Here is a 144,179-nt window from a genome sequence, read left to right as displayed (position 1 = left end):
AAGACATTTTTGGCAAATAGTCCACAGCGTCAAAGCGTTTTTAAGAAAAGTTAGTTCCTCACGCAATCAGTATTTATGAGGTCATAGCACCTGAATTATGTGTAGTGTAATGATATATTTGAATTGGGCGGAAAGATGCAAAAATCAATAATTATCGAGCGAAAAGCGAACGGAATAGAAGAAGAGGTAGGAAGAGAATTGGAATGATGGACGACATTAGAAGAGGTCAAACATACAGAGGAGGAAAGATGCTTTGAGCAAAACACAACGGAGAGCCTCCACATAATACTAGTCACAATACATATATACTAAGGAAGATAATGATTCGATTTTTCAGGAGTTGTATGTGGATATTGTCTGCAAATGTGCTAAGAATATCAGTAATAAGGAAGTAATAAATTTAAATGACTTGCCTGATGTTGAGCTTTAAGTGCATGAGCAGTGAAAATGTAGAAGGGTATAAACGTCTTTCATTTTATTATTTTGTGAGGGTTATCAGCAAGAAAAAGTGACAAATAGGATGTAAACAATGTTTAGTTTATTGGAGGTCGCGAAGTGCTCTCATTCTAAAATTCTGAGTGTATATAGTCTCAGTAATTTGCGTGCGTCAATTGCGTTGCCTCAAGACATACATACAGCTACCAAATTTAATTCTTTACTTATTACGTTAAACGTTTAACATAAGATTATAACTCCTAATGAGTAGATTGTGAAGCATTTCAGATCTTCAAGTTCAGTCAATAATTGTATGAAATTCTAAAAATTAAATTTTCGTTGCACCTGGATGACATTGTATAGGCAACCTGAAACTCTGACCGGATGACTGTTTTAGCCGTTCACTAAATATATATTTTTATTGCTTTTTAGACATTAGAGCTGGTGTGTCTACCCTGTCTGTGCTAGAGGCCGCCGGGACATCAGTCCACACGCCCTGCGTAACGGTATTGTGGGCTGCCTAACTCACAGGTACCCGCCTATTTGCTACCTACGAAAAATGTAATTCCTGCGATAGAGACAGGGATTAGCTCTTTTTACTAAAATGATACGTTTTGAAACTTCTTGGCAGATTAAAACTGTGTGCCGGACCTAGACTCGAACTCGGGACCTTTGCCTTTTGCGGGCAAGTGCTCTACCAACTGAGCTGAATTACATTCTAGGTAGGGTAGCAAGCAGGTGCGTACCTGCGAGATAGGCAGCCCACAATACCGTAACGTATGGCGTGTGGTCTGATGCCCCGGCGGTCTCTAGCGGTCCGGCACACAGTTTTAATCTGCCATCAAGTTTCATATCAGCGCACACTCAGCTGCAGACTGAAAATCTCATTCATGATACGTTTTTTTATCCTTGCATGGCAATCATTGAAAAATCTTGTTAACTTGCTTCTAGTCCAAGGTTACGAATTCTAAGCACTTTCAACCAGCGAATCTCTCTTTAACGTATGAACAGATCTAGTGTTCAAAGTGCTGTTTTGTGCGGTGACGCGTTTGTGACCATCTGCCCGTATGCTACCTTTCGTTATCACATCGCAAGTGGTTCCCCGTTTACCGTATATCGTTGAGTCGGTACCTTTTTGGGTGCTGAGTTGTCCCAGAAATCGCTGTAGATAAACGACGTATCATAACTGACAGCAAAAACTAACACGGGCGAGAATGCAGGATGAAAGAAGCAAAAACAGTCCAGTAAACAGATAAGATGGTTGCGAAATCTTGGCTACGAGCCGCCACTGACAGAAGTATGAAGTGTTTCTCTGGTAAGTTCCTATGGGACCAAACTGCTAAGGACATCGGTCCCTAGGCTTACAAACCACTTAATCTAACGTAAACTAACTTAGGCTAAGGACAACACACACACCCATGCCCAGGGAGGACTCGAACCTCCGACGGGGGAAGCCGCGCGAACTGTGGCAAGGCGCCTAAGACAGCACGGCTATCCCGCGCGGCGAAGTGTTGCTCTAGTTTGCACAAATATATGGGGACCTGCTGAAAAATAATGCCTCCTAATTTTTTATCTGAACACTCTTGGGGCTTTAAATAAAACAAACATTATTAACATTCTATGTCTTTACTTCTCGTGTCTATCTACGAGGGTCGTCCACAAAGTAAGTTCCGTTTTGTTATTTAAAACAAACGTGTACTGATACAGAAAAATATTTATTGTACAAAAATCTACAACTGTTAAACTACTTTTCTACATAGCTTCCCGAAATTTTGTAGGCACTTGTTATAGCGTGGCACAAGTTTTGTATGCCTTCTTCAAAGAAGGTTGCCGCCCGTGTATTCAACCATATGGTAACACGTTCCTTCAGCTCGTCATCATCGCTGAAGTGTTGACCACCAAGGACAGATTTTAGGTGTAAAAAGAGATGAAAGTCGCTAGGAAAGAGGTCCGGGCTATACGAAGGATGATCAAACGCGTCCCAGTGAAATTCCCGGAAGAGTTGTTTGGTCACATTCGCTGTGTGAGGTCGGGCATTATCGTGGAAAAAAACAACAGCTTCTGACAGTAGTCCTCGGTGCTTGTTCTGTTTTGCGCGACGCAGTTTCTTAATGGTCTCACAGTAACCATGTACATTGATTGTTTGGTTTCGTGGTATGAAATCTTTCAGCAAAATGCCTTTTCTGTCCCAAAAAACGGTGCACATGGCTTTTCGAGGTGTCAAGATTTGCTTAGGCTTAACCTTCGTTGGGGATGAAGTGTGCCTCCATTCCACTGATCGCCATTTTGTTTCAGTGGTGTCGTACGTTACCCAAGTTTCATACCCCGTGACTATGCGAGAAAAAAAAAAACCATCGCCTTCTTCATTGTAGCGTGTCAAAAACTGAAGTGCACTGCTCGTCCGTTGTTTTTTTTTTTTTTTGTGTTGTTCAGTAAGAATTTTTAGTACCCAACGTAGGCAAAGTTTTCGAAATTTCAGTCTTTCAGTAACAACTTCATGAATTAGTGATCGTGAGATTTGCGGAACTTCAGTAGCAAAAAATGGTTCAAATGGCTCTGAGCACTATGGGACTTAACATCTGAGGTCATCAGTCCCCTGGAACTTAGAACTACTTAAACCTAACTAACCTAAGGACATCACACACATCCATGCCCGAGGCAGGATTCGAACCTGCGACCGTAGCGGTCGCGCGGTTCCAGACTGAAGCGCCTAGAAACGCTCGGTCACACCGGCCGGCGAACTTCCATAGCAAGGGCACTACGTGTAAACTTATGGTAGTGCTTAATCTTCTCTTCAGTTGTGTGAACCAGTTCATCAGTCACAACAGACGGGCGTCCACTTCTTTCTTCATAGAGCACTTGACCACTTCCTTCATTGAAGAGTCTGACCCATCTTCTAACCATTGAATCACTCATATCATTTTGTCCGTAAACCTCGCATATTTGCCGACGAATTTCCTTTGGTTTAACTTTCTTTGCAGTTAGAAAACGAATCACGGATCTGATTTAACTCGCGGCGGCATTTTCAATTACGGCTCACATTATAAAGATACACTACAAAGCACACGTCGGCAGCAGCGATCTGAAAATGGCGCACATGTCTTCTCCTTGAGTCAGAGTAGCTGCCGCGCATGCACGGAATTGCGATCGTAGCGCTGCCGTGGATAGAAATAGAAACGGAACTTACTTTGCGGACGACCCTCGTATTTATTTCTCAACGTATTCACCCTGGGGACGAGTACGTTTCTCGCAACGAGAGTCCATTTTGTTGATACCGTCACGATAGAATGTTCGACTCTGTTGACGGAGCCACAACCTCACGTCTACTTGCAACGTTTCAGTACAATCAAAGTGAAGTTCTAGAAGCCGTTCTTTAAATTTTTGAAACAGACGAAAATCGGATGAGGTCAAGTCGAGACTGTACGAAGGATCATCGATACGCTGAAGGAGAGAGTACCCCATATGTAGACAAACTCTTCGAATTCGAAATTCGATTACAGCACGCTGTCTCTCATGCACCGACATAGTTAAGCTACACACCGCAATGTTCCACGCTATAGCGGCAGAGGGCGGCAAATATGTAGACTCGAAAATGAAGGCGTAGAATGTTAATTACGTTTGATGTACTTGTGTAAATAGCTGGTATTTCAAAACTGACATGTTCTGCTTCTAGTATAGCTCACGATACCAACATGGACACACATCCTATTGAACCACTTATTGTACTGTAGGAGAAGATTTTGTAATGATGTAAACACAGAAATATTGCTATTCTATATTGTGGTGTCACCGCCAGACACCACACTTGCTAGGTGGTAGCCTTTAAATCGGCCGCGGTCCGTTGGTATACGTCGGACCCGCGTGTCGCCACTATCTGTGATTGCAGACCGAGCGCCGCCACACGGCAGTCTATAGAGAGACTTCCTAGCACTCGCCCCAGTTGTACAGCCGACTTTGCTAGCGTTGGTTCACTGACAAAATACGCTCTCATTTGCCGAGACGATAGTTAGCATAGACTTCAGCTACGTCATTTGCTACGACCTAATAAGGCGCCATTATCAGTTGCTATTGATCTTGTTAATCATGTACCGTTAGAACGACGTTCACCATTTACCGATTAAAGTATTCCACCAGCTACGTCCGTTTTTCTAAATTCTAATTTCCTTGTCCTGTTCCAGACCTCACGCCAGCCTGCGTGAGCTAAAACGCGTGCCTTTCGGCTCCCTCTAGCATTCCTGGGTTGGCTCTCCTGCCAACCCACAACATTTGGCGACGATGCCCCCGCGTTCTTATCGATATTGCCCTGATTTACTTGTGTAATGGCTTCGCCACAATCTCCAGATGTACTGTCCGAATTTTATCGCTTACAGAATCAGCAGACGCAGGCCTTACTGGATGCCCTTGGACAGCTCGTCCAGGGTCGACGTGCAATGCAAAACGATGCGGCAGCCGCCGCTCCACCGCTAACACAGCCACAACACGCAGTTGCACCAACTTTTCGACCTTTTGATGCTGCACTGGAAAGCAGAACGGAGTGGTCACGCCAATTTGGATTCCATCTCGCCGCCTACAGAATTCAAGGTAATGAGCGGCAGCCTTTTTTGTTATCATCCATCAGGGTGACCACGTACCGTATGATAGTCAAATTATTTCCCCAACGCGACGTAGCAACTCTGTCCTATGACGAAATTTTGTCTGCATTAGATGCATATTTCAAAGAATCAGTCAATGTAGTTGCAAAAAGGTATACCTTCTTTCGTACAAAACGTACGGCAGGTCAGACTAATAGGGAGTGGGTTGCAACCTTGCAAGGCCTTACTAGGGATTGTGCTTTTGAGTGTCAATGTGGACTCCCTTATTCAGATACTATGGTACGTGATGCAATTGCACAGAACGTTTCTGATGTTCGTATCAGGGAACAGATTTTGAAACTAGTCAATCCCTCCCTTCAACAAGTGATGGACATATTGGATCGGCAGGACACACTTGACTTTGCTCAGGAATCATTTGAAACTTCACCAGGCGTGTGTCACGTTAACCGGCCCGCCGGGCGAGCTGCAAGGAACAGTAAACAGCCCTCGCGCCCGGCCGCGCAGCTGCCGCCAGGCTCTCAGCCACATGTGCTGCGCAGGCAAGCAAATGCAGTGCTAAAATCATGCCCGCGGTGTGCTACTAGACATTCGCGTGAGAATTGCCCGTCACGCCAGGCTATTTGCTTCTTCTGTAATTAAAAAGGGCATGTTCAGAGTGTTTGCCAGAAAAAGCTCAGATCGGACATTCACAACCATTCCAGGCCCTTTGCTTCGCGCCGAATTCGAACCAAGGATACTCAGGCTCATGAACCTTCGCCCACAGAAATTCATGTCGTTCATTCCACTCCGCTCAGTGCCACTCTCTCTAACAGTGACTGTGTTCGTCCCACAAATAGTGTGCGTCGACATCGTCGGAAATCCCGTCAAGTCGCAAGTGATTTTGTACCAGTGTCAGTTCACGTTGCACGAGACAGTCGCTCTTGTCGTCAGCAGGACAATAAACATTTTGTAGATTTGGACATTAACGGCAAAGTGATACCATTCCAGCTTGATACCGGAGCTGCAGTTTCACTGATCAATCAAGACACGTACAAACAGCTGGGCACACCTCCGTTGCATGCCGCAAATGTTAAGTAGTTATTCAGGACAACCAATCCCTGTGTTTGGACATTGCAGCCTTCTTGCAACATAAAAGGGACAAGCAAAACTAGTGTCATTTTACGTCCTTCGTTCTTCTTCTGCAGTGAACTTGTTTGGTTTCGATTTATTTCAGTTGTTTAACTTGTCTATAGTAACTCAGGTCCTATCAGTGAACCAGACTGTGCCTTCAGACAGTGTTTCTCATCTATGTGACGAATTTGCAGACATTTTTGCACCGGGCCTTGGTTGCGCTAAGAACTATAAAGCACATTTGGAACTGAAAGTCAACGCGCAACCAAAATTTTTCAGAGCGTGCAATGTTCCCCATGCACTGCGTGATGAGGTCGCAAAAACATTACACGATTTGGAATCACAAGGTGTAATTGAACGTGTGCAGGCTTCTCTCTGGGCATCACCCTTAGTAATTTTGCAAAAACCTTCCGGAAAACAGACTTTGTGTGGACTTCAAGGCAACAGTGAATCCACAACTAGTGATTGCAACTTTTCCTTTACCCCGCCCGGAAGATCTTTTTGACAAACTGTGCCCGGGTAAATATTTTTCGAAATTGAACCTAGCAGATGCGTACTTGCAAATACCGGTGGACGAAGAATCCCAGCGCGTTTTCGTGGTTAACACGCATCTTGGTTTATATCGATTCAAACGACTGCCATTCTGGTGTGCATCCGCCCCTGCATTGTTTCAGCAATATCTACAAACTGTTTGTGCGTCGGTCCCTACTGCAGCAAACTATCTGGACGATATTGTGATCTCCGGAAAGACGGAAGAAGAACATTTAGCCAATCTCAGAACATTATTTCAGGTCTTGCGACAACATGGTCTTCACTTGCGGAAGGACAAATGTGTGTCTTTTGCTCGGGACTTGCCCTACCTGAGACATGTACTCAATGCCCAAGGCATACATCCCAGTCCCGAGCACCTCTGTGTCATACAAGACTTGCCTTCGCCGCAGAATTTGAAGCAGCTACAGAGTGTGCTGGGAAAAATCACCTATTAACATAAATATGTGGGCCACGCCTCTTCCATTTCAGCTCCACTTCATCGCTTACGCCGTAAAGGTGTTCCGTTCGTCTGGACGACGGTATGCGAACGCGCCTTTCGCCAGTTGAAATCGGCGCTGCTTTCCAATACTTGCCTTACGCCATTAGATCCCCAGAAGCCCCTTTTGTTGATGGTGGATGCATTGGATCTCAGGATCGGTGCTGCGCTTGCGCACAAAGATGGATCGCACGATCGCCATATTGCCTTTGCGTCCAAATTGGTCTCATCTGCGCAAAGAAATTATTCACAGATCGGGAAAGAAGCCTTGGCTCTCGTATTTGGTGTTACAAAGTTTCATGATTTCTTGTATGGTCGTCACTTTACCATCATCACAGACCACAAACCTTTTACATCGCTTTTTCATCCGAACAAACCCGTACCTCCTCGTACAGCGTAGGAATTCATTCGCTGGTCTATTTTCCTCTCGCAGTACCGCTACGATATCTTGTATCGGTCCACTGCTAAGCACGGAAACGCTGATACGTTGTCCCGTTTGCCTGTTGCTGAGGATAGAGTATTCGATTCCTCCGTACTTGCTTGCATGTTCATTGATGCGGAAACCGATGACGTGGTCGAAACGTTTCCGATTGATTTTTGTCGAGTAGCTACAGCCACAGCTGCTGACCCTGTCCTTGCTACCGTTCTCCGTTTTATTGCTATGCAGTGGCCCTTGTCACAGTCACGGATCGGGGATCTGTTGGTTCGTCGATTTTTTGCTCACAAGGAGAGACTTTTTGTTCGACATGGTGTTTTGCTGTTGCGTTCTGATAATGATCAGTCCAGGGTCGTGGTCCCACGTTCGTTACAGTCCTCTGTCTTACAGCTTCTCCACCAAGGACATTGGGGTATAGTGAGAACCAAACAACTTGCTCGTCATCACTGTACTTGGTTCGGAATCGATGCCGCGATTACGAATATGTGCTCTTCTTGCAAGGTGTGTGCCGAACAACAATCAGCACCGCTGCGGAAATTCTTTGCATGGCCAAAAGCCACTTTCCCTTGGCAACGCTTACACATCGATTTTGATGGTCCATTCTGGGATGCTCGATGGTTGGTTGTGGTAGATTCATTCAGTAATTTTCCTTTTGTTGTCCGGATGTCTTCCACAACGTCATCTGCCACCATCCAAGCGTTATCTGCTATCTTTTGCATTGAAGGTCTTCCACAGACTATTGTTTCCGACAATGGCCCACAACTCATGTCCGCAGAATTTCAGTCATTCTGCAAGGCCAATGGTATTCAACATCTGACGTCCGCGCCATTTTCGCCACAGTCAAACGGTGCCGCTGAACGATTGGTCAGGACTTTCAAGTCCCAGATGTTGAAGTTGAAAGAGTCACATTCTCGGGAGGACGCGTTATTGCTCTTTTTGTCCTCGTGTCGCTCTCAGCCCCGAGATGGTCGCTCGCCAGCTGAGTTGCTCCACGGTCGTCATCATCGAACCTTGATGTCTTTGCTACATCCGCCGCATCAGGTTCCTGTGCAGCGGCAGACACCTGCTTTTGCTCCAGGCGAAGTTGTCTCCTATCGTCACTATCGAAGTTCACGGCGTTGGCTCAAAGGGCGTGTTCTTCGCTGCCTCGGGCGCGCTATGTATCTGGTTTTGGGGGCCTCTGGTGAGGTACGCCGGCATCTCAACCAGCTGCGCCTCTGTCGTCGCATGGGATCTGCCGCTCGCCGTCTGCTTTCAGCGACGGTGCCGTCCGGTCAGCGCCCTGGTGACCCATCTACTGTCTCGCCTCAGCCCCAGGTGTTACCGATGCTGCCTTCCATATTGCCCCATGGCGACGCGCCGCCGCCACCGCCGCCTGTTCTCCCGCCGGCGACGCCCGCAGTGGACGCGTCGCTGCAACCGCCGGGCGCCTCCCTGGGTCACGCGCCGCCGATCGCTTCCCGTGACCAGTTGTCCTCCGACATGGAACTCTTGCCCGCTCCGGATCATATGTCGTCTTCGCCCGTCGGGTGCCCCGACCCGATGGAGGTCGACCCTTCGGCCCCTCCTCTCTGCAGGCGCATACACCGCATGTTGGCGTGCACCCTGGTGCAGGTTTTCAGGCGTTTCCTAGCTCCCCGCGGACCGAATGGCAGGGTGCGGGTGGCACAGCCTCGCCTGTTGTTAGGCTCCACACCTCGTCGCATACGTCAACATGGGGTCCTCCCCACGGCGGGCGGAAGCCTTATAACACAACCGTACGCCGATTTGCGGGGGAGGAATGTGGTGTCACCGCCAGACACCACACTTGCTAGGTGGTAGCCTTTAAATCGGCCGCGGTCCGTTAGTATACGTCGGACCCGCGTGTCGCCACTATCAGTGATTGCAAACCGAGCGCCGCCACACGGCAGGTCTATAAAGAGACTTCCTAGCACTCGTCCCAGTTGTACAGCCGACTTTGCTAGCGTTGGTTCACTGACAAAATACGCTCTCAATTGCCGAGACGATAGTTAGCATAGCCTTCAGCTACGTCATTTGCTACGACCTAGCAAGGCGCCATTATCAGTTGCTGTTGATCTTGTTAATCATGAACCGTCAGACCGACGTTCACCATTTACCGATTAAAGTTAAGTATTCCACCAGCTACGTCCGTTTTTCTAAATTCTAATTTCCTTGTCCTGTTCCAGATCTCACGCCAGCCTGCGTAAGCTAAAACGCGTGCCTTTCGGCTTACTCTAGAATTCCTGGGTTGGCTCTCCTGCCAACCCACAACATATGTATTGCAGATTTTGAATATACGAGGGGTGTTTCAAAAGTCCGTGCAAAGTCCGAGAGATGGTACCACCGGCGTGTATCGAGGTGATGCTTAGTTAGTAGCATCTTTGGAAAGAACGCACACCAGATTGTAGCCATATTTGTCTATTTCTTTGTGTTTGGCATTCGTGTGAATCAAGGAAGTCAAGTGATTGTCAAAAAATGGACGAAAAAGAATTTCGTGTGGTGATTAAACATTACTTCATGAAAGGCAAAACGCCTCAGGAGACTAAAGAGAAGCTTCAGAAACATTACGGTGACTCTGCACCTTCGATTAGAACAGTTTATAAGTGGTTTCAAAATTTTCGGAATGGCCATATGGGCACAAGTGATGCAGAACATTCTGGACGCCCTGTGGAGGTTACGACTCCAGGAATCATTGGTAAAATCGATGATATGGTGATGGATGACAGAAGAGTTAAGATGCGTGAGATTGCTAGTGCTGTGGGCATCTCGAATGAACGGGTACATAATATTTTGCATAAACATTTTGACATGAGAAAGGTATCCGTAAGATGGGTTCCGCGATTGGTCACGCGTGACCAAAAACGGAATCGTGTGAAGTGTTGCCAGGATGGTTTGCAGCTGTTCAGAAAGAATCCACAGGACTTGAAGCGTCGTTTCGTCACTATGGATGAAACATGGCTACATTACTATACTTCTGAGAACAAACAACAATCTAAACAGTGGTTACCAAGGGAGAATCTGCATCAAAAAAGGCGAAGACCATTCCTTCGGACGGAAACGTTATGGCGACTGTCTTTTGGGATTCACAAGGGATAATCCTAATGGACTACCTGGAAAAGGGTAAAAATATTAAAGGTGCATATTATTCATCGTTATTGCACCGTTTGAAAACCGAGCTGCAAGAAAAACGCCGGCTATTGGACCGCAAAAAAGTCCTTTTCCATCACGACAATGCATCAGCACCCACCTCAGCAGTTGTGGTCGCAAAATTATTGGAAACAGGATTCAAACTCGTTTCACATCCCCTCTATTCTCCACACTTGGCTCCCTCGGACTACTCATTTGTTCCCCAATTTGAAGAAATGGCTGGCGGGCAAAGATTTTAATCAAACGAGGAGGTGATTGCAGCAACTAATAGCTATTTTCCAGACTTGGATAGCTCCTATTATTCGGAAGGGATCAACAAATTAGAACAGCGTTGGACTAAGTGTATAAGTCTTAAACGAAACTATGTCGAAAAATAAAAAAGTTTTTCCCCAAACACGTAAGTAGTTTTTATTTTTGCATGGACTTTTCAAACGTCCCTTCTAATAATGTGTGCTGTATGTTAGTTGTTGTATCCAGCATTATTGGTCGCATTTTTGGCAGAATTTGCCGAACCCTGTCATCTGTAAAGGGATCCAGAATTATTTAGACGCGCTTTGATAGTTAATATCTCTGGATGGCTCAATGGTTTAAATGGCTCTAGAACTTAGAACTACTTAAACCTAACTAACCTAAGAATATCACACACATCCATGCCCGAGGCAGGATTCGAACCTGCGACCGTAGCTGTCGCGCGGTTCCGGACTGAAGAGCCTAGAACCGCTCGGCCACACCGGCCGGCAATATCTCTGGAACAAAATGACATATCGTTGTAGTTTGGCACGGTAGCGTAGTCCATTGTTTTCTCAACAGACGTCGGCGGGTCAGTGCGGTAATGAATGAAGTAAGTTTGTCGTTTGAGCAACGCAGGACCGTATTGAAGTGGTACTAGAAGTACGGAAACATGACGGAGGTACAACGGCAATGGCGTAATGTGCACGGAACTCAGCCAACAACACGTACAACAGTTTATCTTATTCGGGGTAAATTGTTCAGGATGTGCGTAAGGAAAGGCCTGGCTGACCAAAAACATCAACAAGTCCAGCTTCCAGCACTGCTGTGTTGCAACATTTTACTAGATCACCTCAAAAATCTGTGAAGCAGGGTGCACGAGAAAGCAGGATAAGCCGGTCAAGCGGAAAGCGAATTCTGAAGGCTGCAAAGTGGAAAGTGTACATTCCAAGATCGCTGCACGCTATGAACGAGGACGACCGGGATCGAAAGATGGAGAACTGCGAATGGTTTGAAGGCATGCTTCTCGAGGATGAACAGTTTGCAGGGTTGGTTATCTGGTCTAATGAGGCGCAATTCAAACTGAACGGTACTGTAAACCACCTCACTGTGTGTACTGGGCTGCTGAAAATCCTCGAGATCGCACGGACAAACATGTTACTCTACCGGGCGTTAATGTGCGGTGTGATCTGCCACTGCGCGGTTTGCTTAGCCCATTCTTCTTTGAAGGTACCGTAACTGGTGAGATGTATCTTCATATACCGGGTGATCAAAAAGTCAGTATAAATTTGAAAACTGAATAAATCACAGAATAATGTGTATAGAGAGGTACAAATTGACACACATGCTAGGAATAACATGGGGTTTTATTAGAACCAAAAAAATACAAAAGTTCAAAAAAATGTCCGACAGATGGCGCTTTATCTGATCAGAATAGCAATAATTAGCATAACAAAGTAAGACAAAGTAAAGATGATGTTCTTTACAGGAAATGCTCAATATGTCCACCATCATTCCTCAACAATAGCTGTAGTCGAGGAATAATGTTGTGAACAGTACTGTAAAGCATGTCCGCAGTTACGGTAAGGCATTGGCGTCGGATGTTGTCTTTCAGCATCCCTAGAGATGTCGGTAGATCACGATACACTGGCGACTTCAGGTAACCCCAAAGCCAATAATCGCACGAATTGAGGTCTGGGGACCTGGGAGGCCAGGCATGACGAAAGTGGAGGCTGAGCACACGGTCATCACCAAACGACGCGCGCAAGAGATCTTTCACGCGTCTAGCAATATGGGGTGGAGCGCCATCCTCCATAAACATCGTACGTTCCAGCAGGTGTTTATCAACCAGGCTGGGGATGATGCGATTCTGTAACATATAGGCGTACCTCTCACCGTCACAGTAGCAGTTACAAAACCAGAATCAAGCATTTCCTCGAAGAAAAAAGGCTCGATAACAGTAGATGTGGTAAATCCAACCCATACCGTGACTTTCTCGTCGTGCAATGGAGTTTCCCCGACAGTTCTAGGATTTTCGGTAGATTCTGCAGTTGTGGGCGTTGACAGACCCCCGGAGCGTGAAATGAGCTTCGTCGGTCCACAACACGTTACTCAACCAATCGTCATCTTCCGCCATCTTTTGATACGCCCACACCGCAAATGCCCTCCGCTTCACTAAATCGCCAGGTAACAGTTCATGATGCCGATGGATTTTGTACGGATAGCATCGGAGGGTATGCCTCAGTGCCAACCAAACAGTAGTGTAGGGAATGCCCGGTGCGATGTGCGACTGCACAAGCGCTGACTTCCCCGTGCATAGACGAACCCGCTACAGTCTCCATTTCTTCCTGAACTGTCTCAGCAGCATTACGCCTTGTGCTCGGTCGGCCACTACGGGGTCTATCATCTAAACAACCCGTGGCTTCGAACTTCAAAATCATTTTCACCACAGCTGCATTTGTCAACGGACCTTTAGCCGTTCGAATCCCCTTCCTCTGGCGATAGGATCGTAATGCTGAACTAGCACATTCCCCATTCTGATAATACAGCTTCACTAAAAGCGCCTTTTAGGTAACGTCAACATGCTGCGACTGCTGGCGCATCTGGTTCTCTCTCTCATTACAGCTCCTTTTATACACGATTGTCATGCGCAGTCACTGACGTTTTGCTGTCCAGCGCCATCTGTCGGACACTTGTGAACTTTGTTTTTTTTTTTTTTTTTTTTTTGTTCTAATGAAACTCCATGTCATTCCGAGCATGTGTGTCAATTTTTACCTCTCTCTCTACATTATTCCGTGGTTTATTAAGTTTTCAAATTTATACTGACTTTTTGACCACCCGGGACTACAAACATCGATTTTACCTCCCATTCGAGACGGTTTGGAAATGACAGATTCTACCTACAACAATATGGCGCTCCGCCTCGCTACCAGAGAGATATCAGAGCCTACTTGGATGAAATCTACCTAGACGATAGATAGGTCGAAGAGGAACTGTTGATTACCCACCACCGTCTCCAGACCTTACACCTCTTGACTTCTACCTATGGAGGACCTTGAAAAATGAAGTTTATCAACAGAATCCAGCTACACTGAACAAGCTACGAGAAACCATCGAGGCGTGCTGTGCGGCTGTCACGACGACAACATGGACAGCCTTAGTTCGGTCAACAGTTCAGCGGCATCGACGTTGTTTGGCTGCTAATGGGGGTCACTTTGGAGACACAGAATAACGTTCCCCGTGCAAGAATTGTAATGGTGTGTTTGCCAGTTGAAAAATTTATTCAGTGTTCAGAATTAAGAAGCTTAAAGAGTTTTCACGTTTAAAAATTCAGAGGCCTTACTTTTCTGCACGGCCTCGAACATGCTCCAGTCCATAGTTAAATGTTTCAAGATCCTCATTTTGACAGTACTGCTTGCTTAACCTAGTTTACTCAAATGGTTAAAATAGCTCTGACGACTATGGGACTTAATATCTGAGGTCATCAGTCCCCTAGACTTAGAACTACTTAAACCTAACTAACCTAAGGACATCACACACTTCCATGCCCGAGGCAGGATTCGAACCTGTGACCGTAGCAGCAGCGCGGTTCCGGACTGAAGCGCCTGTAACCGCTTGGTTACAGCGGCCGGCAACCTTGTTTGCTTAACATATAAATTTTTCTGCTTGTTTTACATGCTCTTTTCACTTTGCTAATCATAGTTGGTGCCTCATGGACACGAAACCTGACTCAGTATGGACGTCCTCAAAGAGGACAGGTCTGTTTGTTGCCATTACATTCAGTATATTTCCAGCATCAGTGAGGTTCAAGTGGCTCTGAGCACTATGGGGGAACTTAGAACTATTTAAACATAATTAACCTAAGGACGTCACACACATCCATGCCCGAGGCAGGATTTGACCCTGCGACCGTAGCGGTCGCGCGGTTCCAGACTGTAGCGCCTAGAACCGCTCGGCCACAGCATCACTAAGGTTCCTATGTATCTACTCTAGCCAATTTTCAGACAAGACGTTTTGCACTGTTTCATAGGATTTCTTGCCACGCCTCCCATCAACTAAACAGTAATCATCCCAACTCAATGTTGGACGGTGAAAGTCTCCTCCGATGATGAAAGTGTATTTGGGAATTTACCTTCTAGCGTATCTTAGAAAATAGACTAAGGAAAGGCAAACCTACGTTTCTAGCATTTGTAGACTTAGAGAAAGCTTTTGACAATGTTGACTGGAATACTCTCTTTCAAATTCTAAAGGTGGCAGGGGTAAAATACAGGGAGCGAAAGGATATTTACAATTTGTACAGAAACCAGATGGCAGTTAACCAGATGGCAGTTATAAGAGTCGAGGGATATGAAAGGGAAGCAGCGGTTGGGAAGGGAGTGAGACAGGGTTGTAGCCTCTCCCCGTTGCTATTCAATCTGTATATTGAGCAAGCAGTAAAGGAAACAAAAGAAAAGTTCGGAGTAGGTATCAAAATCCATGGAAAAGAACTAAAAACTCTGAGGTTCGCCGATGACATTGTAATTCTGTCAGAGACAGCGAAGGACTTGGAAGAACAGTTGAATGGAATGGACAGTGTCTTGAAAGGAGGATATAAGATGAACATCAACAAAAGCAAAACAAGGATAATGGAATGTAGTCGCATTAAGTCGGGTGATGCTGAGGGAATTAGATTAGGAAATGATACACTTAAAGTAGTAAAGGAATTTTGCTATTTGGGGAGCAAAATAACTGATGATGGTCGAAGTAGGGTGGATATAAAATGTAGACTGGCAATGGCAAGGAAAGCGTTTCTGAAGAAGAGAAATTTGTTAACATCGAGGATAGATTTAAGTGTCAGGAAGTCGTTTCTGAAAGTATTTGTATGGAGTGTAGCCATGTATGGAAGTGAAACATGGTAAATAAATAGTTTGGACATGAAGAGAATAGAAGCTCTCGAAATGTGGTGCTACAGAAGAATGTTGAAGATTAAATGGGTAGACCACATAACTAATGAGGAGGTATTGAATAGAATTGGGGAGAAGAGGAGTTTGTGGCACAACTAGACTAGAAGAAGGGACCGGTTGGGAGGACATGGTCTGAGGCATCAAGTGAATTTAGTATTGGAGGGCGGCGTGGAGGGTAAAAATCGTAGAGGGAGACCAAGAGATGAATACACTAAGAATATTCAGAAGGATGTAGGTTGCAGTAAGTACTGGGAGATCAAGACGCTTGCACAGGATAGAGTAGCACGGAGAGCTGCATCAAACCAGTCTCAGGACTGAAGACCACAACAACAACAACAACATGTTCTAGCGAGTTTAATGTTTCACATCTAAAGAGTGAGTCTGGCGGTCGATAAAAGGTTTAGATTCCAGGTTTATGTGCACCCATAACACTGAATCTTACCTAAAAAATCTCGCATATGACTTGAATTTCTACCTCGGTGGATTACAATTTCTTGTCTACTGTGACAAATACACCACCTCCATTTCCGATTAGCTATCCTTTCTATGCAAGCTTAATTTTGCCCCAAAAAATTTGACCGACGTAAATATCTGGTTCAGCCCACTTTCTGTGCCTAGTACTGTGTGAGGTCCACTGCTTTTTAGGAGTGCCTCAAACTGCGGAGCTATGTCGCGAACGCTTCAGCTGTTAACCACTACGATTTTATACTACTGGCCATTAAAATTGCTACACCACGAAGATGACGTGCTACAGACGCGGAATTTAACCGACAGGAAGAAGATGCTGTGATATGCAAAAGATTAGCTTTTCAGAGCATTCACACGAGGTTGACGGCGGTGGCGACACCTACAACGTGCTGACACGAGGAAAGTTTCCAACCGATTTCTCATACACAAACAGCAGTTGACCGCCGTTGGCTGGTGAAACGTTGTTGTGATGCCTCGTGTAAGGAGGAGAAATACGTACCATCACGTTTCGGACTTTGATAAAGGTCGGATTGTAGCCTATCGCGATTGCTGTTCATCGAATCGCGACAATACTGCTCTCGTTGGTCGAGATTCAATGACTGTTTGCAGAATATTGAATCGATGGGTTCAGGAGGGTAATACGGAACGTCGTGCTGGATCCCAACGGCCTCGTATCACTAGCAGTCGAGATGACAGGCATCTTATCCGCATGGCTGGAACGGATCGTGCAGCCATGTCTCGATCCCTGAGTCAACAGATGGGGACGTTTGCAAGACAACAACCATCTACACGAACAGTTCGACGACGTTTGCAGCAGCACGGACTATCAGCTCGGAGACCGTGGTTGTGGTTACCCTTGACGCTGCATCGCAGACAGGAGCGCCTGCGATGGTGTACTCAACGACGAGCCTGGGTGCACGAATGGCAAAACCTCCTTTTTTCAGATGAATCCAGGTTCTGTTTACAGTATCATGATGGTCGCATCCGTGTTTGGCGACATCGCTGTGAACGCACATTGGAAGGTGTATTTGTCATCGCCATACTGGCGTATCACCCAGCGTGATGGTATGGGGTGCCATTGGTTACACGTCTCGCTCACCTCTTGTTCGCATTGACGGCACTTTGAACAGTGGACGTTACATTTCAGATGTGTTACGACCCGTGGCTTGTAGTATTATTGGGATTTCCGTCGTATGAAAGCTGTGAGTACCCTTGGAAAGGCATTCACCTATCTTTATATTAAATGATCAACTTATGAAATGAGACATATTCTTTGAAAGACATTTGTTTTATATAATTTACGAACTGTAAAGATGCGCATCTAGCGCGAACCCTAATACATCGATTGCGCAGTCAAAGAAACATTTTAACAGAAGCTGAACTGTCGTTCCGCTTCGATCTAAATAAAAGATGACAGTAAAAAAAAAAAAAAAAAAAAAAAAAACATTTGTAGATCTTCAGATTTTAATGTACTTCTGCTTGTAATGTGAAAACGTAAAGGAGGTCGACTTTAAGTTAAAAAAGTGAGCGGTCTTGCCAGCGTGCAGACAACATTATTAATTAATAAAATTAAAGTAATTTATGTTCGAAACTGTAAATCAGCAATTTATTGTTATCGGAGGTGTTGAACAGTGCAAGAATTGTCTATAACGAAAGGAGAAAAGTAATGACTGTAATTTGTGACAAAAACGTGAACCAAGGAGACAGCACAGGACAGGCTGAAATCTGATCGCACCATATTGTTAGAAAAGTACTTATGTAAGTTATATTGTTTACAAATAAGCCCTAATTTGCTAGTGAGAATTGTTTGAATATATTTAGTGTTTACCATACTTCTTATTCTGTTCTTTTCCTTTATACTTTTTTATCCTCCATGCCATATTACTTTTATAAATGTCAAACAGCCTTTATTACAGCAGAGAATACTGCGGCATCCTGGTCGTTTACAGAAGGCCGCCCCTTGTCTTCTATACAACTCATAGCAGCGCCATTTATTAATGATTTCATTTGCAAATGCATTTTTTTACTGTTCATTGTTAAAGGTCCCTTAGGTAATTATAAAATTCATACTGATTACGTAAAGAAATCAGGGTTGTTCTTTTCCAAATAATAGAAGTCTTTGCGTAATAAAAAACTAGCCTCCTTCTGACAACGATCAGGAGCCGACCAGAAGACGGACGTCTTCGACCGCTTTCGTGTCTCCTGTGGCAAAGCTGTGCCAAACTGGGAACACGACATTCTAGTATGAAACACAGATTTAAATTGAAAGAATTGAAATATATTTAACCTATAATTTTTTTATCATACTAGAGGCTCTACCCTTCATTCGATCCCTGCAAAACCCTACATTTCAGCAGGATAATGCACGACCACATGTTGCAGGTCCTGTATGGGCCTTTCTGGATACAGAAAATGTTCGACTGCTGCCCTGGCCAGCACATTCTCCAGATCTCTCACCAATTGAAAACGTCTGGTCAATGGTGGCCGAGCAACTGGCTCGTCACACTACGCCAGTCACTACTCTTGAAGAACTGTGGTATCGTATCGGAGCTGCATTGGCAGCTGTACCTGTACACGCCATCCAAGTTCTGTTTGACTCTATGCCCAGGCGTATCAAGGCCGTTATTACGGCCAGAGGCGGTTGTTCTGGGTACTGATTTCTCAGGATCTATGCACCCAAATTGAGTGAAAATGTAATCACATGTCAGTTCTAGTATAATATATTTGTCCAATGAATACTCGTTCATCATCTGCATTTCTTCTTGGTGTAGCAACTTTGATAGCCAGTAGTGTAGTTTAAGTAGTGTGTAAGTCTAGGGACCGATGGCCTCAGCCGTTTGGTCCCTTAGGAATTCACACACATTTAAACATTTTTGAAATAAATTAACCTTGCGAGAACCACACACACAATCAGCAGCCTCCGTAAGCTTCCACACGTTTCAGCATTCAGTTCAATTAATAGTGAAGGTGGCTATAGTTTGTTTGTCGTGCGTTGGCGTGAACCTTTGCCTGACGCGAGAGGTATCGAGAGACGAGGCCCTGGGAGGCTGCTTAGAGACGAGGAACAGCCGTTGCGTCAGGACGTACGCAGACAGATTGAGCTGTGATTGGCGCAATCTGCCACGGGGCACGTTCCGCCCCTGGCGTCAACTGTTCGCCTACGCTGCTCGGCCCAGGAGTTGCTGTACACAGCCTCTGGATACGAAGCACTAACCACAGACTACTGAAACTGCCTCTGCATGCGACACAGCTTTTGGCAGGAGGAAATTGAAGTATGCAATTAACAGACATCAACTCGTGGGCTGTCCATGACTGTACTTCCAGGTCAGGAATATACCAGTAAACCCCAGATTCTTTAAGGGGGGTAGGACGTCAAACGGGCCGACTTGGAGCAGGAGAGGCACCACAGCACATTTTAATTTCCACTGTCTATAATTTTACAAGTAAATTCATAAAACTTTGTCAGCATGACCAGGAAGGATTCAGTATTCACACTCGTAGCAGCGGAAGTTCAAAAACATAACAAAATAATTTTTTTTACCTGTGAAATTTCATCATTTTTTCACTTACTATTGGCTGCATTTGTTGCTATAGGTGCACTTTTCTTCATAAGTAAGAGAGACTGTTCAATGAATTTTGCACAGCATACAAACCACACTTACAGGTGTCTGAAACTCTATAATCTATTTAATTTATGAAAAAATGAATGAGCTGTTACGTTTTAAACTTTATTTTTAGAAAAATCAAATTTTGTAGTTCATTATCTCAATTTTTACCACAGTTTTTAATAGATTTGGAAAATTCTAGAGTTTCATACACCTGTAAGTATGGTTTGTATGCTGTGCAAAATTCATCAAAGAATCTCTCTTACTTGTGAAGAAAAATGTACCTATAGCAACAAATGCAGCCAACAGTAAGTAAAAATTGATGAAATTCAGTATCTAAAAAAAATATTTTTTTATGTTTTTGCACTTCCACTGCTATGAGCGTGAATCCTGAATCCTTCCTGGTCATGCTGACAAAGTTTTATGAATTTATTTGTAAAATGTCCTGTGATGCCTCTCCTGCTCCAAGTCGGGCCGTTTGACGTCCTACCCCCCTTAAAGAGTCGAATTGCCATGCATAAAAGAGCTTCAAACTTTTGATTACTTTTATAATGAGTTAATGTGTTAAATATTTGACGTTAAACATGTAAACAAGAAGACGTTTAAAGAAGATTTGAAATTATGTGTAAAATTTGCTGCAAGTAGCTAAGTGCTCTCATTGTCAAGCATTGGGTGAGTTGTTAATGACGTCTTATGTCCTTAACTTTGTACAAATAATTCAAAAGCCAAGATCTCTCAAATACTGTTTACTGGATAACGGGTTTCAACACACTAAAGGTGCCATCGTCAGATCCGAATGTAGATTAAGATTTATAAACCACTTGGATATAACGATACATGAGGCAGACCAGCTGATATAAAATCATTAAGAAACAACTGCTCTCGTGGTCATTCTTTTCCATAATACATGTAAAGCCGAAGTCACAAGATAAAACTATTCGGTACATGACCGCTGCTCGAGCAGTGTTCGTGTACCAAATAGTTTTATCTTCTGACTTCGGTTTTACATATATTATGGAGCTGCTCCGGCTTTATATCGTTATATCCAGATGGTTTATAAATGTTAATCTACATTCAGATCCGATGACGGCACCTTTAGTGTGTCGAAACCGGTTATCCCGTAAACACTATTTGAGAGATCTTGGCTTTTGAATTATTTCTAAAACAGAGTGATCGCCCCACTACGCTCTGCGTTCACTGCCTTAACTTTGTGTCGTATAATTATATAATTTTGCAGGTACGTTCAACGGTTGAAAGTTTTCGTGTCTGTAAGTATCTGCTTGGTATCTGATAAATGTATAAAATTTATTATGATATTGAAATACGTAAACTCATTGCAAGGCAAGGGAAGTATGTTAAAATTAAATTTGGAACGTAAGTAAGTGAAATGCAGACTTGCCGGTACATCAAACAATTCGCCTGCGACAAAGTAATCCGTTTTCAATGAAATTTACACCTACTGTTTGACTGCAAAACAAAATACACAGATTAAAATGTTGGCCCTGAATACAGCTGCTCTTTATCTTTAGACTTACAAACAATCACTATATTGGAACTGTTATTCTACACTCCTGGAAATGGAAAAAAGAACACATTGACACCGGTGTGTCAGACCCACCATACTTGCTCCGGACACTGCGAGAGGGCTGTACAAGCAATGATCACACGCACGGCACAGCGGACACACCAGGAACCGCGGTGTTGGCCGTCGAATGGCGCTAGCTGCGCAGCATTTGTGCACCGCCGCCGTCAGTGTCAGCCAGTTTGCCGTGGCATACGGAGCTCCATCGCATGCCGCGACAGTGTGGACGTGAACCGTATGTGCAGTTGACGGACTTTGAGCGAGGGCGTACAGTGGGCATGCGGGAGGCCGGGTGGACGTACCGCCGAATTGCTCAACACGTGGGGCGTGAGGTCTCCACAGTACATCGATGTTGTCGCCAGTGGTCGGCGGAAGGTGCACGTGCCCGTCGACCTGGGACCGGACCGCAGCGACGCACGGATGCACGCCAAGGCCGTAGGATCCTACGCAGTGCCGTAGGGGACCGCACCGCCACTTCCCAGCAAATTAGGGACACTGTTGCTCCTGGGGTATCGGCGAGGACCATTCGCAACCGTCTCCATGAAGCTGGGCTACGGTCCCGCACACCGTTAGGCCGTCTTCCGCTCACGCCCCAACATCGTGCAGCCCGCCTCCAGTGGTGTCGCGACAGGCGTGAATGGAGGGACGAATGGAGACGTGTCGTCTTCAGCGATGAGAGTCGCTTCTGCCTTGGTGCCAATGATGGTCGTATGCGTGTTTGGCGCCGTGCAGGTGAGCGCCACAATCAGGACTGCATACGACCGAGGCACACAGGGCCAACACCCGGCATCATGGTGTGGGGAGCGATCTCCTACACTGGCCGTACACCACTGGTGATCGTCGAGGGGACACTGAATAGTGCACGGTACATCCAAACCGTCATCGAACCCATCGTTCTACCATTCCTAGACCGGCAAAGGAACTTGCTGTTCCAACAGGACAATGCACGTCCGCATGTATCCCGTGCCACCCATCGTGCTCTAGAAGGTGTAAGTCAACTACCCTGGCCAGCAAGATCTCCGGATCTGTCCCCCATTGAGCATGTTTGGGACTGGATGAAGCGTCGTCTCACGCGGTCTGCACGTCCAGCACGAACGCTGGTCCAACTGAGGCGCCAGGTGGAAATGGCATGGCAAGCCGTTCCACAGGACTACATCCAGCATCTCTACGATCGTCCCCATGGGAGAATAGCAGCCTGCATTGCTGCGAAAGGTGGATATACACTGTACTAGTGCCGACATTGTGCACGCTCTGTTGCCTGTGTCTATGTGCCTGTGGTTCTGTCAGTGTGATCATGTGATGTATCTGACCCCAGAAATGTGTCAATAAAGTTTCCCCTTCCTGGGACAATGAATTCACGGTGTTCTTATTTCAATTTCCAGGAGTGTAATTACTCAACAAATGAACATAAAATGTAACGCTTCTGGCTTTCTGATAAACTGCTTGTAAACGTACAAGGTAGCACTTTTCTTAACTCCATTACTGGTGAGAAATCTCTGAACTGATGTCATGTTTTCAAAAATACATTCCGACAATCACTGTACCCTACAGTGGACATGAATTTTGATAATTAAATTTATTGGCCTACTGTGAACACGGAACTCTCGCGTGTAGTGCAAGTACTTACTATTAAGATAACGATGAAACTGTCAGAAAACATAATTTCATTTACCATACATCCGATGTGCATGTAATACGGTATCTTATAATTTTTCATAAAAACGTTTGTGTAGGACCCAACTCGCGATGTGGAATGCAAGTACAAAGACACATTCAGAAAGGTAAATGATGAAAAGTGGGGAACTAAACTTAACGGCTTCTAGATGAAAACAAAGTCTCCAAATTAAACTACGGTCCATTAGGCCATAGCAACAATACACCCGTTCATAAAGTTCTCACAACTAGACGAGTTAGCAAAATATTTCTTAATAATTTTCCTGTGCACAATTACTTGCCTTGACACTTGTTTCAATTATGAGACAAAACCATGTATTGCATTATAAAATTTCTACACCAAACTTCAATCATACTCATTGTTCTAACAATAAGAAGGTACACAATTATAAATATAAAAAAACTGAATTTCCTTAAATTAGGCTTACTTTAACTCCTCAATTAATACAATCCCACTTACTCAGAATTTTTCATCAAAACATGTTACTACAAAATTATTTCTAAATAATGCTGCCTCTACTGCACGGCAGGCTAGCTTCAATCCTGCTCAATGCAAGTCCGTAACCAGACTGCCTAAAACACACTGCTTGCTAATCTCTTCAAAAAAAGTAACCTCTCTGACCAACAGCTGTGGTCTCACGAACAGCCTTACAAAAAATATGATCATACGGATATTTCATGGTATATAAGAATACTGTCTGCAAAACGTGTTGCAAATAAAGTTAGTAAAGAAGTAATAAATTGAAACGCAGTGCCCAATGCGGCAATTTCCCTGCATGAACAGCGGATACGTAGTAGGCGGTAATCTTCTGTCTTTTCATCATTTTGTGGGATGTGTCAAAAATCACATGTAGGTTTGAAATTATATGTAAAATTTCACAAGCTGCGACACTGTCGCGAATAAAACAGTGACCCGTATATATAATAAGTTTCCTTTAATTTACGTCTATGGTCACAAACTTTTTGTTAACAGATTACCGGTTTCGGTCTATAATGACCATCATCAGATCGGCAGCAAAAATGGGAAAAAACATAAATACACTCGCAGTTTATCTACAGCTTAAAAACAGTTCATAGACTATAATGAAAAGTACTGCTGACAAATATGCTTTTGTGCGCTTTAAGTATGAAGAGGCATACCTGTTTTATAAAAATGAAGTCCTAATGTACTGCAGCCATAGTGGTATCGTCCAATGTTAAGTGCAGAATCAGCACCAGCATCGTCAAATATATATGGGGCTACTGTACGGCAGCTTGTTTTGAACCGTAGTGCTACTGACAACATGACTCGTGCATATGATGTTATTTATATATACAAATTATTTTCGGCAAATTTTCGCTAGACTGTTGACAAACGTATTTCAGTGTATGGAATAAAGGATATTATCATCGTACAAACTTAATTATCCTCTTCTTAATTATTTTATTATTGATTGAAATATAACCTTCTATTGCTTTAGTGACAAGCCACTCTTAGCCGTTTCCTTTATCTTTGATTGGAGTTTATTTCACAGACAATAATTGTGGTAAATGCATTCTCTGAAAATAATTTAAAGCAATTCGTTCATGAGCCCACGCGAATAGTAAATGGTTGTGGAAACACACTTGACCCCTTGGCAACAAATAATCCAGAGCTTATAACGGGCATCAAAACTGATACAGGGATTAGTGAAAAGGGGTTGTCGTAGAGAGAGTGAATATTTTAAGCCCCAAATACTCCAAAAATAAACGAAAAATATACCTATTCAAAAAAGTAGATAAAAATTCACTTGACGCGTTCACGTGAGGCAATCTCAGCTCCTTCCATATTGACACTTCAAGGCTAGACCATATGTGACTTGACCGAGCGAGGTGGCGCAGTGGTTAGCACACTGGACTCGCATTCGGGAGGACGACGGTTCAATCCCGCGTCTGGCCATACTGATTTAGGTTTTCCGTGATTTCCCTAAATAGCTGCAGGCAAATGCCGGGATGGTTCCTTTAAAAGGGCACGGCCGACTTCCTTCCCCGTCCTTCCCTAATCCGATGAGACCGATGACCTCGCAGTTTGGCCTCTTCCCGCAAACAACCCAACCCAACACCCAGATGTGACTTGAGTTCAAAGAAATAGTATCGACAGCAATTGAGAGATTTATACCAAGTAAATTAAAAAACGACGGAGTGATCCCTCTTGGCACACAAAACGTGCCGAAACACTGTTGCAGAAGCAACGAAAAAAGCATACCAAATTTAAACGAACGCAAAGTCTCCAAGATTGGCGCTCTTTTACAGAAGCTCGAAATTTAGCGCGGACGTCATACCGAGAACGAAACTTTGTCTCGAAACCTGGCAGAAGATCGAAAGAGATTCTGGTCATACGTGAAGTATGCTAGCGGCAAGACACAGTGAATGACTTCTCTGCGCGATAGCAATGGACGACAGCGCTGCGAAAGCAGAGTTACTAAATACGGCCTTTCGAAATCCTTCATCACAGAATACGAAGTCAATATTCCTATTCCAGAATTCGAACCAAGAACAGCTCCCAACATGAGTAACTTAGAAGCAGATGTCCTCGGGGTAGGGAAACAACTTAAATCACTTAATGAAAGCAAGTCTTCAGGTGCACACTGTATACCAATTAGGTTCCCTACAGACTATCCTGACGCAATAGCTCCGTACTTAACGATCATATACAACCGCTCGCTCGACGAAATATCCGAACCCAAAGACTGGAAAGTTGCACAGGTCACACCAATGTTGAAGAAAAGCAGTAAGAGTAATCCACTAAATTACAGGCCCATGTCGTTAACGTCGATATACAGCACTATTTTGGACCATATTTTGTGTTCGAAGATTACGAATTACATCGAAGAGAACGGTCTATTGACACACAGTCAACACGGATTTAGCGAACGTCGTTCTTGTGAAACACAACTAGCTCTTTGCACACACGAAGTGCTGAGTGCTATTGACAAGGGATTTGTAATTGATTTCATATTTAGATTTCCAAAAGGCTTTTGACACTGGGCCACCCAAGGGGCCTGTAGTGAAATTACGTGCTTATGGTATATAGTCTCAATTGTGTGACTGGATTCGTAATTTTCTGTAAGAGAGATCACAGTACGTAGTAACTGACCGAAAGTCGCCGAGTAAAACAGAAGGGATTTCTGGCGTTCCTCGAGGTAGTGTTATAGGCCTTCTCTTGCTTCTTATCTGTATACATGATTTAGAGGACAATCTGAGCAGCCGTCTTAGATTGTTTGCAGATGATGCTGCCGTTTATCGTCTAGTAAATTCTTCAAAAGATCAAAACAAATTGCAAAAAGATTTAGAAAAGATATCTGAACGGTGCGAAAATTGGCAGTTGACCCTAAATAGTGGAAAGTGTCTGGTCATCCATATGTGTGCTGAAAGCAATCCGTTAAACTTTTCGTTACACGATTAACCAGTCTAATCTTAAGGCCTTAAATTCAACTAAATACCTAGAAATTGCAATTACGAACAACTTAAAGTGTAAAGAAGACACAGAAAATGTTGTGGAGGAGGCGATTCGAAGACTCCATTTTATCGGCAGTATACTTGCAAGATGCAGCAGATCTACTAAAGAGACTGCCTACACTACGCTGTCTGCCCTCTTCTGGAGTACTACTGCGCAGTGTGGGATGCTTACCAGACAGCACTAACGGAATACATCGAGAAAGTTTAAACAAGTGCACAACGTTGTGTATTACCGTGAAATAGGGGAGAGAGTTTCACTGAAATACTGTGGGATTTAGAGAGGACATCATTAAAACAAAGTCGTTTCTCGTTGCGGCGGAATCTTCCCACGAAATTCCAATCATCAACTTTCTCCTCAGAATGCGAAAATATTATGTTGGCGCCGATCTATACAGGGAGAACGATCATCACAATAAAATAAGGGAAATCAGAGCTCGCACGGAAAGATATAAGTGTTCGTTTCATTAGCGCGCTGTTAGAGTGTGGAATAATAGGGAATTATTGTGAAGGTTATAAGAGTCGAGGGACATGAAAGGGAAGTAGTGGTTGGGAAGGGAGTGAGACAGGGTTGTAGCCTCTCCCCGTTGCTATTCAATCTGTATATAGAGCAAGCAGTAAAGGAAACAAAAGATAAGTTCGGAGTAGGTATTAAAATCCATGGGGAAGAAATAAAAACTTTGAGGTTCGCCGATGACATTGTAATTCTGTCAGAGGCAGCAAAGGACTTGGAAGAGCAGTTGAACGGAATGGACAGTGTCTTGAAAGGAGGACATAAGATGAACATCAACAAAAGTAAAACGAGGATAATGGAATGTAGTCGAATTAAGTCGGGTCATGCTGAGGGAATTAGATTAGGAAATGAGACACTTAAAGTAGTAAAGAAGTTTTGCTATTTGGGGAGCAAAATAACTGATGATGGTCGAAGTAGGGTGGATATAAAATGTAGGCTGGCAATGGCAAGGAAAGCGTTTCTGAAGAAGAGAAATTTGTTAACATCGAGGATAGATTGAAGTGTCAGGAAGTCGTTTCTGAAAGTATTTGTATGGAGTGTAGCCATATATGGAAGTGAAACATGGACGATAAATAGTTTAGACAAGAAGAGAATAGAAGCTTTCGAAATGTGGTGCTACAGAAGAATGCTGAAGATTAGATGGGTAGATCACATAACTAATGAGGAGGTATTGAATAGAATTAGGGAGAAGAGGCGTTTGTGGCACAACTTGACCAGAAGAAAGGATTGGTTGGTAGGACATGTTCTGAGGCATCATGGGATCACGAATGTAGTTCTGGAAGGCAGCGTGGAGGGTAAAAATCGTAGAGGGAGACCAAGAGATGAATACACTAAGCAGATTCAGAAGGATGGAGGCTGCAGTAGGAACTGAGAGATGAAGAAGCTTGCACAGGATAGAGTAGCATGGAGAGCTGCATCAAACCAGTCTCACGACTGAAGACCATAACAACAACAATTGTGAAGGTGGCACTTTAGTGTGATTTGCAGAATATCCATGTAGATGTAGAGTGATACTATATTTTCATGTTCTTTCTTCTTTAGAATTCTATCCTATCTGTGTATAATTTAAATCTTATAAAGTTTTTCACGCCATTCCTTTCACCCCGTCAAGTCTTTGGTTTTACCTAATCTCTTACGCAAAGTAACGTTGTTTGTCTAATGCTACTGCCAATCAACGACACGGGATCAAGTTCTTTTCAGTGTCGTAATTTAATTCACAGTTTTTGTCCCATTAAAGATACAGGGACGGGGTACAGACTTGCAACTCCTACAGCAAACCTAAAGCCACTAATCCTTTGTTTTCAGAGGGAAAAAAATACCTCCGCCACTTTATCACTAATCGAAAAAACATGTTCTCGCCACATCAGATGTAAGCTTCTGACTAAACACACTTCCCACTTCGCGAATGACAAAAATGGGGTTGGTAAGCAAGGTAAAAATTGGAAAACACGTCACTATTTATTTCATCAAAATATTGGGAGTTTAAAGAATAAAGTAGATGAGCTTCTGGTTTGTTTAGAAGATTTAGAAGCTGAGAATGAAATAGATATACTATGCCTGTCTGAGCATCACATTGTTACCGATATGGATAAGGTAAATGTAAGTGGTTATAAGCTCTCTGCACATGTAATGAGAGAAAATATGGAGAAAGGAGGAGTTGCCATATATGTCAAAAGTTATCATTGTGCAAAAAGTATAGAAACAAAAAAGTTTTGTGTAGAGAAACATATAGAAGCATGTGCCTGTGAGCTTAAATTAAATAAAGGCACATTTATAATTGTAACTGTATATAGGTCCCCATCAGGAAATTTTCATCTATTTCTGAAAAATTTGGACTCCTTGTTGTGCTATCTGTCAGACAGGGGGAAGCAAATTATTATTTGTGGGGACTTCAATGTAGATTCTCTGAAAGAGGGTAATAGGAAAAATGACCTTGAAGTATTACTCGGTTCTTTCAATTTGACACCCGTTATTGATTTTCCTACTTGGGTGGTAAAGGATAGCAGCTCACTGATAGATAACTTCTTTATAGACCAAGATAAGTTTAACCAGGTAAATGCTCAGCCTGTTGAGAATGGTCTTTCTGATCATGGTGCACAGCTAGTTACAATATATGACATAGCTCCATTCAGCAATACTAAACAGTCCTCCAAAGTAGTACATTCAGTCAACGATTTAACAATTGCAAATTTCAGGGAAAGCCTACAGCAGTTAGACTGGGATGAGGTGTACTGTGAACCTGATGCCAATTTAAAATATAATTTATTTCATGACATTTTTGTAAATGCATTTGAAAACTGCTTCCCCAAGAAAATAGTTAAATATACTCGTAAGAAATCTTGTAACAAACCATGGCTTACTAAGGGTATAAAAATATCTTGTAACCGGAAAAGGGAAATGTATCTGACAGCAAGAAAGAGTAGTGACCCAGAAACTATCAAAAATTATAAAAACTACTGTGTTATATTAAGAAAAGTTATTAAAGAATCCAGGAGTATGTGTATCATGTCTGAAATCAGCAACTCTGATAATAAAATTAAAACAATTTGGAATATTATTAAAAGAGAAACAGGTCAACCAAGAGCAGAGGAAGACAGTATTACCATCAAATTGAATGAAAGCTTTACGAACAAAAAGTCAGAAGTTGAAAATATTTTTAATAATTATTTTCTAAATGTTGTGGATATAGTAGGATCGAGGTGTTCATTAGAAGATGCTAGGCTGTTAATGGAAGAGGCCATACCTATGCAATTTGATACAATTGAAATCTCACCCACTTCTCCCTCTGAAATTAGGAAAATAATAAACTTGCTTAAAAGCAAAAACTCACATGGAATTGATGGCATTTCCAGCAAAATACTAAAAGCTTGTTCTCAACAGATAAGTAAGATTCTCAGCCACCTATGTAATAGCTCTCTGGAACAGGGCATTTTCCCTGATAGACTGAAATATGCTATTGTTGTACCTTTGCATAAAAAGGGGGATAGACCTGATGTCAACAATTACCGTCCAATCTCCCTTCTAACAGCTTTATCCAAAATTTTTGAGAAAGTAATGTATTCAAGAGTAGCTTCACATATCTGTAATAATGAAGTACTAACAAAATGTCAGTTTGGTTTCCAGAAAGGTTTTTCAACAGAAAATGCCATATATGCTTTCACCAGTCAAATTTTGAATGATCTGAATAACCAAACACCACCCATTGGGATTTTTTGTGATCTCTCAAAGGCTTTTGATTGTGTAAATCATGAAATTCTGCTAGACAAGCTCAAGTATTGTGGCATGAGTGGGACAGTGCACAAATGGTTTAATTCGTACCTAACTGGAAGAGTGCAGAAAGTTGAAATAAGTAGTTCTCGTAACATGCAAAGATCAGCACATTCCTCAAACTGGGGAACTATCAAGAATGGGGTTCCACAAGGGTCAGTCTTGGGTCCTTTGTTGTTCTTATTATATATTAATGACTTGCCATTCTATATTCATGAAGAGGCAAAGTTAGTTCTCTTTGCTGATGATACAAGTATAATAATCACACCTGAGAAACAAGAATTAACTGATGAAATTGTCAATACTGTCTTTCAGAAAATTACTAAGTGGTTCCTTGTAAATGGACTCTCACTGAATTTTGATAAGACACAGTACATACAGTTCCGTACAGTGAATGGTATGACGCCATTAATAAATATAGACCTTAATCAGAAGCATATAGCTAAGGTAGAATATTCCAAATTTTTAGGTATGTCCATTGATGAGAGATTAAATTGGAAGAAACACATTGATGATCTGCTGAAACGTTTGAGTGCAGCTACTTATGCAATAAGGGTCATTGCAAATTTTGGTGATAAACATCTTAGTAAATTAGCTTACTACACCTATTTTCACTCATTGCTTTCATATGGCATCATATTTTGGGGTAATTCATCACTGAGGAATAAAGTATTTATTGCACAAAAGCGTGTAATCAGAATAATAGCTGGAGTCCACCCAATATCATCCTGCAGACATTTATTTAAGGATCTAGGGATATTCACAGTAGCTTCTCAGTATATATACTCTCTTATGAAATTTGTTATTAACAACCAAACCCAATTCAAAAGTAATAGCAGTGTGCATAACTACAATACTAGGATAAAGGACGATCTTCACTATTCAAGATTAAATCTAACTTTGGCACAGAAAGGGGTGAATTATACTGGCACTAAAGTCTTTGGTCACTTACCAAATAGTATCAAAAGTCTGACAGATAACCAACAAGTATTTAAGAAGAAATTAAAAGAATTTCTGAATGACAACTCCTTCTACTCCATAGAGGAATTTTTAGATATAAATTAAGAAAAAAAAAGAAAAAAAAACAAAAAAGAAAAAAATAAAAATAAAAAATAAAGAAAAAACACAAAAAAATAAAGTCGTTATATTAACTTAAGTATGTTGTTAAATTAACCTAATTATGTCATGTATTGGAAAATTCTACTCGTTCCACATCATTACGAAATATCGTATTCATGATCCATGGAACTAGTATTAATCTAATCTAATCTAATCTAATCTAATCTAACCAGTTCGAACTTACTTATGTTTTATGATTCTATACGGATCCTTTCATATTCTTTTAATCTTATTCTCAAAATATTATTAACGTTATTCTTAAGGGGGGTAGGACGTCAAACGGGCCGACTTCGAGAAGGAGAGGCACCACAGGACATTTTAATTTGCACTGTCTATACTTTTACAAATAAATTCATAAAATTTTGTCAGCGTGACCAGGAAGGATTCAGGATTCACACTCATAGCAGTGGAAGTTCAAAAACACGAAAAAATAATATTTTTTAAATGTGAAATTTCATGATTTTTTTTCACTTACTGTTGGCTGCGTTTGTTGCTATAGGTACACTTTTCTTCATAAGTAAGGGAGATTCTTCGATGAATTTTGCACAGCTTACAAACCATACTTACAGGTGTATGAAACTCTAGAATTTATTTAATCTATGGAAGAATTAATGGGCTGTTACGTTTTAAACTTCGTGTTTAGAGAAAACTCGAATTTTATAGTTAATTATCTCAATATTTACCACAGTTTTTAACAGATTTGGGAAATTATAGAGTTTCATACACCTGTAAGTGTGAATGAGATTTTCACTCAGCAGCGGAGTGTGCGCTGATATGAAACTTCCTGGCAGATTAAAACTGTGTGCCGGACCGAGACTCGAACTCGGGACCTTTGCCTTTCGCGAGCAAGTGCTCTACCAACTGAGTTACCCAAGCACGACTCACGCCCCATCCTCACAGCTTTACTTCTGCCAGTATCTCGTCTCATACCTTCCAAATTTAACAGAAGCTCTCCTGCAAACCTTGCAGAACTAGCACTCCTGAAAGAAAGGATATTGCGGAGACATGGCTTAGCCACAGCCTGGGGGATGTTTCCAGAATGAGATTTTCACTCTGCAGCGGAGTGTGCGCAGGAGAGCTTCTGTAAAGTTTGGGAGGTAGGAGACGAGATACAAGCAGAAGTAAAGCTGTGAGGACGGGGCGTGAGTCGTGCTTGGGTAGCTCAATTGGTAGAGCACTTGCCTGCGAAAGGCAAAGGTCCCGAGTTTGAGTCTCGGTCCAGCACACAGTTTTAATCTGCCAGAAAGTTTCATATCAGCGCACACTCTGCTGCAGAGTGAAAATCTTATTCTGGAAACATCCCCCAGGCTGTGGCTAAGCCATGTCTCCGCAATATCCTTGCTTTCAGGAGTGCTAGTTCTGCAAGGTTCATTGGAGAGCTTCTGTAAAGTTTGGAAGGTAGGAGACGATGTACTGGCAGAAGTAATGCTGTGAAGACGGGGTGTGAGTCGTGCTTGGGTAGCTCAGTTGGTAGAGCACTTGCCCGCGAAAGGCAAAGGCCGCGAGTTCGAGTCTCGGTCCGGTACACAGTTTTAATCTGCCAGGAAGTTTCACCTGTAAGTATGGTTTGTACGTTGTGCAAAATTCATCGAAGAATCTCGCTTACTTATGAAGAAAAGTGTACCTACAGCAACAAATGCAGCCAATACCAAGTGAAAAAATGATGAAATTTCACATGTAAAAAAGATTTGTTTTGTTGTGCTTTTGAACTTCCTGTGTTTCTATGAGTGTGAATCCTGAATCCTTCCTGGTCATGCTAACAAAGTTTTATGAATTTATTTGTAAAAGTATAGACAGTGTAAATTAAAAATGTCCTGTGGCGCCTCTCCTGCTCCAAGTCGACCCGTTTCACGTCCTACCCCCCTTAACACCAATGGGTAACTCTTCCGTTCTGCAACAAATCTACCAATAATGACCTGCTCTCAGCTAATTAAAAATACTGATACCCTGCAGGTAAGTACCAGCTACACACCCCAAAGGGGAGTAGTACCTGCTGTCGGTTCAGTTCCGGCCCCCAATGCGAGTGCGTCGCTGCGATCGTGCGCTTCGGTACTTGGACTGACAAAGAGAGCTGCGACGGCATGCTTGCGTTGTGTTTAGCAGAAAGGGAAATTGTCCTTGTGTCGTTCTTACGACGCAAGCAAATTGGTGTTTTCATGACACAACTTGGGCAGACATGGTGGACAGAAGCAAGCTGATGCAGTGAAGGAAGGTTCGGTCGGGCAGCTCTGAGAGTTTGCCGATCGACAAAACACTGAAGACGACCGTTCACTTGTCCCTCTTCCGTACATCCAATACAAAGCTACAGCACGGGCAGAGACGTCCAGCGAGATAGACAACTACATCTACATCTACATTCATACTCCGCAAGCCACCCAACGGTGTGTGGCGGAGGACACTTTACGTGCCACTGTCATTACCTCCCTTTCCTGTTCCAGTCGCGTATGGTTCGCGGGAAGAACGACTGCCGTAAAGCCTCCGTGCGCGCTCGAATCTCTCTAATTTTACATTCGTGATCTCGTCGGGAGGTATAAGTAGGGGGAAGCAATATAGTCGATACCTCATCCAGAAACGCACCCGCTCGAAACCTGGACTGCAAGCTACACCGCGATGCAAAGCGCCTCTCTTGCAGAGTCTGCCACTTGAGTTTGCTAACCAAATAACCCTGTGACGAAACGCGCCGCTCTTCTTTGGATCTTCTCTATCTCCTCCGTCAACCCGACCTGGTACGGATCCCACACTGATGAGCAATATTCAAGTATAGGTCGAACGAGTGTTTTGTAAGCCACCTCCTTTGTTGATGGACTACATTTTCTAAGCACTCTCCCAATGAATCTCATCTTGGTACCCGCCTTACCAACAATTAATTTTATATGATCATTCCACTTCAAATCGTTCCGCACGCACACTCCCAGATATTTTGCAGAAGTAACTGCTACCAGTGTTTGTTCCGGTATCATATAATCATACAATAAAGGATCCTTCTTTCTATGTATTCGCAATACATTACATTTTCTATGTTAAGGGTCAGTTACCACTCCCTGCACCAAGTGCCTACCCGCCGCAGATCTTCATGCATTTCGCTGCAGTTTCCTAATGCTGCAAACTTCTCTGTATACTACAGCATCATCCGCGAAAAGCCGCATGGAACTTCCGACACTATCTGCTAGGTTATTTACATATATTGTGAAAAGCAATGGTCCCATTACACTCCCCTGTGGCACGCCAGAGGTTACTTTAACGTCTGTAGACGTCTCTCCATTGATAACAACATGCTGTGTTCTGTTTGCTAAAAACTCTTCAATCCAGCCACACAGCTGGTCTGATATTCCGTAGGCTCTTACTTTGTTTATCAGGCGACAGTGCGGAACTGCATCGAATGCCTTCCGGAAGTCAAGGAAAATGGCATCTACCTGGGAGCCTGTATCTAATATTTTCTGGGTCTCATGAGCAAATAAAGCGAGTTGGGTCTCACACGATCGCTGTTTCCGGAATCCATGTTGATTGCTACCGAGTAGATTCTAGGTTTCCAAAAATGACATGATACGCGAGCAAAAAACATGTTCTAAAATTCTACAACAGATCGACGTCAGAGATATAGGCCTATAGTTTTGCGCATCTGCTCGACGACCCTTCTTGAAGACTGGGACTATCTGTGCTCTTTTCGAATCATTTGGAACCTTCCGTTCCTTAGAGACTTGAGGTACACGGCTGTTAGAAGGGGGGCAAGTTCCTTCGCATACTCTGCGTAGAATCGAATTGGTACGCCTGTACGAAGGCGGCATCGAGTCTGTTGACCCTGAGGCCACGATCGACCTACAAGCAGCGAGTATGGCTCATTACAGGGCACTTAAGAGCGCTGTGGTCGCCCACATTGTAGAGATGCCCGAGAAGAAGACGACACCAACAAACCAGAACGACAAGATGAACAAGCCGCTCCCCCGTGAGCTGCCTTCTATCTGCGACGAGGCGGCAGTCGAGAAAGAGCTGCTGCTTGCTGGTTTTGGAAATGAAGCAGCCAACTTCCATAATGTGATAGTGCTGTTCATGGTTGGTGTTGTTACCAAGCCTACTAGGGTATACACTGAGAAGTCAGAACTTTATGAACACTGCCCACCGTCCGCAGCTCATGGTCGTGCGGTAGCGTTCTCGCTTCCCACACCCGGGTTCGATTCCCAGCGTGGTCAGGGATTTTCTCTGCCTCGTGATGACTGGGTGTTGTGTGATGTCCTTAGGTTAGCTAGGTTTAAGTAGTTCTAAGTTCTAGGGGACCATAGATGTTCTAGGGGACCATAGATGTTAAGTCCCATAGTGCTCAGAGCCATTTGAACCATTTTTTGAACACTGTCCACCGCAACGTTGGATGCTACCTGGAGGCATTGTGGGCACATGCTGCGGTAACAAAAGTATGTAAGCGGAGCAGACACGGACGGGGGATCAATCTAGTGAAGATTAGATTAGATTAGATTAGTACTTGTTCCATAGATCATGAATACGACACTTCGTAATGATGTGGAACGTGTCAGGTTAATAAAGGTGTCTATGCAAGATATTACATTAGATAAAATATTGCGTGACACTCAATATTTTTATTTTTATTTTTATTTACTTTTTTATTTTTTTTTTATTATTATTTTTTTTTTGTTTTTGTGGGGTTGGGAAATTACCCACTTATTATATCCAAAAATTCATCTAATGAGTAAAAGGATTTGCCATTAAGAAATTCTTTTAATTTCCTTTTCAATGCTATATGGCTATCTGTCAGACTTTTGATGCTATTAGGTAAGTGACCAAAGACTTTTGTGGCAGCATAATTTACCCCCTTCTTAACCTTGAGTAGTGAAGATCATCCTTTCTCCTAGTGTTGTAGCCACGTACACTGCTATTACTTTTGAATTCATTTAGATTGTTAACAACAAATTTCATACGTGAATATATATATTGTGAGGCTACAGTGAAGATTTCTAACTCTTTAAATAAATGTCTGCAGTGTGATCTTGGATGAGCTGCGGCAATTATTCAGATTACACGCTTTTGTGCAATGAACACTCTTTTACTCAATGATGAGTTACCCCAGAATATGATGCCATACGAAAGCAGAGAAGTAAAATAGGTGTGGTAAGCTAGTTTACTCAGATGTATATCGCCAAAATTTGCAATGACCCTAATAGCATAAGTAGCTGAACTCAAACATCCTCAGTGTGTTTTTTCCAGTTCAACCCCTCATCAATGCATACACTTAGAAATTTTGAATATTTTACCTTAGCTACCGATTTCTGATCGAAGTCTATATTTATTAATGGGGTCATTCCATTTACTGTATGGAGCTGTATATACTGCGTTTTGTCAAAGTTTAATGAGAGCCCATTTGCAGAGAACCACTTAATGATTTTCTGAAAAACATCGTTTACAATTTCATCAGTTAATTCTTGTCTGTCGAGTGTGATAGCTATACTTGTATGATCGGCAAAAAGTACCAGCTTTGCATCTTCGTGAATATAGAACGGCAAGTCATTAACATATATTAAGAATAGCAGAGGACCAAGACCGAACCTTGCGGCACCCCATTCTTGATTGTTCCCCAGTTTGAGAAATCACCAGTTTTTTGCACATTATGTGAACTGTTTATTTCAACTTTCTGCACTCTTCCAGTTAGGTATGATTTAAACCATTTGAGTACCGCCCCATTCATACCACAGTACTTGAGCTTATCTAGAAGTATTCCATGATTTAGACAATCAAAAGCCTTTGATAGATCACAAAAAATCCCAAAGGGTGACTTCCAGTTACTCAGAGCATTTAACATTTCATTAGTGAAAGTATATATGGCATTTTCCGTTGACAAACCCTTCTGGAAACCAAACTGACATTTTGTTAAAACATTATTTTTACAAAGGTGTGAAGCTACTCTACAATACATTACTTTTTCAAGAATTTTGGATAAGGCAGTCAGAAGAGAGATTGGACGGTAGTTGTTGGCATCAGTCGTATCCTCTTTTTTATGCAGGGGATGTGGGCTGCAAATGGAGAACTCCTTTGACACAAGCAACTCTGACAAAAGGCAGATTATTACTACGCACAGCCTGTGAATGAGTATCTCAAAACAGTGAAGCTGGTCACGTGTTCACATCCTACTGTCATGAGCATCTACAGAAAGAAATAGAACAGTAAAACTACCACTAGGTACCAAATGCTTAGACGACACGACTCTTCACAGAACACGGGCTTCGGAGGCTTATCTGCTCTGTAAAATAGGACAGATGGTGATCTGTGGCAGTGCAATGCTGGTGCACAGACAAGTGTTTTGGGGCACACCATTCATCACACAATGTTGAACGTGGAGCTCCGCAGCAGACAATCCGTACGTGTTCAGTTGTTGACCCAATGACAGGGTCATTAAAGACTGCAGTGGACACAGGACCATTGGAATTCAGCCATCAATCAATGGAAACATGTCAGCTCTCCAGGTGAATCACATTTCTGCTACACTAGGTTGACGGTTGTCTCCACAAACGCTGACATCGAGGTGAACGCCAGCTTGAAACGTGCAGCACACCGTGGGTGCAAGGTGGTGGTAGTAGTATTATGCCATGGGAGACATTCTCCTGTGCTTGCATGGAACCTTTAGTAGTAACCAAAGACACACTGACATCTGTGAACCACCTGCATCCCTTCATGCTTGAAGCCTTCCCTAACAGCAATGTCATCTTTCAGCAGTGTAATTGTCCATGTCTCGAAGCCAAAACTGTGCTACAGTGGTTTAAGAAGCATTATAGCAACCTTGTGTTTATGTCTCAGCAACCAAATTTGCCTGATGTGAATCCTATGACGCATCTGGGTCACTATCGGGTGCCATCACTGCACATGCAAATCAGTGGCCCATTATTTACGCGAATTACATACCCTGTGCAGAGACATCTAATGCCACATATCTCCACAAACCTACCGACAAACTGTCAAATCCATGATACACAGAATCAGTGACATATTTCATTCCAAAGATAGACATATAAGTTATTAAGCATGTGATCATAATGTTTCAGCTCATCAGTGTATAGGGGCCATGAAAAGCATCAGATGTTGAGTGATCAATGTGAAGGACTCAGAAATGACGCATACTCATCTGAGACAGTGTTATCAGCATCTAACAGAGTTTGAAAGGAACCTCGCTGCTGGTCTCCATTCACTGTTTGGTTGAGTTGTGGAATAACCAGGTTTTTGGAGCATTTGGATGTGACAGGGGATTGATGTTGGACCATGTGGAAACATGAAGGCAGGCATACTCATCATCAAGGTTCCATTTGGCCACATATGGCCACCACAAGGGAGGATCACCAAACTGTGCACCAAGTACATCATATCCCCTTCACAACTGCACCTGCAGTCTGAGAACTAGCAATGGACTCCCAGAAACACTCAGTGTCATCCTGCACCACTGGTCTGAGATGAACAGCAGCCAGACTTGGGAGTTACAGTCCCATGTAGCCTCTCATTAACACCACAACATGAATGGCTGTGTTTGGAGTGGTGCTATGACCAGGAAGCACGGATTGCCAATGGATGGTTTCACACTGTGTTCAGTGACGAATTGTGGTTCTGTACAATCTCGGATAATCACCGTTGGGGTGACCTGCAGAGAGGATCAATTCCTTCAAAGCTTTCTCGAGAGGCACAGCAGTGTTTGGTCATGTCCTGGTGTCACGGTGTGGGAAGCCGTTGAGTATGACTTCAGGACATGGTTAGTAGTGACTGACAGAACTGTGATGGCACAACAGATGCTAAGGTACTCCCGTTGCCAGATAGATCTCCTTCAGAGCGTAAGAAGTAAATTACATGACAAAAAAGTGAGTAAAGTGCACAAAAGACAGGGTCGAATACCAATGTAACTTCTTACATGTAGACGTGGATGGTGGATATGTAAATGATTACCGATCAGGGTTACAATTCTCGGTGACAAGCAGAATGACCACTAGAGTGCATCAGTGTTGTTCATGTGTTGTGTTGTTACCTGGCCTGGTAGGGTGTACAACAGGTGTGAACAGCCTCAGACGCTGAGTGATCACTGTGAAGGACACAGAGGTGACACGCAAGTGTGTGAGACAGCATTATCAGCACTGCCAGAGTTTGAAAAAGGCATATATGTGGGACTCCATTTGTCTACTTGGTCAAATCATGCCATAACAAGATTTCTGGATCACACAGATGTGACAATGCCCCACTGTCGGATCATGAGGGAATGCTAAGGTAAGCATATTGACGTGAAGGTTGCGATCAACGACATCTGACTGCCACACGGCAGAGGATCATCATATTGTGCATCAATCATGTTGTAGCCCTTCACATCATCTCCTGCCATCTGAGAACAAGCAATGAATCCCTGCAATGTTCTCTCATCCTACACCATTGGTCGAAGATTACAGCAGCTGTACTGGGAATTACCGTCCCCTGCATAGGCTGCCGTTAACACCAGAACACAAATGGGTGCATTTGGGGTGATGCCATGACTGTGAAGCATGGAGTACTGACATCCGCCTACGTAGTGTAGCGGTAGTGTTATCGCCTACCACACAAGGGGCCCGGGTTCGATTCCCGGCAGAAGACTGGGTGTTGTGTGTCCTTCATCATCATTTTCATCATCATTGACTTGCAAGTCACCAAAGTGGTGTCAACTAAACAGGACTTGCAACAAGGCAGCCAAACTCACCGAATGGGGCCTCCCGGCCAACAGTGCCATACAATCATTTCATTTCATTTCATGGAGTACTGATGAACGGCACTACATTGTGTTTGGCGATTAATCACAGTTCTCCACTTCCCTGGATGACCGTTGTCGGCAAATATGGCAGTGACTTGGGCAGAGGTCCCATTCCTCTAATGTTTTGGAGAAGCCCAGCAGCGTTACCTCCTGTCGTCACAGTGTCGGAAGCCATGGGGTATGACTTCAGATCATGACTGAGGGTGATTGAGAGACCTCTGACAGCTCAATTGTATGGCTCAAATATCCTGTGTCCTGATGTGTTACGAGGATGTATACATGGACAAGGAAAAAAAAAATCCCAGATAGTTCCTGGATTTTCCAGTTAAAAATACGCTTTTTCCTGGGTAAAAATACACATTTTTCTGTGCAAAAACACACTTTCTCTGGGTTAAGTGACAGCCGTTGAAACTGTAAAACAAATCAGTTCTTTGAATGGTAGATGTTTTATACTTCACTTCCCGGCACTTTAAGAAATGAAACCTAGCAAAAAAACAACGCATTTTGGAAAGATGTTTCATGCGCAACAACATGTATGCTGCATATTTGCGTATTACGAAAGTATAAATATGAATTCCGCCAAACACAGCACATTAGTTTCCAAATTTTGATGTGCCAATGTAGCTCACATCACGTTATCTCAACAGCAAATGAAAGCAGATATTCAGAACATAGGATACCTGACATAGTCAGCCAACAGTGATAGATGAGTAGAGCGAATACACAATAGGAAAAGTTCACGTTTTAAATTAATACACAAATAGTATTGCTACAAGTAAAGCTAAGCTTCCACGTGTAGTATTAGTCTTTTTTGCTTGGGTTATCCTTTAAGATATATCAAACACAAACATGCCTGAAGAATTTTAAATGATGACATTAAGTGTCTTGTCTTCTGAGCCTGAAATTTTTCTAAGTGACCGGTCCCCAGAGTGTTATATTTTGAATGAGAGTCAAACATTCTGGAATTTAAGAAATTCAACACACATTCTCACATGTAACATAATTCAACTAGTGTAAAAGGAAATTTACTTTGAAAGTAACGCTTCTCAAACCATCATTTGCAATATTTTCCCGCGACCTGTTAGAAAAACAGTTGTGATGCCACACTCATCGAAAGGAGCCGTTATGAAGTACTGCTTAGTCTTTACCCTGAGTCCTTTGACACAATTTGCTCTCGGTGAACACTTACGTGCACACTGCATTTTGTTGTTGTGAATGGTGCATTTTCTTTCCAATTTGAGTTTTACATTGGTGTTTTCCTCTAGTTTATGTGTTATTCCTGCAGTATTATTTTACAATAGCAGGCTAAAGTAAAATTCTTTGTTAAGAGTATCAGTTCAGACCAGTCAAAGTTGCAAAAATTTATCTCAAAACTAAGGCAATGAAAAATTCAAAGAATTCTAAAAAATTCTCAGGTATTTCCTGGTTTTCTCACAGATGAGAAAATTCCTGGATTTTCCGGTTGTCCTGGGGCGTATACACCCTGGTTACTAATCATGTGACAGTATTGCAATGCTATTTTGCAACAGGGCAACACTCATCCACACACAGCATGTGTCTATATGAACTGTTCCCATGATGTTGAGGCACTCCCTTGGCCAGCAAGATCCTCAGATCTGTCCTCGATAGGCCACGTGTGGGACCAGCCTGGACATTAACTCTGTCCCAGTACCAGCACCCTGGATATCAAGGACCAGTTACAACAGTTGTGGGCCAGCTTGCCTCAGGAGAGGACGCAACAGGTTTATGACACCCTTCTCAACCAAACCAGAGCATGCACACATGCCAGATAGGGATATATACCATACTGATAAGTCAACTCATATTGCCAAGTTCTTCATACATTAGACTCAATTTTGTAATCACTTAAATAACGTCACATCTTTCTCAACCATGAAGTTTCATTTTGTTTTCTTCTCCTCTTTTATTATGGTGATCATTTCTCCCTATGTAGGTGGGTGTTAACAAAATATCTCAATATTCAGTGGAGAAAGTTACCAATTTAAATTTTGTGAAAAGATTTTGTCGCAATGAAAAATCCCTTTGTTTTAACGATTGCCATCCAACTTTTGTATCATATGTGTAACAGCCTCTCCCCTATTTGGTGATAATACAAAACAAGCTGCCCTTCTTTGGACTTTTTCAACGTCCTCTGTCAGTACTATCTCCTAAGGATCTCATACTGCACAGCAATACTCTTGGAGGGGGATTGACAAGTGTAGTGTAGGCAGTTTCTTTACTAGACCTGTTGCATCTTCTAAGTGTTCTGCCAATAAAAACTGAGTCTTTAGTTCTCCTCTCCCATAATATTATCTATGTTATGGTTCCAAATTAAGTTGCTTGTAATTGTAATCCATAAATAATTAGTTGAATTGACACTCTTGAATTTTTCACATTTATCGCGTAAATGAAATTTAATGGATTCCTTTTAGTACTCGTATGGATGACCTCACACTTTTCATTATCAAGAGTCAACTGCCCCTTTTCACACTAATGGATCTAAATCACTTTATTGCAATTGGTTCTGATCTTCTGATGAATAAATGACAGTAGCATCTGCAAACACTCTACTGTTGTCTCCTAAATCATTTATATAGAGTATGAATAGCATATGGGCTATAATATTTCCTTACAGAATGCCAGGTTTCACTTGTTTTACATAATGGCTTCTCATCAGTTACTTAGAACTGTTACCTTTCTGAGAGGAAATCATGTATCCAGTAGCATAACTGAGACAATACCGCATAGGCACGTAATTTGATAAGAAACAGGCGGAGCTTGTGATGAACAGTGTCAAAAGCCTTCTGGAAATCTCGAAATATGGAATCAATTTGAGAACTCCCGTTAATGGCACACAGTACTTCATGTAAATAAACAATCAGTTGTGTTTCACAAGAACAACATTTTCTGAATCTGTGTCAATAGATTGTTTTCTTCAAGTTAATTCATAATGTTCAAATGCAGTATTTGTTCCAAAATCCTACTGCAAATACACAGCAATGACATGAGTCTATAAAACAGCAGATTATTCCTACTTCCATTTTGAGTACAGGTGCAACCTGTGCAATTTTCCAGTTTTCAGGTGCAAGTCTTTCATTGAGCAAGTGGCTGTACACTCCTGGAAATTGAAATAAGAACACCGTGAATTCATTGTCCCAGGAAGGGGAAACTTTATTGACACATTCCTGGGGTCAGATACATCACATGATCACACTGACAGGACCACAGGCACATAGACACAGGCAACAGAGCATGCACAATGTCGGCACTAGTACAGTGTATATCCACCTTTCGCAGCAATGCAGGCTGCTATTCTCCCATGGAGACGGTCGTAGAGATGCTGGATGTAGTCCTGTGGAACGGCTTGCCATGCCATTTCCACCTGGCGCCTCAGTTGGACCAGCGTTCGTGCTGGACGTGCAGACCGCGTGAGACGACGCTTCATCCAGTCCCAAACATGCTCAATGGGGGACAGATCCGGAGATCTTGCTGGCCAGGGTAGTTGACTTACACCTTCTAGAGCACGTTGGGTGGCACGGGATACATGCGGACGTGCATTGTCCTGTTGGAACAGCAAGTTCCCTTGCCGGTCTAGGAATGGTAGAACGATGGGTTCGATGACGGTTTGGATGTACCGTGCACTATTCAGTGTCCCCTCGACGATCACCAGTGGTGTACGGCCAGTGTAGGAGATCGCTCCCCACACCATGATGCCGGGTGTTGGCCCTGTGTGCCTCGGTCGTATGCAGTCCTGATTGTGGCGCTCACCTGCACGGCGCCAAACACGCATACGACCATCATTGGCACCAAGGCAGAAGCGACTCTCATCGCTGAAGACGACACGTCTCCATTCGTCCCTCCATTCACGCCTGTCGCGACACCACTGGAGGCGGGCTGCACGATGTTGGGGTGTGAGCGGAAGACGGCCTAACGGTGTGCGGGACCGTAGCCCAGCTTCATGGAGACGGTTGCGAATGGTCCTCGCCGATACCCCAGGAGCAACATTGTCCCTAATTTGCTGGGAAGCGGCGGTGCGGTCCCCTACGGCACTGCGTAGGATCCTACGGTCTTGGCGTGCATCCGTGCGTCGCTGCGGTCCGGTCCCAGGTCGACGGGCACGTGCACCTTCCGCCGACCACTGGCGACAACATCGATGTACTGTGGAGACCTCACGCACCACGTGTTGAGCAATTCGGCGGTACGTCCACCCGGCCTCCCGCATGCCCACTATACGCCCTCGCTCAAAGTCCGTCAACTGCACATACGGTTCACGTCCACGCTGTCGCGGCATGCTACCAGTGTTAAAGACTGCGATGGAGCTCCGTATGCCACGCAAACTGGCTGACACTGATGGCGGCGGTGCACAAATGCTGCGCAGCTAGCGCCATTCGACGGCCAACACCGCGGTTCCTGGTGTGTCCGCTGTGCCGTGCGTGTGATCATTGCTTGTACAGCCCTCTCGCAGTGTCCGGAGCAAGTATGGTGGGTCTGACACACCGGTGTCAATGTGTTCTTTTTTCCATTTCCAGGAGTGTATATGATTGTTATTTATAGAGCTGTTATATCAGCATAACCTGAAAGGAACCTAATTGGTATGCAATCTGACTGGAAGACTTGCCTTTATAAAATGATTTACTAGTCTCTGCTGCAACGATGATACCTACTTCTAAGTTCTAACAGGCAGCTGTTCTCGATTTGAATTCTGGAACATTTACTTCACCTTCTTCGATGAAAGAACTTTGGAAAACTGAGATTATTAGCTCTGCTTTTGCAGCACTACTGTTGGTAACATTACCAATGCTCTCATACAGTGAAGGTATTAATTGTGAATTGCCACAGGTGGCCTTTATATAGGACCAGAATGTCTTTGGATTTTCTGTCTGCTTTCAAGAAAGAGTTTCATAGTGTAAACTATTAAAAGCATCTAGCATTGAAGGTAAATTTCCAGCTTCTATAAACGTTGCCTGTGCAGCTGGTCCCAGCAGAGGTTCGAGTCCTCCCTCAGGCATGGGTGTGTGTTTTTGTCCTTAGGATAATTTAGGTTAAGTAGTGTGTAAGCTTAAGGACTGATGATCTTGGCAGTTAAGTCCCATAAGATTTCACACACATCTGAACATTTTTGAAAACACTGCCATTCTTTGAGACTTGTGTTCTTTTAAATTTAACATGCTTTTTTCACAGTTTTGTGACCTCCAGAATCAGTTTCATCTCTTATTATATCTTGTATAAATCTCTCAGTTTCCATCAGAACTATTTCTCTGAATTTATGCCACATCTGGCCTATGCTTACGGTGCGGAAAGAGTGGCTACTGTCTCTTTAGAATGTGTCAAGCGAATTTCATCTGCTTTTTTATAATGCATATTTTGCATTTATTTTTAGTTGGTTTGGATATTACAGTATTCAGTCTCATTACAAATACCTTGTCTTCAATAATTTCTGTATCCATCACGATGCTCCCTATATGCTCAGGATTATTTTAGGTCACACATGCTTTCACAACTACTTCCACTTTGAGTGGGCTGCAACTAACTGCTCAAAATAATTTTCAGAGAATATCAACAATGTAGGAAAAAAGACAGATTTCTACTCATCGCAAAGAAGACATGTCAAGCTGCAGACAGGCACAATTAAAAGACACTCACAAATAGCTAATAACTTTCGCCCACCGTGCCTGTCTGCAACTTGACATGTCTTCTTTATGGTAAGTAGAAATCTATCTTTTCCTACATTGTTGATATTCCTACCTGGAGTTTCCACTGTTTAATTTTTACAGAAAGCATTTAGTATAATTTCAGAGGATGTTTTATGCATACCATTGACTTCAAAAATGTATTTTCACTAACATATGGGGGGTGGGGGGGCAGTGGGGGGGGGGGGGGTGTACGTATTTGAAATGAGACAAGTTTTCATTGAATCTTTGAGCAACTGTATCAGTAAACGGAACCAACTACTAATTTATTCTGCTTGACATACATAATCTCTATCCATACTAACTCACAGGAGCAACTGAAATCACTTGTATCATACAAATGCTAGTAATAACCTGTTGCAGACAGAAAATGGAACAATCACATCGGCTCAATCATAGGTGATACAAATTGTTAGACTTCCACCTACCACTTCACAAAACAAAAATGTTACAAACCACATATCATTACCAACTTACAATGTCTATTTTAATTGTATTATGTAACATCAACAAAATTGTTCAGGACTAACATAAAACAACAAAAGAAACACACATTTCAAAAGAAATACAACATGACAAAGTTACAACATTCAAACGAATACATGAATGGTACATATGGATTCATGCATTTCTCATCTAATGATAATGAAGAATAAATCTACAGAATTATTTTATTGCTACAGATATGCAAGAGAAGATATTTAATACACAAATGTAGAAACAGTTAAGTGTGAACAGACAACATGAGACATTTAAAGTGACCCTGGAAGTATGTTTAAAAAATAAGTCTCATGGCACAACACTCTGAATATGTAACAACATTTCATACAATTATCACAACTACTAGACCACTAATCCAGAACCTGAGAGAAATCTTTTCCTCAATAATGCGGATTGTGGTCTTAAAAAAAAGTGAGAATAATGTTGTAAATGATCCTGCTTGTAACATTTTACTAACTACCCCCAGCGATACTTTTCTGCATTTTAAAAACTGAGAATGAACAACCCAGTAAACATAAAAATTGAACATCTGTAAGACTTTAAATTAATATCATTATGTCAGATCCAGAGAAATTTCACATGAAATTGGAGGACAAAAAGTCTTGCAACATTCTTTAAGTTGTTATTTTGTTTAATATTTTTTAATTAAATGATACACAAAATATAAACCCAAGCTAGGTTTGAGCTAATGTAGTAATACCCTAGAAGCAACAAAAATTATCATGGCATTGTAGCACTATGTATAGCACTCATCACAAAACTATGTCCGCATCTCTTGTCATCTCTATGCATGTATATGTATCATTGCATCTTGGAAATAAAATTCACAACACTGTTTCAATACAACTAAAGGCTAATGCATCTGAAACCAAGAAAACTTAACAATGACAACAGCAGGTTATGCTTTCTCTGTCACTGACCAGCAAATGCCACATCAATTACAAATGATAGTATAAAAATTAAAAATTCATTTATGCGTTGTGCCCCTTCTAACAGATATTTAAATGTAAAATTTATATTATGCATTTGATTTGCAAATCAAGTCTATAAATTATGTAATATATAACAAAATAAAAAAAAATATTTAAATAATAAAACAACATTGCAAGTTATTTTTGGAATTTATTGACAGTGAGTGTCCTAAATATTATCCCTGTGATAATACCTCACACACCTGTGCTGAAGACAATGTGTGAGCCAGCTTTGAGTTCTGGGGTGCCATTACCCACTGTGTAAACAAAGACCCTCTTATCAGTGACTGACAAGACACTGATGGAGTTCCACATTTTCTAAGCTCATTCCTCACTCTTTTGAAACACATTCCAGCTGTAGATGGAACAAGTGAGCGTGGTGCAATCTCTTTTGATATGCTTAAAATAGCATAAAATGGAGGGCCCAACAGTGCATGATTTTGGAAAGCAACTTTTTCTGAACTTAACTGGGTGAGTGTAGCAGCATGCTTAAAACCACCCAGTATCTTCCAGAGGCAATGTTAAGAACATCCACACAGATCATGTATATAATGAACTATCAATTTTTTATTTACTCCTCTTTTATCAGTTTAATACATTATTACTGCAGTTTCCCCCCAATAAGTATGGCTTCTAAGATCAGAATGAAAGGCAGACCTAGTTCACATAAAGTCTTCAGGCTGCATGTTGTGCTGTTCAATATGAAAAACTGGGAATAATCAAAAAAGGAATAATAAAATTAAGTAATTCTAGTGGAAAATGAGATACAAAAAAACTACTGCTGAAAATAGTTTTATAAACAGAGATTGTTAATTACTGCACTGATGCTAAGAATAATTTTTCTAACATTATTCATAATAGCTGTAAAGCAAAGGGCTTTCCAACTAGAGGTAGTGTATGAGAGTTCACACATTTCTTTAAAGAACAAATATGTGATTCAAAAATTTCATCAGGCAAAAGGGGAAAATTCAATGTAATTGTCAGCAATATGTCAGTGTCTCTTACTTGCCATGATCACTTACTCTCGAAAGAAAATGATATGAACCTAAACCTCCTGGAACTATTGCAGGCCTTAATTAATCGAAATGGATCGAGTGTATGCCATTCTGTCAGTGAATGAAACTTTTTTCTTCCTTTCATTAGACGAAGATCCACTGATTTTAATTTTTACATGATAACTATTCATATATTATAGAACACTTACAGAATGTGTGTGTGTGTGTGTGTGTGTGTGTGTGTGTGTGTGTGCATTTGTGAGCTCACTTGCACATGAGCGTTCTTGCACTTGCCACAACACACTGTTCACTGCTGACAAACTGCAATCCTTTGGTTTTGAAGTTTGCCTATAGGCAACATAAGGAACATAGGCCGGCAGAATGAGGAACACATTTTGATGACTTTCCGTTTCCAATTTCTCAAATTCCCGTGGTTAACTTCAGCTAGGAAAGGGTTGGGAGGAAAATGATTCCTGAAAACAAAAGTAGAATAGCTGTTTGTAATATTTATTTAATGTCTAGCTTCATCTGTAATCACAGGACGAAGAAATAACAAAAGAAGTTAAGGTAGGTGTTATTTGGGACACTCACCCTACTTGTCACAAATATTTTCAAAGGTGCTTCACAAAACTGGTGCACAAAATGAAAATCCTGAGAAACAAAAGAAAGAGAAAACTGAAGAGAAAATGATCAGTGACAGAGTCTAATCCAAACTCTTCAAGCTGAAAGCTTATTTCAGCACACAAACTTACTTTTCTGGTCAAAACCAGCATTTAAATAACTAAGAGATTTTTGCATATCAGCTGAATGGACTGAGATTGTTAGACTGACATTGGCTATCCACATCACACAGTTTATTAGCATGTTATATGTGTACACACACCATCATTGTAATTGCAAGCCTTATCACAGTGCTGGGAGGCAATGCCCTTGATGGCAGAAATGAAAATCTCACACGTGTATTGGGTTGCCAATTGCCGAGGCCATCAGAATACTCTATCGTCTTCGCTGAGAGCAAATCGTGGAAATAATGTATTTCCCAATTGATAGTTATTCAGTTAACATGGTTTCCTGCCAGGCATATCTCCACAGACTCTTTAATAATGGATTACAAATTAGTAGAGGTCAAAATTGTTGTTCCATTGTATGCCTGGTAGATATATAATGTTCAGCAATGGCAGACTTCCTCAACTGCAATAGGTCACTGCAGCATTGATAACCCACCTGCAGAGCCCCTGCCACTGATCGGCAATAAATTTTAGGCAGTCATCACAGCCTTATTCTGGCATGATTTTACCTCAAAGTATTTTAGGTTTAACTAACAATACTTGAACAGATTGATGGGGTCACCTTGGAAAGGCCTCTTTCTCCCATGGTGGTAAAATTTGTTAATGTAAGAGTTTGAAGAACAAGCCCTTTATCCAACTGTTTTTTGGAGGTACGTTGATGGCACTGCCATGGTGTGGCCCCATGGAGATGAAAAATTAATGGAGTTTTTGCACAATCTTAACTCTGTTTATAACATCCAGTATACCATGAAAACACGAAAAGATGATTGCCATTCTTGGATGTTCTTGTTAGAAGGAAGGATGACGGCTCTCCCAGTCATGCAGTTTACCACAAGCCCACTCACAGAGATTTATATTTACAGTCTTCAAACTGTCATCACCTGCCACAAACTGCGAGACACCTGCATGTAGGGCACATTCAGTTTCCAATTCTGAGAGTTTGCCTAAGGTGATCACACAACTACAAGCACTCTTCATGGGAAATGTCAATCCCATCCAGCAGATCAACAGGGCATTACCAGTTAAAGGCAAAAACCAACAATCAGAGAATCAGGATAGCTCACCAGCAAAATCCTTAGCCTTTTTTCTCCATTGATTGGAAATGTATTGCACAAGATAGATAGGATCCTCTGAAAAATTCTTGTTAAACTGGTCTTGTGTCCACCATATAAAATTACAGACCTTCTGGGATGGATGAAGTATGACTTATTATGACTGAACACTCAAGTGTACAAAATACTTTGCGAATATTGTTGGCCTATATAGATCACATCCTATGCTCTGTGGAACAATGTTGCAAAGAAAATCAGTACTGTACTTGCCTTCTGCATCATTACTGGACTTGGCATGTCCATTGGGAAAATAGTGCAATACAACAAAAGAACAATTCTGGCTGTTGCTAACTCTCTTCTGGATTCCATTATTAAAGAGTAAGTGGAAATACAAAACACAGAAGACCATGTTAACCAGGACAGTGGCTATCAATTGGCCATAACACATGATTCCATTGTTTCTTCAATTTTACCTCAGTGAAGACAACAGAGCATGTCAATGGCTATAATGAGCAGTAACTTACCACACATATGAGTTTTGCATTTCTGTCATTGAGGCTGATGCCTGCTGGCAGTGTTGTCAGTTTTTCAATTATGATTGTGATACATGCATGAAACACATACAGAGCACTACTAAATAGTGTGACATGGGTAGCCAATGTCAGTTTTTGACAGTTCACCTTCAGGTGTCTGGCAGCTGACATGTCTCCTGTACATCAAATCAAATGATTTGAAAATTGTATGTAATGAGATGAATAAACCACATAACATAACATGTGAGGTTGCAAATGGCAACCAAATGTTCTCTGAAACATGACTGAGTATTCAGAGTGCCAGGAAAATTTCGAGATTTACAGTGACTGCCACCTCAATGGTTATATAGAGCTGGCAATATTCTAGGAACACTCTTTGTATTATAACGCGATCAACAGCAAGGTGTTTCTGAAAGGGGGTGCCCCCTTCAGACCAGCATGGGCACGCCCCACATGTTGACAGTTGCAGCTGCGGCTGGCTCCTCATCTGTGCCCGGATTGGCAGCTTCTGGACCGTCGTCGTCATCAGGCGCTGGCGTGCCCTCGTGGCGGTCCTCGTGCTGTGGTATTAAGGATCGCAGCTGCGCAATGCAGTGGCTCAGCACACGCCGTGGCAGCTCTGGGTCCTTCTCCAGCTCCTTCGAGACTTGGTCCCTCACCCAGGATGCCATGTGCCGCAGGATGAAGTTGGTGTTAACACGGGATGCCTCCACCATGTAGTCCAGGCGGCGGACCACCTGCCAGAAATAGTGTACCCTCTGTCAACGCTTACAATGTTCCACACCTACAAATACTCCATTAAATGTATTTCACGTGAGGGTAATCCCAAAATTAAGTTCTCCAATTTTTTTAGAAATACAAAATGTCTTTTATTTTCTGTATTATAGGATGTTCCAAAGTAATGTATTAAAACTGAACCTCTCTTTAATTAAGGCATATAGAAATAATATTTTGCGAGTAATAATTCAGAAGGCAGTGAAACACTTACAAAAACTTCCATGTGTTGCAGTACTGGAAATAAACAATCTTCGCAACCAAATAGAAGCAGCACACTTCATGATCATGCAATTAACATGTCAGATAACTTGTGGGGCTCAGGCAGATATCATGCCACAAAGACATTAAACAGAGCAAATGCATTATCGTGTGGCAGGTATAACGGACAGCCATAAATGTTATTGTAAAAAACCTCATGTATACATCTAAGCATGAGTAAATATATATAACATCTTACTGACAAGAAGGGTGTATAGTGAGGGGGGGGGGGGGGGGGGGGTTTATAACGTAAAGAAACACAATTACTTTTTACAAAAGTACAATCGCCATATCAAAAATGGAGAAAGAAAGAACAATAGCTTTACATCTGAAAATAATCAAAAAAAAAATTCATGATCATGCTGGAGGTAAAATATGGGGCATGTCCAGGCGATGTGGCATGGTGTTGCCAAGCAGTGCAAATATATTCCTGAGTGTCACATATAAAAGAATAATCTTAATATTATTAATGATAAAATATAGCTTCTTTACATCCAAATACAAGCAATGCACTTCATGGTCATTCAGTGAACATGTCAGATAAAATGTGGGACTCAGTCAGATGACATTATCATTTGGAGAACAGCAGTGTGTGCTAAAGTGTTACTGGAAAATGGAGAATATGAATAGGGTTTGATGACTTTGGAGAGTTGAATTTAGAACACCACTACCCTCACAGTTAACAATTACATGAATCTGAAGCAAATTTAATGTCGATGTGACAATACATAATACAATGAAGGAACGTAGCAGAAGAAAGAAACATCCAACAGACAAGAAAGTGGTGTTGCGGTGATTCCACCATACACGGAAATCCTGAGAAAGTCTGTGAGACAATGTTCTCATGAGACTGCAATCAGAAAAGCTAGTTTTCACAGAATTTTTTTGGATTCCATACTCTGTACATAGATGACTTGATAGGCGAATTGAATTTTGTGAGAGTGTTTCATCAACATGCGTAATAAGAAGATGAATGTTTCCAAGATCTAATTATTTGGTTGGATGAAAAGACCTTTAAACTTAACACAACAATTAATTGCTTATAATTGGGCTAATGAAAATCCGTATGTAACTGAAGAAACACATGTAAATCTACCAGGAGTAACATTCTGATGTGATTTGGCATCCAAAGCATTGAACAAGCCATACTTCTTTGAAGGAACTGTCACAGGTAGCTCTTACAAAGTTGCATTGTACACGATAACCCCAGATCTTAATGGCATTTTTGAGAATGAAGATTGTTACTATCAACAGGGGGGGGGGGGGGGGGGGGGGGGGCACCTACCTTTCATCTTGATGTCAGGGGATTTCTCTACTGCACAACCCTTTGAGATGGGTATAGAGATTTGTGCGTCTGTGAAAAGATCTACAAACAACGCATACAGCTACTAACATCATCATACCTTAGCAAAAGATCTGGCACAAAACCCAAGAAAATTCTAGCCCTATGTAAAATTGCTAAGCGGGTCTACGCCTTCCATCCACTCACTTGTTGACCAGTCTCGTGTGGCAGTTGAAGACAGCAAAACAAAACCCAAAGTTTTAAATTTCACATTTAACAAATCGTTCACACAGCAGAATCATACAAACATACTGTTGTTTGACCATCAAACAGAATCCCACATTAAACTTAACAGAACAATTAAGTAGGACCTGGCATAGAGAAACAACCGAAAGAGTTGAAAACAAATCACCAGGTCCACACTGAATCTCAATAACAGTTTTTAAAAGAGTACTCTACAATATTGGCCCCTTACCTAGCTTGCATTTATTGTGAATCTCTCGCCCAACACAAAGCTCCAAGCTACTGGAAAAAGTGCAGGTGATCCCTGTATAAAAAGGGCAAAAGAATGGATCCACAAAATTACAGACAAATATGCCAAACATCGGTTTGCTGGAGATTCCTTGAAAATATTTTCAGTTTGAATGTATTAAATTTTCTTGAGACTGAGATTCTTATGTCCACAAATCAGCATGTTTTTAGAAAGCATCACTTATGCAATGCTCAGCCTGCCCTTTTCTCACATGATACATGGTGAAAATGGATGAAGGGCAACAGGTAGATTCCATAGTTCTAAGCTTCCAGGAAGCATTTGACACAGTGCCCTATTGCAGGCTGTTAAAGAAGGTACAAGCATATGGAACAGATTCCCAGATATGTGAGTAGCTCAAATACTTCTTAAGTTATAGAACACAGTATGTTTTCCGCTCCGGCAGTTGTTTATTACAGACAAGGGTACCATCAGGAGTGCCCCAGAGACATGTGATAGGGCTACTATTATTCTCTACATGCATAAATGATTTGGAAGCTAGGGTGAGCAGCAATCTGCACTTGTTTGCTGATGATGCTGTGGTGTATGGTGAGGTGTCAAAGTTAAGTGACTGTAGGTAGGACCTAGCAAATACTCCATGTAGGAAGTTGGTACTGAAGGAGAATTGATTATATATTAGTTTTGCAGGTGATCATGCCAAAGAGACCTCATCTTGCATCAGGTTTTTGTTACAAAAACATGCATCAGTATGGCATGTGACACACAAGTACCGAAACCAGTAAAATACAATTCTGTAGGAGTTTTTCATAGAGGTTTCTATTTTAACTTCAGTATTCTGAACCTGGACAGTGGCTGAATGAAATCATATGATGCTGGGGGAAATAGGTTATGAAATGAGACACTGGAAGTAAAAGATGGATTTTGCTATTGGGACAGCAAAATGACGTATACTGGCTGAGATCAAGAGGACATAAAATATAGACTGACAACAGGAAGAAAAGTGTTTCTAAAAAAGATAAACTGTTTTTTTTTTAATATTTTTTTTAAGTATTTATCTGATAAGTGTTTATGTAAAAGAGAGAAATGTAGAGACATGAAGAGAAGAAAAGGATAAATATTTTTACATTTAACAGAAACTTAAGAGTCAGAAACTCTTTTTCAGCAATAGCTGTCTGTAGTGTAGCCTACTATGGAAGTAAAAAATGGACAACAAACAGCACAGGCAAGGGGCAGACAGAAAGTTTTGAAATGTAGTGCTGCAGAATAATACTGAGGATCGGATGGGTAGACTGGATAACACAAAGATGTACTGAATCAAACTGGGGAACATTAAGGCATCAAACAATTGTCAGTTTGATAATGGAGGATAGTTTGGTAGGTAGAAATTGAGTACACGAAGTGCAGCATCCATCACATCTGCCTGCAACATCAGCATACCACATGACAGAACAGAGATGCAGGATGCCTTTGTCACAGCACGTGTAACCACAGCAGATGTTTACGGTACAACTGAGGTTGCTGCTGGAGACGAAAGCACAGCCTCGTGTCTCATACAACAGCAGCCAGAGCCCATTACTCGAGCACAGTGGATCCGATAGCATTCATGTGACTGAAAATAGTACCAGAAAATCCATCCACCAACCGCCCTTATAAGCGGGAGCACTGCCAGCCAGAAGGCAGTTAAACATGCTTCCCAAACTTGTAGGGATCTGCCAGTCCAGCCGCAACACTCATGTGCCTCATTTGCTGGTGGTCCCGAATTATCAGTAGTGGTAGCTTCGAACAGCAACTCAAGAGTGTCATGTAATGGTGTTCCGGCCTCCCTGGAGAGCTTGTTGGTAATGCTGTGCCGACCATTCTCTAGTGGATTGCACACCTGAACCTCGAATGCCTTGATAACATCCAACACAGGGTTATGGTCTATTACTCGAAAGACACATTCTCAATTAACCATCTAATCACAAAGGTACTAAATGATTATTACACACTGTATGGTATACCCTGACACTTGCATTCTTGTGGTTTTTCTGTCCTACGTCACATTATCCTTTCTCTTCACTTGCTTAAGGGTTACATGCTACATGACATATAGAGATATGTACCCTTGGTTGCTCTGATTGTAATGAGTGTCTTTCTAATATACTGCATATGTATCACAGTACCTTTCTTTAGGCTTACTTCATATCTTATACATCAGCTAGCCACATGCCTGCTTACCAGGGGACTTATCACTTTCGTGATAACATTGGATTTGCCTGTTTCATATATTTCAATACTTACTGCTCAGTGGGAATTCATTATGGTATATTACATTAGATTCATAGTTTGGCTCACTAGTGATGTTTTATTAAGTAAATTGCATCTTATGAGTTTGTGATCGATAAATTGCACTGATGTATTTTTATATTCTCCTTTTATAAGTCATTAGTAGCATATGGAACATGATGATACAGACAGTTATGGGGTGACCTCCAGTAAGTGGTATATGTTCTACTACTATATGACAGCATGTAATCAAATGTTTTACGTTCAGTCTGTACTCGTCAGTATATGATTATATTGTTGTACTCCAGTTGTTTCATTCACAGGCATTGCATTAGAAATATACTGTCATTATCTATTCATAACATGAAATATTGACCTCCAATTAGTAGGTTCCTTTTTTACGATTATTTGACGTATATACTTTGCTCACTAATTAAAGTTAATACAGTGTGTAAATGCTCTCTTACTTTATTACTTAATTTATTTTTAACTTCATGTAACTTCCTGTACTGGTTGGTATTGTTATGTTATTACATATTATCACTGTATGTAAGACTTGCACCATCCTCCCCCCCCCCCCTTTTTTGGTTATCTATTTCATAATGGCATCATTGTCGTCTGTACAAAGGGCTTGAAGATAGCACAGTAAATCGCCGAACTGGCAACCAAATAAAATAAGTTTGGAAATTAGACCGCTGAAAGGTGTTTGATTTGACAACCCATAGCGAACAGCCGAGTCCCGCAACCATCTCTGAAGAGATGGACATTCAGAGGCTCTGTAATGATTTTGTTTCTGTTTCTTCTTTGGTGAACTTTCTCGAGCGAGTGACTTGTGAGGAAAACATTTTATTTTGTTGTTCTTCTGCTATAAAATCTGAAGTGGGATCCATATTTTGTTTCTTGCTTGAATTGTGTCTTGTTTCAGCTACTTTGTCGACATCAGCAATGTTCTTGTTTATCGGATTTTCCCAGTAAAAACAGATTGAGGAATATTGTTCACATTTTGTCTCTGCTACTGCAGGCACAGCAGTAAACATGTCCAAATGCATGCAACAGGCTGAAGTAGTTACACAGCAATGAAGAGGCTTGCACTGGACAGACTCGTGCTAAGAGTTGCATCAAACCAGTCTTTGAAGGAAATACAACAACAACAACAACAGTCTTTTTAGACATTCACTCCAATTTGCAACAAACGCAACAGTAAAAACACTCAGGGTCAGCACACAATTTTTGAGAAACGCACCTCCCTATGAACTTCCATCTGGCGCTCTCTAAATGCGGCCTCTCTCTGAAGTGCGACCATCTGGTACTTTGCATCGGTCAGCATGGTCTGTGCTTGGGCAGATAGCTGCGCCTTCCTTTCCAATTCTACGGCTTGATTATAGAAACGAAACTGGTCTTCTCTGTACTTGTTCCACTGACCTGTTTCCTCCTAGTAAGATAAAAAGAGATGTTAATGAAACTGACATCAACAAATGATAAAACATGACAAAATTACACGTTATATGAGGCATTTAAGGAACTAAGTGTACAATATTTTCATACTTCGTGGAAAAAATGCATTTAAAAAAAAAAAGGTACGGGATATTGTTGATACACTTATTGGCTACTTTTCCACGTAATTTGCCACTCTGTTCAATGTACACGGTGAGCCGTGGCACAAGCTTCTTTAGGTCCTCCTTGAAGAACTCTCTCACCAGCTCCTTCCTCCACTTCAGAACCTCATTCTTCGCCCGCTTGTTGGTTGAAAATTTAATTACACTCATTTGTGTCTTCAGAGAGGTGAAAAGATGATTATATGAAGGTGTCAAATCAGGGGAATATGAGGTGTGGTTCAAAACATCCCAACCAAATGAATTCAAGAGTGTCTCCATGGCTAAGAGTGCGAGAATGGGTATTGTTGTGCAGTATGCACATTCCTCTCATCAACATTCCCATCCTTAAATTTTGAATGCTCCTTTCGAGTTTTTAGGATCTCACAATACCTTTATGCACTGATGGTCCCTCCATGAGGCAGGAATTCGACCAAAATAATGCCTTTTCAGTCCCAAAACACAGAGGCCTTGATTTTTTTGCCCGAAATTGTGGCTCTGAATTTTTTGGCAGATGGGAAATTGCTGGTGTGACGGCTGTCTTATTGTCTCAGACACATAATGAACCACCCATGTTTCACCTCCAGATACAATAGAGCTCAGAAAATCCTCATCTTCCAATGCAAGTTGCTCAACAAACTTGCATGCACTGCTGAACCAATTTTTCTTGTGCTGCTCTGTCAGCTGTTTTGTGACCCATCTTATGCATAGTTTTGAGTATCCCTGGGAGTGTCTCATGTAAGAGAATTCTGGACAGTTGTGGAAACATTGCAGAAATTTCATCTACTGTCAATCAGCACTCTTCTTGAACAGTTTCCTCAATGTTTTGCACCAACTCACCAAGTTTTCGCAATTTTTTGCACCAGCTCACCAGTCAAAACAGAAAGTCTTCCACGCCTCTGTTCATCATGAACATTTGTTCTGCCTCCGCCAGATCCCCTTACACCACTTAAAAACACTCTTTCTGTTCATAATACCTTCCACATAAATGATTTTAATTTGGAAAAAGAATTTGGTAGGTATTATTTCTTCTGCGAGTAGGAAGTGGACCACAGTAAGTGCCTTGCACTTGGGAGGATTTCTTACCAGTATCTTTCACTCAACTGCACACTACAATGTGAGTTTACGTATCACTGTGTTCATTCAACAGCTGATTTAGTCAGGGGTCCCTTCTACCACTCAGCGTTGCCAACCCTCAAAAAGTAAAAAACAGGCTGTTAGTCACAGTACGTTTACTTTCTGAACATGCCTCATCAAGAGGAATTGCTACTGATGGAAAACACATTGTAAAATACACTATGATTTGGAGTCACTGCTCAAAATTGTCTGCACAAATTACAATAATTATTGGTCAAATATGAATTATACTTTTAGTTGTGCCATAAAAACTAAATATGATTTTTTTTCTAAAGATATCTTCTGCAATACTGTGGTTGGTAACTGCACATGCATCGGACAATTACTGTAATTCATTGATGAAATATTGTTAGTGAGAGAACCGTGTTTAAGTTGACTGTACTAACGTTCGGCCCTTATGAAGAACACAGAATTATGCAATCCCAGTGGTGAGAAGTAACTGAATGATCTGAAGACAAATAAGTCTTCAAGCCTGGAAAGAACCTCAATTTGGTTTTACAAAGAGCATTGGCCCCTTATTTAGCTTGCATGTACCATAAATCTATCATCTAGCCAAAGTCACAAACGACTGAAAGAAGTGCAGGTGTCTCCCATAAATAAGAAGGGTAAGACAACAGCCCCACAAAATTACAGAACAATATCCTTAACATTGCTTTGCAGCAGTATTCTTGAGCAAATTCTAAGTTCGAAATCAACAAATTACCATGAGACAGAGAAGCTTCTGCCTACAAATCAGCACGGATTTAGGAAGCACCACTTGTGCAAAACTCAATTTTCTTTTTTCTCACACAATGCCACAATGACTATGGATGAAGGGCAACCAGCAGATTAGACGCTACTTGATTTCTGGGAAGTGCCCGACACAGACCACACTGCAGACTGTTAGTGTAGGTCTGAGCATATGGAACTGGATTTCAGATATGTGAGTTGCTTGAAGATTTTTTAACTACCAGAAGCCAGTAAATTTTCCTGGACAGTGAATGTTTATCAGAGGCAGGGATATTGTCAGGAGTGCCCCACAAAAGACAGAAGGACCAGTCTTGTTTTTGTAAACATAAACTATCTTATGGATATGGTAAACAGGAATTTGCTAAGGTTTGCTGAGAAACTGTAGTGTACAGGAAGGCGTCATCACTGAGTGACTTAGAAGGATGCGGGACGTCATGGACCGAATTTCTACTTGATGTCATGAACAGCAGCTTGTTCTAAATGTGGACAGATGTAGATTAACCCAGATGAGTATGAAAAACAACCTTATAAAGTTCAAATTCGGTATTAGTGACGTTCTGTTTGACACAATTACGTTGACTAAATATCTAGATGTAGCACTGCAAAGTGTCATGAAATAGAATGACCAAGTAAAGTTGGTAATAGGGAAAGCAAATGGTCGACTCTGGTTTACTGAGGCGGTACTAGGAAAGTGTAGTTCATCTATAAAGGAGACTGCATACAGAAGACTTGTGTGACTCATTCTCAGGAATTAAGTTTGTAGGATAGCCACACATCACAATCAACATTTTTATTGACTGTTTTCGCTCAATGTAGTAAAAGCACCATCAGAAAGTTCAATGTAGTTGGCTGATTAGATTGCTGATATCAGTGTTTTGGATCTCCACCAGGTTGAATTAAAGGAAGACAAAACAATTCAGAGGCATGCTGCTAGGTTTGTTCCCAGTAGGTTCAATCTACATGAGTAGTACGGAAATACTGTGCGCTCAAATGGGAATCCTTAAAGGGTAGGAGACATTCTCTCCTTGTAATGCTATTAAGAAAGTTTAGAGGACCAGCATTTTCCAAGACTGCAGGATGACTCTACTGCCACTAGCATACACTATGTGATAAAAAGTATCCGGACACCCCGAAAAACATACATTTTTTATATTAGGTGCATTGTGCTGCCACCTACTGCCAGGTACTCCATATCAGCAACCTCAGTAGTCATTAGACCTTCTGAGAGAGCAGAATGGGGCACTCCACAGAACTCATGGACTTCAAATGTGGTCAGGTGATTGGGTGTCACTTGTGTCATACATCTGTACGCGAGATTTCCACACTCCTAAACATCCCTAGGTCCACTGTTTCCGATGTGATAGTGAAGTGGAAACGTGAAGGGGCACGTGCAGCACAAAAACGTACAGGCCGATCTCGTCTGTTGACTGACTGCTGACAGTTAAAGAGGGTCGTAATGTGTAATAGGCAGACATCTATCCAGAACATCACACAGGAATTCCAAACTGCATCAGTATCCATTGCAAGTACTATGACAGTTAGGCAGGAGGTGAGAAAACTTGGATTTCATGGTCGAACTGCTGTTCGTAAGCCACACATCATGATGGTAGATGCCGAATGACACCTCGCTTGGTGTAAGAAGCGTAAACATTGGACGACTGAACAGTGGAAAAACGTTGTGTGGAGTGACGAATCATGGTACACAATGTGGCGATCTGATGGCAGGGTGTGGGTATGGCGAATGCCTGGTGTACGTCATCTGCCAGCATGTGTAGCACCAACAGTAAAATTTGAAGGAGGTGGTGTTATGGTGTGATCGTATTTTTCAAGGAGGGGGCTTGCACCCTGTTGCTGAGCACACTGACAAACATGGCGTCCTTCATTTCAATGACTGCTTCACAGCCTGTACCATATGAATCCTTCCCACTAACCCCAGCTTTTCTGAATTGTGAAGGTGAGAACTTCCCCTGCAATATATTCTATGTTCCCATAACGATCGTGGCCTCAACCTTTGTTGGTCACTGTCCTCTCCCACCACTTCTCTGTTCCCATTCCAGCACTCCACCGCCCTCATTCCTCCATCACACCCAGTCTTTTACTTCTCTTCTTTCCCCAGGAGATGACCTGGGGGATTTGCTGCTATAACCTTGCGACTCTGGCTAAAAATGGAGGTGAGATATGAATATATGAACTCAACGAGAGAGTCCTCTTAGCCTCTCTCACCTCAATTCTCCACAATCCTACCAACACATGGTGTCCTTGTTAAGCTGAGCAACCCAGTGGAAGGTTGGGTAACAAACCCCAGTGGGAAACTGGGTCAGTGAGCCAATAGGATGTGGAGGACAGTCGAAGGCAATGGGAAACCACCACTAGAATTACTTCTCTAGTCGCTCATGGGATGGACCTCTTTGTACAATATTCTGGAGGTGAAGCTTCCTCTCAATTGGATCTCGAGGAGGGGAATACAATGAGGACTCCAGAGATTAGGGAAAAGGAAGGAAGGAGAAGAAGAAGGAAGACTTATTGAGGATTCGGACTTGGAATGTTTTAACCCTTATCCAGGAAGGGAAATTAGAATGCCAAACGCCAAACGTGAAACGACAAGAAACAAATTGGATGTACTCAGAATGTGTGAGGTGAGATGGGGTGGATGTGGAGAACTAGAAAGTGCAGACTTCTGATTGTACTATTCAGGTGAAGATAAAAATGGAGTGTATGGGTTTGGAATTTTGATAGGCAAAAGACTGAAGGACAAGGTTATCAAGGTTGAATATGTTAGTGGAAGAAAAATGATGATGACAGTGAAAGAGAGAAAGAAAGACTTTGTTGTCATCCAGGTCTATATGCCAACAAGTAATCAAATGGTTCAAATGGCTCTGAGCACTATGGGACTCAACTGCTGAGGTCATTAGTCCCCTAGAACTTAGAACTAGTTAAACCTAACTAACCTAAGGACATCACAAACATCCATGCCCGAGGCAGGATTCGAACCTGCGACCGTAGCGGTCTTGCGGTTCCAGACTGCAGCGCCTTTAACCGCACGGCCACTTCGGCCGGCAACAAGTAATCATTCAGATGAAGAGGTACAAGAATGTTATGAGAAGATAGAAAACTTAGCAGAGAGAGAGAAAAGAAATGGGTGTAGTGTTATAATAGGTGATTGGAATGCTTGCCTAAAGAGTGTCAAAAGTTATCCAGGGCCAGATATTTATTCAGATCATAGATTAGTAGTAGCTGCAGTTCTAGTTAAATTGAAAAGAACCTGGAAAGGACAGAAGAGAGAGCACATTAACTTTGAGAAACTGAAAGACAAAGGCAATTTTGAAAAATTAGAGAATACATATTGTGTAATCATGATGCAAGGACAGGAAACGGAATGCTCAGAAGGAAGATAGGATCATTTTAAAAATGGGATCAAAAAGAGAACTAAGGAAATGCTCAGAGTCAAGGAGAGGAAAAAAGTAAAGAAAGAGTGGGTAACACCAGATATGATAACCAAGATGGATGACTGCAGGAAATGGAAAACTGTAAACACAGAAGGAAAACGCAACTACAGGAGGTTAAATAATGAATTAAGAAGGGAGACAGAAAAAGCAAAGGAGAAATGGCTGACAGAAAAGTGTAACAAGATAGAGAAATTAGAGAAAGAAGGAAAATATGATTTAATGTACAAAGAAGCAATGGATTTGGCATTCAGAGAAAAGAGAAACAACAACAGACTAAAGGTAGTAGAGGCAGCGGGTGGTAAAATGGTGAGTGAACCCCAAATAAATAATGAGAAGATGGGAAGAATATATAGAATGGCTATACGCTGCAGACAGCTGAACAAGTGAAGAAGAGCTTGGGATAGAAGAAGAAGATAAAGTTGCAGATGATGACAAACGAAATGCAATACTAACAAATGAGATTGAAGCATCTATGAAGGAGATGAAAAATGGAAAGGCAATGGGAATTGATGAGATTCCTGCAAAACTGTTGAAGTCATTGGAGAAAGAAGGGAAAAGGGAATGGATTGAATTGTGTAATCAAATATACATGACAGGAAAATGGCAAAAGGACTTTACAGAAAGTATCTTAATACCTAGGAAAAAGAAAAAGAACAGTAAAAGTGTGAGGAACATAGAACAGTGAGCCTGATATTGCATCCAGTCAAAGTCTTGCTGAGGACACTCAACAGAAGGCAATATAGAGAGCTGAAGTCCGTGATAGGAGATGAACAATTTGGTTTCAGGTGAGGAGTGGGAACTAGAGATGCCATTGGGCATAGTGGAGAGGTGCATGGAGAAGAAAAGGAAGGTGTATACTGTGTTCATTGATCCTGAGAAGGCTTTTGACTGTGTCAGATGGGACAAACTGATGGAAATCCTAAGGAAACATGGAGTTGACTGGAGGGATAGATGGTTAATTAGAAATTTATATTTGAACCAGAGAGCAAAAGTAAGAATAGGCGGTGTGATGAGTGAAGAAACTGAACTGGGAAGAGGTGTAAGACAAGGTTGTTGTTTATCACCAACACTGTTCAATATCTATCTGCAGGAAATTATTAATGAAAGTTTTGATGGAAGGAGAGGAGTTTGTATAGCGGGGCAGAGATGGAGTGTATAAGATCTGCAGATGATGTGGTTGTGATGGCAGAGTGTGCAAGAGAGATGAAACAAATGTTAGATGATCTAAACACAAAATTAGAAGAATATGGAATGAAGATTAACAAGAAGAAAATGAAAAGCATGGTAATTGGATGAAAGGGGAGAAAATGCCATATGAAAATAGAGGGAGTTGAAATAGAGCAAGTGAATAACTTCAATTACTTGGGAAGTGTAATAATGGATGAATGTATTGCTCAACAGAAATTAGGAAAAGAATTGCAATGGCAAAAGAAAGATTCAAAAGGAAACAGAAATTACTTTGTGGACCACTAAACAAAGATCTGAGGAAAAGACCCCCCAAATGTTACATCTGGAGCATTGCACTGTATGGTGCAGAGACCTGGATGTTGAGGAAGGAAGATGAAAGATGACTGGAGGCACTAGAGATGTGGATATGGAGAAGAATGGAAAAAGTGAAATGGGTAAACCGAGTAAGGACTGAAGAAGTTTTACGAAGAATCAGAGAAAGTCATCAGAAAGAGAAAACAGAACTGGATTGGACATTGAGGAGGGACTGTTTACAGAAGGAAAGAATAGAAGGAATGGTGGAGGGAAAAGGGGGAAGATGAAAAAGAAGATATCAAATGCTGGACAATATCAAAGGAGACAAATATTCAGAAGCAAAAAGACTGGCTATGGACAGACAAAAGTGGAAGAGGCTTAACCCATGGCAAGACCTGCCATAAGGCAGAATACCATACTACTACTCCTCATTTCCACTATTCGCCCCCCCCCCCCCCCCCTCTCCCCACTGGCCACCATCTAACCTCCCGACGGCACATAGCTGCCCTCCCTCTTTTCACCTCGTCCCCAATACCACGTCACTATCCACCACCCTTACCCTACCATCCCTCCGCCTCCCTGCCCCAACCTCCACCCAGTCGCCACTCCCTTCATACACTGGTGCTGCTACTCGCAGTGTGGCCAAGTTGCCTGAGAATGCAGTCCTGTGTGAGTTGTGTTTGCGTGAGTGTGTACATGTGTGTTTGTTGTCAATTTTAACGAAGGCCTTACTGCATGAAAGCTATATTTGTGACAGTCTTTTTGTTGTGCCTATCTGTGACTCAGCATCTCCGCTATATGGTGAGTAGCAACTTTCCTTTTCACAACATTGTTACATTCCATCCTGGATTTTCCACTGTTTGATTTTTTCCATATTGCTGTTAGTCCATCCAGGATTTTCCACTATTTAGTATTATGAAGAAATTAACAGAAATGTATGTACTGATACTTGTTGCCATGGCAACCAACTTACAAATGCGCAAACATATTGTAATGAACATATTCTTATAAATGCTTCAATACAATAATGCAGTGAGCACCTTAAATCAAGTGCTTAGCGTGCATAAGACATACCAACACTGAGTCTTAGATGGATACTCGTATACCACAATGGCAAGAGAGTGAAAAGAAAAAAAAAAAGTTTGTGTACCTTTTGTCTTGATGCAGAAGTTTACCAGCTTAGTTTGTCAAAACATCACTGAAATTAACAGAAAATACCAGCAGACCTGGCTTTCATCATGTTGGCTACAGCAACTTGTTGATATCTTTGAACTGTTTTTTCATCTTTCTGTATGTCAATAACAAACACGTGCAGAGTGATTTAGTCAAGTTAATGCATGAATAATTACTTGCAACAAGTTAATGGTCTCAAAGAATAAATGAATTTCTACTCCAAGTAAAAATGAAAATAGTTTTTAATTACAATTAAGGTAACTATAATAGTAGTTGTAGTTGTAGTAGTAGTAGTAGTAGTAGTAGTAGCTTTATTCATCCATAGATCTCTTTTTACAAGGATATAGGGCATGTCAAAGTATTGACAAGTTTAGACCAATTTAAAATAAGCTAATTCGTATAGACATACATTTACAGACTTCTAGTTAGAGACAGTCATTAGATTTACTCCTGGTATACAACACTTCTTTTACAAATAACTTATTAGAGAATGCAATGCCACACTGTTCACTCATATCTCACTATCAGTCGCTGCACACACTATACACACATTGTTTCATAACACTTCTCTCACTACACACACAAAGACACCTGCACTGGTGATCTCTGGGCCATTTTCTGTACTGCAACTTCCCATTTGTTATCCTGAAAAACTGAGTGAGATGGTGAGCTCAGAAAGAGGAAAGGTGTTAGTATTGTGCTATGCATAGCTTGGGGGTAAGTTTTTCCAGAAATGGAAAAAAGAAGGAAAAAAGCATAGTGTGAAGGTATTATGTGGAATATTGGATGTTTTATAATCATTATTATTATTAATTTGTATAACTTTTTTTTACCAAATCCCTGCTCTGTTTTATCTAAGTAATCCTTCAACATATGAAATGTATTGCATAACAGGTACTTTTTAGCTGTCATTTTAAGTAAGTGTATTTTTGCAATTTCTTTAATCACTTTTGGTAATTTATTGTAAAGTTTTATTCCTTGGTATAAAATGCTGTTTTGAGTTTTATGTTTATTTTTTCTTGCTAAATGTAAGTTGAGTCTAGCTCTTGTTCCATGGTCATGGACAGAGCTGTTTGTACAGTAATAACCAATGTTATTTTTGATGTGTACAACTGACTGGTAAATGTGTTCACACAGAGCAGTTAAAAACCCCAGATCTTTACAATGAGCTCGACTATTATTTTTGGTTATTATTCTTATGGTTCTTTTCTGGAGTTTGAAAATTGTGTTCATATTTTGTGAGTTTGTTCCCCAAAAAAGAATGCTGTAGCTAAGAACTGAGTGTACATATGACTAGTATGTAACTAAAAGACACTGCTTGTTACACACTGATGATAGGATTCTAAGGGCATAATATGCTGATGACATTCTGTTTGCAAGTACCTTTGGGTATTCACACCACTTCAACTGAGAATTCAGTATTCATTCTTAGAAATTTTGCATTTGTTACACAGTTTATAGAGGTGCCATCAACATTTAATTTAACACTGTCATTTTCCCTCTTCAAATTGAAATCCATGGCATTAGTTTTCTCTGTGTTCTATGTCAATTTATTGGTTATTGACAAATCATAAACTTCCTTGAAAGTTTCATTTGATTTCTCTGCAAGGAGTTCTCTTGTTTTCTCAGGGACTATAATATTGCTGTCATCAGCGATGAGAATTTATCACCATGAGTAACACTACTGGGAAAGTCATTAATGTATATCAGGAATAGTATTGGTCCTAATATGCTACCTTGCATAACCCCTATAATGAAACTCCTCATTTACATGTTCTTCTCCCCTATTCATTACAATGAAAATTAGTTTCTAATAAACACTAGAGATTTTTTTCTCTTGCAAAGTTCACTGTATACAATTTTATAAGGATTAAGTTCAGTCAATAAATACAATAAAGAGATCTCTTAACAGATACAGCATACAAACAAGAGAGAGCTAGTTACAACATGTCTGATATCAAATAGAATATAAAAAATGTTATGAAAAGGACACATTGCTATTCACCATAAAGATGGCACACTGAGCTGCAGACAGTTACAAAGAAAGGGCTGTTACACACTGAGTTTTTGGCCACAGCTTTCTTGAGAAAGGAAACAAACACACACACACACAGATACATTCACAAAAGCCAGCAAACCTCATGCACACACAACCACTACCTCTGCCTGCCCTGTTTAGAATCAGATGCCATATGGAGCAGGCGGAGACAGCAGTCATGTGCGCATGAGGCGTGCTTGCTTGTGTGAATATGTTTGTGTTTCCTTTCTGACTCAGGCTTCGGCCAAAAGCTAAATGTGTAACAGTCTTTTCATTGTACCTGTCTGCAACTCAATGTGTCAACTTTATAGTGAGTAACAATCTTATATTAAATAAAATTACACAGTCTGTGCAAAGGTTAATTAGGCGTCAATCACAGATAGTGGTCAAGCTTTTGGTGATTCAGTTATTTCTAAACATTGTGGCTTTCGGCTGTCTACGTTACCCACCAGTCATCTGTAGTTAGAAAAATGGACTGGTTGCTTCTTGGCAGTGGTGCAAGGATGGGCCATCATCTGTTTGCATATGCTCTCATTACATGAAAAGGAGAAAAATATGACTGCATCAATATATGCTCTTACAGCTCCACTCCCACATTTAAAGTTCTTATTATACTACCAAAAGTAAATCTTTGATGTGCATGTTTTTTGACATGCAAGCAGCACCCATATAAGATCGATAATAAAATGCAGAAGAAAACGGATATACAAGAAAAAATGAAAGGAAGCATCTGACATCAATTGTGTAAATTGTAACCTTAGTAAAGCAGTCATCAATCTGAAAACTGTTTTAAACCCCACAATGCTTTATTAGATATGGTCCAGTTGGAGGTGGTATGTCATTGCCTTCCTCTTGTCTTTGAACTGACTTACCAGCCAGTTATAGGAGTTTACACAGTTTAACGTCGATTCCGGATCTCGACATTTTTCACACTGTAACCTTGCAGCATGGATAAATAAGGGACAGATAGATGCCACCTATAGAAAAATTAAAAAGGCCTTATGAGAAAACAGAAGTGCGTGCACAAATATTAACAGCTCAGATGACGAGCCTGTACTAAGCAAAGAAGGGAATGCTGGGAGATGTAAGGAATGTCTAAATGGTCTATAAAGGGAAACAACCTTGAAGACAAAATCATAGAAAGAGCAGAAGTAGATAAAGATAAGATGAGAGATAGAATACTGCAAAAAGAATTGGACAGAGTACTGAAAGACCTAAGCCAAAACAAGGCTCCTGCAATAGACAACATCCTCTCAGAATTATGGAGACCCTCGGGAGAGCCACCACCAACAAAATTATTCCACCTCGTGAAACAGGCAACATACCCACAGAATTCTAGATGAATGTAATAATTCCAATTCCAAAGAAGACAGATTTTGACAGGTATGAATATAACTGAACTATCAGTTTAATATTCCACCTCCGTAGCTGCATGTTCAGTGTGGATGGCTGTCATGTGGAGGACCCAGGTTCGATTCCCGATACTGCCAAGGTTCTTTCCTCGGTGGGAGGACTGCTACAGGGTGAACTCAGCCTCGTGATGCCAATTGAGGAGCTACTTGACTAAATAGTATCAGCTCCATGGTCTGGAAAGCATGCCAAACAGCCAAGAGAGAAGTGCGCTGACCACATTCCCCTCCATACCGCATGTGGATGGTGCCACAAAAAAGAGGATGACACGGTGCCTGATAGCTCTTGGGCCTTCACAGTCTGGCGAGGAGCTCAAATGAAACACAGTGTCAGCAACAGAAACACACAAAACTAAATGAACACTTTGATAGCTTTCAGAAGAAATTCTCTGATGAGCTAGAGTACAAATGTGAGCTCCATGTTAGGCTGTGAAGGTCCAAGGGATGTCTACAGGCCACTAAAAATTGTAGAGAGATATCAAGTATTGAGTACAGTAAGCAGATTCAAGTGGTAGAGGTTACCCTCGAAACAGCTCTCCACAAATACGCAATAATTTTCTTTATGGCTACTTTGCAGATGACATGCTGTCAAAAAAAAAAAAAAAAAAAAAAAAAAAAAAAAAAAAAAAAAAAAAAAAAAAAAAAAAAAAAACAACGATGAAAACGAGCACTTAAACTGATGGATAATAATACAGTACAGTTAGCAATGTAATTTTAAGTTGACTGTTTAAACAAAATGAAGCAAATTCCAAATATTGTATTTCTTAGGCCTACAGCAGTTACATTATTACAAATGTGAAATTGTACTTTACAGAAATAAAAATTTGACCCACAGAAGATGACACACTGGTGTCGAAACATGTCTGGGTAAATATAAAAATAACTAATTGTGTTTGCATAAGGCTGATTTCCAAAACAACCCAGTTTTTAAATCGCAAACACAGAAGAATGAAAAGAGGAGCTACAAATCTTAGTAAAATGAGTGATCCCTAACTCTTGCAGTGGGCTAGGCATGATGCCTTCAAGCAACTATTTCACCCAATAATGTAACGCAATTCTGTAAACCCCCCTACGGTAATGTGTCAGTGTTGTCACAGCTCTGTAGGCAGCTACTGGTTTCATCTGCAGCTGTGAATGCTTCACAGCTGAAAGCTGGCAACAGTGCTGTGAGCTGTCACAGATTTTTTTACATCATCTTAACTATAGGTTGAATATATCTAAAAACAAAGATGATGTAACTTACCAAATGAAAGCGTTGGCATGTTGATAGACACACAAACAAACACAAACACACACACAAAATTTCCTGATGAAGCAACCGTTGGTTGCGAAAGCCTTAATTTTGTGTGTGTGTGTTTGTGTTTGTTGTGTGTCTATCAACATGCCTACGCTTTCGTTTGGTAAGTTACATCATCTTTGTTTTTAGATATATTTTTCCCTCATGGAATGTTTCCCTCTATTATATTCATATGACTATAGGTTGAGGTAGTTATGCAGAGAGGAAGCTGCTTGTTCAGAAAAGACTACTTCAAAGAGCTGCATCAAATCTGTCTTTGGACTGAAGACCACAACAACTGAAATTGAAAGTGTAATATACTGAGTGTATTCTTACCAAGACAGAACTCTACTTTTCTCAAGAAAAATAAATACATAAACAAATAACAGAAAACAATACATTTAATAGAAGGGGTTGTATTTGTTGATGCCTCTTCTGTGACCTTTCTCAATTAAGAGATTTATAAAAGACTTGTATCAATCTCTCTAGAAAATTGCCCTAACTTCAGGCTAAATTACATTTTTTTATGATGGAAGTATATATTACTTAGAACAACTCAGAGGTATTTTACTGAACATGTAATCAACCCCAGAGGATTTCATAATGTATAAAATGTATAATTTTCTTACCTTTAGAAGTTACCAGTGACCCCCCACCCCCCCCAAATCTCCGTACAGATAGCACTAAGTATCTATGACTGGATGACTTGCCTGGCATAGTGGTAATTTTGTTTAATCATAGAGTTATGATTAAAAATCAGAGAACATATTAGATAACTGAATAGCATCACTTTCACATAAATTAAATGATTCAGGCAGCACATCCCAGTTGCTGGTGTACTGCAGCATCTAAAAGCATGAGCAGACTACCCAACTGCAACCTGCCAACAATGTAAGCCTCACTACAAAGGCTCCGCAGCTGCTCATTTTTCGATGGAGTGGTCGCACCACTGCTCAGCGAGTATCAAACCATGTATGGTAGTTCCTGTTCCTGAGAGCAGCCTTAACACATCAGACAGAAAAATGTGTGACTCAGTGTCTTGTTCTAGGTGTTTCAACTGGACATCACTTTCGCAAAATGCATCTCCCTAGCCAGTTATTCAATCAGGAAAACCTACAGTTTAACGTGAAACCCAAAACATGTTTCATTTGCGGCAAATCTCCATATCACTGAGAGCTGAGTGCCAGGTTAAAAAGAAAGATAAAAAAACTCATGGTCCCACAATGTTCCCATTACCGTGCACTCGTTTTACCACTACACCACCAAGCCTGACTATGATTCTACTCTTGAAATTGACACCTTGACACCCACAGTTTAACATGGAATACAAACCACATTCTGCTTCTGAAGAATGTCCACATCAATGAGGGCTAATGCTACATTAAAAGACAGTGAAACATCTGTGGTCCGCCAGGATTCGATCCCAAGACCTTTTGGTTTCCAAGCACATGCTGTACAGGAAGACCACCAGTCCTGACTCGGATTCTGTTCAAGGTCTGAGGAAGACAAGGAGGAGAAGATTAGCGTTTAACATCCCGCTGACAATGAGGTCATTTGAGATGGAGCACAAGTTCAGATTAGGGAAGAATGGGGAAGGAAATCGGCCATGCCCTTTCAAAGGAAACATCCCGACATTTGCCTGAAGCGATTTTCAAAACTCAAGGAAAATCTAAAACAGGACTGCCAGACACAGGTTTGAACTGCTGTCTTCTTGAATGTGAGTCCAGTGTGCTAACCACTGCGCTACCCGTTCTGTGCTCAGGCTTTGCTGTTGTGTTGAATTTTGGCAGTTTTATTGCTAGATGGCACTCCCATCATTTTCACAGCTGGGTGAACTTCATTTCATCACAATTCAGTCAATTTCCACAAAATGATTATAAAATTATATACACGATCTTCCTCTAGTTAGTCAAAACCAGATCAAAATCCCTACAGCAGTTCCTGAGGTTACCCAAAACATACAGACAGATGTGAGCAGGGAACTTCACTTTACATAGAGAGAGACAGAGAGAGAGAGAGAGAGAGAAGAGAAGAGAAGGAAAGGGACAGTAGGCAGGCAGCCCTCACTTACATCTACTTGTTCGTCCAGATAAACAGACAGAGTGGGCCCAAGCTTCTTCACTGCCATCACACAAAGAATTGCCACTGAAATTCCATTGTAATAGTTGTGCTCAAGAACATATATTTCCTTGGAGAGAAGATACGATGACACAGTTGTTCCGAACACATATGGTCCTGCCACAAAGACATATTTATTAGCAACACAGCCAGGATTAAACTAAAGTCAGGTATTTTGTATGCTACAAAACACACTTTTAACATACGTACACAGATATCTTATCATACGAAGCACAGGAAAAAGTGACACACAGGGGAGAACATCACATAATGGAAACTATACTCAACAGAATTATGATGCAGTCTAATCAAACATTTTAAACTATTTACCACAGATTTTATATTATGTTGTGAGGAGAAGAATATTAAATTCTTCTCATTTGTGTCCCTTACAAAGTGCAGAAAAGCAGTACCATGTGGCTGCAGTGTTAGTAAGTCAGAATTGAAAGCAGCCAACTCATACACACAGATGGTTGTAACAAACTGTGAGGATAAAAAATGAAAGGATCACATAGGCTCAGGCTGAGCCACACGTAAAGTAGGTGATAGACATCAGTTCGTTGGTAGTATACTGGGAAATTGCAGTCAGTCTAGTAAGAAGACTTCTTAAACATCACTTTTTATTTATTTATTTGATCTTACGTGATATTCACCAACTAGGCTAACCAGCTACTGTGTTTAATTGGTTTAAACATCAGGTACATTTTCATAGCTTACTGGTTACATATTCTGATGTACTCTATCCATTAAAAAAACTGAAGTTATATATTAATGTGACACCCATACATAACCATTTGAGACAAATGTATCTAAATATTGATGTCTGTGACTTCACATATATTCCTGTAATGTGTGTAAACCCTTATATCATTTGTACGAAATAGGACAGTCGGCAATGAAACCTGCAGCTGGTTCAACTTTCAATGTACGAGGGTTGGAACTTAAATAGTGGCAGCTATTTATTCACAACCGATACAAAAGAGTTACATGTTTGCTTCTGTTACTGTCCTTCAAAGTAGTCACCAGCATTGTGTTGAACCTGTTGCCAGCAATGTGGAAGGCGTATTACACCGTCAGCAGAGCCTGTTCTGTTGATGGTGCGAATGGAGCAGTCTACAGCCTGTCGAATCTCTGGAACAGTTCTGAAGCAAATGCCACGAAGTAGTTCCTTCATCTTCAGAATCAAATCAAAGACTTAAGTCAGGGGAGTATGGTGGATGGTACAGTACTTCCCAGTCCCACTGACTAAACAAAGCAGCCACAGCTTGTGCTGTATGCATCCGCGCATTGTTGTGCAAAATGATGGGTGGGTTGCGCAGAAAGTGTCGCCACTTCTTTCAAAAAGCTGGTCGAAGGTGATGTTCCAAAAACAAACAGTAATACTGTGCACTGATGGTCTACTGTGAAGGAACGTAATGCATTAGGATAACACCATCACAGTCGTACACGAGAATCACCATAACTTTCACCACACTGGGGCTCTAACGCACTTTCGACTTTCGCGGCGACTCATAATGATGACATTTGTTGGACTGGCGTTTCAGTTTTGGCTTGTACGATGTGAACCATGTCTCATCCAGTGTTATGATATGGCATAAGAAAGCCTCTCCATTGCGCTCGTAGCACTCCAACTGCGTCTGAGCAGTGTCGTAACGCATCCATTTATGCATTCCCGTCAAGTCATGCAGAACCCATCATGATGCAATTTTTCACATGCCCACGCATTCCTTCATGATGCAAAGCACAGTCATATGCGCTAATTCGGTTTCATGGGCAAGATCACGAATCGTATGGCATCGATCACTGTCCAGTAATGCAGCATGCACGTCTTCTTCAGAGATGCTAGGATGACCTGCCCAATGCATGTCTGCCACAGTTTGCCGGCCTTCGTTGAAGGCTTTTATGCAATGTGCCACTGTTCTGTGCAGCAATGCCAATTCCCTGCATGCCTCTTGAAGACCATGATGACACTGTCATGCTGTACAACCTCTGGCACATTCAACCTTGATCCAACTCCATTGTTCCTGTTTTGAAAACATAGTGACACCGTTACGTTAGACCGCTCGCTCACAAGTGACAATGTTTCCTTCGATTGTGCACATGCCGGTGACAGAGGTATGGTAGGTATGTTGACAATGTGTGCTATCAGTAACAATAGTAGATTCCATTGCATAGTGTCTCCACAGCAGTGTTGCCACTATTTAAGTTCCAACCTACATAGTTACATTTGCTGTGTCCGATATTTGGTACTTGCCAATACTGTGTTATATAAGTCATCTTCTTCATCATTGTCATGGCTGGATGTTGTTGAATCGATAACTTTATAAAAGTGAGCTCTGGTGCCATTCACTCATGCTGATTCAATTAAACCACAATTTCCTCAGCAGTTCCTATTGAAAATGCATATAAAACCTTCCTTAGTTCCTTTGAGTAATTTTTGCCTCACTGCTCCATTCTTCCTGTGTTTGTCAGTATATTTTCCATATAAAATCACTACAGGGAAGTCTAATTCCTTGGAATGTGCTATAGTAAAACTTTCTGTAGCATACATGTCAGCTATTTTATTTTCAATGATGGCTGTATGTCCTCTGATCCACAAGATGACATCTGTACATCTTGTATATAATCTGGGATGGTCGTTTCTATCTTATGGAAAGCGCTTTTAGAGCCTCTTAAACTTTCTGAAATTCTTTCCGTATTCCATAGGCAACTGCTCTGCGAATTATTAATTTTCAGCACTATAAATGGATGCTTCATTAGATATAGCATACCACCCCATAGTCTTTTTTAATGTGCAGTAGAGATCATATCCTTTTCCTTCAAGTGCCTTGGAGCCCTCTGTGTAAATATGGATGTAATTTGGCAACCTGTTTTCTATGACAGACAATGTTGTTGTTTGTTCACTACAAATCACTTATGCGTACCATGGAACAATATTGCTCTAGTGGGATCCATACCAAATACAACTAGCAGCGGACATTAAATATACAAGGTGATTATTATTAACATTTAAAAACCTCCAAAGCAACATAGACAACACTAAGACAACTAATTTAATACAAGACACATGGGGCCGCAAATGTCAGGAAATGCCCCAAAAGTGGATGACAAATGTTGAACATGAGACTTCGCAAGACGTAACCAAGCAAAAGCTCTTACTATTCTGTGTTTCTTTCCTCTTGTCCCTTCTTTTTTGTTTACATAGTCTTTTTAGTAAAGAAAATGCAGGTTACTGACTGGTAACAACACAATTTGTAAGCTTGTACTCATTTACTTGTGATGCAACACAGTATGTTTTTGTTGTACTGCACTTTGCAATAAACCAGTGGAGACTGTAAGACTGATTAATAAAACAATAAATCTTACCTTAATGTAAACACATAATTGCCTAATGCAATGAAAAAAAATACTGCCTGCCAGATGAAAGACTTTAACCCTCAGCCCCCGTGCTAAAGTCACACATGTAGGCAAGGAGCCACACCAATGTGAACACTTGACTTGGGTCAGGACGATCAGGTGTGACTGACTGACAGGCTCAACTGCTGCTTATGGTGAGGTACATCATGTAGTGACATAACACGTTCAACATTTGTCATCCACTTTTGGCACATTTCCTGACATGTGTCTGAAATTACTTGTCTCAGCATAATTTACATAACTTCGAGGGTTTTTAAACATTATCCCCACGTATATCAGGAACAGCAGCACAAATTCTCACAGGTTTCCTAGACTCATAGGAGGACACCTTGGAAATGCTGAAAAATCTGAACTGACACATGCCTCAAGATAGGCTGCAGTTATTCTACAGAAACTATTCACAAATTTCAAGAAGCAGTATTGGGAGAATAATATAGAAACACATTGAAGATCTCTAGTATCACTCCCACAGGGACAGGGAAGACCAGGTTAGACTACTTACAGCATGCGCAAAGCCATTTCTGCAGTCATTCTTCAAGAACTCCCAACACAGTTGGAATGAGAAGAAATTCTAGCATATAGTATACTGCTAAGTGCTCTCTGTCATGAACTTAACAGTGGTTTCAAGAGTATGTATGAGGGCGAGTCAAATGGAAACCTTAAATTTGTAATAACAAATCGAAATTTCACGTCATTATCCTGTAAGTTGGTAAGTGTACTACAAACAGCATGCAGAATGGCCTGTAGGTGGCAGCACAGTCCGGATGCAAACATACCGTCACAGTATCAGTATAAAAATGGCCGCCCCACCTGCGACTTGCACTAGGGAAGAACAGCGTTCTGTTATTCGGTTTTAGCGTAGCAAAGGTGTGAAGTATATGAAATTCATTAACGAATGAAGGTTCAGTACAGTGATGCATGTTTGTCACAGCAGCAAGTCTACCGATGGAGTAGGAAGTTTGCAAATGGTGTGACTTCAGTGGAAGATGCTCCTCGTCCAGGTCAGGCATGAGTTGTGACTCCACAGAACATTGCAGTAGTTGAAGCCATAGTGAAGAAAATCTACTGAGTGACACTGAATGACATTGAAGCATGTCTACAGATTAGTCATGGGTCAGCACACCACATCGTGCATGATGTGCTCCAGTTTCACAAAGTGTCTGCAAGATGGGTGCCACAGTAGATGACTCCTGAAATGAGAGAACGGTGTGTTGATGCATGCGAAGAACTTCTTCGGCGCTTTGAACGAGAAGGTGATGGCTTCCTTGCAAGAATCATTACTGGGGACAAACCTGGGTCACTTCCACCAACCGGAAATGAAGAGAGTGAGCAAGGATTGACACCATTCTTCATCACCAAAACCAAAGAAGTTTCGAACAGAACCATCAGCAGGGAAGGTTATGCTGACTCTATTTTGGGACGAAAAAGGCATCATTTTGGAGCATTACATGCCCAGAGGGACCACTGTCACCAGTGCATCATACACAGATCTTCTAAAAAATCATCTGCGGCCTGCAATCAAATCAAAGCAACGTGGACTGCTGTCAGCAGGTGTCCTTTTGCAACATGACAATGCAAGACCCCACACTGCCTGCACAACAGCTGCAACAATCACAGGCCTGCATTCTGAGTGTCTTCCTCATCCACCATACTCACTAGACCTTGTCCCCAAGTGATTTTCAAATGTTTGGACCACTCAAAGATGCAATGGGAGGAAAGAAGTTCCGTTTTGATGAAGAGGTACGCCACGCGGTGCATGAGTGGTTGCGCGGACTACCAAATGAATTTTTTTTCTGAAGGAATTTATGCACTTTGTAAGTGCCGGAGGACTTGCATTGAGCATGGGGGTGATTATGTTGAAAAGTGATACAGCTTTGTACCACTTCTCCACAATTAATAATATTTAAAGAATATTTAAGGTTTTCATTTGACTCACCCTTGTATGTAGAAACAGATTTGGTGAACCTACACTTAATGGCTCTTCCCATTTATTACTCCTCCTCCAACAATCAAATGTTTCAGACACTGATCTTCTTGAAACTTCCTGACAGATTAAAACTGTGTGCCAGACCGAGACTCAAACTCGGGACCTTTGCCTTTCACGGGCAAGTGCTCTACCAACTGAGCTACCCAAGGACGACTCACGACCCACCTTCACAGCTTCAATTCTGCCAGTACCTCGTCTCCTACCTTCCAGACTTCACAGAAGCTCTTCTGCAAACCTTGTTGGAGTGCTTGCCCGTGAAAGGCAAAGGTCCCGAGTTTGAGTCTCAGTCCGGCATACAGTTTTAAAGAGTGAAAATCTCATTCTGGATTGATCTTCTTCCTCACTTCCTTGTTGTGTCGTGCCACTAGGTGGTTATAATTAAAGTTCAGCTACTCATGGAGGTAGGAATATATGCCAATGCATTAATGCAGAACCGATTTATACTAGAAAAATTAGTTCCAATTTTGCCCACAGGTGCAAATCTGGTGCTGTACAGCATCTTGATGATGTCTCCGGTGTTCATACGAATCAATTGTGTAAGTGGTGGTTAATAATAAAATCAACATTATCCATTTCTCACTTGTTTGACTTTTTCTGCTCATGACCTGTTCTTAATCCATTACATATGACAAAATTTCTATGTACATTTCTTTCATCCGCAGTGTTAGATTTGCACCTGGCAGCCAAAACTGGAACTAATTTTTCCAGCGTAAATCTGTTTCACATTAATGCACTAGAATACCTATCAAGGTTTTCTCCTCTGTGAGGAACTGCACTTTAACTATAACTACCTGGTATTTTCTCATTGATTATATTTCACACATTTTTTTTTAATTTCCTGTCAGCAAGTAGTTACTACAAGTAAAAGTAAAGCTGTCTCTGAGCTGCTTTACTAGGCAAGATCAATGAGAGATTGTGTGCCAGCTTCTCAGCTGTGATGTAGGTGTAGTATGGATAACTCTGGCAGAAGCTACATAATTTTAGGAGTAGAGGTAACAACTCACCAAACAGTTGTATTGCTGAATTGTCAGTAGGGACATAAGACTGAAAACTTCACTACCTTTTAAGTTAGGGTACACACACATACATTCCCCCTCCCGTCCCTCACATGCTCACCCCTATATGGCTACATTGTACTGGCTTGGGTATTCAGCCAGCACAATGTAGTCGTACAAGAGTGTGTGTGTGTGTGTGTGTGTGTGTGTGTGTGTGTGTGTGTGTGTGTGTGTGTGTGTGTGCACGCGCTCTATCTCAAAAAATGATTCACATGAAATCTAGTAAAGTTTTCAGTCTTGCATATATGCCTGTTGATTACTCAATGTTTCTAATGTTCAGAGGGTTGTTACCTTTACTTCTGAATTATTTGTATTCTAATACATTGTGAGACAAAATTTCTGTACTGCCAATAGGCACACACATCAGTACATACGCTATTCTAGCATTCAGGACTAATAATTTCTTGTGCTGGGGATGAGAGAAGTGACATTAGTCCACTCTACAGTTGGGCCTTTCTCATCCTGAGGTCCGAGTGACCTGCCTTCCTTTTCAATCTTTCCCAAGCTACCTCTCTCTCCTACTTAAGTTACTCAGACAAACAGGGCTATGTGGTGACATCATTCATCTAATAGTTCTTGTATCATTTTGTATCAATCATTGATTAATCATAGGAGTCACTGGCTCCGAAAGCTTGTGTAAGTAAAACATTTTTTGTATGTGTGTTCTCCTGCTGCTGCTTTGTGAGTAGATGTCTTATCTATCCAATTACACTATATTGTCATAAACTGATTACCATGTTTAGTGTTGTTACCAGACCCGGTAGCGTATATAATGGGTGTGAACAGTAACAGACGTTGAGTGACTGATGTGAAGCAGTTCAGATGCCGTGTATTCATCTGAGGCAGCATTATCAGTACTTAACAGATTCCAAAAGGGGTATCACTGTGGGTTTCCATTTGGCCAGCTGCTCAAATCACGCAATATTGAGTGGTCTTATGATGGAACGCAAGGGAACATGTAGGCAAGCATACTCATCATCAAGGTTCCGGTCAATCACATCTGACCACTACAGGGAGAAATCGCTTAAAACTTGAGGGCTATTAGGCCGTGGTCAATTCTAAGACTTTCTCCTAATATTACCTAATATTTATCTTCAGAGGTAAAACACCAGTTTGCCATTTTACATCTGAGTCTCCTGCAGTCGGAGAGGAAACATTAGGAGAAAGTTTTATACACTGACCACGGCCTAATAGCTCGGAAGTTTCAACGGATGTCAGTACCAGCTGTAAAAGCTTACACTGTACAACCATGAGGAGGATCACTGAATTGTGCACCAAGCACATCATAACACCCTCCCATCTGCACCTGCCACCTGAGAACAAGTAATGGACCCCCTGCAAAATTCTGTGTAATCCCGCACCATCGGTCGGTGAGTAGTAGCAGCCGGGGTAGGTAATCACTGCCATATGCGTCTGGTGTCATTAGCACCACAATAAAAATGGTTGTATGTGGAGTGGTGCTTTGACGGGGAAGCAAGGCCTGCTGACAAATGGTGTCGCACTGTGCTTAGCGATGAACTGCTGTTCTCCACTATTCCAGATGACCACAGTCAGATATTACGGTTGGGTCCCATTCTCCGACGTTTGGTAGAGGCATTACAGTGTTAATCTCGCTGTCATGGTCTGGGGACCATTAAGTATGACTTCAAGTTACAGCTGGTAGCGATCAAGGGAACTCTCGTAGCCCAAATGCAGGAACTCTGACAGCGCAACATAATTTCACGGACATCCTGCATCCTTAGATATTACCTCTCATGCGACAGTATTGTGGTGCCATTTTTCGACTATCCACATACATGGCACTTTTCTCTATGAACCAACTGCATGATGTTGTGGTGCTCCAGAGGCCAGCAAGATCTGCAAGGATGTCCTCGGTAGAACATGCTCGGGCATCAACTCCGTTTTAGTGCCAGTGTGCAGGTTATCAAGGAAAAGTTACAGCAGTTGTGGGCCAACTTCACAGGAAAGGATGTAGTGGCTTTATGACACTCTCCCCAATGGAATCAGTGCAGACATACAGGCCAAAGAGGGTACAACGTCACACCAGTAAGTGGGCCCATGCTGCCAAGTTCTTCGGAAATGTGACTTCGATTTTATAATCACTGAAATAACATTTCATACCCTCTCAACCAATGAAGTTTCATTTCATTTCCTCCTCGCCAACAGCCTTGCCGCAGGGGTAACACCGGTTCCTGTCAGATCACCGAAGATAAGCACTGTCGAGCTGGGCTAGCAGTTGGATGGGTGACCATTCAGTCAGCCGAGCACTGTTGGCAAGCAGTGTGCCCTCAGGCCTTTTGAGGCAAACTGAGGAGCTACTTGATTGAGATGTAAGGGCTCTGGCCTCATAAACTGACATATGGCCAGGAGAGCGGTGTGCTCACCACATGCCCCTCCATGCCCGCATCCAGTGACGTCTGCGGGCTGAGGATGACATGGCGGCTGATCGATACTGTTGGGCCTTCCAAGGCCTGTTCGGATGGAGTTTAGTTTTTAGTTCATTTCCTCCTCCTCTTCTGGATGCCTCACTTTTTTATGTCAGGCAGTGTGACTCCAGCTCATATGGCCAAAACCTATGACCAACTGATTTTATACTTTAATACAATAACACAGCACAACACCAGTTAACCCAAACAGAGGAGGGGAATGTATTTCGGATAACAATTTTTTTGGTGAAGCTAAAAAATTCTAATATATACTACAGTATTTTGTACTGCACTCTCATATTGTGTGTTTTCGGGTGCTAAACAGCATGGCCATCAGTGCCCAAATGCATAGAAACAGGAACACATGCGGTGAAGGGACGAAGACGGACAGTGAACAAGGAGAATGGCTAAAAGACACAGACCTGACACAGTTCCAAATCCTCACATACAGAGGCAAAACATGAGGAGAAGAAACACACTAAAAAAGGAAAGGAAACACAAGGAAAAGAGAACAGAAATCGAAGTGAAACAAGTAGGTAATCGTGACTGGCGGACCTCTTACCTAAATCCTTGGTGAGCCAGTCACCCAGCAGCACATTAAAATCCTCTCCCTAAAATCCGAGGCAACAAATTGGACAGGACACAAAACCGTAAGACCTTAACCACACTCGTTGCGTCGTCTTGCAAAATAGAGGGCAAATCCGGTGGCAAGGAAACCACCGCCCTCTGGTTAGAGAATAAAAGACAGTCAAGTAAAATGTGGCGGACAGTAATCTGGGCGCCACAAGCACTACAGATTGGGGGGTCCTCCTGTCGGAGTAAAAAAACATGCATTAAGGGACTGTGCCCGATGCGGAGGCGAGTGAGGAGAACCTCATCCCACCTGCATGACTGGCAGGACATGCGCCATGGCCATGTGGTGGCCTTGACCAGGCGCAGCTTATTTTCACTGACTGCCAGCCACTCCTCTTCCCATTGACGCCTAACATGAAAACGCAAAAGGGAGGTAACAGCATGGAGAGGGACGGCACATTCAACAATGTGAGGGAGGGAACATTATATTAAAATTACAGTTTTAGGATTACAGTACATTAATGCACTGTATACTATGCTTCATTCTTTATAGCATAGTGCAAAAATACACACACAACAAAAAGAAACAATCACTAAAATGCACTACCGTTGGCAGTGTAGCTTTCTTTAGAATGGTGAGTTGGGTGGGGATCTCTCCTCATCGACTGCAACTCAACAAAGTCTCCCCTAGAACGGGTTTCAGTGACCTGAGTACAGTTAACTGGGGTTTTGCTGCAGCTCTTGTAGACATCTTCAGTTTAAGATATCACAAGGCTTTGTAGCTTTGTGTGTTTAGCAGCAGTTAATCTTAAAAACTTATAAGCTACTGTCTGTCTGATGAGATACACAGAATTAAGTGGTTTATATTGCGGTACTTCTCCCTTAGAGATGCATCTTTTGAGCTATGTAGATTGAATGTAGTGTAAATGGCTGTGTAGATTGTAATTTTAGCTTGCATGACTATTGAGTTCATGCTCTGAATGACCATGAGGCAGCTCATGCTACCTAATGTCTACCTGTTACTGTGGGGGAAAACTGATCAGTAACTCAGCTCCTCACCATCTGCCGCCATTTCAAAGCTACAGTGAAACCTCAATGTCAGTCACTGCTTATGCAAATGTGACCTTTTAAATGTCGCCTTACCAGCCTTGCAATTGGTACAGACATTTCTGAGCACACCACCCACACAACTTCTGTAACATTACAACATGTGACATTCCTGTCAATGTTCATAACAGCAGTGGATGTCAATAGCGACACAGTTCATGGTCCTTGACACAGTCACTTGCAAGTTTTCCATTCCCTAAAAATGTTTCCTTTAGGACAGAGGTAATGCAAGGAAACAAAAAGAAACCACAAGTGGCTATGGGTGGTTGGAAACTGTTAGACTGTTCTTCATATACAACAATTTCCACTCCTTCACACACCTTGGTTCAACATATCATTGCCTTAGATTTCTGAGAATCATAATTTAAATTCCTGACTTTCTCTTCATCGAATCACAATTTTTTGGACATATACATTACTCTATCGACAAATGGTAGTGAGCAACCTCCTTACTTTTTACGTGCTCAAATCTATCTTTTTTTTAATTATTTTATTTAGGACAGTGCTCCACATGGGACTGTGGAACCAGTTGTAATGGTAGGTGACAATTAATAAGACATATGATGGGCTCTATGCAATCTGATGCCCCCTGAAAAGGATGTGAAAATCAGAACAAGGTACAAATAAAAGACTGTCTATGGGCAGAGGTTAAAAATACTGCTCCAGTTGTAAGGTTCCTTTTATTTTTCAGTACTTACAGATGACCGGTTTTGGGCTATTACATGCCCATCATCAGTTGTTATAACTTTGTGCTATGACCCCAAGCACCATGATGGCTGGGTACAGGATGTGGTGTATTGCTGGTGATACACCATGTGCTGTACTTGTCCATCACGACACTTGGGGTCATAGCAAAAAAGGTATAACACATGATGCTGGGCATGTAATAGCCCGAAACCGGTCATGTTTGAGTAATGAAAAATAAAAATTAAAAAATCTTACAGCTGAAGCATTGTTTTCAACCTCTGCTATAATGCTCAGTTGTAGATGTTCCTCCAGCAAGATTGTTTGTAGAATGAGATTTTCACTCTGCAGCGGAGTGTGCACTGATATGAAACTTTCTGGCAGATTCAAACTGTGTGCTGGACCGAGACTTGAACTCGGGACCTTTGCCTTTTGCGGGCAAGTGCTCTACCAACTGAGCTACCCAAGCACAACTCACACCCCATCCTCACAGTTTTACTTCTGCCAGTGCATCGTCTCCTACCTTCCAAACTTTACACAAGGTTTGCAGGGGAGCTTCTGTAAAGTTTGGAAGTTAGGAGACGATGCACTGGCAGAAGTAAAACTGTGAGGACGGGGTGTGAGTCGTGCTTGGGTAGCTCAGTTAGTAGAGCACTTGCCTGCGAAAGGCAAAGGTCCCGAGTTCGAGTCTCGGTCCGGCACACAGTTTTAATCTGCCAGAAAGTTTCAAGATTGTTTGTATTTATGAGAAGTTCTCAGCTGTTGAAATATGACATTTTTCAAATGCTTATGACCTGTGGGGCACTAACTCCAAAAAATAATAAATTTGCAGATGATTTGTGGGTGTACACAAAGCAATATTTAGAATGGTGTACACAAAGCAATATTTAGAACACAGAGCTACCAACATCAACAGCAACAACAGCTCCAACCAGCTCAGCATCAAGTCAAACAGCAGAGATGACAGATATGGCCAAGTTATTCCATACTAATTCACCTCCATGTTACAATTCATGTATCGTGGTGGCTGACGAATGCCGGTGTGCCAGCTTGTCGGCAACCTCCCAAGCTGATGTTTTCAGTGGGTGAGAGATCTGGAGGATATGCCAGCCAGGGCAACAGTCAAGCTCTCTCTGTGTGGAAGTGCAGGTAACCCAAAAGTCTGTTAACTTTCGAAAATACACTAATTAATGGAATAACGTGGTAGAGAGGTGAAACTTGATACCCATGCCTGGAATGACATGAGGTTTTATTGAAACCAAAAACAAGTGCAAAAACTGGCCAACAGATGGAACTGGCAGGCAGCACATCAGTGACACTGTATGAGAATCACGTATGAAACAAGCTGCAGTGAGAGAGGCAGTCTGATGCACCAGCAATGGTGTCATGTAGACTTTACTAAAAAAGGTATTGTTAGTGAAGCTTTACAATCAGAATGGAGAACCTGCTACTACAGCTTTAGGATCCTATCACTATAAGAAGGGTGGGTGAATAGGTAAAGGTCATGTGAGCCAATGATCTTGCCATAGTTGTAACACCTGTTCCCATAGACTGCTGAAGTTCAGTGCTATTGGGCTTGGCTAGCACTCGGATGGGTTACTGTCCAGGTCTGCCGAGTGCTGTTCGCTAGCAGAGTACGCTCAGCCCTTGTGTGGCCAATTGAAGAGCTGCTTGATTGAGAAGTAGTGACACCATTCACAAAAACTGACAAGCACTAACCACATACCCCACCGTGCCCGCATCTGGTGACGCCTGAGAGCTGAAGATGACACGGTGGCCAGACAGTACTGTTGGGCTTTCAAGACCAGTTCAAAATAAAGTCCTGTGACAAATGTCGCCATGGGTTGTTTAGACAATTGGCTCTGTAGTGGGTGACTACGCACAAGTGCTAATGCTGCTCAGAGAGTTCAGGAAGAAATGAAGACTTCAGCAGGTTCATCTCCGCACGATCAAGTCAGCACTTCTGAAGTCACATTTCACACTGGCGTTTCATGCATTTCTGTTTGGAGAGCACTAAAGAATACCCTCCAATGTTATCAATAAAAAATGCAGCATCATCATGAATTTTGTGACATGCAGAGCATTTGTGGTGTGGGCACTTCAAAAAATTGGGGAAGCTGACAATTGCTTGTCTAACATGCTGTGGACCAATGAAGCCCATTTCACACACTGAGGGTCTGTCAACACCCACAAATGCAGGAATAGCTACTGAAAGTGCTAGAACTGTCATGGTACTCCCACTGCATGACAAGAAAGTCACAATGGGTGTGATTTGCCACAACAATCATGATCTGCCCATTTTTCTTTGAGGAAAAGCGTGGCACTGGTTTCCCAACAGTGAGCATGATGGCTGCGAGGTATGCTGATATGTTACAGAATCGCATTATCTCTAGCCTGGCTAATAAACACCTGCTGGAAGGTACAACTTTTATGCAGGATGGTGCTCCACCCAATATTGCTACAGGTGTGAAAAATCTCTTGTGCTCATCATTTGGTGAGGATCATGTACCGAGCTCCCGTTTCTGTCATACTTGACATCCCTGGTCCCCAGACCTAAATTCGCATGATTACTGGTTGTGGAGTTACCTGAAGTCGTAAGTATACTATGTGTTGTGACTCGCCGATCATTCAAAGCGCCGCCGCGCAATTACACGCGTCCTGTACGTGCGGCGCTGTCTGCCAGCCGAGCAGCAGCCGCTAGACTGGGGCTCAGTGCTCATTCGAATGCTAACATGTCTTGCTTGTCAACTTACTCTGTGACTTATATGTGTTGTGTCATTCTGAAATATATGTGTTAAACTTGACGTTATAACAATTGGCGACGAGGTAGTGGATTTTCCATTTCACCGTTGACCCACAGGGTTCCATGGCTACTGTCGAGCAACTATTGCAAAATCTCCTTGAACAGCAAATGCTTCTAACAGCGGCGATTCGCGATTCCGTCGCGGCGTCAAATGCGGGGCATTTCTCGTCGTTGGCTATACCTCCTTTTCCTGCTTATGACGAGACTGCGGAAGATGTCTGATGATGAAAAACGTCTTCGATAGCACTTCTTGGCATTTCATGTCACGGATGAACAACCATGTAAGTCTCTGCTCTTTTCCTGGATTTCACCTCAAATGTATCAGTTGTTGTCGCAATTGGCTCCTTTGAAGGATCCTGTGTCTTTGTCCTTTGCTGAAATGTGCTCACTTCTGTCTGTCTATTTTCAAAAGCAAATGCATGTGGTAGCCTCTCGTGTTGCCTTTTATCGTTGTCAAAAACAGCCACATCAATCCTATCGCACTTGGGCTTCTGAACTTCATGGCCTCAGTCGAAAGTGTCAATTTGTTACTGACGTTCACAAAGAATCCTATGCCGATTCCATGGTACAGGATGCTATTATCCGGTCGGCGCCCGACAAAGAAGTTCGGCAACATGCCCTTCAGTTGGCGAATCTGACTCTAGATGAAGTCCTATCCATCGCGCAGCCTTCTGAAATTTCTAGCGCCGCTGGGGCGCAAATAGAGGCGTGGGGTGATGTCGGGGAAACACAACCTCTGTGTGCTGTTGATGACGCGTGCGGCGCGTCCCTGCCGGCAGACGTAGCTGCAGTGCGCTCCCACGCGCAGCCTCGGCCTAGCCATAAACAACCCGCTAAGAAACTGCAGCAAAACCCCCAGCAACTTCCTTCATGTCCGCGGTGTTTTACGAAACATTCACGCGAGGATTGTCCCCAACGTTGGGCTGTGTATCACAATTGCAAAAAGAAAGGCCATGTGTCTTCCGTTTGCAAATCCGACCACATACATGATGTTAATGAACATAACGCTGATTCTGATTCTGTGTTGTCTGTCAATTGCACTTCTTCCCTTTCAGGGAAGTTATTCCTCACTGTCCAAATCCTTGGTCGAGATGTTCGCATGCAAGTGGATACCGGTTCTGCTGCCACTATAATTAATTCTCAGACGTATCTTCAGTTGGGTTCTCCACTCCTGTCACCTGTCACTTGGCAATTACGGACATACAATAAACAGAAGATTTCTCTCTTGGGACACTTTAATTCTGAGATATCTTACAAATCCGTCGTTCGCACTGTTCCCATATTTGTGGTCGATCAGAGCAATGCAGAAAATCTTTTTGGTTTCGATGCCTTTCGCGTTTTTGGGTTCTCCATAGATGACTCTGCCAATATTGTCTCTGATGCTATTCCTTATGCTCAACTGGATTCCTTGTCGACGACATTTTCGTCCCATTTTTCTCCTGGGTTAGGCAGTGCAAACGACTTTGAAGCACATATCACGCTCAAACCCACTGCTCGGCCTAAGTCTTTTCGGGCTCGGCCCATTCCTGTGGCCCTTCGTGATCGGGTAAAACGGGAGTTGGATCGTCTCACTACTTCAGGGGTCTTGCTTCCTGTCACTTCCAGTGAGTGGTCCTCTCCTGTCGTCGTTGCTAAGCCAAATGGTGATATTCGTCTCTGTGGCGATTTCAAAGCCACTGTAAATGCTCAATGCCTCATCGACACTTAACCTATGCCCTGTCCTGAAGAACTGTTTACTAAACTTGCTGGAGGCCAGTATTTTTCTAAAATTGACCTGTCAGAAGCTTATCATCAACTTCCTCTCGACGCTGCTTTCCGGCAGTTTCTGGTCCTTAACACGCCTTTTGGCCTCTATCAATACCAACGCTTGCCATTCGGGGTTGCTAGCGCCCCTGCTCTCTTTCAGCAATTCTTGGAACAATTATTGCTCCCTGTCCCTGGGTGTATCAATTACATGGACGACATTGTTGTCACTGGCTCCACCACTGAAGAACATTTTCAAAATCTCCGCACACTTTTTCATGTCTTACAGACTGCCGGTCTTAAGTGTAATCTTCAGAAATCACAATTTTTTCAGGCATCTATCACGTACTTGGGGTTTCAACTCTCTCAGGATGGTATTCGTCCGCTTCAGCAAACTGTCACTGCGATCGATGCCCTTCCTCGCCCTACATCTGTTAAGGAACTGCAGGCCTTCTTGGGGAAAATAGCATACTATCACAAGTTTTTACCGTCTGCGGCTTTGGTGGCTCAACCGTTGCATCGCCTGTTGCATAAAAACATGCCTTTTCACTGGTCCGCGTCATGCGAAGCGGCTTTATAGAAATTTGAAGACTATGCTGAAACAGGCCCCGTGCCTGGCTACTTATCGACGTGGCCAACATTTTGTTCTTGCCACAGACGCCTCTCAATACGGGGTCGGTGCAGTCCTTGCGCACCGTTTTTCTGACGGTTCGGAACAAACCATTGCTTATGCCTCCAAAACGCTCACGGATGCCCAACAAAAGTATTCTCAAATTGAGAAAGAAGCTTTGGCCATTATTTATACTCTTCATAAGTTTGGTGTTTTTCTCTATGGCTCAAACTTTCATCTTGTTACGGATCACAAACCACTTGTTTCCTTGTTTCATCCATCAACGTCACTTCCCGACAAGGCTGCACACCGCCTCCAGCGTTGGGCTCTTTACTTGTCTCGTTTCAATTATGAGATTCATTTCTGGCCAACGGTTCAACATGCAAATGCTGATGCTCTGTCTCGCCTTCCCATGGGTCCTGATCAGCCATTCGATTGGGATGAACTTTTGTGTTTCCACCTGGATGCTGCTGAGCAGCAGGTTGTGGACGGGTTCCCCATCACTGGGGACAGGCTGGCGGCTGCTATGGGTTCTGACCCTACCCTCTCCCGGGTTTTACACTGTATTCAGAAGGGTTGGCCAGATCGCCCGTCCGCTAAGACTTCTGATCCGCTGCGGAACTACTACGCTTTGCGCTACCGCCTCATGGCTAGGGATGGTGTTATCCTCCTTTCCACCGACAATGCTTCGCCGCGTGTTGTGTTACCTGCGTCTTTGCGTGCTTCGGTCTTGCGCCTCCTTCACCAAGGGCACTGGGGTGTGTCTCGCACAAAATCTCTGGCGCGCCGTCATGTGTACTGGCCTGGCATCGACTCTGAAATAGCACACATGGTCGCTGTCTGAGGCCCTTGTGCATCACAGGCCGCTGCCCCGATGTCATCTTTGTCACCGTGACCTTCGCCTGAGAAGCCCTGGGAGCACATTCATGCTGACCCTTTTTAGGTACTCATTGGCTCCTCGCAATTGACGCCTACTCTAACTTTCCTTTCATTGTCCGTTGCGCGTCGCCTACCACCACGGCAACCACCAGTGCTCTCGCCCGCATTTTTTCTTTGGAAGGCCTCCCCTCTACTCTTGTTACTGATAACGGTTCGCAATTTGCCTCTTCCGAATTTGCGGATTTTTGTGCTCATCCATCCACAATCCAACGGTGAGGCTGAACGACTGGTCTGCACATTTAAGGCTCAGATGCGGAAACTTCTGACTTCTTCTGCTGCTGATGATGCGCTTCTCCAGTTTCTGGAGTCTTACCATTTCACCCCCATGGGTGACCACAGCCCGGCTGAGCTATTACATGGGCGGCAGCCCCGCACACTACTTCATCTTCTGCGGCCTTCCACCTCACGGCTGCGGGTGCCTTCACTTGGCCGGTTCACCGCCGGCAACCTCATCTGGGTACGGAGATACGGCAGGCAGCCAAAATGCAGTCTTGGCCGCATCTTATGACACCGTGGCCGACGCCTGTATGAAATCCAGACAGACACGGGTGTTGCAGTGCGTCATTTGAACCAGCTTCGGCCTCGTGTGCCAGCAATGCCTGTTCCGAATGCCGCTACACCACCTTTGGCTCTACCTGACGCTCGGTATCTTGGCAGCTCTCAATACTCACAACGCAGCCCTCTCACCGTCATAGCGATGCCAGCACAAGAATGGATGCCACCAGGAGACGTGCCCATGCAGGAACCGGATGACCATCCTCTGTCAGAGCAAATCTACTCACCTCCTCCTCCAACGGACGCCGACACATCGCCCATGTCTCCTGTCATATCAACTGGACTTGCCGCAACGGGCAGATTGGTGCATGGGGCCCCAGGAGATTCGACTGCTACGTCTCCTGTCATCTCGACCCGTTATCATCAGGGACACTTCCGTCTGTACGGGAAGCCTCCTCCTCAAGACTTTACGGCGAGTCAAACAACGCCTATGGACGTTAGCCATCTCCAGGACACCTCCATCAAGACCAGTGCCACAATTTCAAAGGGGGGAAAAGTGTTGTGACTCGTCGATCATTCAAAGCGCCGCCGCGCAATTACGCACGTCCTCTACGTGCGGCGCTGTCTGCCAGCCATGCAGCAGCTGCGCCACCTAAGCAGCCAGCCGAGCAGCGGCCACTAGACTGGGACTCAGTGCTCATTCGAATGCTAACGTGTACACATGTCTTGCTTGTCAACTTACTCTATGACTTATATGTGTTGTATCGTTCTGAAATATGTGTTAAACTTGACGTTATAACACTATGGTCATCTGACTTCATTATGGATGCTGAAAGACAACATTCGATGGCAATTTCACACCATACTTACTGGTGTTGCTGATGAATGATGGCGGACATGTTGAGGATTTATCATCAGGAACATCTTTGCTAAAAATCAACTGTTATGCTACTTATTGCTTTTGTATCATATGAAGCTCCATCTGTTGGTCATTTTGTGTATCTATTTTTGTTTCAATAAAACCTTGTGTCATTTCAAAATGTGCATCAACTTTTAGCTCTCTGCCTATATTATTCCATGAAGTATCGAATTTTCAAATGTTAACAGATCATCCTATAGGTCAGGGCTGCACGGGCAATGTGTGATCTTGTTGGCTGTACAGCCATACAGCAGGAACTTATGATGCAGTATCCCAATGTAATCGAAGAAAACACTGAGAAGAACCTTCACATTTGATTTCTTCGGCCTTGGCTCTTGAGGCAGCTACCATTGGGATTATTGGGCCTTGGTTTCAACCTCATACCCACATACCCATGTTTTGTCATCTGTTGCAATAAGAAAAGTTCTGGATTGTTGTTGACTTCATTCAGCAATTCCTGTCGTTTTTGGTCAAAATGCAACAATTTTGAATCAAACCTTGCTGCTACACATTTCATGCCCAAATGATACATGGACATCATCAGCTGCCTCTCTGATGGTGATCTGGTGATTTTCCAGAATCATTTCTTTGTTTCTTCCACACTGCTGTCCATAACTGATGTGCTACGGGGTCCAGGGTGGTCGTCATATCCAAAGTCTTCTAAATCCTCTTTGAAATGATTTGATTTGATTTATTTCATCTCATAACATGCAATATTCTGATCTGTTGTACTGGAGATATGTCAATATACAATTTTAGGTATTTAGTTTACAGAGTTAAAAATAATAACAAGTATAGTTATCAAACAATTTTCTAGCAGTACAATACTTTTACAATCTTGTACAAACATTTTTTTTATTTTTATTTTTTGACAGAGATGTTAGTTGCCCTGTTTAAATTATCCCCTCATCATTCATAAACTACTCCACTCAATAATAACATTTTTCCACTGAGAGTTCATGTAATTTTCTCTTTAGATGATTAATTTCCATGTTCACAATATCACAGCCCTTTAATTTATTGTATATTTTCATGCTCATGGTGGTGGTGGTTGTTGGGATGTTTAAGGGGGACTAAACAGCTAAGGTCATCAGTCCCCCATTCCAAAAACAAGCGAGACAAAGTCGCAGAGCAGATAAAACCCCAAGGGGAAGGAGACTGCCCCCACCCCCAGAAGCTAAAGAACACAAATTAGGCAACGAACACTACAGAAAAGAAGAGTACAGTCGAACACCAGACAGAAAGAAATAGAAGAAAAGAAGATGGCCGGAGACTGGTTGACTGACCACGACAACAAAAAAGGGAAAGAGTCAACCATCCGATGAGACACCAAAACAGCAACAAATATGGAGAGACGCGAGGACAAAAGACACAGAAACGGAAAAGTGCAGGGCCCCCCTAAATGGATCCATAAAAAGGACTAGCACGGATAAAATGTAAAACATTGTCAGCCATGGAGGCATCGTCGCATAAAATCAAAGGCAAGGTGCCCGGGAAATTAAAAGACTGCCGAAGGGTGTGCAGTCGGGGACACTCCAATAAAATGTGGGCGACCGTCAGCCGGGACCCACACCAACACAGGGGGGGATCCTCCTGACGCAAAAGATGGCCGTGCGTCAGGTATATATGGCCAATGCGGAGCCGACACAGGATAACAGAGTCCCTGCAAGAAGACCGCAGGGAGGAGCGCCACACATTGGTCGTCTCCTTGACAGCCCGCAGTTTATTAGGCATTGTCAAGCCTCGCCACTCAGCAGACCACATCCCAAGCACCTTACGGCGCAACACCAGCTGCTGATCGGGAGCCGTGAGGCCGATCTCCAAAGCTGGGGCGTCGAGCGCCCCTTTGTCCAGCCTGTCAACACGTTCGTTCCCCGGGATGCCAACATGACCTGGCGTCCAAACCAAGACCACCGAACGTCCAGAACGGGCAATGGCGGAAACAGACTCCTGAATAGAGGACACCAGAGGAGAAGAGGGATAGCAGCGGTCGATGGCCTGGAGGCTGCTCAGGGAGTCACTGCAGATGACGATGGACCTACCTGAGCAGAAACGCATATGCTCCAGAGCGCGCAAGATGGCCACCAGCTCTGCAGTAAAAATACTGCAGCCAGCCGGCAAGGAGCGTTGCTCAACATGGGCAGCGTGAGCAAAAGCGTAGGCAGTGCGACCATCAACCAGGGAACCATCAGTGTAGACAGGCTCACAGCCCGGAAATGATTCGAGGAGCGCAAGAAAACGGCGACGGAGGGCCACAGGCGGAACCGAGTCCTTAGGTCCCTGTGCCAAATCCAGACGGACGGACGGCCGGGACAAACACCAGGGAGGCGTAGGTGTACGGACCCGGAAGGGAGGCAGAAGAGGGAATGACCCCAGTTCTGACAGCAGGGACTGGACACGGACAGCTACGGAAAGCCCAGACCTAGGTCGCCGTTCGGGCAGATGGAGGACCATGGCAGGGAAAAGCAGGCGACGATTGGGATGGTCTGGCGAGCAATGCACGTGGACAGCATAGTCGGCGAGCAGTCGATGGCGGCGAATCCGCAGCGGGGGAACCCCGGCCTCCACCAGTAGACTATCTACGGGGCTGGTACGAAAAGCGCCAGTTGCAAGCCGAACCCCACAGTGGTGTATGGGGTCTAACAACTTCAACACTGAGGGTGATGCAGACCCATAGGCCAGGCACCCATAATCAAGCCGGGACTGCACAAGGGCTCTGTACAATCGCAGCAGCGTGCAGCGATCTGCACCCCAAGACGTGTGGCTAAGGCAGCGGAGGGCGTTGAGGTGCCGCCAGCATTTTTGCTTCAGCTGAGTAACATGAGGAACCCATGTGAGCCGGGCATCAAACACGAGTCCCAAGAAGCGGCAAGTGTCCACCACTTCAAGCAGGTGGCCGTCGAGGTAAAGTTCAGGATGAGGGTGGACCGTCCGACGCCTGCAGAAGTGCATAACTCGAGTCTTGGCTGCAGAGAACTGAAAACCATGAGTCAGAGCCCATGATGCTGCCTTGCGAACGGTGACTTGCAGCCTGCGGTCGGCGACTCCCGTAGTCGTGGAGCTAAATGAGATGCAGAAGTCGTCGGCATACAAAGAAGGAGAGACCGACGACCCCACTGCTGCAGCCAGACCATTAATGGCCACTAGAAATAAGGAGACGCTCAACACTGAGCCCTGCGGGACCCCATTTTCCTGTATATAAGATGAACTAGAGGTGGCACCGACTTGCACCCGGAAAGAGTGGCGCAATAAAAAGGTTTGAAGAAAAGCCAGGAACCGGCCACGAAGACCCCACTCATGCAACGTGGCGAGGATGTGATGCCGCCATGTGGTGTCATACGCCTTCCGCAGATCGAAAAATACAGCAACGAGATGCTGACGTCGGGCAAAGGCCGTACGGACTGCAGATTCCAGCCGCACCAAATTGTCCGTGGCAGACCGGCCCCGACTAAAGCCACCCTGGGATGGAGCGAGGAGACCGCGCGACTCAAGGACCCAACACAAACGCCGCCCCACCATACGTTCGAGCAATTTGCACAAAACGTTGGTGAGGGTAATGGGACGATAGCTGTCCACCGCCAGTGGGTCCGCACCGGGCTTCAAGATGGGGACAATAACACCCTCTCGCCATTGCGACGGGAACACGCCCTCGCTCCAAATGCGGTTAAAGATGGTGAGGATGTGTCTCTGGCAGTCCCTGGAGAGATGCTTCAGCATCTGCGCGCGGATGCAGTCTGGTCCTGGTGCTGTATCAGGGCAATCGGCGAGGGCACAAGGAATTCCCTCTCGCTGAAAGGAGCATTGTATTTTTCAGAACGACGCGTGTGGAATGATAACGGCGTCTGTTTGGCTCGCTCCTTTACAGAGCGAAAGGCGGGGGCTAAGTTCCAGTCGCAGAGCTCGTAGCAAAGTGCACGGCAAGGTGGTCAGCAATGGCGGCAGCGTCCGTGCAGACAGCGCCGTCCAAGGAGAGCCCAGGGACACCCATAGGGGTCTGGTATCCGTAAATCCGCCGGATCCGGGACCACACGAGCGAGGGGGAGACATGGGAGCCCAAGGATGAGACATAACTCTCCCAGCACTCCTGCTTACGCCGTGCAATAAGACGACGGGCGAAGGCACGGAGCCTCTTAAAGGTGATGAGGGTCTCAAGACACGGGTGCCGCCTGTGACGCTGGAGAGCCCGCCGACGGTCGCGAATAGCCTCAGCAACCTCCGGCGACCGCCACGGTACAGCCCTCCTCCGAGGGTGGCCAGAAGAACGGGGGATGGCAGCCTCGGCTGCTGAAATGATGGAAGTGGTTAAAACACGCACCACCTCGTCAATGACACCCTGTGGGGGAGACTCAATGGTTGCAGCGGAAGTAAAAGCTGGCCAGTCAGCCCTGTGGAGAGCCCAGCAGGGCAAGCGCCCAGAAGAATGACACTGGGGCAGTGACAAATAGATGGGAAAATGGTCACTACCACACAGGTCAGGATGCACTCTCCAGTGGAGGGATGGGACAAGTCCAGGGCTGCAAATAGAGAGATCGATGGCCGAGAACGAGCCATGGGCCACACTGAAATGCGTGGGAGCACCAGTGTTCAAGAGGCTAAGGTCGAGCTGAGCCAACACATGCTCCACGGCCCGACCGCGGTCATCGGAGACAGTCCCACCCCATAGAGGGTTGTGGGCATTGAAATCGCCCAGCAGCAAAAAAGGTGGCGGCAGTTGGGCTATCAGAGCAGCCAGGACATGCTGCGCGACAGCACCATCAGGTGGAAGGTAAATACTGCAGACGGTAATAGCCTGTGGCGTCCACACCCGAACAGCGACAGCCTCTAAAGCTGTTTGTAGAGGTACAAACTCGCTGTGAAGAGAGTTAAGGACATATATGCAGACGCCACCAGACACCCTTTCATAAGCTGCCCGGTTCTTAAAATAACCCCGATAGCCACGGAGGGCGGGGGTTCGCATTGCTGGAAACCAAGTTTCCTGCAGAGCAATGCAAAGGAAAGGATGACGGCTGATAAGTTGGCGGAGCTCAGCTAGATGGTGGAAGAAACCGCTGCAGTTCCACTGGAGGATGGTATTAGCCATGGATGGGAAAGGCGTGAAGGGATTGGGGAGGCAGATTACGCCTCCGGGGCCCCTGCTGCTACTGAGTCACCACCTGGACAACAGCTATCTATTGCATCCGAGGGACTGGCGAGATCCATGTCCTCAGTGGACGCCAGAATCTCCACCTCATCCTCAGACGCAGAGCTTGTAGGAAGCGGTGGAATGGGTGCCACCGCAATGTCGGTAGCCTTGGGGAGTTTCTTCTTCTTCTGCTTCTCGCACTGCGCCTTGGGTGGTTCAGGCTGGGAGGGCGTCACTGGGTCAGTCTCAGGGACAGACGATGACCGTGTGTCCCGACGACCAGGGACTGGCGGTTGTTTGAGCCACTTGTGGCTGTCGGCTTTGGAACCGGTTGGAACGTGCGAAGGGAGGTCCCCAAGGGACCCCTTCCTTACGAGAGTAGCCGAAGAAGTCTTACGCTTCTCCGGCTGGGAAGGGGGGACTGATGTCCCTGATGGTTGGGGGGTGTTGCTCCTGAAGTAGATGGAGCAGGAGCAACAGGAGGTTTAGTGCCCCCCACCATCAAGGGGGCAGGTGTGGGACTTCGACTCTGAGAGCTGACTGGAGTGGATGGAATTGTAGAAGGAGTGACAGTTGCGGCATAAGAAGCTGTCATGCGCACTAGATGAAGCCGATCATATTTCCGCTTCACCTCAGTGTACGTCAGGCGGTCGAGAGTCTTGATTTCCATGATCTTCCGCTCCTTCTGCAGAATTGGACAGTCTGGCGAGCAAGGCGGATGGTGCGCACCACAGTTCACACAGATTGGAGGCGGCACACAGGGATGATCAGGATGGGAAGGTCGACCGCAATCTCGACAGACGAGGTCGGTAGCACAGCGTGAAGACATATGGCCGAACTTCCAACACTTGAAGCACCGCATCGGGGGAGGGATATACGGCTTGACATCACAACGGTACACCATCACCTTGACCTTCTCAGGTAACGTGTCACCCTCGAAGGCCAAGATGAAGGCACCGGTGGCAACTTGATGATCCCTCGGACCCCGGTGGACGCGCCGGACGAAATGGACGCCTCGGCGCTCCAAGTTGGCGCGCAGCTCGTCATCGGACTGTAAAAGGAGATCGCGGTGAAAAATAATTCCCTGGACCATATTTAAGCTGTTATGTGGGGTGATAGTAACAGACACATCCCCCAACTTCGTACAAGCCAGCAAGGCTCGTGACTGGGCAGAGGATGCCGTTTTTATCAACACCGATCCAGACCGCATCTTGGACAAGCCCTCCACCTCCCCGAACTTGTCCTCTAAATGTTCAACAAAGAACTGAGGCTTCACAGACACAAACGAGTCCCCGTCAGCTCTGGTACAGATGAGATACCGGGGCGAGTATCTTTCGCTCTCATTCACAGCCTTTCGTTCCTCCCATGGTGTGGCCAGGGAGGAGAACGATTTGGGGTCATACACATTAGCCTTAAAGTGAGCTTTGGAACGCTTAGAGACTGCTGACGGCTGGCCGCCAGCGAGAGATGATGTACCACGCTTCATTGCGGGTCATCCGCCCTGATGCCACCTACTCCGACCAAGGGCCCTCCCCACGGGCGCCACCCAGCCGCAGCAATAGCCACCTGGCAGGATGGCCATTGCCGGGAGTCCCGATGCTCCAGGGCGATGGGCATCTACTCCTTGGCATACGTGGGGAGTTAACGGCGCAGGCATCAGTAGAGTGATCCCTGTGTTGTCAGGGGGCTACAACCAAGAGGGTACATGGCGGCCCCACCACAACGGACTGGCTATCGTGCTGGATCTTAGGTGCAAAAATGGCCAAGGTCGTCGTCGCAGTTAAAAGAAACACTGCAGAGTGCAGCGTGGTAATCGCCCAAGAGATCGAAAACGAGCGGGACACCATTGCAACGACGAGAAAGACGGCTAAAGGTCTAATTGCACGACGGATACAATGCACCATGTAAGGCGCCCTTCCCCAAGTGGCTCGCTCTTCGGAATAAATTAGAAAGATGGAGGTCAAACCCGAGAGGGGACCATCACATAAGGCCGAAATATGTGAGACTCCTTTTAGTCGCCTCTTACGACAGGCAGGAATACCGCGGGCCTATTCTAACCCCCGAACCCGCAGGGGGATCCATGCTCATGTATTGAGGAGTCATAGAATATAGCTTTAATTGGTGTGGAGGGAGCATAAAATTTTGTTTTTGCCTAGCTGTGTAAGTGTGTTTGAAGTGAAATTCTTCGAAAAGTTCAGGTTTACTGTACAGGAAAAATAGAATTTCAAAAATGTATAGCGACGGGACAGATAATATATTTAGTTTTTTAAACAATGGGTGACATGAGTTTCTTGCATGTGCGGCACACATCTTCCTAATGATTCTTTTTTGAAGTTTTAATATCCGTACCACATAACATGAATTACCCCAAAAAATTATGCCATATCTGATGGCAGATTCGAAGTAACTATGGTACGCAATTTTTCGGCTTTCCATGTCTATTACATCATGTAACATTTCCATTGCAAAAGAAAGGCTATTTAGTTTGTTAACTAATATTCTGAGTGTGCCTGCCAGTTTAAGTTTTCGTCGAGGTTTAGTCCTAAGAATTTTACTGTGCTTGCTGGTTCTATCTTCTCATTTTTATGTAGGACATAGATCTCACTTGGTTTAGATTGTTTTGTTTTGAACTGTGTGAGTTGTGTTTTTGTAATGTTTAGTTTCAAACCATTTAATTGAAACCAGGCTTCCAGAGAATCCAAAGTGTTTACAACACAGTCAGCGATTTCTGCAGAGCTATTTTTTCAATCAGTACTGAAGTGTCATCTGCAAATAGGACTGACTTTGCATTGATGTTCAAAGGTAAATCATTTATATAAAACAGGAAGCGAATTGGTCCCAAACCAGAGACCTGGGGAACACCTAATGAGATAGTTTCCCATTTCAATAAGTAATTTGCAGAGATGTTATTATACAAGGTGTACAACTTTGCTTTCGCCGTTTGCCGATAGGTGGCGACAACGGTACATAGTGGTCAAAAGAAACAGATTGCAGACATCAGGCAGTTAGCTTGGAGCTCGGGTAACATAACCTCATTCAAACATTAGTCGATTTGTGTCTGCATCATAAAGTTGTTCTTGATTGAAAATGTCAGTTTACGAGCCTAATTCTTGTCATTTGCGGGAGGTGTTACTGTTTCATATGTTCATATGTTTATTTATTAGCTGCTCAGCATGTTTACCACACAATTGGCTTCATCAAAATACATTTTACATATTTGATATAAGTGTGGCGACAGTCGACCGCCAGTAACTTCACCAGCGAAGTGCAGAGTAAAGGGTCTTTGGAGACTGGAATTCTTTGGATAGTCCCATCTACTACTTGACTGAGTGATACGCGTGTCGTGAATTTCTGCAATGTTTTCCTTGTCTTTTCTGTAATCATATGAGCCCTAATAAAAGCGTCTTATCGTAATAAGTTGGAGTTTTTTGTGCGTTGCCCGCTGCTATAGCCAAAAAACCCACATTGGTGACCCCGAGTCACGAAAATACGTTGCTGTCACTCACTGTGTATCACCAGTTTCGTGCCAATAGACAATGTCGCAGCCTCCAATTTTTCTGGCAGTGCAGGACGCCGCGACCGCAGAATGGACATTCGACTGTGAAGCGCAACGCTTTACTCCATGTGCTACTAATACACCGGGAATGTTCGTATCTCCGGTGTTTGCCTCGCCTGGCTGGACGACTCTAACCTCTGTGATGTTTAAAGCTTTCCCAGCGTACTGATTGTTCCATAAAAACACGGGAGAACTGCCGGATATCAGTAACGTCCTGCCATGATATTTCGGCGTAGAGTCTTCTGGCCATCTTCAGGTGAGCGCTACTGTAGTAGCTGTCCAGTTTTGGGGTCCACACACATGGCCGCCCCCTCCTCACCGCGCCGAGCCATTTATACACCTATCCATCCTGCACCCCTCGTCCCCCCCCCCCCCCGCCTCCTCACAAGCACTGGCCCCCGGTCGTTTTTCGAAGCTGCCGCCGTTACAACCGGACAACCCAGTGACGTGGTTTACCTTGGTGGACAACATGTTGGACATACACGGTATTGCGGACGATAACACTCATTTTGTATGTTTAGTGAACCACCTACATGACCACCCTGATCTCATCAGTGACTTGTAGCTGAACCCACCCAAGAGCAACAAATATGCCTCTGCTCGTGCATTACTTATCAAATGCCTCTCTCGCTCACCAGCCAATACGATTCACAACATAATTTACAGCGAGACTTTAGGCGAAAGAACACCATCACAGCTGTGGCAGTGCTTGCGTGCGCAGGTCAGTACTGAGATCTTGTCGAACTTAGCGCTCTGGGCATTGTGGTTGGTAAAGCTGCTGCAAGAACTACAGTTACATTTGCTTCCACATACCACAGCATCACTCGAGGATAAACTACAGCTGGCAGACCAGGCATACGCCATTATTCGACACAGCCACCTCCCTCCGCGCTGCACAGTAACTAATACTGAAGAGGTTGGTAATCCTGTGATTATACTTCCACCGTCAGGAGGTAGAGGCCAGACGTGTGCGTATCGCGGACAGCACACGGAACAGCAGCCATCTAGCGGTCAAGACCTGAAACCGCCAGCAGGTCAGCAACAGCCTCTCCCCAACCCAACCGGGCTAGTGCCTGCCGGCTCCGCCTTCCTCTCGCCTGATGCTGTGGCTGACGGGACGAATACAGCTGACTCACGCATATGCTGGTTCCACTCCACTTTCAGGGACGCCGCTCGCAACTGCCACCCGCCCTGCGCATTCCCAAATGCCACACGCGGGCCGCAGTAGGCGCCACAGCCCGTGGATACATGCAGGGGCGCCCCCAGATGTTGCATTCTGTCAGATCCCCCACCTCACGAGGACGTCTGTACGCCTTGGATTTAGGTAGGCGCCGGTATTTTCCCGTCGATACCAGAGCAACGTTAGTGCCATACCTCCCACATTTTCTGTAAAGGACACGACACCAACCAAACTATCCCTTCGAGCAGCAAATAAGTCGCCACTTCATGTCAATGTTACCTATTGAACTCATACCTGGCAAACAGTTCACTTGGTCCTTCTACGTGACTGACGTCGAAGACCCAGTATTAGGCATTGACTTCCTTTTCCACTTCGGACTTTCTCCAGATCTTCAGTCGGCCGCATTATTGCACCATGCCTCATCCACTCTTACTGCATGTTCAGTCGCCTCTTCGCCCCCCCGCCCCCTCCCCCTCAGCTTCCCGACGACTTCGACACAGCTCCCATCGAGTGCATTAAAAAAAGCGTTCAGTGCATAGTGCTGTGGAATGCAGAAAAAACAGCAAATTGGCGCTCATAGGAAGAAGAACAAGACCAAAAATGCAACAGGAGCGTAATATGTAAGGAACTATCTACGCAACCTGCCACTGATGATGCCTTGCAGAAAATAAAGGCGAAACGCGTATGGCACTAAAATTGTGTTTTATTCAGTTGCTGTCAGACGGTCCATAAGTGAAAATCATCAACATACCGTAGTATTACGCGCAACTGAGGAGGACAGGACCAAAAAATTGAAGATGGTACTGGGAGTTTGAGAATGTAACTGCAGTTCAAAGACAGTGGAGAAGTGAGTATGGTACAGAACAACCTTCAAGGCTAACAATTACACGTCTACGAGACAAATTCGAAATTCATGGAACAGTGTGTGATGTGCATAAAGGTCAATCAGGGCGACCTTGTACAGCTACAAGTGATGATTCCACAACTGCGGTCTTGGAACTGCTTCAGCGCTCACCTCACAAATCCTCAAGGCAAGCGGCACGTGAGAGTAATGTAAGCGCTAGTAGTGTGCTGCGCATTCTGAAGAAAGGCAAGTTTCGTGTATACATTCCAAGGCTGGTGCAACAGCTAAGTGACGACAATCCAGATCGAAGGTTAGAATTTTGTGAATGGGTTCAGGAGATGGTGAGACGTGAACTGGGATTTATGGGTAGCATAATTTGGTCGGATGAAGCCATATTCAAACTCAATGGAACTGTCAATAGGCACAATCGTGTATCCTGGGCTGAAGATAATCCCCACATTACAGTTGAAAAGGCTGTGAATTTGCCTGGTGTAAATGTGTGGTGTGGTTTGTCTGCAAAGGTACTCATTTGGCCTTTCCGCTTTGAGGGTACTGTTACTGGAGAAACGTACCTAACAATGCTTGCTGACTCCATATTCCCTGCCATTCATGCATTATATGGTAATGATGAGTTTTATTTCCAACAAGATGGCACCCCGCCGCAGTATCATAGGGACGTACGAGCATACCCAGATCACAATGTGCCCGGCCAGTGGATAGAATGCAGGGGACCAATCGAGTTTCCTGCACACTCTCCAGACCTCACTCCACTGGATTTCTTCTTATGGGGCACAGTAAAAGATGAGGTGTACAAATGTAAATCACGTAACCTGGACACACTTTGGAATGTGATTCAGGCGGTGTGCACAGAAGTCTCATTGGACACTTTGGTACGATGTACGGAATCAGTGGTGACTTGTACTCAGAAATGTATTGATGCTGAAGGCCGCCAGTTTGAACATTAATCACATTTGCAAAGTACATTTATTTTTCCAATTGGACTTTAAGCTTTCCATTTCCAGAAATTTAACATTGTAGAACAAAAAATAAATTTTCTATGGCGCTTCAAAGTGTGTATACATTTTTTTGACGCACCCTGTATATTAAGCAGTTATACATATAGAGACTTGGGAGTGTCATTACGTTTAATATACTGAAGTGCTCCTTACAGCTTTCTCTTGGACCCAATCCTTGTAAACATCTAATTTGTAATTGCTTTTTTTTGCCATTCGAATACACAGTTCGTGCCTGATGAATTTCCCCATAACAGAATCCCATATTGCAGCTGTGACTGAAAGAATGCATAGTAGCAAAGCATCAATAAAATTTTACTGACAGAATTTCTTAGTTTATACAGCAGGAATATTACGCGTGCAAGTTTGCCTGTCAGGTAGCTTATATGGTCATCCCATGAGAGCCTCTGGTCTTTTTTAGTCCCAGTAGTTTGACAATGTGAGTCTCTGCTTTCAGTACCTTCAGATTAAAATAAATTTCTTCTGTTTTTGTGTTGTTCTCTTTCAATATGAAGAAAATAGCAGTTGAGTCTCATCGAATGCTCTCAAGTACGGATGTTAAGGACACTATTAGTGAAATAACATGTCGTGAGTGGTTTCAACACTTCAAGAACATCGTAGACTAGCACAGTGGTGGAAGAGAGAATGTTTTCGAACATGCAGAATTGGAGACATTGCTGAGCGAAGACTCGTGTCAAACTCGAGAAGAATTGGCACGATTAGTGGGAGTGACACAGCAAGCCATTTCAAAATGTCTCAAGGCTATGAACATGATTCAGCAGGAAGGAACTTGGGTCCCGTGTGAGCTGAAACCAAGAGACATTGAACGGAATTTGTGTGTTTGTGAACAGTTGCTTCAGAGGCAAAAACGGAAGGGATTTTTGCATCGCATTGTGACCGGGAATGAAAAATGGGTACATTACGCTAACCCTAAATGCAAAAAATCATGGGGATAACCCGGCCATACTTCCACGTTGACGGCCAAACCAAATATTCATGGCTCCACGATTATGCTCTGCAACTGGTGGGACCAGCTCGGCAGTGTTTACTATGAGGTGTTAAAACCAAGTGAAACAATCACAGGTGCTTGTTATCGAACACAATTAATGCATTCGGGCAGAGCATTAAAAGACAAACAGCCCCAATACAGCGAGAGGCATGATAAAGTGATTTTGCAGCATGACAACACCCGACCCCATGTTGCAATAGAGGTCAAAACATACTTGGAAACATTAAAATAGTAAGTCCTACCCCACTCGCCATATTCTCCAGACATTGCCCCTCTGATTATCACCTGTTTAAATCAATGGTGCATGGCCTGGCTGACCAACACTTCCAATCTCATGAAGTGATCTGTACCTACAGATTGGAAAATTGCGCAGTGTTTAAGAAGGGTAGTAGGAGTAATCCGTCGAACTACAGACCTATATCATTGACGTCGGTTTGCAGTAGGGTTTTGGAGCATATACCGTATTCACACCTTATGAATCACCTCGAAGGGAACAATCTATTGATACGTAATCAGCATGGTTTCAGAAAACATCGTTCTTGTGCAACACAGCTAGCTCTTTATTCGCACAAAGTAATGGCCGCTATCGACTGGGGACTCAGGTTGATTCCGTGTTTCTGGATTTCCGGAAGGCTTTTGACACCGTTCCTCACAAGCGACTTCTAATCAAGCTGCGGGCCTATAGGGTATCGTCTCAGTTGTGCGACTGGATTCGTGATTTCCTGTCAGGAAGGTCGCAGTTCGTAGTAATAGAAGGCAAATCATCGAGTAAAACTGAAGTGATATCAGGTGTTCCCCAGGGAAGCGTCCTGGTACCTCTGCTGTTCCTGATCTATATAAATGACCTGAGTGACAATCTGAGCAGTTCTCTTAGGTTGTTCGCAGATGATGCTGTAATTTACCGTCTAGTAACGTCATCCAAAGACCAGTATCAGTTGCAAAGCGATTTAGAAAAGATTGCTGTATGGTGTGGCAGGTGACAGTTGACACTAAATAACGAAAAGTGTGAGGTGATCCATATGAGTTCCAAAAGAAATCCGTTGGAATTCAATTACTCGATAAATAGTACAATTCTCAAGGCTGCCAATTCAACTAAGTACCTGGGTGTAAAAATTATGAACAACTTCAGTTGGAAAGACCACATAGATAATATTGTGGGGAAGGTGAGCCACAGGTTGCGTTTCATTGGCAGGACACTTAGAAGATGCAACAAGTCCACTAAAGAGACAGCTTACACTACACTCGTTTGTCGTCTGTTAGAATACTGCTGCGCGGTGTGGGATCCTTACCAGGTGGGACTGACGGAGGACATCAAAAGGGTGCAAAAAAGGGCAGCTCATTTTGTATTATCATGTAATAGGGGAGAGAGTGTAGCAGATATGATACGCGAGTTGGGATGGAAGTCATTAAAGCAAAGACTTTTTTCGTCGCGGCGAGATCTATTTATGAAATTTCAGTCACCAACTTTCTCTTCCGAATGCGAAAATATTTTGTTGAACCCAACCTACATAGGCAGGAATGATCATCAAAATGAAATAACAGAAATCAGAGCTCGAACAGAAAGGTTTAGGTGTTCGTTTTTCCCACGCGTTGTTCTGGAGTGGAATGGTAGGGAGATAGTATGACTGTGGTTCGATGAACCCTCTGCCAAGCACTTAAATGTGAATTGCAGAGTAATCATGTAGATGTAGAAGAAGTCACAAATTGGATCGATTCGTGGATCGCTTCAAAAGATGAACAATTTTTTCGATGCGGGCTTCGTACACTGCCCGAAAGATGGGAGAAAGTAGTGGCCAGCAATGGAAAATACTTTAAATGATACTTGTGTAACCAATTTGTTTCATTAAAACCTCAAATGTTGGGGGAAAAATGATGGAAACAAAGTTGAACACCTTGTAACTCTTTCCTTCCTCTTTGTCAAATATGAGGTCAGCCACTGGAGGTCACTCCCACTGATCCTGTATCTCCCTAATTTATAGAGCAGCATGGAGTGGTTCACTGAATCAAATGCTTTGCTTAATTCACAGAAGATACCTGCAACTTTGCTGCTGTTATCCAATGAGGAGCTAATTCTGTCAACAAATGTGTTTATTGCATCTAAGGTATTTTTTCATTTTTGGAACACAAATTGATTTTTATCAGTGATATTAAATTTTGAGACAAAATTTAGTATCTGTGTTGCAGCAAGCTTTTCAAATAACTTAGAGAAAATTGACAGGATAGAAACAGGTCTGTAATTTCCCATTTCTTCTTTTGGCCCTTTTTTGTGTACTGGCCTATGTTCGGCATACTTCAGTAACTCTGGGAAGCATCCTTGCTCAAACGATGGTTAATTATTTCTGTCAGAGGATGTGATATTATTTTAAACACAATTTTAATTACTTCTGTTGGTATACCATCCCATCCTGCAGAATTTTTGTTTTTCAGGGACAATATAACATCTTCTACAGGTTTCAGTGTGAAGTCTGTATATGAAGGAAGCTGTTCCGAATTACGAGTAAAGCCACTTATATTGTCTTACTCACAGTACATTCACAAAGAGCCACAGTCAACATTTCAAATGCGGTGCTGCAATTTATTCCATTTTGAAACAAAATTTAATGCAAATTCTTTGATCCATCTTTAGTAAACATTCGCTGAGCAGTCAAAAACACATATAATCTTTATGGCTGTCAACAATAAACTAAATAATCAAAACAGCTGACAATGTAAACATACATTAAGAACATATATACCAACAAGATTTAAAAAAAACTGAAAATCGAATGTATAAATCACAAGAAATTAAAAAACTGCTGTTACTTTCTGACCACACTTCGTATACTGTCACAAACTTGAAGACAGCTCATTTTCTGGTATAGAGATCGCCATAACGTTCCTGAAGAGTTCCTTTTCATATTTTCTGAATTTTATACAAATCTTCATCGTGTAAGGTTGTCTGAGACCACATTACATTTTGTCATAATGATGCATAACTGAAACAGCAGCTTATCTAACAAGCAGCCATGTGCACTGTGTGAGAGTTCAGAGGAAAGTGACTCAAGCTGGGTTCTATATCTGACCTCTCCCACTGTCAACCCAAGCAGTCTCATTTGCCTTCTAGACTTTCTAGTGATTGCGGAAAAATTGTTCTCATTACTTTTGCGACACACTTATTACAACTGTACAAAAAAGCTGTACCAAAAACAAAATCAACCTGAAAAAATCATATTGTTGTGTATTTATTTATTTGTATCTATTTACTCCCCACAGACAAACACAGAATTTGTTTTGGATTGAGGATATATTTTAAACTTCATGTCACAATTTTGTTGGAACAATCATAAACAATAAAAACATTGTATATCTTAATTACTGGCACTTCATAAATACTACTGGCACAAATGAAAGTATTCTACTCCTCCAAAAGGAATTCCTTAATGCTATTAAGACAGCTATTGGTACGAAACTCCTTCAAGACCACTACAAAGCAGCTTCCATTTGAGTTTTTTTAAATTCTTTGGAAGTTCATTATAAACTCTGATCCTTTAAAAAATGATGGAACACAGCAATCAGTCATCCTTTTCTTTTAGACTTTATTGAAACAAAACAAGATTTTTGCTGGTACCTAGTCATTATTAATGCACTATCTCATAGTTTCAAGACATGTCCTAGTACATTCGGGCTTTGTCACAGTTCATTCAAGACTCTAGAATGAACTGTGACAGAAGCCCAAACAATGGAGGACTGACAGCTGTTCCTCAATTCCACTTACACTAAAACACACATCACTCATTTTCACACTGGTACAAGAATTAAATTGGGACAGTCCTCATAGATTTTCATTTGTAAAGGAACATTTTAAAACAGAGCTCACCCTTTCAAATAATAGCTTTAATTTTCTAAAATTATTAGTATCTTCTAAACAACCAGTACTATGAAATATATGAACTTGTGCTGTAATGGATAAATCATATACGTGTAAACAACAGCCCATACTTACCAGGTTAATTTTGAATAGTTTTATCTTTTTTTTAAGTTTGACTTAACATTATGAATTTGAGGCACGACATAATTCATCTGAGGTGTATTTTGAAAATGTACATGGATTCGGTCCCCCCCCCCCCCCCCCCCCCCCCCTCCCCTATATTTAGGCATAACCCATTTTCAAGTCATCTAAAAACGTAACACACCATAATAAAAAGAAAGATATAAGATAAAAGCCATACAGCTGCACTGAATACAGTCCTTAAGCAAACGTGGTAATTTTGATAGGATACCTCATCCCCATTTCATCACGAAATAATCACATGTTACACGTAATTGTGCATAGCACAGTCATCAAAGAGTATGATCTAAAATATAACGTATGTGTAATGATAATGGTTGCGAGAACTACAGCATTAAAACACTATTAAAATACTATAGTGTGTTAAAGCTAAGTTCTGGCAACCACTATTATCCTGTACACTTTATATTTTAGGTCATGCACTTCAACCACCATGCTATGCACAAATATGAATAGCACATGATTTCTGTATCAAGACTATAACAATGCATCCACATTCGTTATAGGTAATTACTAATTTTGTATAAACTCTACATCGAGTGCAGTTGCGTAGCTTTTATGTTGTAACCTTCCTTTCATTATGGTGTATTCTGTTTTTTGACTCATTTGAAAATGGATCAAGCCTAAAACTAGTAGTGCTGAATTTAGTACATTTTTAAAACATAGGCTGCTGTAATTTTGTCTGTCTTCAAGTTTATTGAGGCAGAAGAAAACGAACATTGTAAATTTCCAAGAAGTGTAAACAAGTAGCAGATGGAAGTTCTCAAAAGAAGGACATATTTTCAGACCTGTTCTTTTTTTTTTTTTTTACCTGTTACCCCAGTCTTCTTGTAGAAATCTGTAAACCAGTTGTCTGGAACAAAACCATAGCGGACTTTCATTGGATACTCTCTTCTCACAGGATGAGGGAAATTCAAAATGTCTCTCTCTCCAGAGGAATCTACTGTAATTCCATATCCACTCACAAACAATCTCTTATACAATGGAATTTGTTTAATCATTTCCGCTACATCTGCAGCATGTTTTGAGGCCTCTTCCACAACTCTCTTAACCAATTTTCCTGTACAAAGAAGAACCTTATTAGAACATAATAATAGTTGTCCATTAGTTTGAACTTATTACATTGTAAAACATTATTGTTATTATTGTATGATTACTATTAATATTATTATCGCCATTGTTGTTGTTGTTGTGGTCTTCAGTCCTGAGACTAGTTTGATGCAGCTCTCCATGCTACTCTATCCTGTGCAAGCTGCTTCATCTCCCAGTATGTACTGCGGCCTACATCCTTCTGAATCTGCTTAGTGTATTCATCTCTTGGTCTCCCTCTACGATTTTTATCCTCCACGCTGCCCTCCAATACTAAACTGGTGATCCCTTGATGCCTCAGAAGATGTCCTACCAACTGATCCCTTCTTCTAGTCAAGTTGTGCCACAAACTCCTCTTCTCCCCAATTCTATTCAATACCTCCTCATTAGTTATGTGATCTACCCATTATAATCTTCAGCATTCTTCTGTAACACCACATGTTAAAGCCTTCTATTCTCTTCTAGTCCAAACTATTTATCGTCCATGTTTCACTTCCATACATGGCTACACTCCATACAAGTACTTTCAGAAACAACTTCCTGACACTTAAATCTATACTCGATGTTAACAAATTTCTATTCTTCAGAAATACTTTCCTTGGCATTGCCAGTCTACATTTTATATCCTCTCTATTTCAACCATCATCAGTTATTTTGCTCCCCAAATAGCAAAACCCCTTTACTACTTTAAGTGTCTCATTTCCTAATCTAATTCCCTCAGCATCACCCGATTTAATTCGCCTACATTCCTTTATCCTCGTTTTGCTTTTGTTGATGTTCATCTTATACCCTCCTTTCAAGACACTGTCCATTCCATTCAACTGCTCTTCCAAGTCCTTTGCTGTCAAACTCTTCACGCAGTATCGTATCTCCCATTTCATCCTCATCTACATCCTCTTCCAATTCCATAATATTGCCCTGAAGTACATCGCCCTTGTATAGACACTCTATATACTCCTTCCACCTTTCTGCTTTCCCTTCTTTGCTTAGCACTGGGTTTCCATCTGAGCTCTTGATATTCATGCAAGTGGTTCTCTTTTCTCCAAATGTCTCTTTAATTTTCCTGTAGGCAGTATCTATCTTACCCCTAGTGAGAGAAGCCTCTACATCCTTACATTTGTCCTCTAGCCATCCCTGCTTAGCCATTTTGCACTTCCTGTCAATCTCATTTTTGAGATGTTTGTATTCCTTTTAGCCTGCTTCATTTACTGCATTTTTGTATTTTCTCCTTTCATCAATTAAATTCAATATTTTTTCTGTTACCTACGGATATCTACTAGCCCTCATCTTTATGCCTACTTGATCCTCTGCTGCCTTCACTACTTCATCCCTCGAAGCTACCCATTCTTCTTCTACTGTATTTCTTTCCCCCATTCTTGTCAATTGTTCCCTTATGCTCTCCCTGAAACTCTATACAACCTCTGGTTTAGTCAGTTTATCCAGGTCCCATCTCCTTAAATTCCCACCTTTTTGCAGTTTCTTTAGTTTTAATCAACAGTTCATAACCAATAGATTGTGGTCAGAGTCCACATCTGCCCCTGGAAATGACTTATAATTTGGTTCCTAAATCTCTGTATTACCATTATATAATCTATCTGAAACCTGTCAGTACCTCCAGGCTTCTTCCATCTATACAATCTTCTTTTATGATTCTTGAACCAAGTGTTAGCTATGATTAAGTTATGCTCTGTGCAAAATTCTATCAGGCGGCTTCCTCTTTCATTTCTCCCCCCCCCCCCCCCCGCCCCCCTCCAAATCCCTATTCACCTACGTTTCCTTCTCTTCCTTTTCCTACCATCGAATTTCAGTCACCCATGACTATTAAATTTTCGTCTCCCTTCACTATCTGAATAATTTCTTTTATCTCATCATACATTTCTTCAATTTCTTCGTCATCTGCAGAGCTAGTTGGAATATAAACTTGTACTACTGTAGTAGGCGTGGGCTTCGTGTCTATCTTGGCCACAATAATGCATTCACTATGCTGTTTGAAGTAGCTTACCCGCACTCCTATTTTTTTATTCATTATTAAACCTACTCCTGCATTACCCCTCTTTGATTTTGTATTTATAACCCTGTATTCACCTGACCAAAAGTCTTGTTCCTCTTGCCACCTAACTTCACTAATTCCCACTATATCTAACTTGAACCTATCCATTTCCCTTTTTAAATTTTCTCACCTACCTGCCTGATTAAGGGATCTGACATTCCACGCTCCGATCCGTAGAATGCCAGTTTTCTTTCTCCCGATGACAACGTCCTCCTGAGTAGTCCCCACCCGGAGATCCAAATGGGGGACTATTTTACCTCTGGAATATTATACCCAAGAGGACACCATCATCATTTAACCATACAGTAAAGCTGCATGCCCTCGGGAAAAATTATGGCTGTAGTTTCCCCTTGCTTTCAGCCATTCGCAGTACCAGCACAGCAAGGTTGTTTTGGTTAGTATTACAAGGCCAGATCAGTCAATCATCCAGACTGCTGCCCCTGTAACTACTGAAAAGGCTGCTGCCCCTCTTCAGGAACCACACGTTTGTCTGGCCTCTCAACAGATAGCCCTCCGTTGTGGTTGCACCTACGGTACAGCTATCTGTATCGCTGAGGCATGCAAGCCTCCCCACCAACGTTAAGGTCTATGGTTCATGGGGGGGATTTATTATTATTATTTGCGTCAAAAAGCTAAACAAGAGAAAATGATTGTAACTGTTGATATTTACAGAGAATGGTAGCTAGTCTAACTGACAAATATACAATATGAGTTATTTAATTATACTACTGAAACATGTACATACAAAGAAATATCAAATAATCTTTGCTCAAAATTGGCGTTGTTCCACAACACTGTATTTACCTTTCAGTATTTCTGCTCCTGGGATAGTGCCTCTTAGTAGTAATCAAAATATCTGGTTTTGATCCCAGATACTACTTATGTTTCAACTAGAAGTACCAACTGCTGGTATACATCATCCCCATTCTGTCAGTGGCCATGTCAAAGAGGGCAGAAGAGTAACCAGAGGTTGGGAGCATCCTCTTGTTGATGATATATCCATTGTCAAAATATTCCAGATTATTCCTCATTAGTAACTTCAGGAGAAGACTGTGGGAAACAGAATGAACCACTAATGAAAGAGAAACTTTCTACGAGTCAGAGTGTGGAATGTCGGAAGCCTGAATTTGGTAGGAACACTGGAAAATCCGAAAAGAGTTGTAAAGGCTCAGTGTAGATACAGTGGGAGCCACTGAAGTGAAATGGAAAAAAGATTAGCTCTTTTGGTCATAACAGTGTAATATCAACAACTGCAGAAAATGACATTACAGGAGTATTATTTCTCATGAAGAGGAAAGGAGGGTAGACAGTTCCATGACACAATTACTCTCATCAGAATTGACAGCAAACAACACCAACAATAACTTGAAACTTACAGCACAGGACAGGAACCCACAGAGTAACTATGGCTCAAGTTTGAAAGAGTAATTAAATATGCACTGTATAGATAAGTACCCAGTAGAAGAGCTCATAACAGGAGGGAACCACCACAGTATACAGCCACTGTAATGAAACTTCTAAGGAAACGGAGATCACTGCATTATAGGTGTAAAACAAAGCACAGAGCTATAGACAGAGAGATCCTGTATGAAATGTGCTTGGCTGTCAAGAGAGCAATACATGAAGCCTGACTACCATGGCAGAATACTGACAAATGATCTTTCACAAAACCAAAAGAAATTCTAGTTGTATGTGAAGACTGTTAGTGGCATCAAAGTTAGTGTCCATTCCTTAATGAATGAGACAGGAACTGAAACTGAGGAGCAAAGCAAATGCTGAAATGCTTAACTCTGTTTTCAAATGGTCCTTTTTAAAAAAAAAAAAAAAAAAAAAAAAAAAAAAAAAAAAAAAAAATAGCTCCACACCCTGATGGTATCCCTATCAGAGTCTATACTAAATTTGTGGCTGAGTTAGCCCATCTTCTAGCTATAATCTATCATGGATCCCTCAAACAAAAAACTATGCCCAGTTTTTCAAAAAAAGCACACGTCACACCAGTCGACAAGAAGGGTAGTAGAAGTGATCCACAAAACTATTGTCCAATAACTTTGACACTGATCTGTTGTACAATCTTAGAACATATTCCAATCTCAAACATAATGAGGTATCTCGATCAGAATGATCTCTTCCATGCTAGTCAGCACAGATTTCAACAACATTGGTGATGTGAAACTCAACTAGCACTTTTCTCACACGACAAACTGAAAGTGTTGGATCAAGGCAGCCTGTAGATGCAATGTTTCTTGATTTCCAAGTGTGATCATATGGGGTATCGAGTGAAATTTATGACTGGATTGAAGACTTTTTGGTAGGGAGGCTGGAGCATGTTATCTTGGATGGAGAGTCATCCAGATGTACAAGTGTTACACTCACGTGTTTGTATAAGTTGGTCGATTCCAACTATGAATGATAATGACATCATCTGCAAGAAGTCCCAGGTTACTATTAATACTGTCTGCAGAGGGACATTAACGTACAACATGAAAAGCAAGCATTCCAATGCACTTCCACGGGCACATTAGGTATTTTTCTACCTCTCTGTCCGCAGCTCGTGGTCGTGCGGTAGCGTTCTCGCTTCCAACGCCCGGGTTCGATTCCCGGCGGGGTCAGGGATTTTCTCTGCCTCGTGATGACTGGGTGTTGTGTGCTGTCCTTAGGTTAGTTAGGTTTAAGTAGTTCTAAGTTCTAGGGGACTGATGACCATAGATGTTAAGTCCCATAGTGCTCAGAGCCATTTGAACCATCTACCCCTCTCCCTTCTCTCACCACCCCTTTCTTCCTCTTCATGTCCACCGTCCTCTCCTTTTCCTCTGCCCTTTCCCCCCTCTCTCTCTCTCTTCCTAAATCTCTTTTTTCTCTACCCTCAGTACTCGTTCCATGTAGTTGTGTGGCTGCTGAGTCATCTGCCAAAGACGTGTCAATTTCCTGCTACCCACTGTTCGTGTCCTTCCATACCCCTTTCCCAATTCCATCAGGTATTGCAACTGCATTCAGCAAGCCCATGGGAGTGCGTGTTTGGAGGTGTGTGTGTGTGTGTGTGTGTGTGTGTGTGTGTGTGTGTGTTTGCTTCAAAAAGAGCAAGAGCTAGAAGTCTGGTGTGGATTCTGCTTCCTGTTACATGTCTCTGCTCAACGCATCAGTGCGCTATAGGTGAGTAGTTATCTTTCCCTTATTTTACATATTGCTTCATCCAGGAATTTCCATTATTGTTACACACTAACGAAATACAACTCATTCAAGAAAGTCATGACTTACAAAACTCTTGTTTGACTGATTCTTGAGAATTGTTCATGAATTTGGTGCCCAGATGTAGGATTAATGAAGGATATGGAGAAGATACAATTATGTCAAGCCTCTTTACTTTCTGCATACTCGAATGTCATGTATACATTTGCATCAGGAACATCTCTGACTTTATCAGACATTATTCTTTCGGAGGAGTGTCGGAAATGCACCGCTAACTGCAGATACTATAAAAAGACCGATGGAAGTAACTGATAACCCAAAAACCTTTAGTTTGAGTTATTGCATATTATACGCTTGGTTAAATTCATAGACAAGAACGTAAGTACAATAGCGCAAAACGATGTAAACAGTGCGCAGTGCTTTCTAGTGAAAATTTAGGAACTACCTGTTGCCAACACTTCCTGCATTCCAAAACGAAACTGATCACATTAATCCTCGATAAACTGAAGGTCAGCATTTGTCATGCTGATCCCTTCAAATGCTGTAACTATAATTGCAGAAGCGCATAATAATTTAATGCAAATCAATGTAAAAGAACCAACACAATTTACCAGATAAATTGCTAGTGGTAGAAATGGTGATGGAATGCTTGTGCATATTCACAATAGGTAATAAACGGACCAGAAGACGCAGCTGGTATTAGCCAACGCACTTCAAATCATTACTGTTTTATCTTTTATTCAATGTTTTAAACATCTACTGCTAATTAAACATATCAGATACTGCAAATTGCGGATGAGAAGCTAATGTCCGTATTATTTTACGTAAGATACCGTTAACAGCAAAACATATAAATCAATGCAACAAAATAAGATAACGAATAACAAATATTATTTCTAGAAATCACCTGCTTCCAATTTAATCATGGGCAGCATCGTGAAAATACGCCTGTAATCAAACGGAAGAAATTCGAACTATATGTAAAATCACGTACAGCGAATTTAATGATGCAACAATGAACATCATTTGCTATACAGTTGCGCTCATTACATTCGTTCTCAGACGGTAAATTACATTATGACTTCCCCATTAAAAACGTCGTACACATATATTTTTATTTTGCGTTGCTTTTATGAAATCAAAAACACCAAAAAAAGTTAAGTTAACATTTTCCTTCCTACGACACAGACTACTTCTTGCAACATACACGGGAAATTTGCGATAAATTAAAAGAGCACAAGAGCAGTTGATAGTTTTGTACTGAATGACCTAATATGACACTAAATATTTTATCCCAGTTTTTATAATATTCAATACCAGCTATATAGATATTAGTTATAAAAACAGTTTATTATAGCAGATGCACAGCAGTATCAGTGCTTTGGTTGCTAGTAATATCTTTGACAGGTAAGTCACCGAAGTATAAGTGCTAAGGTGTTTTTATTGTGTTGGTTCATGGTTGTGTAACGAGGTTCCAAAGACGAAATTTAGGGCAGTGATAGCAGAAAATGGCTGGTTGCTTTGAAAATGTGCAGCTTCCTCCTTGCGTGTGGTTTGAAGGCGACGACAAACGGAATGCCGTGGCGTCTATAATAGCTGGTTTGCTGGTGAGTACCACTTTGTGTTAAGTGAAGGAAAAAAAAATGCACCTTTTGACAGGTGTGCTGTAGTGTGACTTAATTTCCTGTGTACATCATATCATTAAGAACGTAAATTACAGGTAGGTGTTGTATTATACAGTTTATCGTATTTATTTGATTCAAAACCGATTGCAGTGCTGGTTAAGATGCTGCTGTCAAAGTTTCATACTTAAAAAGTTGTACTCCGATAAGAGCTATACCACATCAGAATTCGCGTAGAAATGTAACTCATCAGTGGAAGAAACTTACTGAATAATACCCACGAAATGAGATCACATGAGAATTGGTGTAACAGCGAAAGAAGTTCACCTGTCACTTTGAAATTTGTATGATATGGAGTGGTAAAATCGTTACACGTAGTAAATCAACAAGAATTATTACGCTTCCTGCGTGTTATGTTTATAATATTTGTATTTCACTGATTTTTGGACTAATGTGATAGGCTCCACAGATTCATTTTCAGTCATTTTATCACCCCCCCCCACACACACACACACACACACACACACACACACACACACACACACACACACACACGCATTGCAGTTGTATAAACTCGATTTTGTACCGCATGTATCTGTTTACCAGTTATATCAGTTGTTAAATTCAAATAAGATGTTAATGCAATCCCTGCTAGTCACGGCTGTTAGATGATCCTCTCTGTTACAGAAAGTAAAGTTCATTGTTGTTGTCGAACTGTGAATTTTTGAAACATGGAAAAAGGCTTCTTCCAGTCATCCTCAGAGGGAGTAAAATCATAGTTTTCACTCAGCCACAAAGGCATATCAGTTAAAACTTTTGTCACAACTTTAACCCCCATTCTAATGATTCTGTAAGACATCATTGTGTGTCATTATTTGGGAACATCCCGCATAGATATCCTATGTTGACATCTGCTTAACAGTAAATGTATTCATTGGAGACTTTTGTTACTACAAATATTTATCTTTCTACTAAAAATAGTGAAAAGCATGAACATATCACAAAGACCAAATGCAACCTCTGCAACGATGTTGAGGGATTAACATAGTACAGAAAGGGTTCAGATACTTGGGTTCACATGCATTCAACAACTTTCCAGAACACACTGAATGCAAAGTAGATAATTTAGTGAAGTTTAAGCGAATTAAAGAACTTTGTTTGGTAATTGCTCCTACTCCATTGAAGAGTATCATCACAGAAAATCCTAACTTTGTTTTAGGTTAATATAGAGTTACAGTTTGCAGTGTAATACAGCAATGTAAAGTCATTTCACTGTATTGTACTTAAAAATTAAATGTAGGTGCATCTTTGACTTCTTTCCACATCTATGGAATATGACTAATGCAAGGTAACATGACCAGATTTTTGTTGGCATGCAAGTCTCTTCATTTCACACATAGTGAAATGATAGTTGCAACTGTGGAGTGGTCTCTGATGAGACAAATAGGTGTCATATGATTTCCCCAAGGCGATTGAGACAAGAGAAGGGGTAGTCTTGTAAACATTGCAGACCCGTTTCGTTTTACATTCTCTTCCAACCCAATACTGTTCTCTATCCGTTTCTTTTCCAACCCAAGACTGTTTTCTATCCATTATAAGTTATTTGCTGAACTGTAATTTGCTTCATTAAACTAATCACTGCTGGAATATAACAAAACAATTATGTGCTTGTGAAGTTTATTTTAAGGAGTGTTGATGTAACATTGCTCGACTCTCTAATATTGCTTGTTTGTGGTGCTGCATTAAGCACACTTTGCATCAAATCATTCTTTAAATATCATATAAATTATTGGAATTTGCACAGCTGAATAAGTATTAAGGAGAAAAAAAGACATTTTACTAATAACTATATTTGCACATTCAAGAACAAAAAAAAATTTACAGCGAACACAACAGAATAATTAGCGCACACAAAGAGTGTTAGACAATGTCAAAGAGGTCTATTTTACACAGTGCACTTTGCGCCGTCACACACGAAATATGTTGTTCACACAATTCCAAAATAAATAATGAAGTAATAAGCTCTGATGGGAATTTATTATCCAGCTACCATAAAATTTTAGTTTATAAATGAGTTTGTGATTTATAAAAGTTCAAATAAAGAAATTATCTGCATCAGTCACTTCTCCACGTTGTGTTTCAAGACTTCATGCTCATATCTTCAAGTGGCACAGTGATATTATGTAACATATTTGCTAGCTGGAAGCAGCCAGTTGTTTGTTGTGTATTCATTTTGAATCCATTCCGGTGCTCAGAACTCTGTTGTTTGTCATAAATATAGATTTTTAGTTTGTCTTGCAGAACACAAACAAATAACATAAACAAACCAAATATTATGAAGCTGTCAAAAATGTAACATATTATTGTTCCTCCTGAAGATGGGAGTGTAAATTTGAGCTGCTTCATGGGATGAAATAAGAAATGTGATTGGCACAGATAATGTTTTATTTGGACTTTTGGGTCGACAGAAGCGTCCGATCCCACGTGTTGGCTTTGACCCGTGACGTAAGGGTGTTGTCGTGTGTGACGTCATGACGGCGCGGAGTTTGGTTTGAGTGTGGCTGTCTCCAGTTCTGTTTTATCTTATTGTATTTACTTTTCTGATCTGTTCGTTCTATCTCGTGGGTGGTTTTTTTTTTTTTTTTTTTTTTTTTTTTTTTTTTTTTTTTTTTTTAGCTACGCAAGGCGTCTAAATTTGTTTATATTTAGTTTGCCCCCCACCCAAAACACCCCATTTCCCGCGCTTGTCCCGTTAGTGCCATTAGGTTTCTTGTGGAAAGTGTGTGTGTTTGTTTTTGTTTCCGCCATATTTGTGACGTCATGGGTCAAAGTAGACGGGTGGGATCGGACGCTTCCGTATTTCCGGACTTTTACTGTCATACACAGTCACTGTTCCTACAATGGTCCAACATGGATGACATAACGTTAGCGTATATATTTGCTATTGTCACACTGAAAGTTATTTTTCTTTGTTCCCAGTTCTTTGCTGGCTGGTGGTTCATTATTGATGTGGCTGCTGCATATCCTGACAACGCTCAGTTCAACAAGGCATACCATGTCTGTGGTGTTTTTGGGACTATTTCATTATTCATGTAAGTTATTTGTATGATCCCCAGATCATAAACATACAGTTGATAGTGTGCTACAAAAGCACTTTGTGAATTGCTGCAACTTGAATAACTGTCAAACAGTGTAGATCAGATTACTGTTGACTTCTTCATGGTTGCAATTGTGTGCTGCATTCTGGAAACTTTGCTTAATTGTCGACTATACAGTAAATAATAGAAAGTACTAATTCTGAACTGTTATAACAAGCACTTATTTGGAACATTTATAACAATATTTCTGTTACAGTTCATCTGTATTACTCAATGCTTCAATTGTTCATACAGTTGACATGACATTACATCAACCATGTCTGGCAGTAAGAATGACAGTTCTACACAAATTTGACAAATTGCATCGATCATGTTGAACTCAGCTACTTTCCTCACATGACATACTGAAAGCTTTTGATCAAGGCAGTCAGGTAGATGCAGAATTTCTTGATTTAGGAAAAGCATTTAACCCACTACCACATCAACACTTATTGCCAAAAGTTCAGTCATATAAAAAAATCAAGTGAAATTTGTGACTAGATTGAGCAGTTTTTGGTAGGAACAACACAGCATGTTATCTTGGATGGAAGGGAAGTGTGTTTGAACCCTGGCTGTTCATGTTGCATATTAATGACCTTGAGGACAATATTAATAGTAACCTCAGACGTTTTGCAGCTGGTGCAGTTATCTGTAATGAAGTACTGTTTGAAATCGGTTGCGTAAATATTCAGTCATATCTTGGTAAGATTTCAAAGTGGTGAAAAGATTGCTTTAAATGTTCAGAAATGTAAAATTGCACACTTCACAAAACGAAAAACATAGGCCTAGTATCCTATGACTACAGGGTGGTCCATTGATAGTGACCAGGCCAAATATCTCACAAAATAAGCATCAGACGAAAAAACTACAAGGAATGAAACTCATCTAGCTTGAAGGGGGAAACCAGATGGCACTATGGTTGGGCCGCTAGATGGCACTGCCATAGGTCAAAAGGATATCAACTGGGCTTTTTTAAATAAGAACCTCCATTTTTTACTAATTTTCATATAGTACATAAAGAAATATGAATGTTTTACTTGGACCACTTTTTCCGCTTTGTGATAGGTGGTGCTGTAATAGTTACAAACATATAAGTACGTGATATCAGGTAACATTCCGCCAATGCGGACGGTATTTGCTTCGTGATACATTACCCGTGTTAAAATGGACCATTTACCAATTTGCGGAAAAGGTCGATATCGTGTTGATGTATGGCTATTGTTATCAAAATGCCCAACGGGCATGTGCTATGTATGCTGCTCAGTATCCTGGATGACATCGTCCCAAGTGTCCGGACCGTTCCCCGGATAGTGGTCATTTAAGGAAGCAGGAAGTGTTCAGCCACATGTAAAATGTCAACCACGACCTGCAACAAATGGTGTCCAAGTAGGTGTTTTAGCTGCTGTCACAGCTAATCCGTACATCAGTAGCAGACAAATTGCGCAAGAATTGGGAATCTCAAAAATGTCGGTGTTGAGAATGCTTCATCAACATCGATTGCACCCGTACCATATTTCTATGCACCAGGAATTGCATGGCGACGACTTTTAACGTTGTGTACAGTTTTGCCACTGGGCACAAGAGAAATTACAGGACGATGACAGATTTTTTTCACGCATTCTATTTAGCGACGAAGCGTCATTCACCAACAGCGGTAACGTAAACCGGCATAATATACACTATTGAGCAACTGAAAATCCACGATGGGTGCGACAAGTGGAACATCAGCGACCTTGACGGGTTAATGTATAGTGCGGCATTATGGGAGGAAGGATAATTGGCCCCCATTTTATCAGTGGCAATCTAAATGGTGCAGTGTATGCTGATTTCCTACGTAATGTTCTGCCAATCTTACTTACAAGATGTTTCACTGCATAACAGAATGGCAATGTACTTCCAACATGATGGATGTCCGGCACATAATTCGTGTGCGGTTGAAGCAGTATTGAATAGCATATTTAATGACAGGTGGATTGGTCGTCGAAGCACCATACCATGGCCCACACGTTCACCGGATCTGACGTCCCCAGATTTCTTTCTGTTGGGAAAGTTGAAGGATATTTGCTATTGTGATCCACCTACAACGCCTGCCAACATGCGTCAGCGCATTGTCAATGCATGTGCGAACGTTACGGAAGGCAGACTACTCGCTGTTGAGAGGAATGTCGTTACACGTATTGCCAAATGCTTTGAGGTTGACAGACATAATTTTGAGCATTTATTGCATTAATGTGGTATTTACAGGTAATCACGCTGTAACAGCAAGCGTTCTCAGAAATGATAAGTTCACAATGGTACATGTCACATTGGAACAACCGAAATAAAATATTCAAACATACCTACACTCTGTATTTTAATTTAAAGAACCTACCTGTTACCAACTGTTCGTCTAAAATTGTTAGCCATACATTTGTGACTATTACAGCGCCATCTATCACAAAGCAAAAAAAGTGGTCCAACTAAACATTCATATTTTTTAACATACTACACGAATATGTAGTAAAAAATGGGTGTTCCTACTTTTAAAAAAAAACAGTTGATATCCGTTTGACCAATGGCAGCACCATCTAGCGGGCCAACCATAGCGTCATCTGGTTTCCCCCTTCAAGCTAGACAAGTTTCGTTCTTTGTTGTTTTTTGTTTGACACTTATTTCGTGAGATATTTGGCCCAGTCACGATCAGTGGACCACCCAGTATAATGTCAGTGAGTCGCTATTGGAATCGGCGAACTCATACAAATACGAGAGTCTAACACTTTGTAGGGATATGAAATGGAATGATCACATAGGCTCAGATGTTGGTAAAGCAGGTGTTAAACTTAGGTTTATTGGTAGAATGCTGGGGAAGTGCAGTCAATTTACAAAGGAGATGACCTACGAATTACTTGTGCGACCTATTCTAGAATATTGCTCAAGTGTGTGGAACCAATATTAAATAAGAGTAATGGGGATATTGAACGTGTGCAGAGAAGGGCAGTATGAATGGCCACAGGTTTGTTTTATCCATGGGAAAGTGTCAGAGGTACTGAAGAAACTGAGCTGTCAGAGTCTAAAAGACAGGTGTAAACTATCCCGTGGAAGTCTGCTAATAAAGTTTCAAGAACAAGTTTTAAATGATGATTCTATGAATTATAACAACACCCTGTGTATCACTCACATATGGATCATGACAGGATTAGAACAATTACAACATAAGCACAGGCATCCAGTCACTCATTCTTCTCTCACTCCATTTGTGATTAGAACAGAAAGAAACCATAATAATTGGTGCAATGGGATGTACTCTGTGCCATGCACTTCACTTTGGTTTGCAGAGTATGGATGTAGATTTAGATAATTAAGCGTTGAATGTCTTCTGTGACGTTAGTACCATTGTCATGGCATGCCCCTTTTATTCGATGGTGTGCGCCACTAGTACAAGCTTGGGTGCCACCACACAAGATAACTGCCAAGCCAGCAGTGCATGCACCAACAGTAACAAATGCCTGAATAAAATCTAGACCTCTGGCACCTGTCATTGCTGTCATCTTGAGGAGTAAAAGTGTACACTGGTTGACATGTATAGGCAAGGAAGCAGTATTTGAGATTTTTTTACAAATGTTTAACCACCTCGTAATTCCTCTCTCTCAAACCACACCATATAGAGAGAGAGAGGGAGAATTTTAGTTTTAGCAAATCAAAATTTACGAAGTAAATAAGTATTTTGTATTTATCCATAACCATTTTCCATGCAAAAATGAAAACATTGATTTTCTTGAATTACAGCGCCAAGTACCAAGATTCAAAATAAATGCTTAAGACAAAATGTACGTGGTTTTTTATGTAGAATCTGATTCTGCAATAAAAAAATGGAGGTTACCATTTGAAATTTTAAAGTTGCCTCCTGCTAATTTTAGCACCAGCAGCTGCACTCCTCGAAAATAATCAACTTTGGATTCTACACATTTTTTCGTGTGAAGTTAATTTTTTGAGTTATTCTGGTTTGTCAACATAAAATTTACACCCTGTAGGCATTACATAAAAAGTATTGTTTTGTCAGTACACTTTTGTCACAAAAAAGCTGAATAACTCAGAATCAGAGTTTTGGCACTTACACTGGTAATGATTTCCATTCTACATATAAGCTCACAGTGTTTTTAAAAAAAATAAAACATTGTGTCCTGCTGTGTGTAGGAGCCTGCAACTGTCAGCTGCACATCATCATCTCACAAAAATTGTCAACTGTTTCAGGCCTTATTTTATGCAATCGAAGGCATTGTATTCACATGGGGAGTGATCAGGGCTATAGGGTAAGTGCTTGAGCATTTCTCACTTGAACTGACATAATGTCTGCATTACGAGATATGCAATATGGGCATGCATTATCATGAAGTAGCTGCACACCTTGATGCTCCATTCTGCAGTGGTGATTTTTGACAGACTTACTTCCCCATACACATTCTTCATTCTCCGGTGGATGTCAACTGGCGTTTGTCTTTCAGAGCAAAGAAAAGAATAACAGCACATTGGTCCTTTTTGAATGCATTTGGTAATAACATCACCATAGTTCACATTCCCACATTCACCGCACCAAGTGAGGAAGATACAAATACCACACTAATCCCGTGCCTACACGTCAGGGCTTACATACCCACATTGACGTCACACGGCATTGTGTGTGTACACAGCAGCAATGCTCTCAAACAGAAACTTTTTTGATAGCCTCATATATTAAATAAAACTGCACAGCACTAAGTACTATATATTTAGCTCTAGTGGATGAAGAATCATTGATCCTAGCACAAAGCTAACTTTGCAACTGGCTTATCTTGCAGGGAATATAATCGCTCAGTGAGGCAGACAGGTGTTACCGATGAGGTGCCATGTCAAACGGTACCAATGTTTCTCAAAGGTGTCAACTGTACTGCCAACTGTGCCAGACTAAAAATACAGGAAAATTTCTGATGTGTGTGGGAGTTTATTGTCTGCTGTTTTACTTTTCTAGCAACCTTAGCTACAATGAGAAGTATTCTATATAATGTACAACGTATTGGGGGGGGGGGGGGGGGAGGAGTGGTGTCCTGCTAGAGTTACTTATGCCAGATAGCTGTTCTCCACTGTTTTGAAAGATATTACAAATTTTTTTTCATACGTTGACTCAGACAGCTCGTTAGGTGTTTCATACTGCACCCAATGCAAGTAGAAAACATTTTCTTTGCTTTATGAACAAGATTATTTTCTAAGTGTAATTTTGTGTTTATTCAGCAATGACAACAATAAAAAGTGAAGACAGTGCGGCACAGCTCTTGCCAGTAATATACAGTGTTATCTGTACTATTGAATAATCCAGTACAGAAGGAGAATTTATGTTGCCTTGAATACTGTATGTTCTAGCTGAGTTGTCTCCTCCTCTAAGAAAATTTTCATATCTGCAACTGTTTGTCCCTAAAGGTGTTCTTCGGTTTGTCTATCTCATCTGTTACGTTCATCCACAAGGTTTTGGAACTCAGCAAATTAACCCTTAATTTGCCAGAAGTTATTATGTGAAACCACCTCATCTAAGTATACTTCCTAGCTTATCAGAAAGTGTGATATTGGAACTATATTGTTTAGTGGTAGCTGCTGATCTCTAATGGCTGCCTCCAGTACTCTTTTCTGGAATAGCACACATTTCCTGCCTTCCATTGTTTGACTGCTGTGACTTGTGGTTTTCTTGCAAGTTATTTGTTCATGATTATACATTTCAGAGAGCATCAGTTTCTGTTGACAGTTTTGATAGGTTTTTAAATTTACATTTTTTGTGCCACAAATCATTACTACCAATCAGGGTAAATGTGTGGTTTCAGCATGTAACCACTAGCAAGTAAGTGTCAAGTCATGCCATTTTCTCATATGGAACCCCTGAAGTGCAAAAACACAAATTCAGTCTTTATTAAGGCTTATTTGAAAGTCTGTGTCAACAATTATTACAGGAAACATATTAGCTGCTAATGACTCATCAGTGCACCAGAAGAGTGACAGAAAACGTGTGTCCGGGAGATGCAGAGATCAGCCTTCTTTGAGATGTATGTATTGCACTTCACAAAATGGATGTCATCGACGTTCAAGAAATGTTCAAAACAAAGTGTTGACTTGCACCATGAACACTGGATGAAAAATTGCATGCCACAGTGATCTCCAAGGTTCATGCCATCAAGATTGAAGACGAACTCTGGCAGTTACAAATCGTGCAGGACATTCAGCTAGGCATCTACTCTGAATGCATATAGAATCATATTAGTGTAACAAAGTGATGAGAACTGATGGAATGTGAAACAGTCTGTCATAGAGCTTATTGTGAAACTGGCTATCCTGTAAGGCATAGCTCCATATAGTGCAATAATGTTTTATAGGAATGAGAAAAATGAACATCCAGAGGCTGAATTTGTCCTGTGGTTCCATGTTGTAGGAAATGCAATGTCACACCCTCTTCAGGAGGGAGAGTATGCTCTACAACTTTATGATTTTTATACACAGACCAGGAATCAAGCAAAAGCATCTTATATTGTCCAGCTATTGTCCAAAAGTAGTACTCATACTGTAATTGTAGTTCTTACACCCATTTTCCCAATCTTCCATACTATGACGTAAATATTCCCTACTGCCCTTGTAAGATCATGCACACGAGGAAGAATCGTTAGAGGCAAAGCACCTCCAACTTTTCACTCCACAATAAATAAGCTTCCAGTCTACTTACCATCCAGATTAACAATTGGCATAATTGTATATGAACGCATTAAGGCACTGATGTTAGTCGATCTGGATACAGATCTCTTGGTATCTCTGATTTCGAGCTTCATTTTATATGGATTTCATCTTGTAATTCCGATTGGTTGGAGTTGAAAACAAATTCCTCACTGAACAGTGGGATAAGTTCACTTGTCCCATTTACAAATATTTGGGCCGATTCCGCATTTTGCTGTGCATTCTCAAGTTGATGGTTTTTTGAAGTTTCGTTATCTTACGTCATTAAACTATGTAGCACTGTTTTAAGTTACGCAACCATCACTGCTTCCCTTGAAATCGCTGCAATCTGTCACACACAATTGATGTGCATAATGTAGTAGGTCACTATCGTGCACATCCTGTAAATTGTATCAAGCATCAGTGAAATGTGCAAACACCAGTTTTTGTAACAAGTGCGCCTTTTCCTCCCTCGAATATCCGTGGTTATTGTTATGCACTACATGGTCATATTACTGCGGACTTGTTTGAAATCTGTTTAGAATTGTTTTTTTACTATGCTGCGGATGATCTTCAACGTATGTAATTGTGTTTAGTACCCACTCCTTGGACAATGATTGCCCTTTACTACGTTTCACTGGACGTGGGATTTGTGGCTCCCTGTCAGACAAGTATGGTGACCTACATGGCTCAACACCTGCTTCAGTATCACTTTCACTTGTTAAGCACGTATCGTCGTCGCTGTACTCCTCATCTACATTTTCCACATAGTCAAGCATACACAACATAACGCATTCTGCTGACTCATCTTGCAGAAATGATCTGCCACTTCATTCTCACTCTGTGAAAATCCTTGTGTTCCTTTCTGGTGAAATGTCAACTTCTGCTACTGTTGTAGATGTAATGCAATGTTTGCTCTTTGTATCATTGCCATTTCTGTGCTTTGTATCATAATCAGTCACTATCACTGTAGCTGTGTCGAGTTACTCATCGACTAAGCAGTTCAACTATGCTCTGTAGCCTCATGCTGTGCTCATCATTGGCTACCTCCAGTCCTGCTCTTTGTTGACATTAGCAGCCAATATTACGCTTGCATGTTAGACGATATATGGAGCATTGAATGCCGTGAACATCATTGGCCTTTTGCGACCTCGTATTCGACAGGAATGTGTGTGTGCTGCTGTCCTGACAGCTGATGTGCTGTATCAGCTATTGGCTGAATTGTCAAGAGATCAGAATTCAGTAAGCTTTGATAGTAACTCTGATGATTAAATGATGGCACTGCATTGTGTGCAAGTTTATTGATGGGACTGTTGTCAATGCCAGTATAATCTTCAGTGAAATTAATTCAGAAGATAGTAGTTCGGGGTTGCTGCCATTTCAGAGTTTGCGGGGTGTCATTCTGTTCACCAAAAACAGAAAATAAAGCACTAAACATCAGCTATTAACAAACCAAATGTTCCACAAGTGTAATGGGTAGATAAAACAGCATGTGTGCCTGAATAGCACAGTGTAGCTACCCATTGTACAAGAAGGCTGTCTGACATGGTCTGTTTCACTCTGCGTGAGTAATAACCATTTTGAAGAGTACCACAAAAAGTGAACAATCACTAGCTATCAGTGGTTTTACTGTGAAATCAGATATAACAGAAATATGATAAAACACTTTTCTGTTTTAATTTACGAGGGTTGACTGAAAAAATGCCTCCACCTTCGTAACTCTTCAACAGTTGGCAGCGTTGGTATGCGACAGGTACTGTCTTGTTCCATAGCCTCTTCTCTACAGCTCCAGTTGGCGGGAAGCCTTAGCGTCAAACGGTTGTGTTGTTACAGTGTAAAGTATGGAATCCTGCACAGACAGTTGGTCAATGCGATTTAAGCATTGTGCAGTCATTGAATGCTTGATAGCAGAAGGCGTCATCCCAAAGGAGATTCATCAGAGAATGAAAGCAGTTTATGGTGATTGTGTTGATGTGAGTACTGTGCGTCGTTGGGTGAGTACGTTTAAAGATGTTGAGGCGGGAAACCTGCGTGACAGAGTTTGACGTCCTGTGACAGCAACCACAGAGTTTATCAAGCAAAACGTTGACATATTTATTCAGGACGATCGTTGTATCAATCAACGAGAAATTGCAAGTGCATCAGCATTTCACAGGAATGTGTGGGTCACATAATTGCTTTTCTTGGCTATCGGAAGATCTGTGCACGACGGGTACCCCGGATGCTGACTCCTGAAATGAAAGTGCACAGACTTTAAATTTGCAAGGAACTCCTCTTGCGTTACGAGAATTAAGTGACGACTTTCTCCATTCAGTTGCGACAGGAGAAGAAACGTGGGTACACCATTACGATCTTGAGACGAAACGTCAGTCTATGGATTATCAACACAGACTCCCCCAGAAAAAGCAATTCAAGACACTGCCCTCAGCTGAAAAAATCATGGCCACGGTGTTCTGAGATGCAGATGGTGTTACCCACGTTGATTTCTGTGATCGTCGAACAACAATAAATTCAGAGCGTTAGAACACAACACTGCGAACTCGGAAATGACGGCTAACGCGGGTCCGAAAGGAAAAGGGAAATGTTTTCCTGCAGCATGACAATGCCAGACCACACACTTCACGTGCCACCACAGCAGAACTTCAGAGACTGAATCTCACCACCGTACAGCATCCTCCATACAGTCCAGATTTAGCACTGTCTGACATCCATCTATTTCCGATAATGAAAGACGATCTGCAGTGACATCATTATGCTTCTGATGAAGACGTTGAGAGAAAGAACTGTGGAGACCGTGGTTGTGGAAACAGTGTGTAGACTTCTTCCATGACGGCTTCAGAAAACTTGTTCATCATTGGCAGAAATGTATCCAATGAGCTAGTGATTATGTGGAAAAGTGAATATTGGTAATTAAAGACCACATTCTAAGGATTATTTCTGCATTATATTTATTAAAATATTCCCATCCAAACACAATTAATGAAGGTGGAGGCATTACTTTTCATTCAACCCTTGTATGATGTGTTGGATGTTATTGAATATTACGTTAAGAAAATAATAATTCTATTAAAGATTCTATTGCTTGTGAAGGAGGACTGAGGTGTACAATTTGTATTCCAGGATAAACTCTGTATCAAATGCTCTCGTACGTGGAGATGGCTACTCAGGAGGTTGCTTTGGTCCAAGAGGAGCACGCGCCTGGCTCTTCCTTGGCTTTGTTATGGGATTCGGTGCTGTCATTGCCTCTTGCTGGATCCTGTTTGCAGAATACGTCACCAATAAAAGTAAGTTGACAGAATGTCTATAAAACAAAGTGATATTATAAGCGTTAATCAATATATTTAACACAGGGTTCGTGATCTGGCCAAGAACTTGACTGCTCATTGATATGAAATATAATGTAGTATAATTATGTGTTGTTATGGACAGGTGTGTAGTTAAGAACTGGAAAGTAATAGTTTAGCTTACAGATTTGTATTCTGCTTCAGAGGATGTAGTGTCCTGGCATTTCTTCTTGGTTGGGATAGAGGTTGAGTTGGGTGGAGCAAATGAGATGAGATGAACAGTGGTTTGTCTTAAAGTGTGTAGGAAGGAAATACAGGTTGTGTAAAAAAAATCATCTGATTTGGGACATCTATATTTCTGGAACTAATAAACATATACAACGAATTTTGCTTTTTTATGAACAGGAAACATAAAACTCCCCCCCCTCCCCCCCCCCCCCCTCCTCCCCCAATAGATGTTCAATATGCCCCCTTGAAATACACGGCATATGTCAATGCGGTATTAAAGTTGTTCGCACACTGGGTTGAGCATGTCTTGAGTTACCGCTTCCACACGTGCTGTTATATGATGTCTCAGTTTATTCATTGTCGTTGGTAATGGAAGTTCATAAACAGAATCTTTTATAAATCTCAAGAGAAATAATCGCATACAGTCAGGTCAGGTGACCTTGGAGGCCAGTAATGTAAGGCTGAATCATTTAGTCAAATGCGACCAATCCAATGTTCAGTAATTCTTTGATTTAAAAATTCCTGCACTTTCAGATACCAGTGTGGTGGTGCCCCACCATGTCATAAATGAAGTCGTTTGAATCAGTCTCCAGCTGTGGGAAAAGAAAGTTCTCAAGCATATCGAGATATGTGCTTCCTGTAAAGTGTTCTTGGGAAAGAAAAATGGACCATACACACATTCCTGTGGAACTGCACAAAACACATTAAATTTTGGAGAGTCCCTCTCATGTCGTACAACTTCATGTGGTTGTTCCGTACCCCATATCCCCACATTGATGGTTCACTGTTCCATTTAAATGGAGTGTTGCCTCGTCACTAAACTCTTAAGTGTGGAAGAAAACTGTCTTCCTCCATCTTGCCAAGAACAAAATTACAGAACTCCACACTTCATTGTTTGTCTCCTTCAGAAAGAGCTTGTAACAGCCAAATTTTGTATGGTTTCTTGAGTTAACGTCAACACAACACATGCCAGATGGACATCAGGGGCATATTGAGCTGTCGAGCTGTATGGCGAATGGATATCTACAGATTCCTTGTGAAACTATGGCGGATGCATTCGACGTCTGTTTCAGTCACTCAGGAATGGCCCGGTGATTTGCCTTTACACAAACAACCTGTTTCTCGGAATTGTTAATGCCATCGTCTAATGCTCTGTGCTGTAGGAAGGTCAAGTTATGCTGAACAGTTATTACTGACCCACATGCGCAAAGTGTAGAAAACAAAAAGTTTTCTGTTGTCCCAACACCATTTTTACCAGAACTGAAATGGGTGCACACTGTTGCTACCTAGCGGGAACCACGTAAAACTAGAGTGTTTGCTCTTTCCAACAGTACATTTCTCATGCATATATCACAAATAACATAATATTTTTTTTTAATTCGGATGATTCTTTTTGATACACGCTGTATTGTGTCAGGGATATCTCTCAAGTGCAGCCAAGGCAGTAGGTTTTTCACATGTTGATATACAGGCAGGAGTTAGTGAAGCACAATAGAGTAGAGGAACATGGAGGTTACTGAGACAACATATGTAAAGGCTGTTAGGGGCACCAATTTTAGTGCGCAGGACTCATAGATGACACAGAAATAGAAATTGAAGGCAACAAAGCAAAAGCAGAATGCTGAAATCTGTTTTAAAATGTTCCTTTACAAAGCAAAACCCAGGAGTAATAGCCCAGTTTAATATTCACTCCACTGCAAAGATAAGTGAAATAGGTATTAATGTCAATGGCATTGAGAAACAGCTAAAGTATATAAAACTGAACAGGGCCCATGGGAATCCCTGTCAGATTGTATACTCAATTTGCAGCTAAGTTAACCCATCCTGTAACCATACCATAGTGAAGATCCCTCAAGCAAAAATCTGTACCCAGTAGTTGTACCTCGAGTAAAATGGCTGACAGCCAGTACGGTTTCTGAAAACATTTGTCATGTGAAACCCACCTTGTGGTTTACTCATAATGTCCTGAAAGCCCTGATTCAAAGCAAAACTATTCCATGTGTCTGGAAGCAGCACATGCTTCTGAACGGAAACAAAATGTGTTTTAATTTCATCCTCTTCGACGTCCTGATAATGTACTCCAACCAGCACAGCCCACTGTACATTCAGTGGTGACAGTACAGGATAACTGCTTATATGGCTGAGCCTGTCTGTTAAGTCGTTGAAGTACAGCTTTCCTTGCCTTCTGCCACAGGCAGGTATGCTGGATCCATTGCTGTGTTCATATTGTATGATAATGATGTGCCACACATCATTAATAGCAATCTTAGAATTTTCGTAGATGGTGCAGTTACCTATAATGAAGTACTGTCAAATAATGGAAAGTCAAGGTTGGAATATAAAAAATATTAAGTAAAAGATAGATTGCAACTCACGATAAAGGTGACATGTTGAGCTGCAGGACGACACACTCAGCTTGCGGTCAGAGCCTTCTTCAGGAAAGACATTACACACACATTCATTTAAGCAGGCACACGTCACGCAAATGTGGTCACTATCTCTGGCTTCTCCAACCAGAACACGTTCCAGTCGGGACTGCTAGAGATGGTGGTCGTATGTGCTTGAGGTGAGTGTGCTTTTTTTGTGGGGGGGGGGGGGGGGGGCGCCCACCTTTTTCTGAAGAAGGCTTTGGCTGAAAGCTGAAGTACTGTCAGAGGTTCACCAATGTCCATCAGATCTTGATAAGATTTTAAAATGCTTTCTTACTTTCAAAAATGGCAACTCAGTAATTGACCGATTAGTTTGTTCACTGGGATTGTTTAAAGTAGCAGTGTTGTGATAAACTGGTAATGTCGTGGAAATTTTCTTTCATTAGACGATTTCTTACAATTTTTGAAAAGGGCTAACTTGACAACAACGCCACTGACCATTTCATTCAACTCTTGGCTGTCAGTCATGTGGTTACAGTTCATTTGTAGAATTTAGTTAGAAAGTCGGAGATCAATTTCATGAAGGTCAGTCAAAATTGTTGTTTAAAAGAAAAAAAGAAAGCATTTATGCTGTGTCGAGCATGACTGACTTGTGACTTACAAGGAGATAGAAGCATCCTTAAAGGTGCATTTACGAGGGCTATGAACAAATAAGTACTTGAAACAGTTATAAAGAACCAAGACAACATAACTTCACTGTCAATGCACATTTATTTTTGTAAAATGCACTATTGATGATCAGTGTTCTTTTAGCAGAATCTTTCAATTTTACAAAATAATGCAGCATTTTTTAAAGACTTCACAAAATGCAGCCTGTTTCTAGTATGACAGTACTGTTTTTGAAGATATCAGACAGAACAGTGACTCTAGCAAAATTTGTGAAAGAATGATCAGCAAGGACTTACTGTGGCATGACCCACTGCGCCTACTGAAAGAATCTTGTAAGATGATGTGTATGAAATATTGAAATAAAAACCAATTACATATTCAGTGACAATACAAAAGATATGAATGATAGGTAGTTATTCACAATCGGTAATGAAGTTATTGTGATCAGCTGTGTATTCTTCAAATCAAATGGTATTGATGTTAGGTTATGTTTTCAGGAGTGAGGAGTCTTTGGAGGTGTGCAGCTTTTCCTGCATTTTGTGATAACCTCGTCAAGAACATTCTAGAAACAAAAATTTTATATTTGAGATTTAACTAAAATGTTTTTTGCTGATAAGAATGTATAGATTTGAATATAGACAAAATTAGGGCTACAAGACAGTAAAATTTGATTTTTGAAAGATTTACATTCTAGAATTTGAATAACTGCAACAACTTCTTTCACTAATTTATTGAATTAAGAAATTCTGGAAGAGGGCATATTAGAGAAATATAGTTTTCAAATGAGGTATAGGTGTGTCAGCCATAAAACAATTACTTCTGTAGCTGTATTTTTAAGACCAAGTAGTTTCAAAGAATTTTACATTTTGAAAATTTCGTTAAATAAAAATTTTTTGTGTAAAATATTAAGTTTTCTGTTGTCAGCCAAGTCTGTCATACTGATCAATAAGGATTGTGAAAGCACAGAATGTAAAAGGATTTTTGTACTTTGTGTACTTGTGGTATATGAATTGGTTGAGGAAAAGAAAGTGAAAGGAATATCATTTGCATTAGGAGTGATGTCAAGCAAGTGAAACTAGTCCATCTTGAACAAATGTGTCCATGCACGTTAATATGACTACCTGTCAATAGGTTGAATAATCATATTTTGCAGTGCAGACAGCTGCCAGATATGCAAACGGGGTCTGAGGTTCTGGAAGGTACTAACAGGGATGTGGAGCCGTCAAGGTGGTCCCATGGATTCTCAGTTGGGTTTACATCTGGAAAGTTTGGTGGCCAGGGGAATACAGTAAACTCATCCTGGAGCTCTTCAAACAGCACACGTACACGTGAATTGTCCTGCTGGTAGGTGCACTTGTGCCGAGGAAAAACAAATTGCTTTCATGGGTGGACAATTTCATACTTGTGTTGCTCCAGTGTGCCATTCAGAATGATGATATCACCCAAGGAATGACATGAAAATGTTTCCCAGACCATAATGCTCCATGCTCTAATGATCATTGCAGAGTATTTGCTTTCTATCCAATGGAGCATAAAACGTGATTCATCTGACGAGGCCACCTGTTACCACTCAGTGGACTTAAGTTACAGTACTGGCATGCAAAATCCAGCCTTCATTGTCAATGAACAGCAGTCAGCATGGGTGCAAGAACCAGGCACTTGCTGCGGATGCTCATACGCATCAACATTTGCAGAATGGTCAGTGCAGAGAGACAGTTGGTAGCCCCTCGGTTCATCTGGGTGGTCAGTTGCTCAACAGTTGCATGCTATTCACTCGTACACATTTTTGCAGCCGTAGTCACCTCTGTCTATGGCCCGTGGTGTACCGTATCTGCCTCAGTGCCACTTTTGGATAGTGTCATTTTGCCATCCACAGTGCTATTTAGCTACAGCGACACGAGAACAGTTAAATCCTAAGAAATTTTGGTCTTATGTCAAAGCGGTAGGTGGATCAAAACAAAATGTCCAGACACTCTGTGACCAAAATGGTACTGAAACAGAGGATGACAGACTAAAGGCCGAAATACTAAATGTCTTTTTCCAAAGCTGTTTCACAGAGGAAGACCGCACTGTAGTTCCTTCTGTAGATTGTCGCACAGATGACAAAATGGTAGATATTGAAATAGACGACAGAGGGATAGACAAACAATTAAAATCACTCAAAAGAGAAAAGGCCGCTGGACCTGATAGGACACCAGTTCGATTTTACACAGAATACGCGAAGGAATGTGCCCCCCTTCTTGCAGCGGTGTACCGTAGGTCTCTAGAAGAGCGTAGCGTTCCAAAAGATTGGAAAAGGGCACAGGTCATCCCCGTTTTCAAGAAGGGACATTGAACAGATGTGCAGAACTATAGACCTATATCTGTAACGTCGATCAGTTGTAGAATTTTGGAACACATATTATGTTTGAGTATAATTACTTTTCTGGAGACCAGAAATCTACTCTGGAGGAATCAGCATGGGTTTCTAAAGAGACGATCGTGTGAAACCCAGCTCACGCTATTCATCCACGAGACTCAGAGTGCCATGGACACAGGTTCCCAGGTAGATGCCGTTTCTTGACTTCCGCCAGTTGTTCGATACAGTTCTCCACAGTTGTTTAATGAACAAAGTAAGAGCATATGGACTATCAGACCAATTGTGTGATTGGATTGAAGAGTTCCTAGATAATAGAACACAGCATGTCATTCTCAATGGAGAGAAGTCTTCCGAAGTAAGTGAGATTTCAGGTGTGCCACAGGGGAGTGTCATAGGACCGTTGCTATTCACAATATACATAAATGACCTTGTGGATAACATCGGAAGTTCACTGAGGCTTTTTGTGGATGATGCTGTGGTATATCGAGAGGTTGTAACAATGGAAAATTGTACTGAAATGCAGGAGGATCTGCAGCAAATTGACGCATGGTGCAGGGAATGGCAGTTGAATCTCAATGTAGATAAGCGTAATGTGCTGCGAATACATAGAAAGAAAGATCCCTTATCATTTAGCTACAATATAGCAGGTCAGCAACTGGAAGCAGTTAATTCCATAAATTATCTGGGCGTACACATTAGGAGTGATTTACATTGGAATGATCATATAAAGTTGATTGTCGGTAAAGCAGATGCCAGACTGAGATTCATTGGAAGAATCCTAAGGAAATGAAATCCGAAAACAAAGGTAGTAGGTTACAGTACGCTTGTTCACCCAGTGCTTGAATGCAGCTCACCAGTGTGGGACCCGTACCAGATAGGGTTGATAGAAGAGATAGAGAAGAACCAATGGAGAGCAGCGCACTTCGTTACAGGATCATTTAGTAATCGCAAAATCGTTACGGAGATGATAGATAAACTCCAGTGGAAGACACTGCAGGAGAGACGCTCAGTAGCTCGATACGGGCTTTTGTTGAAGTTTCGAGAACATACCTTCACCGAGGAGTCAAACAGTATATTGCTCCCTCCTACATATATCTCGCAAAGAGACCATGGGGATAAATCAGAGAGATTAGAGCCCACACAGAAGCATACCGACAATCCTTCCTTCCACGAACAATACGAGACTGGAATATAAGGGAGAACCGGTAGAGGTACTCAAGGTACCCTCCGCCACACACCGTCAGGTGGCTTGCGGAGTGTAGATTAGATGTAGAATAAACATAGCCATATCAGAAGTGCTTCCACCTTTGGCCCAAATGCCAATGATCGTGCCCTTTTGGATGTCAGATAAATCACTCTATTTCCAACTGCACTGTCTTCTGTGTACCCCTTTATAGACAACCCACAGCTGGTGTTGTCACCTGCTGTCTGTCGGTGGTTCATTAATGTGACTTGAAAGTGTAACTTGTCAACAGTAGTGTATATGTATATATTTTTATAATTCAATTTCAAACCACACTTATGCCTATAGAAATACATATTAATTTTATTTTGACTCGTGATCATATTTTGTGACAGTGTTTTCGTGAAGACTGATAAAGCAATTGTATAATTTTTTATTTTGTTGTAACAATGTTTTTTTTTTCTTGATTTTCAGGCCAAGAAAGGTCATATCCAGGTGTTGGTCTTTTTCTACAGAATGCATTTATTTTCATCGGCTCCCTTGTATTTAAGTTTGGTAGAGTCGAAGACCACTGGAACTGAACTGCGTACTGTGATATATGAAACTAGAGGTTTACTAGACATTTTTCAAGTTGCCGCTTTTATATGCTGTTAGGTATGTGGTTTAAAGAAATTTTCACAGAGACTGGAGGATTTATCTCCTTGATGTACAGCACTGGAAAATTGTATCATCATCACATCATTCGGCTCTGAGTATTGTCAGTGGCAGATTGCAGAAGCAGCGTGGAAGCAGTAACCTGTTGTCTGAACATGGAAGTGTGTGTCTAAAACCAAGCACCTGTTTGTGTAATTTTTCATCTGTTAGAATGAAATGATTTTTTTTTTTTTTTTTTCAATTATGAAAACTTATGAGTTGCTGCTCTTGATGTCTAGGCAATCATGTCAGTGTTAAAAATTTTCACAATAATTGAACTAAAGTGTTTGTAAACATTTCATACATAGAAGCTGTAACCCTGATAATGAAGTTTTTTATGATGAAATAAATTGCTTTGTCTGCTTTGTATAATTCAGTTTTAAATATTGATATACTGTATCACTTCTTCTGTAAACACCCATGAAATATGTGCCTCTGCTTCTAGAGTACCACAAGAAAGTAAAGAGCAAGTAACATAGACTCTTGCCATTAGCTAAAGCTTTTTTCTGTACATAAGGTATGCTGGCTAAAGTATACTGTGTTTATCTTTGTTTTGTGTGTGTGTGTGTGTGTGTGTGTGTGTGTGTGTGTGTTGTATAGATTTTAATAGAATCAGTTGATGCAGGAAACGTGCTTCTATCTTTCTGATAATTTCAGCCGCAGATTCTCACAAGTTTAGTATGATGAACAAAACTTCAGAACACTTGCCTGTTGTCTGATATTAGGTCTGTTGTATGCATTTTTTAAGGGAGCTTTGATGACTACTTTGTTATAGCCCTAGTATGTGAAGAACAAAAATTTCAATTCAGAATTTCTTAAGTTACCAGTCATTTCTTGTGACAATCCATGCATCATAACATGTCGTGGAATCACATGTATTCATTTAGTTTAAAATCCAGTTCTAGATGGGCCTTATGTACTAACATACTCTAGTTGGTTCAAAAATTGAAACCAGATGAGATGATGCATTGGATGAGATGTTGGACACACATTTAGGGAAGGGTATTATTTCTTTACTTTGAAAAGTTTTTGGATGTATCAAAATCCCTCCAACAACTCATAAGCCAACTCACGTCGTCATCTTTGTCTACCTGTGCCTGAACCTCTAAATACCCTGTTTTTGGAACAGTAACAATTTTAAAAATTACATCAGAGAAAAGAAATTCTTTCTTATGCTGTATCTAGCAAGCTAATACAAGCTGTTCATATTTGTGTACATCATACTCAGTCTGGAATCTCTCAGCATTTCATATGATTACTAGTGTGTTGGAAAAGGGATACACAGCTATCTGTGATGTTTGTGTTGTTAAATTGGTCACACATTTATCAGAATTTTCTACGAATGCACGATCTCGCCGCAATATCTTCTCATGCTTCCAGCAGCATCAAGTGCCTGTACATCCACGAGCTTTCAACAGTGCTCCTCGGCCATTGTTAAATGGCAGCTGACTGTGAGGTTGCTTGCCTTGTTTTGTATAGCCATCGCATCAGATGTCACATCACAAATACTCAGTTCATCATCGTACAAGGCATTGTTTTTATCCTGTGCCTGTTACACCTGTTGTAACCTTACGGTGGCTGTGTCCATAGTGTATTCAGCTGCAAGCCATTGTCTTGATTGATGGTTATATATTTCTATATCAATAACTTCTTCTGTTACAGTTTCTAGAAACCCTTAGCCTTCATTTTAAGTGTCATTAAATGCAATTTTATGTCCATGCGTGTTCAACTGGGTAGCTAATTTCTCTGGGTAGCATAGTCACAACCACTTGGTGTTCAAACATGTTGTTCCATTGTGTGCAAGGTCCATCTGACATGATACTGTCAGTACTCAGTGTATTTTAAAATGTCTTGCTATCGTCTATGGATGTCAGAAGTGAATATGTAAACATTTGATGTGTTTGGGAGCCCACAGATTTTATTTGGGAGGATCTTGTATTAGAAATCGTTGACCATAAATTTGTTTCAAACTTCGTGTACATAACTATCTGTGAAAGTCTGCATATTAGCTTTGTTTGTGTGTTCACATTGACCATTCTTAAATCAGATATAATAAGTGTGTGGATTTTCTCAGTGAAAATAGTCATGAATGAGATAAAAAATAATTTCATATGTGAATGGCAAATTTTTGTAAGACTTTTGTCCTGTATTTAACAAATCTCTTCATATACCTTTTTGCCAAGATGTATATATTAATTTAGTAATTATTTGTAATGCACCACATTTTGAAGTATATGGTGAAACATTGTTGACTATACATAAATGGAATAGGAATGTGTACTGACGTACATTCCAAAAGTTGGTGCAATAACACTGTCTGGTGTCTGACAACTGTTCAGTTTGCATATAAACAAAAGATTGCTTTGTTGTTGAGGTTTAACCCTCAAACAGGCGTGCCTACGTATAAGGGGCGCCATTCACAATAACATTGTCTTGTACTACTCCATTGCTGTTTTACAGTTGAGAGCCCATTATCTATTCCTTCATTATTGCTTCAGATAACACACTGCTAAGTCATGCTGTCGTATGTCCAAGTGAGCAGCAATAATATACAATAAATGGCAAGCTAGGTGAGAAAAAAAAATTATGATCCATGCAAGAAAATGAAGCAGGTTCTAAAGCAGGTGGCACAATCTCGCATAGAGGAATTTGTAATCGAATAAGTGTTTGGTTGGGACCTGATGCAACTACGTTTTTTAATGACTTGGGTGGGTCATTACTGTAACACTTGTGCATGGCAGCGGAGTGAAATGAAATGATGACAGTTTTTTTTTTTTTTTTTTTTTTTTTTTTTTTTTTTTTTTTTTTGTTCAGTTAAACTAAGGTAAAACTCTGATTTTGCTCATTACTGTGGTAACATGAAGACCACTATCCTTTACATGTACAAAGTACATCATGTTCCCCTCACGTGGTAAAAACAGTGCACCCACTCAAGGATTAAGTAGTTAGTGATATCATAGCCAACCATCGTAACACGTACTTCTGCTTTAGGTATTTTGGTATAATTTTGTTAAGAACTCAAACTATGGAAAACCCTGGTTGGAATACCAATGACATTATAGAAAGGAAAGGTTGTTATAAAACTTTTTATTTTGAATATTCATGGGCTAAAAATTGTGTGTTCTCTTATTCTTATTTATTTTGTGATTCTTCAGTTGGCTGTTGGCAATAATACATCAAATCATAGTCACCTTGATGTAACATGCAATAATGTAAATTGTTTTCCTTTGATGCAACATTGAGATAAAATAATGATCTATATGTATAACATACTTAATGCTTGTTCACATGCACAAGAAGGCTATTTGTCAAGTGTATTAGAAATGCTTACAAAATATCTGAATTATGGCACCAGACACTCATCATCTTTCTTGATTTTCGTAGGGAACAGGAGAAAGAGGATATATATATTGTGCTGAAGGTTTTCATTATGAGAAGTCGTATTGTGGATGGTTATGATTACTCTAGATCTGTTTATAGCAATTAGTTTGTGATAAGTCTAAAACATATTAATTAGTAATAGCGAAGATGGCTTTCTGTTGTAAATTAATCAGAATGTTTGTGCACACTTCTGAAAAACATAATACTTCATTCTCAAATCTTCCGAAATTAATTTTGTTAGAACATTGTGATAAAGTTATGAATAATATATTCAATAATAAAACTAATTATTTCAGTTGCTTGTTAATTCCTTCTTTTGCTAACACTTTTAATATATCCCCTCTGTTCTCCACATACTTATTTTTTCTATGAACTGAACAAGAGTTAGCATTACATCACAGGTAAGGTTAACAAGAACAGAATAGATTATTGTTGAGGCTGCACCCGCCAGTTTGTTGTTGCTTGCAGGACCTCAGGAAATATTTACCTCTCTCGTCTTTTGTTTCCCTCAAACACCATTTACATCCTTTTTTTCTTTTATTCTCTGTTTATATCTGCCTCCTGTAAGATTCTTCTCCCATTATCTGACATGTATCATTGATAACTCTGCTGTTACAACTTAATAGAGATTACTGGAAATCTTGTTCTGACATTTCACTGGTAAGTCCCATCTTGCCCTTTCTTGACTTCTTTTGAATTGCTTTCTTACGTACTTTTTCTTTCTTGTATGTTTGAATGATAAATTAGTCAAATTAATTTCCCACATATTTTACTCTCACCCCTTTTCAGACATAAATTCTAGCTAGCAAACCAGGTCTTTCATCACTTTGTTTGCATCACTCATCTTGTTGTGGAGTTGGTGTTCAGCTTAAAACTGAATTTTACAAGCTTCCATTGCCAGAGTTGTACTTTACATGTTCCAAAGATTGAGTGACAACAAGGTGATAACAAGCAAAGAAGAAAACTAAAGGTGATGACTTTGAACACATTTAAATGACTTGCCCCTTTCATATATGCAGTATCACATTGTTAGCTGCAACAGGCAGAAGACTTACTTTGTCGGTGTTGCACATTTTTGCAATTTTGATTGGGATAAACTTATGCTGCAGTGTTCTTTTTTGGCACACCAGTGTGGAAGTATGCATTGAATTAGCTAAGTAAAAAATCTGTGCAATACGCAAGTTTGCTTACATATAAAAACAGACTTCTGAATTTTCCCTTGTGTGGGAACACTTGTACAAGATGTGTCGATTTAAAGTTCTGTATTTGCATATTTTACTGTTAGTGTCACTTCTGCGTAATCTTTCATTGATTGTATCAGTACCCATTTGTATTGTGAAATTTCGAATATACTTGGGTGTTGCAATAAAGTAGTATTGTTACTGCCAATTGCAGGCTTAAACTAATTGTGCTCTTTCAAAATTTTTAGGACAGTACGCCTATCCTCATTCAAAACAATCTCTCTAATTTCATTGTACGATTACATGAGAAATAGGTTAGTTTCAGACGCTTATGAACTATATTTTTTTTTAAGTTAGTGGTACGAGTGGTTTGGACCCACAATTTAATTTGTAACAAATCAGCATTTGTGGTTCACAGTTCAGCCAAAGTGTACATCATCCCTGAATTTCATTCTACATCAATGCAAGTAAACATGTGTTTTTGAGAATTTTCGTAAATTTATTTTAAATTAACTGGTTTTTCGAATTTGCTAACAACTATAATTAACACCAAAACATCTTGGGAAACTAGTAATTTGTACCACCAATTTTTGTGTTGCCTTAATAGAAATCTCGTTTTGTGTATCTGCTTATAGGGAATTGGCAACTTTTTAGCTCTACAGATTGAAAGGTAGTCGGCAGGTTTAATTTAAAATCCTTTGTTCACTGCCTTGTAATACATTGCACCAGGCAAAATGCAGCCCCACTATAAATGCTGTTCTCGTACACAGGATGAGTTGGTTGACACTCATAAGCAGCTGACAGTCACCCTCACTACTGTCAAACAATTGACAGCTGCTACGAATCAATGTGCTGGAAGAGCTCCTGAGAGTTGTGTACCTGTGTTACCTGTACCAGAGGTACCTCAAGTACTATACACTTCTGTGGATTCTGTCTGCTTTGCAGAAAGTCTAGATCTATCGTTACCTGTCCACTCGATGGCAAGTGGCACGTCAATGGTAGATCTAGGCATTGTATACAGGATTGATGGGGACCCTAAGCAACAAAATTGAGGTGTTGTTTTTCACTGAAACTGACCCTGTGGGACTCACTTCACCTGTTGTGGGGAAACCTGTTTTGTCCAGTGTCAGGAGGCGGCAAACAAAAAAGGGTAGGGGTCTAACAATCTCAAGCAGCTCAAACGTATGGCGAATGATGATACACATTAAGGAGCTGACAGCAAGAATCAGGAAAGAACACCAGATGCACTCAGTGTGTATGCCTGAGGACCTTACTCAACATATTGAAAAAGACTATTCCAGCAGCCATTGATGAAACAGGGTGCAACCAACTGCAGATTGTGGTGCACATTGGAACAAATGATGCCTTTCATCTGGGCTCCGAAGTGATTCTTAGGTCATTCCAGCTGCTGGCGGAGAAGGTTTAGAGGACCAGTCTTGCACATAGGGTTCAAACGAAGCTCACAATTTGCAGCATTGTCCCCAGAACTGATCATGGCCGTTTGGTTCTCAGTTGAATGGAAGGACTGAACCAGAGACTTCAAACGCTCTGACAAGCTGGGCTGCAACTTTCTGGACCTGTGCCATAGGGTTGAGAACTTTAGGGTCACCCTTAATAGGTCAGGTGTGCACTACACATCAGAGGCTGCTAGTCAGGTAGCTGACGTGTGTTGGTTGCACACAATGGTTTTTTAGGTTAGGCAGCGCTCCATTCAATCCAGATAACAATAGTGGTAGGAAACCCAGAAGTATCAGTGAAGATTGAAAGAAATGTCATCCACAAGTGAGAGTATTAAAATCCTAATGGTAAACTGCCAAAGCATTCGCAACAAAGTACCAGAATTTGAAGCACTCGTGAAAAGCATGCAGATGGCGTATTTGTTGCTGTAGAAAAAAAAAACTCGGATTCATCAATACAGTAACTGAAGCTGCGTGTGAGATGGTTTGGGCAAAACTCGGTATCAGGGGTGGGCACAAAATAATTGGATCCTTCTATTGCCCCTACCAAACTCATTTCCTGATGTAACCAAAGACTTCAGAGAGAACCCGAGTTCACTTGTGCGTAAGTTTTCAGTCTTGCTGTAATCATCAGTGGAGACTTTAATCATCCAACAATTAACTGGGAAAATTACAGTTTTGTTAGTGGTGGGCATGATAAGACATCCTGTGAAACTTTACTAAATGCCTCCTCTGAAAACTACCAAGAAGAGATAGATAGGAACCCTATGCTTGATGGGAATTTATTGGATCTAATGGCAACAAATAGACCTCACCTCTTTGAGAATGTCCATGTTGAAACTGCTATCAGTGACCATGACGCAGTTGTGGCAACAATGATCACCAAAGTACAAAGCACAACTAAAACAAGCAGACAGGTACATCTGTCCAGTAAACTAGATTTAAAAAAATGAGTAATGTCATCTCAATGAGGAAGTTGAAACTTTCAGCACAGGTCAGGAGCATGCAGAGGAACTCTGGCTCAAGTTTAAAAGAATAGTTGACCACACACTGGATAGGTATGTACCCAGTAGAACAGTTCACAATGGGAGAGAACCTCCATGATATACAGGCACTGTAAAAAAAACTACAAAAGAAACGGAGATTACTGCATAATAGGTGTAAAACAAAGCATAGTGTTATAGATGGTGAATGAAACACGTTTAGCTGTCAAGAGAGTGATGTGTGATGCCTTAAATTTCTGCCATAGTAGAATATTGTCAAGAGATTTCATAAAATCCAAAGAAATTCTGGTCGTATGTAAAGGCTGTTAGTGGCACCGAAGTCAGTGTCCAGTCCCTAGCGAATATGACAGTAACTGAAACAGAGGATAACAAAGCAAAAGCTGAAATGCTTAACTCTGTTTTCAAATGTTCCTTTACAAAGTAAAACCCAGGAGAATTGCTCCAATTTAATCCTCATGCCACTGAAAAGATAAATGAAATAAGTATTAGTGTCAGTGGCATTGAGAAACAGCTGAAATCGTTAACACTGAACAAAGCTCCAGGGCCCGATGGAATCCCTGTCAGATTCTACACTGAATTTGTGGCTGAGTTGGCCCCTCTTCTCACTATAACCTATCATGGATCCCTGAAACAAAAAAACTGTGCCCAGTTCCTGGGAAGAGCCCAAGTCACACCCG

General features: G+C 41.9%; 2 protein-coding genes across 2 annotated transcripts; one reads left to right on the top strand and one right to left on the bottom strand.

Moving 5' to 3' along the window:
* Nucleotides 1-51,334: 51,334 nt before the first annotated feature.
* Nucleotides 51,335-109,984, bottom strand: LOC124550695 (ATP synthase subunit b, mitochondrial-like; the record flags this gene model as incomplete). Its single annotated transcript, XM_047125419.1, has 5 exons — nt 51,335-51,643; nt 57,222-57,410; nt 72,332-72,495; nt 108,720-108,832; nt 109,962-109,984. Coding segments are annotated over 5 exons (798 nt in total), but the record flags the coding sequence as incomplete, so codon positions are not given.
* A 5,651-nt stretch (nt 109,985-115,635) lies between these two features.
* Nucleotides 115,636-136,851, top strand: LOC124550992 (transmembrane protein 50B). The gene is made up of 4 exons (XM_047125824.1): nt 115,636-115,840; nt 118,835-118,947; nt 128,815-128,978; nt 136,261-136,851. Exons 1-4 carry the CDS (start codon nt 115,742-115,744, stop codon nt 136,365-136,367), a joined length of 483 nt encoding a protein of 160 aa, XP_046981780.1. The 5' UTR covers nt 115,636-115,741; the 3' UTR covers nt 136,368-136,851.
* Nucleotides 136,852-144,179: the final 7,328 nt, after the last annotated feature.

This window comes from Schistocerca americana, chromosome 9, assembly GCF_021461395.2.
Source record: "Schistocerca americana isolate TAMUIC-IGC-003095 chromosome 9, iqSchAmer2.1, whole genome shotgun sequence".
Lineage (NCBI taxonomy): Eukaryota > Metazoa > Arthropoda > Insecta > Orthoptera > Acrididae > Schistocerca > Schistocerca americana.
Note: the sequence above shows the minus strand (reverse complement) of the source record. Positions and strands in the feature narration are given on the sequence as shown.

Bases quoted from the DNA above. Each gene is read 5' to 3' on its own strand.
- LOC124550992 (XM_047125824.1), top strand. From the start codon at position 115,742: ATGGCTGGTTGCTTTGAAAATGTGCAGCTTCCTCCTTGCGTGTGGTTT. The intron at 115,841-118,834 runs GTGAGTACCACT...CTTTGTTCCCAG, and splicing joins CTATAATAGCTGGTTTGCTG to TTCTTTGCTGGCTGGTGGTT. The intron at 118,948-128,814 runs GTAAGTTATTTG...TTTGTATTCCAG, and splicing joins GGGACTATTTCATTATTCAT to GATAAACTCTGTATCAAATG.